This window comes from Hordeum vulgare, chromosome 3H, assembly GCF_904849725.1.
Source record: "Hordeum vulgare subsp. vulgare chromosome 3H, MorexV3_pseudomolecules_assembly, whole genome shotgun sequence".
In the NCBI taxonomy this organism is placed as follows: Eukaryota; Viridiplantae; Streptophyta; class Magnoliopsida; order Poales; family Poaceae; genus Hordeum; species Hordeum vulgare.
In genome coordinates, this window is record NC_058520.1 from 121,198,960 (window position 1) to 121,343,138 (window position 144,179).

The 144,179-nt window shown below is 42.7% G+C and overlaps 1 pseudogene; it reads right to left on the reverse strand.

The window, feature by feature from the left end:
• Positions 1 to 18,600: 18,600 nt before the first annotated feature.
• Positions 18,601 to 56,229, reverse strand: LOC123441557 (annotated as a pseudogene).
• Positions 56,230 to 144,179: the final 87,950 nt, after the last annotated feature.

The following is a 144,179-nucleotide window of genomic DNA, read 5'->3' on the forward strand; positions in this document are numbered from 1 at the left end:
ATTGAGGTAACTAGTGTTATTCGAAAGTTCTCCGGTTCCATGTCATTGGAAAAAAGTTTGTCAATAAGACTTGATCAACCTTATTGATGGGTTCTTTTTGACGGGCATGAGATGGATGAATATAGAAAGCACAACCTTGTGTACCCAACCTTTATTTTCTGTTCCATAGCTTAAATTTAGTAAATAAGTTATTATTTCTCTGTTTTCTGTTTTATCCATGCAATAGAAAAATTACCTTAAAATAAAAGTTCTTAGAACACCATCAAAATTTAGTATGATTTTTTATGGAATATTTAAGAATTTCTGGCACTAAGAATACATCAGGGGACTGCACCAGTGGGCCACAAGCCAGCAGGGTGCGGCCACCCCTGGGCGCGCCCCCGTGGCTTGTGGGTCCCACGTGGGGCCCCTTCACTTATTCTAGTACCCATCCACTCCTTCCTCCAGAAAAAATCCCACCATTTCTCAAACCCGTGTTTTAGCTCATCTTGCTGCCATTTTCAATCTCCTTGCTCAAAGCTCCATTTGCAAAACTATTTTAGGGGATTGTTCATCGGTATGTGACTCCTTCAATGGTCCAATTAGTTTTTGTTCTAGTGCTTTATATATTGAAAAATCTTGCTGCTATGGTGACCTTGTTCTTGAGCTTGAATGTCAAACTTGTAGGGTCCCAAGTAGTTTGGATGCATGATATAGCTTCCAGGCACTTGTGGGAGTAGTTGCTATAAGCTTTGATTGAGTTTTGTTCATTTTTATGTGGAGTCACTAAGAATTTCAGATTTTTTATTTCAGAAGAAGAAAAATGTTAAGGAAAGTATACCAAGGTGGTTCCTCGAGCAAGAATAGCCAGAGACTCGCGATACCCGAGCCCGACCTTGAACACCCAAGGGAAGCTCAAGTGCGGCCTTGTGAATGGCCATCAGAATCATTCATGGTCCACGCTAGATTTAATGAAGAATTTTACGTGTATATACAAAATGCTGGCTTTGAAGATTTTGTTTCAGACCAATGCTAGAAATATTATCAACTCACCGATTCCTTCGTGCGGAGGTTTGATTTTTCATCGAGCCGTAATACACAATCCATTCTATCTAATCTTTATGATGAATCTTATACTATGGACCTAGAAGATTTTAACCATGCATACAAAATTCCACAATGGGGTAGCTTTAGTGATCCTCACAAAGCGACTATAATGATTTTCTTGCTAGCTAGCATCACCGTGGGAGAACTAGAAATATTACAGAGGCTACCTTGGTAATCATTCACTTTCCTGCCATACATTATCTTGCTCTCTTCATAGGTAGATGTATTAAGGGTAAGCATGAGCACAACCACCTTTGTGTACCAGAACTTAGTATTCTTAAGAGTCGGTCATGGGTGATAGACGATATAAATTAGGAGCTATTATTGCTAGGAGGCTACACAAAAATGCTAAGGACAGAGATTGCTTTGGTGGAATTTATGCCACACGTGTAGCCAATTATCTCAGGATACCTATAAAGGATAATGATATTGAGCTGCCACCAGCTTTTCTTGATTATGAGGCTATGGTGCTCTACCAATTCCTCAAAGAGAAATGAACAACATCTCCTATATCAACTAATTTTTGATAGACAACATGTTGTCCATATTACTCTTCCTGCTCCTGCCTTATTTAATGTTCAGGAAAAACAAAGGTACTTCATAAGCAGAGAGGAGGCAGACGAGTACGAGAGAGAGGCGAAAGCCGCTCGCCTCCATGCTGAAGCTATTTAGGAGGTAGCTGCTGCAGCCTTGTACAACCCCAACTATGACTTTGGATATTATCCGGGCCAGCCATGGCCTTAGACCAACTTAGGCCAAGAGCCTAAGCTTGGGGGAGTACGTATTTCTCACCGACATTACATCCATGTTCACAAACTCATTCCAGCTGTCGGTGTTCATACTTTTTCCATGTATCATCCAAGGTAGTTTATTTCTTCCTTTTGTTTTCTTCTTGTGTGTTTCGTTAACATTGAGAAAATCCAAAAAATTAGTTCTAGCTTTACCTTCTAGTTTGTTTAGTTGTAGTGTTAAAAAAAACCGAAAAAGATTTTTCGTTCTTCTTTTGCTTGTTGCGGGCTTTCCCGTGTAAATAGTTTTCCTTTCTTCTTTGGGTCGCAAGGAGAAGACCATGATGACATGCTGAGTGGCTCTCATATTCATTATCGTTTACCTATCGGAGATTCCATACCACCTCGTCTTCTCCTTTGAGTTATTGCTTGCAAATTCCAGCTTAGTTCAATGCACGTGCACTATTATTATTTTTCACACCATTCGGTCATGCAAGTGAAAGACAATAATCACGATATATGATGAAGTGATAGAGATTGAGTAAAGATGGTACGAACTTGGCCTATTTTGTTTTTGTAAATATGATTAGCTCATCGTTCTAGATTCATCTCGTTATGGATTGAACATGTTTGCAATGACAATTAGAGATTAAAGTTACTTATGCCATGCTTAATTAGCTAGGAGTGAATAATGGTGTGTCTTGAGTGCCAACATGCATATTAAAATGGTTGTGATGTAGTATGATAGAATGGTATCCTCCTCCGAATGATTCGAGTGGCTTGACTTGGCACATGTTCACGCATGTAGTTGAAACAAAACCAACATAACTTTTACGATGTTTATGTTCATGGTGATTTATATCCTACTGATGCTTACACTCAATGTTGGTTAGTCTGAAAGCATGTTTATGTCTGTTATCGCTCTCTGGTTGGTCGCTTCCTAGTCTCTTGCTAGCCTCCACTTGTACTAAGTGGGAATACTTCTTGTGCATCCATTTCCATAAACTCAAAGTTGTTCCATATGAGTCCACCATACCTACCTATATGCGGTATTTGCGTGCCGTCCCAAGTAAATTTGCATGTTCCATTCTCTAAACCTTCAAATAAATATTTTGTTTTGTATGCCCGAATCACTCATGTAGTGACTAGGGGTTCTTAGTATCTTCCATGCTAGGTGGTTTATTATCAAGATACGTGTTGATTCACTATCATTCACACGAAAGTGGCTGGTAATCGGGATGCCAAGTTCCATGCTCAAAAGTCAAATCAAATCAATGAAACATAACTCCCCCAGGGTTGTTAATTGTATGGACGGTACCCGTGGATTCGGCCCGCCGTGGAATGTGATTGATTGGTGGAGGGGGAGTAAAAACTTTAGTATTCTGTTTGTGAACCACTTATAATGTATTTAGCATGGAAGATATTGAGATCTCTTAGTTGTTATGTTGACAATGAAAGCATACCACCCAAAATTTTGACTCATCCCTGTTTTAAAAGCTCGAGCTCTAGCACCTATGCAAATCAATGCTTCCCTCTCCGAAGGTCCTATCTATTTTACTTTACTGTTGAGTCATCCTCTTCTTATAAAAAGGCACGAGTTAGAGAGCACCCCATCATTTGTATGATTTGCTATTAATTGACATTGAGTATGAGTATGAGTGGATCTCTTTTACCATGAATTACAATGTCTAGTCAGTCCATGTTCTTTGGAGGTGCTCTGCATTTATGTTTTGTGGTCTCAGAAAGGGTTGGCGAGATACCAGTTTATCATATTGTATTTTAATTGTTTTGACTAAATTTTTATCATTCGATATTTATTATTATTGCTCGCTAGTCAATTATGCCATTGATATAAGTAAACATGAGACCTAAATATTTTTGTGAATGTGGTTTGTCTATAATCTGAGCTGAAAATGTGAACATAAGTTAGACATATTTACAACAACAAGATCAAATAGAGTTTGAAAAAGTTTTTCTTTATCACTTTAAGTTTATCAAGTGAATTTCTTGAGAACAAGCAAAGGTTTAAGCTTGGGGAGTTGATACATCTCCAACGTATCTACTTTTCCGAACTCTTTTGCCCTTGTTTTGGACTCTACTTTGCATGATTTGAATGGAACTAACCCGGACTGATCATGTTTTCAGCAAAATTGCCTTGGTGTTATTTTTGTGCAGAAATAAAAGTTCTTCGATTGACCTAAAAATTTACTGAGATGGTTTTTGGATTTAATAAAAAATACTCGCGAAAGAATCTAAAGGAGAGGGGCCACCCCCAGGCCACAAGACTGCATGGCACCCCCTAGGCCGTGCCCCCTGGCTTGTGGGGTCCGTGAGGCTCCACCGACCTTGTTTCCACTTCTATATATTGTCATCTGCAGAAAAAAAAATCAAAGATAAGAGTTCATCGCCTTTTACGATATGGATCCGCGGCCACCTCCTGTTCTTCCTCGGGAGGGCAGACCTGGAGTCTGATTTGGGCTTCGGAGAGGGGAAATCGACGCCGTCCTCATCACCAACCATCCTTCATCACCAATTTCATGATGCTCTCCATCGTTCGTGAGTAATTCTATCGTAGGCTTGCTGGGCGGTGATGGGTTGGCTGAGATCTATCATGTAATCGAGTTAGTTTTGTTAAGGTTTGATCCCTAGTATCCATTATGCTGTCAGATTGATGTTGCTATGACTTTGCTATGCTTAATGCTTGTCGCTAGGGCCCGAGTGCCATGATTTCATATCTGAACCTATTATGTTTTCATGAATATATATGTGTTCATGATCCTATCTTGCAAGTTATAGACACCTATTACGAGTTATGATCCGCATCCCCGAGGGTGACAATAACTGGGATTCTTTCGGGTGATTACCGTAGTTTGAGGAGTTCATGTATTCACTAAGTGCTAATGCTTTGGTCCGGTTCTCTATTAAAAGGAGGCCTTAATATCCCTTAGTTTCCATTAGGACCCCGCTACCACGGGAGGATAGGACAAAAGATGTCATGCAAGTTCTTTTCCATAAGCACGTATGACTATATATGGAATACATGCCTACATTACATTTATGAATTGGAGTTGTTCTGTATGACCATATGTTATGAATATTGCATGATGAATGCCATCAGACATAATTATCCATCATTGATCCATTGCCTACGAGCTTTCCACATATTGGTCTTTGCTAAGTTACTTTTCTGTTGCTAGTGTTACGATCACTACAAAACTGCTACTGTCACATTTGTCACCATTACCGTTATTTCCATACTACTTTGCTACTAAATTCTTTGCTGCATATATTAAGTCTTTCAGGTGTGGTTTAATTGAAAACTTAGCTGCTAATACCCGAGAATATTATTTGGATCCCCTTGTGTCGAATCAATAAATTTGGGTTGAATAATCTACCCTCGAAAATTGTTGCGATCCGTTATACTTGTGTGTTATCAGGGGCCTTTAGCCATGATTTCCGACTCCCTCGTTTGGTGAATCAAATAAGTCGGAGGAGTTGGTTGAAACAAGTGCAGTCCCGGCAACACCTTCATCTTGACTATAGTCGGAGTGGGAGTGATAACTTCTCTCAAAGTGGTGATCAGACTCGGAGCTAGACACCCATTCACCAACATGAGCTTGATGTCTTCTTCTTGAACTGCTCTTGGTGTATTTGTCCTTCTTCTCTGATTCCTTGCTTCTCCTCGAGTGTGTTCGTTCATAGTGATCTTCTCTACTCCTTCTCTCTCTACGAGGTGACTCATCTCTTGAGCTTCATCTTCGAGGTGACTCTTCCCTTCTTTTGTAGGGAGTCCAGCCCTCATTTGAGTAGTGTCCGGGCTTCCCACAATTGTAGCAGTTTCGATCACGAGTGGACGAACGCTTCTCTTCATGTCTCGAGCTTGAGCTTCTCTTTTTGCCTCTACTCTTATAGAACTTGTTGAATTTTCTGACCATGAGGCTTATCTATAAAATTGTCCTTTGAAGTAGCAGGAGCATCACATGAAGCTTTATAAGCACCGCTTGACTTGTTGTCCAGCTCATGTTTGTCCTTGAGTGGCATCTCATGAGGAACAATCCTACCAATGACTTTAGTTGACTTGAGATCATTGTAATTTGGCATCATTTGGATCAATGTGCACACTGTGTCATACTTGCCATCAAGAGCTCTAAGTATCTTCTTGATGATGAATTTGTCGGTCATATATTAGCTTCCTAAATTGGCAATCTCATTGGTGATGAGAGCTAGCCTAGAGTACATTTCAACGACACCTTCACCATCCTTCATCTTGAACCTGTCAAGCTGACTTTGACGCACATCCAACTTAGATTCTCTAACAGAATTAGTACCTTCGTGCATATCAACCAAAGTATCCCAAATTTCTTTTGCATTCTCAAGACGACTAATTTTGTTGAATTCTTCGGGGCATAGGCAGTTGAAGATGATGTTGTAGGCTTGAGCATTAAGTTGCAACATCTTTAGTTCATCAGCTGTTGAATCACGATCTGGCTCATGCCCTTCTCCAAAGAAGTTACATTGCACACCAACACGAATAACACCCCAAACATGAGGATTAAAGGCAATAATATGCATTTCAATTTTATGCTTCCAACTAGCAAAATTAGTGCCATCGAAATATGGACCACTACGATGATAATTTCCCTCATTAGATGCCATGCTCTCCTGGGTTGTTAAACCAATGAAATGGAGACCAATGCTCTGATACCACTTGTAGGATAGAAAGTATGTCTAGAGGGGGGGTGATTAGACTACTTGACAAGATATTTTGTTTGCCTTTTCCCAATTCTACTTGAGAGGCAGCTATGATAGTTATAGCAGGTCAAGTAGACCCTGCACATGCAATTCTAATAGTAGCAGCGGAAAGTAAAACACGCAAGTGTAAAGTAGAACAGTAAGGTAGGGAGATCAAACACATGAGGTTGACACGGCAATTTTTGGCATGGTTCCGATAGGTGGCGCTATCGTACATCCATGTTAGTGGAGACTTCAACCCGCGGAGGATAACGACCGTGAGAGTCCATGGAGGGTTCCACCCACGGAGGGTCGACAAAGAAGCGGCCTTGTCTATTTCACCACGGCTTCTGTCCATGGATGACTAGCCTTACTCACGGTAGATCTTCACAAAGTAGACGATCTCCTTGCCCTTACAAACATATTGGTTCAACTCCACAACACGAAGTAGGAGGCTCCCAAGGGACACCTAATCAATCTAGGAGGCACCACCCTCCAAAAGGTAATAGATGTGGTAGATCAATGAACTCCTTGCTCTTGTGCTTCTAAAGATAGTCTCCTCAACACAAATCACTCTCTCACAGAATATGCATGTGTAGAAGCGGTTGATTTGGTGGAAAGCAGTTTGGGGAGGCTAGAGATCAAGTTTCAAATGATAGGATTGGAATATCTTGGTCTCAACATATGAGTAGGTGGTTCTCTCTCAGAAAATGGATCTCGTACTGAAGTTTGTGTTCTGAGTGTTTCTCCCACAAATGAGAGGTGGGTGAAGAGGTATATATAGGCAGCAACCAACATCCAACCGTTACACACAAAAGAGCAAACTCGGTGACACCGAAGTTGAAAACTCGGTGGTACCGATTAGCACAAAGGTGTGAACTTATGAATCTCAGTGAGACCGATATATGAAACTCGGTGGCACCGAAAAGGTGACTAACAGTCAGGTGGCCAAACTCGGTGGCACCGATACTCAAACTCGGAAATTATGATTTTGTGTATCTTGGCAACAGAATGTTGGTTACACTGAACTCGGTAGCACCGACTTGGTTTCAATTGCACCGATTTGGTGGGAATGGCTAGGGTTTCTGTCTGAGGTCAAAATCGGTGGGTCCGATATGGAAATGTTGGTGACACCGAATTTGTATGTGGATCTTGACAGAGTGGATATGTGGGAAAATGACTGCATGTTTTGGTGGCCAACTTTGAGCATTTGAGTAATCAGTTCATTTTACTACCTCATCCCCTTTTAATAGCATTGGCTTTCCTATGGACTCAAAAGTGTTTTCTCACAAATATAAAATGAAGAGTCTTCTAGCTTGAAGCTTGAGCCAATATTATTCCTTTCTTGCATCCAGGGGCATCTCCACAAAAACCATAAGCCATAACATATTTTGAACTTTTTCTGAAATATACTTGGAAACATATTAGTCCAATGATGCATATGTTGTGATCAATTATCAAAACCACCCTAGGGAGCAATTGTGCTTTTAGAAGATTTGTTGAACGAGCTTTTGAGACTGCCAATCGAAGATGAAAAATATATTGGAAGAACTGACGAGCGCCCACTACTTGGAGACTAGCTCAGGGAGCTATTTATGATGTCATGGACTAGGGGCTACTCACCAATTGTCTCCCGGCTATGATGGCCGGGACGAGGACCCCCATGACGGTTCACTAATGGGCCACTTCGGACAGCCCATACCATATATGAGGAAGGTGTTGGAAATATGCCCTAGATGCAATAATAAAATGGTTATTATTATATTTCCTGTTTCAAGATAATCGTTTATTATCCATGCTATAATTGTATTGAGTGGAAACATAAATGCATGTGTGGATATATATACAAAACAATGTCCCTAGTGAGCCTGTAGTTGACTAGCCTATTTGTCAAGGATGGCTTAGGTTTCCTAGTCGTATACAAGTGTTTTTACTTGATGACGGGATCACATCATTAGGAGAATGATGTGATGGACAAGACCCAAACTATAAACATAGCATATGAGCGTGTCATTTTGTTGCTATTGTTTTTTGCATGTAGGGTATACATTCCTATGACCATGAGATCATGTAACTCACTGACACCGGAGGAATGCCTTATGTGTATCAAACGTCGCAACGTTACTGGGTGACTATAAAGGTACTCTACATGCATCTCCGAAAGTGTCCGTTGAGTTAGCATGGATCAAGACTGGGATTTGCCACTCCGTGTGACGGAGAGGTATCTCTAGGCCCACTCGGTAATACAATATCACAAACAATCCTTGCAAGCAATGTGACTAAAGAGTTAGTCACGGGATCTTGTATTACGGAACTAGTAAAGAGACTTGCGGGTAATGAGATTGAAATAGGTATGGAGATACCGACGATCGAATCTCAGGCAAGTAACATACCGAAGGACAAAGGGAATGATATACGGGATTGTGTGAATCCTTGACATAGAGGTTCAACCGATAAGATCTTCGTAGAATATGTAGGATCCAATATAGATGTCCAGGTCCCTCCATTGGATATTGACGGAAGAGTGTCTCGGTCATGTGTACACAGTTCTCGAACCCGCAGGGTCTGCACACATAAGGTTCATTGACGTTTTCGGTATAGTTGAATTACTGATGTTGGTAACCGAATATTGTTCGGAGTCCTGGATGAGATCCAGGACGTCATGAGGAGTTCCGGAATAGTCCGGAAACAAACATTGATATATAGGAAGTTGGTATTTGGATTCCCTAAAAGTTTCGAGCATTGCCGACAATGTGCCGGGAGTGACGAATGGGTTCCGGGGGTCCACCTAGTGGGCCCACCACTCCCTAAGATGGTCACATGGACTTTAGGGTGGCGCAACAGCCTATGGTGGGCTGGCCAATCAACCAAAGAAGGCCCATGAGGAAAAAGGTGGAAAATCCAAAAGAGATGGACAAGTGGGAGAGGAGTCCTCCTCCAAGTGGAATTGGAGGAGGACACTTCCCTCCTTGCTTCGGCCGAGCCAAGGGAGGCTTCCCTTGGTGGGAAAGCCTCCTCCCTCCCTCCTCCTATATATACTAGAGGTTTTTGAGGGTTTTTAAACAGAATTTTCAGCCACGTGCTACCCTCTCGTCTAGATCATAGTTTTTCCTCTAGATTGGTTTTCAGCAGTGCTTAGGTGAAGCCCTGCTGGAATAGATCCAGGACCGTCCCCGGCACACCGTCAAGCTGCCGGAGAACTCATCTACTTACCCATCTCTCTTCATGGATCAAGAAGGCGGAGATCGTCATCGAGCTATACGTGTGCTGAACACGGAGGTGTCGTCTGTTCGGCGTTAGATCAGGACGGATTGTGGGACGGCGGCGATTTGGATCGCGAAGACGTTCCACTACATCAACCGCATTTCATAACGCTTCCCGCTTAGAAATCTACAAGGGTATGTGGATACGATCTCCCTCTCGTAGATGATCATCATCATGATAGGTCTTCGTGTGCGTAGGATTTTTTTGTTTCCCATGCAACGTTCCCCAACAGTGGCATCATGAGCTAGGTTCATGCATAGATGATATCTCGAGTAGAACACTAAAGAGTTTGTGGGTGTTTATGTTCAATTTGCTGCCCTCCTTAGTCTTCTCTTGATTCGGAAGAATTGTTGGACTGAAGTAGCCCGGACCAACTTTACTCGTATGCTTACGAGAGACCGGTTTCATCGATAGACATGCAACTTGTTGCATAAAGATGACTGGCGGGTGTCTATTTCTTTAACTTTAGTTGAATTGGATTTGACCGAGGCGGTCCTTGGAGAAGGTTAAATAAAAATTTGCATATCACTGTTGTGGCTTTGCGTAAGTAAGATGCGATCATACTAGATACCCATAGCAGCCACGTAAAACATGCAACAACAAATTAGAGGACGTCTAACTTGTTTTTGCAGGGTATGCATGTGATGTGATATGGCCAAAGACATGATATGATATATTGGATGTATGAGACGATCATGTTGTAAAAGTTAAATATCAACTTGCACGTCGATGCTATGGGAACCGGCAAGAGCCATAGGGTTGTCTTTAAACTAACGTTTGTGCTTGCACATGCTTTTACTATATCGCTATGTGGTAGCTTTAGTAGTAATAGCATAGATAGCGCAACAACCCTTGATGGTGGCACAATGATGGAGATCATGGTGCGGCGTCGGTGACGATGGAGATCATGCCGGTGCTTTCGTGGTGGAGATCAAGAAGCACAAGTTCATGGCCATATCATGTCACTTATGATTTGCATGTGATGCTAATCCTTTTATGCACCTTATTTTGCTTAGAACGACGGTACCATTATAAGGTGATTCCTCACTAAAATTTCAAGATAAAATTGTGTTCTCCCCGACTATGCACCACTGTGACACTTCATCATTTCGAGAGACCACGTCATGATCGAGTGTGATAGAGTCAACGTTCACATACAACGGGTGCAAAATAGTTGCACACGCGAAACACTCGGGTTAAACTTGACGATCCTAGTATGTACAGGCATGGCCTCGAAACACGAGAGACAGAAAGGTCAAGCATGAATCATATAGTTGATATGATCAACATGGAGATGTTCACCACCGAAACTATACTCAACTCATGTGATGGTTGGACTTGACTTAGTGAATTTGGATCATGCGACACTCGAATGACAAGAGGGATGTCTATATGAGTGGGAGTTTATTACTAATATGATTAGCTAAACTCAATTATCTTTAACATAGTCTAAGTAATCTTTGCAAAATTTTATGTTGTAGATCAATGGCTCGTGCAGTAGCAACCTTGAATTTTAATACGTTCCTTGAGAAAGCTAAGCTGAAAGATAATGGAAGAAACTTTGTTGAACGGGCTCGAAATCTGAGGCTTAACCTCCAAGCTAGCCAAAAGCAATATGTGCTTGATGCTACGCTAGGTGTTGCACCACCCGCTACGGCAACCCAAGATATTTTGAACGCTTGGCAAGTGAGTAAGGATGACTACTCACTAGTTCAATGTGTAGTTTTGTATGGCTTAGAACCGAGAGTTCAAAGACGTTTTGAACGTCATGGAGCGTATGAGATGTTCCAAGAGTTGAATTTTATCTTTGAGTAGAATACCCGGATCGAGAGGTATGAGACATCCGATAAGTTCTATGCTTGCAAAATGGAGGCGAATTCGTCTGTCAGTGAACACGTGCTCAACATATCTGGGTACTCTAACCATCTAGCTGAGCTGGGGATTGAACTCCCGCAAGAAGCTATCACTGACAGAATTCTTCAGTCAGTGAGGCCTAGCTATAAGAGCTTCGTGTTGAACTATAACATGCAAGAGATGAATAAGTCACCATGCGAGTTATTTGTGATGCTAAAAGTATTAAAATTTAACGCGTGGGGTCACATTGGAGATGTTATATGTTCTTTCCGGCCTCATTTAAAATGCCTAGATAGGTAGTTTAGTTTTTGCTTCACCCCTTGCCATGTTTAACAACATTCAATATTGTCGTGTACCTAAATGGGAGTGAACTAAATAATTAAACGTGAAGTTCCGTCAATATGCAACTCGTTGCATATTGAGCTTCACTTAATGTGTAGCGTTTGACTGTGTGAATTGCCATGCCATGCCTTGCATATTTGACCCAATCATGCATCATATTAGGGTGTGCATCATATCGTGCATGTGCCGTGGCGAATATCGTGTGTTGATTCTTGTTTCCGGTTTGTTGCGTCTCGATAGAGTTCCGCAAGCGTGTCAGAATGTGTGGATCCGTTCGACTATGTCAGTTCGTCTGCTTCACGGAGTCATTCTTCTTCCAAGATGGATCCCAGGAAAGATAACCATTTCCCTAGATACCATTACTATCATTGCCATGCTAGTTGTCACGTTTCTATCATTATGCCTCGTTGCCTACCACCTATTAAATGTTAGCCTCTCAACATTACCATGAAAACCTTCAACCTGTTCAGAACCTAGCAAACCACTGATTGGCCATGTTACCGCTTGCTTAACCATGTGTTAGCATTGCTAGTTGCAGGTGTTGTTGCTTCAATGTGATAACATGGGTTCCTTGTTATATCATCATATTAATGCTATTTAATTTAATGCACCTATGTACTTGGTAAAAGGTGGAAGGATCGGTTTTCTAGACTGGTGTTTTGTTCCACCTTTGTCGCCTGAGCTTCGGCTACTGATGTTATGTTCCATACATGAGCGCTCCTAACATGCTTGGGGTTGTTATGGGGACCCTCTTGACTTTCGTTTTGGGATAAAGCTGGTCTGGCAAGGCCCAACATTGGTACTATATTTTCCCAACATAATAATACGGAAATTAATCTGACGCATAGGGAGTTAGTACTAACCAAGGAGTAATTCAACAAAATACAGGGGGGCAGTGCCGCTGGCGTTGGTCCCAAACAGAGCAACTTGCGGGGCCACCCGGGGCAACTCGGGGGATGAATATCCGGCCATCGTACGTATTGCTCATCCGTCGTGTCCTGAGAAGGAGATACGCGGTTCCTATCGGGATCGTCGACATGCCGGGCGGCCTTGCTGGACTTGTTTTACCTTTCTCGAGCATCTTGTGTGATTGGTTCCGAGGATGCTTTGGGCTATCTCGAGGTTGAGGTTTTCCAATAGGAACTCGAGGAGATCACGGGTTTCCCTCATCGATGTCATTCTGTCGCAGCGTGTGTTAGTTTGTTATGGATTAGTTGGAGCACCCCTGCAGGGTTAAATCTTTCGGAAAGCCATGCTCGCGGTTGTGTTGCAACGTGGAAACTTTGTTTAACGTCCGGTTCTAGATAACTTGAAGTAAGCTTAATTAAAATTTTCCAACTGAGCGTGTTGATATGTCTCCAACGTATCTATAATTTTTGATGGTTCCATGCCATTATCTTGTCAAACTTTGGATGTTTTGTATGCCTTTTATATCATTTTGGGGACTAACTTATTAACTCAGTGCCAAGTGCCAGTTCCCGTTTTTTCCGTGTTTTTGACCCTTTTTAGAGGAGAATATTAAACCGAGTCCAAACGGAATAAAACTTCCGAAAAGATTTTTTCTGGAACAAAAGATACGCAGGGGGCGTGGGAACCAAGGCACATGCCACCAGGGGAGGCCACAAGCCCCCTAGGCGCGGCCAGGGGGGCGCCAAGGAGGCTTGTGGGCCCCCTATGGCTCGTCTGCCCTACTTCTTCCGCTTATAAATCCCCGAAAAATCCAAAACCACGGGAGAGATCTACGAAAATACTTTTCCGCCGCCGCAAGCTTCTGTCTTCGCAAGATCCCATCTGGGGCACGTTCTGGTGCCCTGCCGGAGGGGGTATTCGGATACGGAGGGCTTCTTCATCAACACCATTGCCTCTCCCATGATGCGTGAGTAGTTCACCATAGACCTTTGGGTCCATAGCTAGTAGCTAGATGGCTTCTTCTCTCTCTTGGATCTTCAATACAAAGTTCTCCATGATCTTCATGGAGATCTATCCGATGTAATCTTCTTTTGCGGTGTATTTGTCGAGATCCAATGTGTTGGGGATATTACCTGTTAATAACCCGCCCTAGTTGGGCCGGGTCACCGAATCAGGCGATTCATCTGAGCGTGGTTTGGACCTTGGCCTGGCAAGGCCGAAAGTTGTGTGGCGGTTTATAATTTCCGGAAGGTCTCCAAGCTTTGGAAGATGGCGACTTGGAGATCGTGGAGGTCACGATTTGTAGAAGGAAAGTAATCTTGTAAACCCTAGGGATTCGACCTGTATATAAAGGAGAGTCCCAGGGAAGCAGAGGGGGGTTTAGAAATCATCGAGTGCTAGGTTTGGCGAGTTAGGCCCTCCTTGTAATAGAAACCACATCAATACAACTCAAAGCAGGACGTAGGCTTTTACCTCCTCACGAGGGGCCGAACCTGGGTAAATCGCCGTGTCTCTCCTGTTCAACCCCTTTGAGTCGCCACCAAGGTGCGATGGTTTCAGTACTAAGTCCTTTCACGAGGACATCTGTCGTGACAAAACTACGACAGTTGGCGCCCACCGTGGGGCCTACGCACGGTGGAGTTGAGTTCTCAAAGGGACCCCTACCAGGGTTTGGGAGTTACGCGACGGGGCTCATGACCCGGAGCCGCCGCGGGAAGACCTACATCGACAACTGGCAATGGGTGCCCGAGGCGGATTCGATCGAATCTGGTTACACGGTCCCCTTCGGCAAGATCAACATTTTCATCGGCATGATCGGATCATCCGTGCCTGAGCCGGACATCTCCACCGACATCGTCGAGCCGGCCAGGTACGTCCGCCCAGTAGTGACGCCAAATCTGACTCGCCCGGTCTTTGTTGGGTTCACGCAGGGATCGGAGGAGCCAGAACACTCAGCGTTCCCGGAAACTACACCAGTCAACACTGATGACGAATCATCCATGGGCAATTGAGATTCAATCCGGTCTCTACATGGGGATTGTCTTGGGGGCTTGTTGCTGGCCATGGACCCCGAAGTCCTTGAACGAACTCGCCACCATATTGCCATTTATATGGCGGGGGCGACTCAACCCTCGCAAAACCCTACATGAGGCGATGGAACCGGCGAGACGTCTAGAAGCCCGGCCGCTGTCCTGGTGGAATTAGTGGCGGAAATCACAAGGCTGATGGCGACTCCCCTCACACCAGAAAACCAGGAGGAGGTAAACACGGAGCTGGCGAAACTCAGAGAGGTAGTGGAAAAGGCTCATCGGGATGCCGAGGTGGAGTCCGCCAGCATCGAGACTCGGCAAGCTCAAATTGCGCCCGAAAGGATTCGCTTAAATATTGACAACTGGCGGCTCGAAAGACACCAACGCGCATCTGACGCCGTCCATCAACGGAGACACCAAGGTCGCCTGCCCCATGATCTCAACCCGACCCGCCTGTTCGATACACCATGAACCCTTGGGACGGGAGCTGCCCCAGGGGGAGGACCAGGTCAACCGCCTAACCTGCTGGTTCAGACAATTGAGGATCGCGTTCCCCGATTCCGGACGCCTCAAGGCCACTTTTCCAACCTGGTGGACAACGTCCTTGCTGCAACTCGCCATCTAGAATCTCTTCCGATTCACGACAACACTCCTGCCGAGATAGAAGCAAGGAACGCGATTGAGATGTTGAAGACGGCGGTGGTTCAAAACGCCCAGTTCTCACACAGCCTAGATAGGCTGTATTCCACTCCCCAGGCTAGTTACACCAGGAGTCGGCCAGAGGACCAGCCCGCCGTAAACAGCGGGCCGCGATCCATCCCTCAGGACAACCCGCCTGATCATCAGAACCCGCCGGGACGGGATCTCCCGAACATCCAAGTCGCCCCGGCCCCTCTCGTCGGGAGCGGTGGGCGAGTGGGGGTGCCATGCTTGGCCCCCGCCCTTTGCAATGAAATAATGCCCAAAGATTTTAGGGGACCAAGAAAGGTGCCTAACTACACCCCAGACCTTGAGCCGGCATCGTGGGTCGAGAGTTATGAAATCGCCATGGACATGCTCGACGTAAACGAGGCATTTTGCGGCAGATACTTCACGATGATGCTCGAGGGGTCAACACGTACTTGGTTCAAAAACTTGCCTCCCAACTCCATCCAGACCTGGGCCGAGTTGAAAGAGCGATTCATCAAAAACTTCCGAGGAACCTGCAAACGTCCAATGACGATCGTCGATCTGCAGCACTGCGTTCAGCGCCCTGATGAGTCGGCCCACCATTGGTCACGGCGGGTTGCCGAAATTATCCATTCGTCAGATGGTATTACGGCGGCTCAGGCTGTGTTGATCCTCGAGCAGAATTGCCATTACGAACCCTTGGTACAAAAATTGGGGCGACTCAAGCGAAAGGTCCAAGACATGGGAGAGCTGATGGACACCCTCACTAGGTACGCGGAAGCGGATGACACCAAAGATCCCGGTGAGGACGGTAACACTACAGGAATCGAGCATTTTGCCGCCAGGACGGTACAGACGGCAAAGAGGGAATTACAGTCGGCAAAATTTTTGCCATCAGCCCATGATGGCAAATAATGTCGTCACACCATGTGCCCGCAAAGGGCGTCTTTGCCGTCAGCGGCTGGGACAGCAGACAACAAAATGTTTGCCGTCAGTGGAATTATGTTGCCGTCAGCTACTTTGGTAGACGGCAAAAAAAGGGTCAGAAGACGGAACGGCCTAGCTAACGGACGACGTTAGCCTTTTTTGCCGTCTTCCTCACCCCGTACATGACAACAAAATATGGCATTTTTTTGCCGTCTTCCTAACCTATACATGACAGGAAAATATGGTCTATTTTTGGCCGTCTTCCTCACCCCGTACATGACAGCAAAATATGGTCTATTGTTTGCCGTCTTCCTAGCGTGTACATGATAGCAAAATATGACATTTTGTTTGCTGTCATGAACATGACAGCAAAGAGCATAAATAGACATAATTCATACAACATATATATATATATATATAACATAATCCATACAACATATGTATATATATAACATAATCCATACAACATATATATATATATATATATATATATATATATATATATATAACATAATCCATACATCATATATATAACATCCATAATCCATACATCATATATATAACATCCATAATCCATACATCATATATATAGCATCCTTAGTCCATACAGCATATAACACATCCATAATCCATACATCATATATATAACATCCATAGTCCATGTCATAATATTTGGCATTACTACATATATATACATCATATATATAATCCATGTCATAATATTTGGCATTACTACATAAAATTTTGCATTACGATAAATGTCTTCATGTCAATATCGTAGTCCAAAGAACATCCGTATGACAACCTACAAGATGAAGTCATGCACATATGTCAGATTTTGGCACACAATAAATAAAGGTTATCCAGTTCTTGGCACACAATAAAATTTGAGGAACACATAGAAAATCTTCAAGCAGGGAGACTCACAAATCTTATTTTGTGCTATGCACCGTGTTATGACATTGATTTTGAACATGTATATGCAGTACTAGATGGATGGACTAATAGATACAGTAGGAGGTTTGTTCCTGTCAGAACACTGCTGAATCTGAGAAAGGAAAATCTAGCGGTAGTTAGAATGGTGATCAACGGTTGTTGCTGTCACCGAAGTCATGCTGCTTTTCATGCTACATCGGGATTGTGCTTGATGGGATCGATTGTCAGGAATGATGAGGGCCTGGTGTTTCTGTCTATAGGTCATGACATCGGAACCTGCAACAGCATTGATGAAGCCGAGGGTACCGCGCTTCTGGTCGGTCTGAAGGAACTAGCAAGCTGTTAAATGGTGCACCATGCAATCAGTATCGAGTTAGACTGTCAGTTGTTGGTGCAGGGTCTGAAACAAGATACGACTAATAGGTCCATGACGCTCTCTGTTTTTTCTGACACTAAAGAGGCCCTCAAGCACTTGCTCACAAGCTTGGATCGGTAGGGACCAGAACAAGCTTGCACACAATCTTGCTGATAGAGCTAGAAGACAGGAGATCTCTTATGTCTATCGGACGTGGAATTAAGAGAGCTCTTACATGCTGAATGTAATCCGGGTCATTTTGTGTATGATTTTTTCAACAACAAGCTTATCGGATCAGCTACTTATGCCTAAATCAACCAAATAAGTAGAGAGTTATCTTATGTTATTTCAAGGTAGAACCAAGGAGATTATTAAATTATTTCCTCCTTTATTAACAGAACATGCAGAAAACTGTTTTTCCGTGCAAAAAAAGGTATGTTGATTATGTAGGCTTCACCTGAAGGATATCTATTTACTATTAGATCACTCCTTTGAAGTTATTTCTTTTACTTAGTGATTCTGCTGTATATCAAATTATTTTTTAATTCCAGTAGTTCTTACATAGTATATGTTCCTTTTTGCTAGACTGGATTGGTGGAAGGCCAATCGTGCTAAGAGCAGACCCAATGTTGGTCATAGAACAAACTTCAATTCAAGACCAAGTTATAACTTTGGTTTGCTTTCCAGAGTTTAATTCTAATGGAATATACCCCAAAATGGATACAATGTTTGTGTCACCAAAGCTAGAAAATTTCAACATAAATATAGACTATGTTTGTGTCATCAGGGCATTATAAATCAATTTGAACAACTCATGTCCTGGTATGATGTATTGCAAACCTACCGTAAGAGACCCGAATAGTGAACATATTGCAACATATGCAAGCATTTTCCTTTGCTCGGTATGGTGAACAACCTAGAACAGTAAAACAAGTGCAAGAGCTACAGCCAAGCAAGAATAGACTATGAAACCTGCCAGCACAGATTATAGTTGCATGTCAAAAATTGATTTGATAACATAAATATTTTACTGAAAAAGTGGGATAGAAAACATAACCACAAACATAAAGAATGTTGCACAAAGGGAAACAACTTCCCTCGGATACTTTCTTGGTGGTGTAACACCATATACTTTTTATGGAAGTATCACACATATATAGTGCATATAAACATAGATGGTATTAACCTAAAAAGCACCGACACGGACACGGCGACACACATACGGGGACACAGGATACGGCTTTTTCCAAAAACAGCCCATCGGGGATACGACAAGTATATATAAAAAATAAATATAAATGTACATGTAATATACAGTTAAAGACAGAAAAGAGAAAGAAATACTGCCCCATTTGTTGTCTGTTGTCTCCCTCACTCTCACCCATTGATGATTCGCTCCCAGATGCAGTAATGTACATGTAACATAAGCCCAGAGAGGATATTTTGGATCCACCCCACCAGGTCCATGTTGCCCTCCCTCACTCTCACCCACTCATGATTGGCTCCCAGATGTAGCTCCATGGCTCCCAGATGCAATGTTCCCTAGCATCCAATCAAGTGAATCCGTCAATCAGCAGCAGCAGCAACCAATCATTCAATCAGCAGCAGCAATAAGCAATCAGCAGCAGCAGCAGCAATAAGCAATCAGCAGCAGCAGGCCATCAGCAATAAGCAAACAGCAGTACAACACTATAGCAGTAAGCAGCAGCAGCAATAAGCAATCAGCAGCAGCAGCAATAAGCAAACAGCAGTCAGCAGCAGCAGCAGCAATAAGCAATCAGCAGTTCAACACTTCAGCAGCAGCAGCAATAAGCAATCAGCAACAGGCCAGCAACTCAACAATAAATTGAAGCAAAATAGATGAAAGAGGTCTAGATTACCTGTTCCAGCTTGGCCGCCGTTGGGACGAGAGGCTGCTGCAGTTCGGGGACGGCGGCGTTCAGATCGAGGCGCTGTCCAGCCGTTCCACCGTGTCCAGCCGTGTCAGCACGGGGATTCGGCGAGGCTGGCCATGTCCGTGCTTTTTTAGGTATTAACTGCAGTAGAATGACACAACATGTCTTGTCCACAAAACAAGCAAAGAAATTGAACTGTTAACTTTGGAACAGATTCCTGTATGTAGCATTTTATGTTTTTAAAGCCAAATCAGTAGCACTGCAGCACTGTCATCCATTAAAAGAATGAACAATAGCCAACACTATAAGGGAACAAGCACAGAAGGAGAGCCTAACATAAGGATATATTTTTTGTCGAATAATGTAGCCAAGATATGTCTGAGCCCTACTTTGGGAAAATATGAAACTAACTGGAAAACTCTGGTGAGAATTAGAAAGTATTACTGCATCTATTGTTTACCGAACAATGCGTTTCGAACAACTACTGATGGTAAATTGGTTATAAAGCAAATTATATTATTAAGGGCACATGGTCACAATGAACCTTCGTTCAAAGGGAAAACCATGAGAAATGGCAGCAAGAAATATTTAAGGACTTGAAAAGAGATACCTGGTTCAGTTGCGAGTTGCCATATTTCGCTAACCGAATCAATCTTTCTTTCCATTGGGGCATGCAACACTATATCAACTGAACCAACAACACACAATGCACAACCAACCACGCCAAACATATGCAACCTCTCACTCAAAATGAAGTGTGCTAGCACTGCGCTGCATGAACGAAAGAGAATTAAGGAAACATTCTATTATCAGTTCACCAGAATTATGGCTTAGGAAGGATGGTATGTGGAAAACCTAAATATGATGCTCAATGCTCCAAGAGGAGTAACAAGTATTGCTGGAGCAAATGCATATGCTGCAAAATTGGCCACCTCACCCAGAATCACTGCAAGAAATAATAGAGAGCGATAAACATTACTTCAAGCCTACATCATATTATTAGAAAATGTTGTTCACTCCAAATAAAACTATAGTGAAACTAGGCTCCTGTGTTCTAGTATTGTAAGGAGGTGATCCATCGTTCTTCTCATCAATGGTACAAGCACGAGCACTATCCTCACCTGACATCTAATGCTCGACGTAAAAACTACCAAAATATACATCTATTCGAAGATATTTGTGTGGCAACAAAACTCAGTTTTTTTGTGGGTTGTTGCCCCACAAAGAAAAGAAAATTGGGTTACTATCTCTACTGAGTGCCTTTGCTGTAACGCCACCACATAAAGAAACAACTCAGGGTAAGTGATACTTACTAGTTACCATTCCTATCCATCATAACGCTTCATATAAGTATGAGTAGCCTCCAGAACCTATAAATCATGAGGGTAAAAAGCGTAGATTAATTATTAATGGATTAAAGTAGTAGAAATATTAAAAATTTGTCTTTAACCTTGTCTGCGATGAAAAAAACATTGAAATAGATATAGGAGAGAGGCACAACCTGCTCTTACCCCAACGTCCCCAGCTTTCTTCAGGCCAATCTTCTTGATCACAAAGCTAGATCCAATAAAAGCACTCAATGACGTGGCTAAGGAGAATGGAGTGGCGGGCTGGGCACCGGTGAGAATGGAGCAGCGGTGAGACGGACGACGGCGGCCGGGGAGGGCACCTGTGGCGGCGTCTGTGGCACTTATGGCGGCGGCGGCCGGTGAGGGAACCCTAGATATTGTTTTCACCAGAGGAGCAAGTCGCGAGAGGGAGGGCTTTGTTTTTTTTAGCCGGTGTTTTTTTATCCAGTGCGCCACTTGGGTTTTTTCCCATCTTCTGTACCCATACCTCACGGCAACATTAAGTTTTGCCGTCTGCCCTTGCTAATTCAAGACGGCAAAACTGCGTGTCGTTTAGACCGGTTAGACGCAGTTGTGGATATCTATTTTGCCGTCATCTTAGCGTAAGTAGACGGCAAAAATCATCTCTTTGCCGTCATCTGCCCATATAGTTGACGGCATAATTATTTTTTGCCGTGTGGTTTTTTTTGCCGTCAGCTTTTCGTGATTTTTGGCGATAGTATCGTTTTGCCGTTTGCACATGACGGCAAACTTCCTGTTTGCCGTTTGCCCCGATGATTTGCTGACGGCAAAGATTTATACATGTCGTCAAAATAGCTGATTCCTGTAGTGTAAAGCTAATTCGCCCAAGAAGGGCGAGTCATCCAAAAATCATACCCGGTTCCTGGGACGTAACCGCCACAATCAAGGAGCCAATGGCAAGCGAAGGCAGCAAGAGGAACCCTCGCATTTAGTCGCCAACACCAACACCAACAGTGGCAACCAACGCCAGAAGAAAAACAAGGGATTTAGTGGGAAGAGGCCACGTAACTATGAAGAGTTACTCAAGGGCCCTTGCCCACACCATGCCACGGCAGACGGTCCGGCGACTCACTCCTAGGAGAACTGTTTCGTAATGCGGCAGTTTCGGGCGGAGGCAATCAAGAAAAGCTAAAACGATGACCCGGACCAACGGCAGGAGCAGTTTGCTGCACCCAAGCAACGACAGAACCCCTTTGGCGGTTTTCCCGAACAGGGGGCTCAGGGAGGCCCGCAGCCAAGCAGCGGCTAGTATCCGGTGCACCACCAGCGGCGGTATAACCCGCCAGGAGCCTTTCAGTGGCCGCCCCCACAGGGGGCTCCGCAGGATCAGGATGACAACAGAGGTTTCCGCAACAATCCCAAACAGTTAAGCAATGGGCAGTATCACGTTTTCACCACCAATGCTTGCATACGTGATAAGAAGGTGAGTCACCGGGCGTACAGTGTGTCCGAGCCGGCGCTTCCCAGGTACCTCCACTGGTCTGAACAGACCATATCATGGAGTAGGGAGGATCACCCGCCAAGAGTTGACAATCCTCGCGATTTAGCGTTGGTCGTGGCTCCCCAAGTTGGGGGCTACACCATGTCCAAAGTGCTAATGGATGGTGGCAGCAGCATTAATATCTTGTACTTTGACACTTTCCAAAGGATGAACCTATTGGAAAAGGACCTGATGCCTTCAACCATGGTTTTCACAGAATCGTCCCGGGCAAGTCGGCGTACCCCATAGGCCGAGTCAGACTCACAGTGGCGTTTGGAACAGCGCAGAATTACAGGCCCGAGTCACTGATATTCGAGGTGGTCAAATTGCAAAGCCCCTACCATGCGTTATTTGGGCGGCCGGCTTATGCCCGTTTAATGGCTCACCTGTGCTATGTTTACCTTAAGCTCAAGATGCCCGGTCCTAAGGGACCCATCACGGTTGATGGGGATAGAAGGATTGCAAAGGAATGTGAAGAAGGGGACGCAGCTTATGCGGAAGTCGCCTGCGCTGCAGAGGAGCTCAAACACCATCGGGCCAATGTTGACCCGATAGACAAGTCACCCCTGAAGAAGCCAACGACAGATGCTGAGTCGCCCCTCAAGTTCAAACCAACAGATGACACTAAAACAATCGATTTCGTTCCCGACGATTCATCCAAGCAGTTCACTATCGGGACGGGTCTGGATCCCAAATAGGAAAGCGCGCTCATCGAATTCATCCGTGAGAATCGGGACATCTTCGCATGGAAACCTTCTGACATGCCTGGTGTGCCGAGAGAATTCGCTGAGCACCGTCTTAATGTTGACCCAAAGGCAAAACCTATCCAGCAGTATCTTCACAGGTTTAACGAGGAGCGACGCAAGGCGATCGGGCAAGAGGTCGCCCGTCTCTTAGCCGCCGGATTCATCGTGGAAGTTTTTCACCCCAAATGGTTGGCTAACCCAGTTTTGGTACTCAAGAAGAACGGTACCTTCCGTATGTGCATTGATTACACGGACCTCAACAGAGCTTGTCCGAAAGATCCTTTCGCTCTTCCCTACATCCACCAGATCATTGACTCGGTGGCGGGATGCGAACGATTGTGCTTTTTGGACGCCTACTCAGGGTATCACCAGATCAAGATGGCCGTGGAGGATCAAGAGAAAACAGCTTTTATAACCCCCTTTGGGGCTTTTTTCTATGTGTCCATGCCTTTTGGACTCAAGAGTGCGGGGGCGACTTATCAGCGCTGCATCCAGAATTGCCTCCGCAGCCAAATCGGTCGCAACGTCCACGCCTATGTCGACGATATTGTGATCAAAACCCGCCAGGGGGAGACGCTACTAGAGGATCTCAAGGAAACTTTCGATAATCTGCGGGTATATCAGATGAAGCTGAATCCCACCAAGTGTGTTTTTGGTGTTCCTGCAGGGAAATTGCTGGGCTTCTTGGTGTCTGAGCGTGGCATTGAAGCTAACCCGTACAAAATCGAAGCAGTTACATCCCTTGGAAAGCCGGCAAACGTTAATCAAGTTCAACGACTGGCGGGTCGCATTGCGGCTCTAAGTCGCTTGGTAAGTCGCCTGGGTGAAAAGGCGATTCCTCTTTATCAGTTACTAAAGAAATCTGACCGGTTTGTTTGGACAAATGAGGCAGACGAGGTGCTCGAAGCCTTGAAACGACAATTGGTTAGCCCGCCGGTCCTGGCCGTCCCTAGTGAGAAAGATCCCATGCTTCTGTATATTGCAGCAAATTCCAAAGTAGTAAGTGTGGTAGTGGTCGTTGAAAGAAAGGAGGAAGGGAAGGAGTACCCAGTGCAACGCCCGGTGTATTTTATCATCGAAGTGCTAACCCTTTCCAAGCAACGGTACCCACATTGGCAGAAGTTAGTGTATGGGGTGTTTATGGCGAGTCGGAAACTTAAACATTATTTCCAAGAATACCCTATCACAGTGGTTAGCTCTGCCCCCCTTGGGGACATCATCCAGAATCGGGAGGCAACAGGGCGGATTGCCAAGTGGGCGACTGAACTTGGGCCGCATCACGTGTGGTACACCCCCCGCACAGCCATCAAGCCTCAGGCCTTAGTTGATTTTGTCAATGACTGGACGGAGTTGCAGGCTCCGGAGGACAGGCCTGATCTTACATACTGGACTATTTATTTTGATGGATCTAGACAGCTGGAAGGCTCGGGGGCTGGTGTGGTATTGGTATCCCCTCAAGGAGATAAATTCTGTTATGTCCTCCGACTCATGTTTCCTTGCATTAACAATGCTGCGGAATACGAAGCTTTGCTTCACGGTTTGCGACTCGCCAAGGAGATGAATCTAACGCGAGTCAGATGTTTTGGCGACTCTGATTTGGTGGCGCAGCAAGTTTCAGGTACCTGGGATTCTCGGGACCCCATGATGGCGGCTTAGAGAAGAGCTGTGTCTGACGTGGCAGGTCATTTTCATGGTTATCCGGTTGACCACATTGATCGACGGCTCAACGAGGCGGCTGACGCCCTTTCACGTCTTGGTTCCCAGCGAAAGCCAGTTCCTCCCAAAGTCTTTCTGGATATTTTGCATAAACCATCCATGAGTTTACCATCAGAGGAGGAGTTGGCAATACCAGATCCCGAGTCTCAGCTCGTGGCGGCTCTCCACGTCACGCCGGATTGGGTTCTTCCCTATCTGGCTTATCTCGCCCGAGGCGAGTTACCAACAGACGATGTTTCGGCCCATCAAATCGTTTGGCGGAGCAAATCCATGGTGATCATCAATGGCGAGTTATATAAGCGGAGTGCCTCTGGAGTTTTTCAATGATGCGTTTCCTCTGAAGAAGGATGCATAATCTTAAATGACATTCATTCCGGAGACTGTGGGCATCATGCCGGGTCACGCTCTTTGGTGTCAAAAGCATTCCGTCATGGTTTCTTTTGGTTGACGGCTCATGCAGATGCAGAAGATATAGTTCGTCGGTGCGAGGGATGCCAGCGTTATGGACGACAGGCTCATGTGCCGGCTCAAGAACTAAGAATGATTCCCATCACTTGGCCTTTTGCGGTCTGGGGGTTAGACATGGTCGGCCCCTTTAAAATGCCATCCAACAAGGAAACCCATTTGCTGGTGGCGGTAGATAAGTTCACCAAGTGGGTCGAGGCAGAACCTATTGGAACTTGCGATGCGGAGACAGCGGTCAAGTTCTTGAAGAAGCTGATCTTCCGGTTTGGATATTGTAGCGACCCGACTCAAAACGAGTCAAGCCTCTATGTATCTGTGCCATCCCTGGATCAGTATGCTGGCACACACAGTACATCAATGTATATATCAAAGTGCAATCACATGTAAATAGCGTAAAACTGATATATACCTTAAATATCTCAGCGGAAGCAGTCAAGGGAGTGGAGTCCCAATAAACACCAACGGCAAGTTGAGTGTAGACCGTAACCCTGAATCGTACTCTTACTCGTCGAGGAAAATATCTACAACATAAGATGATGCAGTCGTGTAGGTTAGCATATTGAATATGCCGGCAAGTCACAAAAGAGAGGGGTAAAATATCATCTATACTATATGCATATATGGCAGGTGGGGCTGTAAGTTTTTAGCGAAAAGCAAAGTTTTCTCCTACATCAAGAGAGGGGCTAAAAGCAAAATGTTACTACATTGTTGGTTGTTAATGAGATGGTTCCACCAACCAATTCTCGTACCCATGTTGTCAATAATACCCACATCAATATTATTATTTGTGTTGAGAATTTCTGATAACCTCAGTTCCATTGGCTCAAGTTGTCCATGACCGTCGACACGGCTAATCGATTCGGTTTGAGTACTCTGCAGAGTTTTGCACACGTTCCCCACAAGATTTGATCGCCTCCGTGTATGTCCTCGCACTTCAGGGTGTTTGAAGACCAGATGATCAAAACATGGTCTTTCAATGGGTCCCTCTGAATCCCTGTCGTTGCCCATCCAATCCTACCTTTCTTCTACATCTGTTAGCACCGCCTGTCCAGAGTCGCCGTGTTGTCCAACCAAGCCAGAGCCCATAATGATGTGTGGATGTGCAGGTAAGCCTTGGGTCTTGAAAATATCCGTCCGTCTCTTTGAGCCTGGGTGAAGCTTTCCGCAAGATGTCATGGCCGTCTCCAGCATCCCGGGTCATCCACTGGTTTCTCCAGGGAGCCGATCAACCGTCCTTCACCCAGAGTTGCATTGCATCACGAGGTCTTGAAAAGTCTTGACTTAACCGGTCTTGGTTATTAAATTATTCTTGCATCACTCGTGATAAACTCTCAACCAGAATCCCGTCTACTCAAGCATAGCAATATGAAATTTGTCGTCCCGAGCCAAGTAACGGGGTTGTTGGGTGCCTACCACATGATACTACAATATGTAACCATAATTTCCAAGTACCTACTCAGCATGCAATTGGGCATAGGATGGTAGAACTACGATACATAAAACATAGGTGATACATGATCAAATGACTTGCCTGGTATTACTTGATGAAGATAGTCGCTCTCAAAATCCTGATAATTCTACTCGCCACACTCCGAGCAATCTCTCGTAAACGAATAGCATTCAATATACATTCATGCCAAAAAGGAAGAACCAAGAGAACATAAGAACAAAGCATGTCTTGGTGCAAAACAACAACGTACTAAGGTTTAATAAAAAAGATAGGGCCTTATGGTGTTGTAAAAGGAACGGTGAAAGGGGTCAACTCAAAAGGGTCAAAGGATGATCAACTATCGCTATATAAGCTCGACTTGCATACACTATGGGAGATGATAAAAAATATTGGGAGAACAACATGAATTTTATTTGACAAATAGTAATATTCATAAGAATTTATTTGTAGAAAGAATTTCTTGAAATGGAGCACTACAACGCAAGTTATAGCGAATTGAACCATGAATTGAATTTGCATTCAAAAGGTCAAGAGAAGTTGAACTGAAGTACGACGGTTACGTACAAAAAATATATATGACATGAGTGTTTAGGGGTAAAAGGAACCAATTGAAAAGGTGGTACGATTTGTAAGATAAGATCAAATGAATGTTCGAATACAAATTTGAATCGCTCAAATTTGTAAGGTTCAAAGGTCAAAACTAATGATGCTACTGGATATAGGAGATCAATATGAGCGTGTAGAAAAAAGAATTACCAGATTTGAAATAGCGGATCAAAAGATACAAAGACTTTAATAAAACATTGAATCGACTTAGAATGATGTGAACACTTTTGGGCACTAATAGATAAATCTGATTTGATCAAAATTATAAGTTGAAAAGTTAAAACTAATGATACAAACGGGAAGATTACTTTGATACGAATCCGACGCAATTGGATTCATCTAAAATGGAGCTACGGATAAAAAGATATGATCAAAAGAAGTTTGAATATCAGTGTGAACAAATTTTGAAATTTGAAAGTTTCAAAAAGTTGATATGATAGGTTCACCGGATAGGTGGGATCAAGAGTAAACTCTAGGCGTTGGTTTCATCTAATTCGGATAAACGAGTAAAAAGTTATGGCTATTTGAAAAATCAAGGCCAAGCTGTTTTACGGAAGAAAAGTGCTATGTCTAAAATAATTCTAGTACTAATGTGTAAATACGAAGACTAATTAATATATCTAATTACTCTACCGTATACTAGTGTAGGAATACTAGTCTAGAAATAATAAACTACGGGAGTATAAAAACTACGAAGAGAATACCTTTAGAATGCAGAGTAAGAATTAATTCAATGAGGAGATGACTTCGAGAAATCCTACCGAAGAGAAAAGAATATTTTTGTTTAATAAACCTAGTCAAACCAAAAGATTGATTTAATCCGTAATAGATGATTTTTTGGATGTTCCTATGGGTCTATATTTATAGGTGGAAAGAAGGTCTAATGGTCCATAACTAGGCAATGTGGGACTAAACATATACGTAAAGAGGAGAAAAGGAAAAGAAAACGTTTCATGGGCAGGAAGCATCGGCCGGCCGCATGCAGCAATACGGGCCTATTGTGTTCTTTTTTTATTCCCGTAAGAACAGTGTTTACCGTTTTTTTTTGTTTTAAAAAATAACGAAGAAAACATATAAACAAAACTAAGAGAACATTTTATATAGGCATATTGTATATAAAAAATTTTAGAATAAAATTTCCTACAACCTGAACATTTTACTTTTCACAAAATAAAAACTTTATAAAAACTTATTTTTTTAAAATTCAATTAATTCCAAATTTTGTCTTTAAATTTTTTGGCACTATTTTTCTTCTGACTTTTATTTTTTGGGGGGTGTCATGTTACCTCCTCTCTTTCTTGCTTGGCAAGTATATTGCGAGAAAAAAATTGTGGTTGAAATATTGTGCCAAAAATAAAATTCAAAATCAAAAACCAAAGGAAAAAAATCAAATGCCACATTCATTGAAATTCTTTATAGTTGAAGAAGTCATGTTATCTTCTCTCACTGATTTTTAAATGGATGAATTTGAATTCAAAAGAAAATGGGAAAGTCATTTTATTCCCCCTCATTCAAAAGTTTTAAAAAAGTTTCAAATTCCACTCAGGCTTCAATCACTCAAACAAACAAACAATGAATCTAATAATTATATTAACATTCCAAAATTTATAATTTTGGGATGTTACAAACTACCACACTTAAAATGAATCTCGTCCTCGAGATTCGAAGAGGCTAAAAAGAAAAGGTTAGGGTTTGGGGTCTTCTAACAAATGCAATCTCCTGCAAAGCGGGATGCTACCACACTTAAAATGGGAGTTACCGGTCCCTCAAATTTTTAACAATCCTTTCGGGTCTCGACATCGGGCTTGTCACATTCTTCATCGTAACTCCTTTGGTGATGATCTTACATTATACTCATAATGTTTCCATCAAAACGAGGGTTCTTCTATTGATATAAGGTTCTTCCGTTACTATGTCTTCTTAACTGACAGTCTCGTGGTCAATTCTAAATAACCTATCGATGATTCTCATGGTGGTCTACCAGTTGTGGTTATCCTGAAGAGAGAGGGGTCTTGGTTTCATCCTCGCCGTAAAATTTCCTACGCGTGACAGCAAGTGCCATGTACATGGGCTTTCATTATACCATTCTAAGGCTCAAACAAAAGCTTCAAAGAACGTTGTCTCTCACTATGGGTAAGTCTCTCAGATTTACCATTCCGAATAGCAAGAGAATGATAATAGTAAGTCGTCATGGTGGCCAAACCATGTCGCACTGAAATCTTTACCTTGTATAAGGTTTAGTGAATCTCGTATTCTAACACTTGGGCATCCTCACAAGCGTTGCATAATTTCTCTTGTACACGAACAAAGTTTGGATAAATCCAATGATTCTGCAAGCTAAACAAAACATCTGTCGTAGCTTCACAACTCTCAGGTTTCGTATGCTCTTAGGGAAATGTTGCTGATAGAAGATTCCTTGTCCAAAATATAGTACTTGATCCTTGTTAGTCCCGGGGTCTGTGGTTTTCAGGCATACTTGGAATTACTCGGCCTTTAAATTCCATAGTGTTTCGTTCCATCATACTCTTGGGGTAACCATCATAAAAATAGTCCTCAGACTTATTTTTGGTACACACTCCACTCTGTGGGATACTTTCCATTGGTGTGTTTACCATGAAAAGGTATTGGTTCATCCATAAATCCTATGCATTTCATAATCAATCCTTTATTACATCCTTACTTTCTTCAAAATTCCAACTCAAAAGTAATTTATTACAAATGCTGCCATCCACATTGTTCGGTATGGTCAAGCATTTCTGCCAACTTTATTCATCTGTCTCTCTTGGAGGTACTTTAGTTCCACTCGAACTTTCCGAGGTGCTCCTTGAAATCATCCATCTTTTGCTTCTTCATGGTGGCCATGAGCTTCATCTCCATCATCTCCGCACGTACCTCACTCAGGTATTCCTGGGTATGACGGAGTCTTGCTTCAAGTATTTCTCCAATCTGACGTATGGCTTCCATGGCAGCTTCACGAACAGCATCAAAGAAGGTTGATCGTGGTACACGTGAAATGAAGAAGTATTGCCCCATAGTCTTTGGACAAACTCCTTTCACATGGTGGAGGTGTACTTCCATGTACCAAAGTTCTACTCCACTTTCCATGAATGGGTAGCCTTTGTAGACTGCATCTCCTTCAAGATGAATGTGCTTCATCATGTCCTTCAGGATTTTCGGGTAATCATGATCACTGGTCAGGGTCATGATCGTTTCTGGGCCCTTGAGGAATGACTCGTAGAGAGTTGTCATCTGCAGGTGTCAGTAAATAGGTACTCATAGGAATGTATATGTCTCCTTGGTAGTTATGGTACATTCCTACTCAGTAGATCCTGTGGGTTTACCGATTACTACCACACTTAAAATGAATTATACTCATGCCTGCATCGACCATATTTTCTCATATCCTCATAATTGTTCAGAGATCTTTGTTCGAAGAGAAACAACGCATACAGTTTCAACATAGGCAATCATGAGACAATAAATTCCATTTATTCATGATGTTATTACAATCTCAGGGACTTTTGTTACAAAAAAAATCCACTCCATGATCTCGTGAAAAACAAGTGTTCTTCAGATTACACTAATTGCCGTGGTCAAAACTTAACTACTCCTTTCTAGCTTTCTTCCTTTGTGGACAATCGTTAGCAAAATGTCCTGCTTCCTTGCAACGAAAGCAAATGAGTTCTGACAAGTCTTGAGGCGTCTTAGTGTTTGCTTTTGCTCCTTGGGTTTCCGGCTTCCTTCCTGAGCACATGTATTTGTGGTGGCCAAATTCCATACACTTGTAACATCTGACATGACTTAGGTCTATATCTGCAGAGATTTGGCTCTTTCGAGGGTACCTTTTTTTCTTTCCGGACTCCTTTATTTTGGCCAGTTCTTCTATTTCAAGTGGATCAAACTCCACTTTTTCCGTCGGGAAGTTTCCTAGATACTCTTGGCTTCTCTTCGTGCAACCCTGTGAATAATGTCCTTCTTCTCCACATGAGTAAGATGCATTGGAGAAAAATCTGGTCACACCTTGTCCATGAGGGTCTTCAATATATTCGTTCATCACAGGTTCTTCTAGAATCTTCTTCTTGAGGGTTTCCTTCACTGCATCTTTCTGCTGCTTGACAACTTGTTGCACCTTGGGGTAAATGTGACACTAAGCTGGGTAGTGGGTGGTTCCTTCACAAAGGAAACAAGTCACCTGACTACTTGGGCACTCCTCAGCTGGGTGATTTCCTTCACAATGAGTGCATCCATCCTTGTGTTCTTCCTGGGTGTGTCCTATTTCTCCACAGATCTTGCACGCACAAGTATTCTCCTTCGGATTATCATAGCCCTTCTGAATGAGACGGGATCTAAACAAAGTCTTCTTGAATTCGTCCCAGGTTTCTGCTCCACTAAATCCTTGTATGGCATGATGCATTTTCCACCAGATTGCAGCACTTTGTGTAAAGTACTGAAGGGCGTGTTCCACTTCATACTTCCTTGAGATCAAGTTGCTCCCGAAGTGGTTCTCCATGTTTTGAATCCATATATCAGCCTCCGGCTGGGTCATTGGTCCAGAGACTACAAGTCCAGCTTCATACTCCATCTGGTAGGGTTGAGGTTTTGGGGATGAGACGGGTAAGAGAGGGAGGGAGATACACACAATACAAACAATATTTTTGAGAATAGGTTTTATTTGTGGCCGTCGAAAAACACACACCAATGACGGCTCACAAATCATCGTATCTAACGTGAGTATATAAAAGGGGTTTGGACTTCTAATGGTCATATAATTATTCGAACACTTCAGGGTCTTCGAGTTCTTCGGGTCTCGAGAGTCCTCTATTGGTGTAGCTTCAATTCTTCAAACGCGTGGTGAAATCCTCTTTACTTTGAAGTAGAACTCCGTTGATTCTTCATGAGGTCGAAGGGGTAAGGGTATTGTTTAACTATTGGAGGTGAGAGAGAACGTTTGATGAAATCAGAAGAGATGAGAAGTGAAAGGTGTTCCCGAGAATAAGATTTTTGAGAGATCCTATCCTAAGCAATTTCCAGTTTCTAGGGCATGTGCTCTGATACCATTTCTGTAGCGACCCTACTCAAAACGAGTCAAGCCTCTATGTATCTGTGTCATCCCTGGATCAGTATGCTGGCACACACAGTACATCAATGTATATATCAAAGTGCAATCACATGTAAATTGCGTAAAACTGATATATACCTTAATTATCTCAGCGGAAGCAGTCAAGGGAGTGGAGTCCCAATAAACACCAACGGCAAGTTGAATGTAGACCGTAACCCTGAATCGTACTCTTACTCGTCGAGGAAAATATCTGCAACATAAGACGTTGCAGCCGTGTAGGTCAGCATATTGAATATGCTGGCAAGTCACAAAAGAGAGGGGTAAAATATCATCTATACTATATGCATATATGGCAGGTGGGGCTGTAAGTTTTTAGTGAAAAGCAAAGTTTTCTCCTACATCAAGAGAGGGGCTAAAAGCAAAATGTTACTACATTGTTGGTTGTTAACGAGATGATTCCACCAACCAATTCTCGTACCCATGTTGTCAATAATACCCACATCAATATTATTATTTGTGTTGAGAATTTCAGATAACCTCAGTTCCTTTGGCTCAAGTTGTCCATGACCGTGGACACGGCTAATCGATTGGGTTTGAGTACTCTGCAGAGTTTTGCACACGTTCCTCACAAGATTTGATCGCCTCCGTGTATGTCCTCGCACTTCAGGGTGTTTGAAGACCGGATGATCAAAACATGGTCTTTCAACGGGTCCCTCTGAATCCCTGTCGGTGCCCATCCAATCCTACCGTTCTTCTGCATCTGCTAGCACCGCCTGTCCAGAGTCGCCGTGTTGTCCGACCAAGCCAGAGCCCATAATGACTTGTGGCTGTGCAGGTAAGCCTTGGGTCTTGAAAATATCCGTCCGTCTCTTTGAGCCTGGGTGAAGCTTTCCCCAAGATGTCATGGCCGTCCCCAGCATCCCGGGTCATCCACTGGTTTCTCTAGGGAGCCGATCAACCGTCCTTCACCCAGAGTTGCATTGCATCACTCGTGATAAACTCTCAACCAGAATCCCATCTACTCAAGCATAGCAATATAAAATTTGTCGTCCCGGGCCAAGTAACGGGGTTGTTGGGTGCCTACCACATGATACTACAATATGTAACCATAATTTCCAAGTACCTACTCAGCATGCAATTGGGCGTAGGATGGTAGAACTACGATGCATAAAACATATGTGATACATGATCAAATGACTTGCCTGGTATTACTTGATGAAGATAGTCGCTCTCAAAATCCTGATAATTCTACTCGCGACACTGCGAGCAATCTATCGTAAACGAATAGCATTCAATAAACATTCATGCCAAAAAGGAAGAACCAAGAGAACATAAGAACAAAGCATGTCTTGGTGCAAAATAACAACGTACTAAGGTTTAATAAAAAAGATAGGGCCTTATGGTGTTGTAAAAGGAAAGGTGAAAGGGGTCAACTCAAAAGAGTCAAAGGATGATCAACTATCGCTATATAAGCTCGACTTGCATACACTATGGGAGATGATAAAAAATATTGGGAGAACAACATGAATTTTATTTGACAAATAGTAATAGTCATAAGAATTTATTTGTAGAAAGAATTTCTTGAAATGGAGCACTACAACGCAAGTTATAGCGAATTGAAGCATGAATTGAATTTGCATTCAAAAGGTCAAGAGAAGTTGAACTGAAGTACGATGGTTACGTACGAAAAATATATATGACATGAGTGTTTACGGGTAAAAGGAATCAATTGAGAAGGTGGTACGATTTGCAAGATAAGATCAAATGAATGTTCGAATACAAATTTGAATCTCTCAAATTTGTAAGGTTCAAACGTCGAAACTAATGATGCTACTGGATATAGGAGATCAATATGAGCGTGTAGAAAAAAGAATTACTAGATTTGAAATAGCGGATCAAAAGATACAAATACTTTAATATAACATTGAATCGACTTAGAACGATGGGCACTAATAGATAAATCTTATTTGATCAAAATTATAAGTTGAAAAGTTAAAACTAATGATACAAACGGGAAGAATACTTTGATACGAATCCGACGCAATTGGATTCATCTAAAACGGAGCTACGAATAAAAAGATATGATCAAAAGAAGTTTGAATATCAGTGTGAACAAATTTCGAAATTTGAAAATTTCAAAAAGTTGATATGATAGGTTCACCGGATAGGTGGGATCAAGACGAAACTCTCGGCGTTGGTTTCATATAATTCGGATAAACGAGTAAAAAGTTATGGCTATTTGAAAAATCAGGGCCAAGCTGTTTTACGGAAGAAAAGTACTATGTCTAAAAGAATTCTAGTACTAATGTGTAAATACGAAGACTAATTAATATATCTAATTACTCTACCGTATACTAGTGTAGGAATACTAGTCTAGAAATGATGAACTACGGGAGTATAAAAAATACGAAGAGAAATACCTTTAGAATGGAGAGAAAGAATTAATTCCAATAAGGAGACGACTTTGAGAAATCCCGCCGAAGAGAAAAGAATATTTTTATTTAATAAACCTAGTCAAACCAAAAGATTGATTTAACCCGAAATAGATGATTTTTTGGATGCTCCTATGGGTCTATATTTATAGGTGGAAAGAAGGTCTAATGGTCCATAGCTAGGCAATGTGGGACTAAACATATACGTAAAGAGGAGAAAAGGAAAAGAAAACGTTTCATGGGCAGGAAGCATCGGCCGGCCGGATGCAGCAATACGGGCCTATTGTGTTCTTTTTTTATTCCCGTAAGAACAGTGTTTACCGTTTTTTTTGTTTTAAAAAATAACGAAGAAAACATATAAACAAAACTAAGAGAACATTTTATATAGGCATATTATATATAAAAAATTTCAGAATAAAATTTCCTACAACCTGAACATTTTACTTTTCACAAAATAAAAACTTTATAAAAACTTATTTTTTTAAAATTCAATTAATTCCAAATTTTGTCTTTAAAATTTTTGGCACTATTTTTCTTCTGACTTTTATTTTTTGGGGGGTGTCATGTTACCTCCTCTCTTTCTTGCTTGGCAAGTATATTGTGAGAAAAAAAATTGTGGTTGAAATATTGTGCCAAAAATAAAATTCAAAATCAAAAACCAAAGGAAAAAATCAAATGCCACATTCATTGAAATTCTTTATAGTTGAAGAAGTCATGTTATCTTCTCTCACTGATTTTTAAATGGATGAATTTGAATTCAAAAGAAAATCGGAAAGTCATTTTATTCCCTCTCATTCAAAAGTTTTAAAAAAAGTTTCAAATCCCACTCAAGCTTCAATCACTCAAACAAACAAACAATGAATCTAATAATTATATTAACATTCCAAAATTTATAATTTTGGGATGTTTCAGATATCCAGACAGTATCATTACTGATAATGGTACTAACCTGTCCCAAGGGGCGATGCAGGAGTTTTGCCGTCGAGAACATATCCGGCTTGATGTTTCTGCGGTCGCTTACCACAATCTAATGGGCAGGCGGAACGGGCGAATCAAGAGGTTTTACGAGGAATTAAGCCCCGACTCATGGTTCCCCTAGAGAAAACCCCAGGATGTTGGGTCGAAGAATTGCTTTCAGTACTGTGGAGTATCCGGACCACCCCGAACCGGTCCACGGGTTTTACCCCTTTCTTTTTGGTCTATGGAGCAGAAGCCGTTCTTCCTACTGACATAAGGCATGACTCGCCTAGAGTCACCGCATATGTGGAGCAAGACAATGAGTTGGCGTGTCAAGACTCCTTGGACGCCTTAGAGGAGGCACGTGACTTGGCTGCGGCCCGTTCAGCCATCTATCAGCAGGATCTACGGGGTTATCACAACCGCCGGGTTAAGAGCCGGACCTTTCAGGAAGGCGACTTAGTTCTTCGGTTGATACAAGATCGTGCTGGCATGCCTAAGTTGTCACCACCATGGCAAGGACCGTTCGTTGTCAGCAAAAATCTTCGCAATGGCTCTTATTATCTGGTGGATCTCCGGCCTAGCCGGCCAACCACGGAGGCTGAGTCAACTCGCCCCTGGAATATTGCCCACTTGCAGCCTTATTACACTTGAGCTCTTAAGCTCTGCATTTTGTAAGTTTTTCAGTTTCATTATGAAGTAATAAAATTACAATGCTTCCCAACTTGGGGGCTTCCTCATTGAGATCAACTTTGTCATCCTGTTGTGACCTTATGAGCCCACGGAATCATTTAGGGTGTGCGCTTGAGCTTTCTGACTCGCCCCATCCTGTCGCGACCTTATGAGCCGACGAAACAATCATTTAGGGTGCGCGCTTGAGCTTTCTGACTCGCCCCATCCGGTCGCGACCTTATGAGCCGACGAAACCATCATTTAGGGTGCGCGCTTGAGCTTTCTGACTCGCCCCATCCCGTCGCGACCTTATGAGCCTACGAAACCATCATTTAGGGTGCGCGCTTGAGCTTTGTGACTCGCCCCATCCTGTCGCGACCTTATGAGCCGACGAAACCATCATTTAGGGTGCGCTCTTGAGCTTTCTGACTCGCCCCATCCTGTCGCGACCTTGTGATCCGACGAAACCATCATTTAGGGTGCGCGCTTGAGCTTTCTGACTCGCCCCATCCTGTCGCGACCTTATGAGCCGACAAAACCATCATTTAGGGTGCGCGCTTGAGCTTTCTGACTCGCCCCATCCTGTCGCGACCTTATGAGCCGACGAAACCATCATTTAGGGTGCGCGCTTGAGCTTTCTGACTCGCCCCATCCTGTCGCGACCTTATGAGCCGACGAAACCATCATTTAGGGTGCGCGCTTGAGCTTTCTAACTCGCCCCATCCTGTCGCAACCTTATGAGCCGACGAAACCATCATTTAGGGTGCGCGCTTGAGCTTTCTGACTCGCCCCATCCTGTCGCGACCTTATGAGCCGACGAAACCATCATTTAGGGTGCGCGCTTGAGCTTTCTGACTCGCCCTATCCTGTCGTGACCTTATGAGCCGACGAAACCATCATTTAGGGTGCGCCCTTGAGCTTTTTGACTCGCCCCATCCCGTCGCGACTTTATGAGCCGACAAAACCACCATCTAGGGTGGCGCTTGAGTTTTTTGACTCGCCCCATCCTGTCACGACCTTATGAGCCGACGAAATTGCTATTTTTTATTTTTCCTTCCTGGCACTGCCACAGGGTTTTCCAAACCTTTTTTCTGATTCATCTTGAAAATATTTGTTATCGTTTATTATTTATTTGATTTCACATATGTTTTTCAAGCTTAGAACAGGTTGATGATCAAAATCACTTCATCCATAGCGGATTAAGCATTATAAAGAATTTTCAAACGGCGGATCCAGTATTTCAAATCGCCTTAAGGGCGACATAAGGATTCTTTTCGAAACTATCACAAAAGAAGTACCAATTCCTAAGGGAGACCTATTACATGGCTCTTAGGGCCAAATCAATGAAGTTTATTCTGCTAGCGCCCTTGGATCGTTTTGCTGCGAGCTTTGGCCGACCTCAATTTGCAAGTCGTCGAGTACCCAGTTACACTTGGCCAGAGCTGCAAACTCATCTTCATCGGTCAGGATCGATGAAAGATCTGCGTCCAAGTCAAAAGGGTTCTTGGGTCGCCGTGGAGTTATGCTGGTCGTCACAAAGGTTGGTGGATTGATCTTCTTGTTCTTGCTATCATAAGCAGCCTGATACTTTGATAAGTCCAGACTTGCAGCAAGTTGAGTCGCCGCCAGCCGAGAATCCTTGACGACATGTTGATAGTCCTCTTCGACGAATTCTGACCCGTCATCCTTGAGTCGAGGAAAGCCCGCCGCTACTTCTTCCGGGTTGATCTCTGGAGCATACGCTAAGCAGCGACTTAATGTAGTCAGCACTCCCTTCCTGGCGGCTGACGGAGTCAACTCGCCAATCTGGGGAGGAAGCGTGGATATGCAGCCAAGCATTTTATTTATGGAGGTTATAGGCTCATTGGCGCCCATCACTGCTTTCATAATTAGTACACTGCCGGTATACAGCTGCTCTGTCAGCGTGTAAATCGCCTTCAGCATCAGCACGCAATCATCCTGAAGGTTGGCGGCTCTCGGACCTGTGCAAGGGGTAACGATAATCAGCGACTCAAGATAAGAGTTATTGGTTTAACAAAGATCAATTTATTTTTGAGTATTTTACCAAAGACGGCTTGCGCCATGTTTGAGATATGACATTTCAAGCCAGATAACTCTCGTTGCACAGTAGCCAACTTGGCTTCAGTTTTCTCTGCTCGTTTTGTTGCAGTATCCTCGTCAGCTTGAGCCCTTTTTAAATCGGCTTTTTGTTTTTCCATCTCAGCTAAGACCAGTTGATACTTCTCCTCCGACTTGGTTCGGGCATCTTGCTGATCAGATAAGTTTTTCTTCAAGTCGCCAAGTGTTGATTCTGTTTGAATAAGAGTTTCCTATTGAAGTACATGATAAGGGGCAAGTCTCAAAACTATTGCAAGCAATATCCTTGACACTTGGGGGCTAATGTATAATTTTTTCAGAAAAAATTATACAGCATCAAGACCCGGCTCATCTTTTTACAGATGACCCGGCCCTTGGGGGTTACTGGTCGAAAGTTTTAATAAGTGATCAAGACCCGGCTCATCTTTTTACTGATGACCCGGCCCTTGGGGGTTATTGGTCGACAATTTTTCTAAATAATCAAGTCCCGGCTCATCTTTTTACTAATGACCCGACACTTGGGGGTTAATGGGGATAATATAATATATAACAAAGCTTACCTCGTGTTTATTTTTTAGCATCCGAAGCAGGCTTTTCTCCATCTCATAACTCGCCTCCAGGCGACTTGCAAAACCAGAGCAAAGTTCTTTGAATTCCAGATGTTCATATTCAGAAAGCTTAGCCTTGGAGAGTCCATACTCAAGAATGGTTTGAGAGGATGATGGCACATGCTTTGACAAAACCGCTGTGGCCGGTTTAGAGAAGCTGGTACTAGTGATAATTACAGCGTCCGGGTCTTCTGCTGTTGTCAATGGACTTGGCGGCTTGGGGGCATTCATTGTTTCCTTGGGCGAACTAGGAATATCCATTTGATCCTCAGGCTCGTCTTGATCCGGGTTATCTTGGATCGACGCTGACTCTTTGATGGGCTCTGAGATTATGATAGGAGTTGACCCGCTGGTCTTCCTCTTCTTCGCCTGTGCCCTGAAAGAGGGGAGAGGCGTGTTAAAGGACTGAAAATTTATCACCCTCAGATTCAAAGTAAAATTATCAAAGGACTTACCCAGGGACACGAATCATTGGCGGAAGTGTCGACATTACTGAGTCGCCAGATGTAGGAGGAGAATTCTGCAAGAATTATACGTCAAACATATAGTCGGGTTACATATGCGATCCAAAGAAACATGAAGAAGTGTTGTTCATGGGTACCTCATTTGGTTTCCTCTTGTTCTTTGCTGGTAAGCCGGACACTAGATCACCGGAATGACTTCAGGTCTTCCGATTTGAAGTATGTTGTGCTTTTTTCAGAAGAAAATTTGGGTCCAAACAAGCATTTGGATGTGAGAAGGGAACTTTGCCACAAATTCGCCTGGCCGGCTTAGGTGGAGAAGGAGATGAATCGGAGGAAACATGAATTACCTCTACAGAATCCTCCTGGCTTTCGTTGTCTTCATTCTATTCAAGAGAGGCGGAGACATAAATACAAAGTTAACAGTAGCGGATGGCGAGTGAAAGGAGGATAGGTTTTTACCTCAGAAGGTGCGTCGCCGACTTGAGATTCATCGGCTTCGGATGGCTCGGCCACAACAGCTTTGCCCTTGCCCTTGGTTTTCTTCTTTGGGGGCGGCTTAGCTTGCTTCATGGCTGGCTTTTTGGGTTTCTTGGAACAAAATTTATCACCTTGCTGGAATGGCATATGTTATAAAAGGCCACAATTCGAATGAAACATAAGAAGTAAAGACAAAGGGCGGGTTAAAGTTGCTTACCTTGGGCGCCGGATTAATTTTGCAGAAGGGTTTGAGGCCGATTTGGCTGCATTTTCCCGTAGGCTCGCCGGTCAGCTTCTTGATGATGGTGACAATATCGTTTTCCGTTAAAGCCGTGTGGAAATAACATTGAGGATGATCTAAGGTGCCATCAAATTCGCACATTAACCCGTCCCGGTGACTCAAAGGGAGGATGCGCCATTCGACCCAGCAGTGGATCAAGTCAAACCCAGTAAGGCCGTTGTTTGTCAAAGATCTAAACTCGGACAATACTGGGATAAAATCTGATTCCTCCTCTTCGGTGAGCTTGTCCGGAAGCTTGAAATTCGCTGGGAGGCGATCTTCCCTATAGCCCAGAAGCTTGTTTTCGCGTGCAGGCAAGGTCTCTTGACAATCGAACCAAGACTCGCCCTAGCCTTTGGGATGGCTTGGCATGGGGAGTGAGGGAAACGAGCTATCCCTATGGCGCCAAACATTTACCCCGCCAAGTTCCAGGCTGGGGCCATTGTGAAATTCCGTTTGGCGATTTAAGTGGAAAAAGTACCAGAATAAGGGAACTGAGGGTTCCATCCGCAAGTAAGCCTCACAAAACACTTGGAACTGACATAGGTTACTTATCGAATTAGGCCCCAGATCCTGGAGACGGACGTTCATGAAAGCCATGGCGTCCCTAAGGAACTTTGATCCGGGCGGCTTAAAACCTGTCTCAAGGTGTTCAACGAAAACGACTATCTCCCCTTCTTTGGGGTTGGGGAGATCCTCTCCTAACCCGGTACGCCAGCCGATAACATCCCGAGGGTCCAAATTGCCCGTTTTCACATAATCTGGTAGTATGGTATTGTTGACTTTGGTAGGGAGCCAGTCACTTTTGAAGACGGTGCCCATGCTACAAAGGAGTAAAGTACGGGTGAATTTACACGCTTGAACATCTATCGTAAGAGGTTAAATAAGTTCATTTGACTCGCCAGGTAAATTGTCCACGGACTGAGGAAAAATCTTGACCCACAATATAAAGATCCGGGTCGAGTTGCTATGGCGACTTACGAAGTTTGGCTACTCACAAGAGTTGTGTCTTAAAATGTCAGAGACATTTGTTCAAAATGGTGAAGTGTGAAGACTACAAACAGCTTTTACGCAATGAGCGGTAAACTATGGATCTACTGGACAGCCGAAAATACATGAGGAAAATGGTTGGATACGACAACTTACTACCAGGATAAGATGATGTTGTTCATTTGATGAAATATTTCTCTAAACATGCAAATCGAGGGCGGATAAGTGAAGGTATTAGAGACGTTAACTATCTCGTCGTCATCAATAGTAACCAATCAAGGATAGGTAACAGATATTCGCGAAGGCATCAAGAACATGGCAATGATGAAACTTCGAGAAGGGATGGGGATATGCTCTTAAGTAGGCGGTGACCTAACCTGATGGGTTCGACCGGAAGTGGTCGACAGCGACGAAGGCTTTTTGAGGAGCACGAAAGTCTCGGTCGGGCGTGGAGATATTCGGCGGCGACAAAGTGCCTGGCAACAGCGAGGTGGTCGACGGCGGTGAGATAGTCGATGGCGGCGAGCAGCTCAGCCGCGGTAAGGTGCTTGACGGCGACGAGATCTTTGGGCGGCGCCAAAGCTTTCGGCTGACGACACGAACTGCGGTCGCCGGCGAAGCTCTCGGAAGGCGATAAGGGTTCCTCACTGCGAAAATGGGGAGGAGATTGACGAGACTGGTAGGTGGAATGCGGCAGTCCTGTCCCCCCACCTATTTATCAGGGCAGGCGCTGGAATCGAGGCGTCATGAGCGGGAACCGCCGAAGGATAAAAAGATTCGATATAATGGCTCTTCGAAAATTTTGGGATAACAATACCAAAGGATTCTTTAGGATTACGTCAGTCTTCCCGGAATTCAAGGGACAAGAAGATGCCAACGAAAAATGGTTTGGCGATTTAAGTTCTTCCACGACAGATGGCGGGTTAAAGTTTCTGACGTATAAAAAAGGATAAAGGATGAATCGCCTTTAACTGAGCGGGAATATTGGCGTGAAGAGAATTCAAGTCAATCTGGGGCCTAATGTTGGGGATATTACCTGTTAATAACCCGCCCTAGTTCGGCCGGGTCACCGAATCAGGCGATTCATCTGAGCGTGGTTCGGACCTTGGCCTGGCAAGGCCGAAAGTTGTGTGGCGGTTTATAATTTCTGGAAGGTCTCCAAGCTTTGGAAGATGGCGACTTGGAGATCGTAGAGGTCACGATTTGTAGGAAGGAATGTACTCTTGTAAACCCTAGGCATTCGACCTGTATATAAAGGCGAGTCCCAGGGAAGCAGAGGGGGGTTTAGAAATCATCGAGTGCTAGGTTTGGCGAGTTACGCCCTCCTTGTAATCGAAACCACATCAATACAACTCAAAGCAGGACGTAGGCTTTTACCTCCTCACGTGGGGCCGAACCTGGGTAAATCCCCGTGCCTCTCCTGTTCAACCCCTTTGAGTCGCCACCAAGGTGCGATGGTTCCATTACTAAGTCCTTTCACGAGGACATCTGCCGTGACAAAACCACGATACTATGAATTGTGGATTTATGATCAGATTATCTATGAATCTCATTTGAGTTTCTTCTGATCTCTTATATGCATGATTTCATATCCTTGTAATTCTCTTCAAGTTGTGGGTTTTGTTTGGCCAACTTGATCTATGATTCTTGCAATGGTAGAAGTGCTTGGTTCTGGGTTCATACCGTGCGGTGACCTCACCAAGTGACAAAAGGGGTAGCGAGGAACGCATTGTGTTGTTGCCATCAAGGGTAAAAAGATGGGGTTTATATCTATTGCATGAATTTATCCCTCTACAGCATGTCATCTCTCATAAGGCGTTTCTCTGTTCGTCATGAACTCAATGCACTAGATGCATGCTAGATAGAGGTCGACGTGTGGAGTAATTGTAGTAGATGCAGATAGTATCGGTCTACTTGTCTAGGACGTGATGCCTATATGTATGATCATTGCCTTAGATATCATCATGACTTTGCGCGGTTCTATCAATTGATCGATAGTAATTCGTTCACCCACCGTAATATTTGCTATTTTGAGAGAAGCCTCTAGTGAACACTATGGCCCCTGGGTTTACTTCACATAATATTTTCAGCCTTACACTTTTACTTCGTTGCACTTTCCACCTTCAGATCTCACTTTGCAATCAATCTTGAAGGGATTGACAACCCCTTTATAGCGTTGGGTGCAAGCTCGTTTGTGTTTGCGCAGGTACTCTGGACACTTGGCTTGATTCTCCTACTAGATTGATACCTTGGTTCTCAAAACTGAGGGAAATTCTTACTGCTACTGTGCTGCATCACCCTTTCCTCTTCAAGGGAAAAACCAACACAAGCTCAAGAGGTAGCAAGAAGAATTTCTGGCGCCGTTGCCGGGGAGGATCAAGTCAAGAATAGTCTCCCGTCAACGTGTCAATCTCTGGCACCAGGGATTATTCTAAGTGAAGCTTATCCAAGTAAGTGTTGCAAACTCATCTCTTGCATTTACTTTTTTGCCTCTCGTTTTCCTCTCCCCCACTTCTGAAAAACAAAAATTTACAAAAATATTTGCCTTTTTGGTTCGCCCTTTTCTTTCGCTTGCTTTCTATTCGCTTGCTAAAGTCACCATGACTGAAAACACCAAACTTTCAGACTTCTCGAATACTAATAATAATTATTTTATTAGTACTCCGATTGCTCCCGCCCCTAGTGCGGAATCATATGAAATCAATGCTGCTTTGCTGAATCTTGTTATGAAAGAGCAATTTTCCGGCCTTCCTAGTGAAGATGCCGCATCCCATCTTGATACCTTCATTGAGCTTTGCGATATGCAAAAGAAGAAATATGTGGATATTGATGTGATTAAATTGAAGCTATTTCCGTTCTCATTGCGAGATCGTGCAAAAACTTGGTTTTCATTTTTGCCCAAAAATAGTATTGATTCTTGGAACAAGTGCAGAGATGCTTATATATCCAAGTATTTCCCGCCGGCTAAGATTATCTCTCTCCGTAATGATATCATGAATTTTAAGCAACTTGATCATGAACGTGTTGCACAATCTTGGGATAGAATGAAATTGGTGATTAGAAATTGTCCCGCTCATGGCTTGAGTCTTTGGATGATTATACAAATCTTCTACGCTGGTTGAATTTCGCTTCTAGAAATATCTTGGACTCCGCCTCCGGTGGAACCTGCATGGAAATCACATTAGGATAAGCCACAAAACTCCTAGACAATATCATGACAAACTATTCTCAGTGGCACACTGAAAGGTCACCTACTAGTAAAAAGGTACACGCTATAGAAGAAATTAACTCGTTGAGTGATAAGATGGATGAGTTAATGAAATTGTTTGCTAGTAAAGGTGATCCTTTAGATCCAAATGATATGCCCTTGTCTTCCTTGATTGATAGTAGCAATGATAGCTTGGACGTAAATTTTTTTGGTAGGAATAATTTTGGCAACAACAATGCTTTTAGAGGAAACTATATTCCTAGGCCTTTTCCTAGTAATCCCTCTAATAACTTTGGCAACTCCTACAACAATGCTCATGGAAATTACAATAAATTACCGTCTGATCTAGAGAGTAATATCAAAGAGTTTATCAACTCGCAAAAGATTTTCAATGCGTCCATAGAAGAAAAACTACTCAAAATTGATGATTTGGCTAAGAGCGTTGATAGAATGTCTATTGATATTGATGCTTTGAAAGTTAGATGTGCTCTTCCCAAAATCAATATGGGTGAAACTTTGAAATCTATGCGTGTTTCCATGAATGAGAGTAAAGAAAGAACCGCCCAAATTTGTGCTAGACATGAATGGCTTAAAAAGGCGTGTTCTCATGATGAGAATCACGAAGATCTTAAAGTGCTTGGTGTGACTCCCATTGAATCCTTGTTTTCTAGTGTCAAACCTAATGATGATGGGGCTGGATATGAATCCACCTTGGTTGAAAAACACCCCAATGATTCGGAGTCCATCTATCTTAATGCTAAAAGCATTGAAAGTGGAGTAGAGGATATCGAAACTTTGAGTAGTAATGAAACTACTACTTTGGATTTCAAGGAATTCAATTATGATAGTAGCTCTTTGATTGAATGTATTTCCTTGATGCAATCCATGCTAAAATCTCCACACGCTTATAGCCAATACAAAGCCTTTACCGATCATATCGTCGAAGCTATGATAAAATCTCTTGAAGAGAAACTTGAATTGCAAGTTTCTATTCCTAGAAAACTTCAAGATAAGTGGGAACCTACTATCAAAATCAAGATCAAAAAGTATGAATGCAATGCCTTGTGTGATTTGGGTGCTAGTGTTTCTGTGATTCCAAAGTCTTTATGTGATATTCTAGGCTTTAATGAGATTGATGAGTGCTCTCTTAATTTGCATCTTGCGGATTCTACTGTTAAGAAACCCATGGGAAGGATCAATGATGTTCTTATTATTGCAAATATGAACTATGTACCCGTGGATTTTATTGTGCTTGATATTGATTGCAATCCTACATGTCGTCTGATTCTTGGTAGACCTTTCCTAAGGACTATTGGTGCTATCATTGGTATGAAGGAAGGGAATATTAGATTTCAATTTCCTTTAAAGAAGAGCATGGACCATTTTCCTAGAATAAAATAAGATTGCCTTATGAATCCATGATGAGGGCTACTTATGGTTTGAGCACCAAAGACGACGATACGTGATTCTGTCACCTTATGCCTAGCTAAGAGCGTTAAACAATAGCGCTTGTTGGGAGGCAACCCAATGAATTTATCTTTGCTTTTTTGCTTTCTGTTTTGTTGCGTCCACACCATCATAATTCTGTTATGATTGTGTATTTTGTGTTTCTTTTTGTTTTTGAGCCAAGTAAAACCTTTATGACTAGTTTGGTGATGGTTGCTTGATCCTGTTGCAAAAAGATAGAAACTTTTCGCTCACGAAATTATTTTTCATTTTTATCCCGAAAGATCTTTTGAGTTGATTCTTTTTTTCTTCTGGTTGATATTCCAATTGCCCAAACTTTCATAATTTTTCAGAATTTTTTAGATACCAGAAGTATATGAAGTATACATATTGCTACAAACTGGTCCGTTTTTGACAGATTTCGTTTTTTTGTTGTGTTGGTTGCTTATTTTGACAAAACTATGGATAGTATCAGGGGGTATTAGCCATGGAAAAGTGAGAATACAGTAATCTAACACCAATATAAATAGAAATCAAGTTTTCTACAACACCTAAAGAGGTGGTAGTTTGTTTTCTTGTGCTAATGATATCATGAGTTTCTGTTTAAGTTTTGTGTTGTGAAGTTTTCAAGTTTTGGGTGATGTTCACATGGATAATGGAATAAACAGTGGAAAGAGCTCAAGCTTGGGGATGCCCAAGGAATCCCAAGCCAAATTCAAGGACACCAAAAACCTTAGCTTGGGGATGCCCCGGGAAGGCATCCCCTCTTTCGTCTTCAATCCATCGGTAACATTACTTGGAGCTCTATTTTTATTCACCACATGATATGTGTTTTGCTTGGAGCGTCTTGTATCGTAGGAGTCTTTTCTTTTTGTTGTGTCACAATCATCCTTGCTGCACACCTTTTGAGAGAGACATGCACTCATCGTGAATTTGCAAGAATACTCTTTGAGCTTCGCTTATATCTTTTGAGTTAGGCAATTTAGCTCACATGTGCTTCACTTTATCTTTTGAGCTAGATAACTTTGCTCTAAGTGCTTCACTTAGATCTTTTAGAGCACGACAGTGTTATATTTTGGAGAAATAAGAACTCTCGATTTTCACTTATATCTTTCTGAGAGTGATCTCTCTGAGTAACTTGGTAGTTGGCTTGTGCTATGAAAGTAGTTCCAAAGCTGATAGGTACCCAAAGAGGATACAATAAAACTTCCATCTTCATCCACGTGCTACCCTCTCGTCTAGAACATAGTTCTTCCTCTAGATCGGTTTTCAGGAGTGCTTAGGCAAAGCCCTGCTAGAATAGATCCACCACGATCGTCGGCACGCCGTCAAGCTGCCGGAGAACTCATCTACTTCCCCGTCTCTCTAGATGGATCAAGAAGGCATAGATCGTCATCGAGTTGTACGTGTGCTGAACGCGGAAGTGTCGTTCGTTCGGTGCTATATCTGGACGGATCGTGGGACGACAGCGCACTACAAGAAAAAAGGATGTTAGTGGTGCACCTATTTTGGCTATTAATGGCGCACTATAGGTGCGCCACTATTATCACGCCACTACTAATAAATAGTAATGGCACACACCTGGTGCGCCACTGTTAATCTACATAACAGTGGCGCACTGATACGTCCATTTTGCATCATGCTTTTATGTTGATATTTATCTCTTTATGGGCTGTTATTACACATCACCGTACAATACTTATGCCTTTTCTCTCTTATTTTACAAGGTTTACATGAAGAGGGAGAATGCCACAGCTGGAATTCTGGCCTAAAAAAGGGAGCAAGTTTGAGATACCTATTCTACGCAACTCCAAAACCCGTGAAAATCAGCGAGGAATTATTTTGGAATTTATAAAAAATATTGGGTGGAAGAAGTACCAGAGGGGAGCCACCAGGAGGCCACAAGCCTGCTAGGCGCGGCCTACCCCTAGCCGCGCCTAGGGGGCTTGTGGGATCCCTATTGGCCCTCTGGCTCCCCTCTTTTGCTATAAGGAGGGTTTCGTTCCAGAAAAAATCAAGAGGAGGCTTTCGGGAGGAATCGCCGCCGCCACGAGGTTAAGAGGTGGCATGATAAAAGGATACAAGAACATGAGTTCAATGTAGGTGATTATGTCTTGCTATACATTTCTCGTTTAAGATTTTTTGCAGGCAAGCTTCTCTTTAAATGGGAAGGTCCTTACGTTGTTGAGGAAGTATATCGTTCCGGTGCCATCAAGATCAACAACACGGAAGGTAATTTTCCGAGAGTGCTAAATGGGCAAAGAATCAAGCATTATATGTCAGGTACTCCCATAAATGTTGAAAGCAATATTATCAATACTATAACTCCGGAGGAGTACATAAGTGATATTTATCAGCGTGTTCGAGTCTCCGAAAATGAGGAGGTATGTGATTCGGTAAGTAAACCAACTCCAAAACTTTTCCAATAGAAATTTTTCTCCGTTTTGGAATTTTTAGAAAAATAGAAAAAATTAAAGTACTCTAGAAAGCGAATCAGGAGGCGACAAGCCTGCCAGGCGCGGGCCACCCCCCTGGCCGCGCCTGGGGGGCTTGTGACCACCTCGTGTGCCTCCCAGACTCTGTTTTCTTGTGGAGTACTCCTTCTGGTCGGGAAAAAAATCATTATATATTCTCCCAAAAGGTGTAACCCTCGTATCACGCAATTTTCCTCTGTTTTCGTTTTGAGCCTATTTTCTTCCGCAGATTTAAGGCAAGATGTCGTCTCAGGAATCTATAGGGAGAACGATCTCCCTCAAGTCTATGAAGAAGTAAATGTTGATCTGAATAGAAAGGGGTCATGGAGGCCAAGGAAAGGCTACCTAAAGAAACTAAGGGCAAAAGTAAGGAGAAGAATCTGGCGTTGGACGAAGGGCAATCTGTGGTCAACAAGGAAGAAGCTGAGGAAGAGGACTTTCTTCAACCTTACCTCCACCTTTTACCTCCATCCTTGATCGAGCTCTTGAGGTTATGTGAAATAACTCGTGTTCATAGTACTTATCTCACTCGTGAAGATGTTTTGCTAGAGAAACATATCACAAAGCTCCAAGGTATAAATCAAAGATTGATGGCCCTCTTGGAATCAAAAGACAAAACAACTCCACCACCATCACCTCCGAAGGAAGACAACTAAGCACGGGTATGGGCAATCCCCTTGGTTTGTGCCAATCTTGGGGTAGTAGCCCCGGTATCGTATCACCATCACATCTTTTGCCTTTACCTTTTTTTTCTTGGTTCGATCCTTTTTGTTTTTACCTTTTGCTAGTAGAATAAAGTTTTTAGTATGTTCTAGGCTTGAGTTTTACTTTGTGTCACCCCCGATGTAATCAAGCTCGTGAGTCATATAATAAAGAGTGTTTTAGTTAAGGGCCTTGCTTCAGGCCACGATCTAAAGAAAAGAATGATAAAAGAACAAAAGCGTGAAAGATCATGTAATGATCTTATAGGAAGTGATGACTTCACATATAAAAAGAATGTTGATTGAAACTTGTCGTGGGTGGAAAAACGTAGACCTTGGTCATTGCTGCAATTAATAGGAAGTAATAAAGAAAGAGAGGTTCACATATCAATATATCATATTGGGCACCATCTATGATTGTGAACACTCACTAAACTATTGCATGCTTAGAAGTAGATGTTGGACAAGGAAGACAACATAATGAATTATTTTTGCTTGGTTCCGAACAATGATTATATGACTAGAGATCCCTTAGCACGTGACGCTTGCTTGCACCTCATATCAGCCAAAACTTCCGCACCAAGTAGAGATGCTACTTGTGCATCCATAAACCTTGAACCCAGTTTTGCCATGAGAGTCCATCATACCTACCTATGGATTGAATAAGATCCCTCAAGTAAGTTGTCATCGGTGAAAGCAATAAAAATTGCTCCCTAAATATGTATGATCTATTAATGTGTCGAAAATAAGCTTTGTACGAACCTGTGACGAGGAAGACATAAAAGCGATATACTGCATAATGAAGTTCTTTAACACAGGAGGCAATATAAAGTGACATTCCTTCACACTAATCGAAACCCCAAAAGCGCATGACAACCTCTGCTTCCCTCTACGAAGGGCCTAACTTGTACCTTTACTTTTTTCCCTTGAAAGAGTCATGGTGATCGACACCAATCCCTTATTTCGCCTTTATCTTGGCTAACATCATATGCTAGGGAAAGATCTATATTCATATGTCAACTTGGAAGTAAGTACTCATGAATTATTATTGTTGACATTACCCTTGAGGTAACTAGTTGGGAGGCAAAACTATAAGCCCCTATCTTTCTCTGTGTCCGACTGAAACTTTGATCTCATGAGTACCACGTGAGTTGTAACAATTGTAGAAGATGAAAGGATGATTGAGTATGTGGATTTGCTTTACAAGCTCTTATTTGACTCTTTCCGATGTTATGATAAATTGCAATTGCTTCAATGACTAAAGGCTATTGGTTGTTAATTCTGAATAAGGTTCTTGATCCATACTTTACTTTGTGAAGGAATTGTCACTTTAGCATGAGAGATTATATGATGATATTGTTGTTCTAGTTATGATCATGATGCCTCATGTCCATATCTTATTTTGTCGACACCTCTCTCTCTAAACATGTGGGCATATTTGTTGATCTCGGTTTCTGCTTGAGGACAAGCGAAGCCTAAGCTTGGGGGAGTTGATACGTCCATTTTGCATCATGCTTTTATGTTGATATTTATCGCTTTATGGGCTGTTATTACACTTCACGGTACAATACTTATGCCTTTTCTCTCTTATTTTATTAGGTTTACATAAAGAGGGAGAATGCCGGCAGCTGGAATTCTGGCCTGAAAAGGGAGCAAGTTTGAGATACCTATTCTGCGCAGCTCCAAAAGCCTTGAAAATCAATGATGAATTATTTTGGAATTTAGAAAAAATACTGGGTGGAAGAAGTACCAGAGGGGAGCCACCACGAGGCCACAAGCCTGCTAGGCGCGACCTACCCCCTGGCCACGCCTAGGTGGCTTGTGGGATCCCTGTTGGCCCTCTCGCTCCCCTCTTTTGCTATAAGGAGGTTTCGTTCCAGAAAAAAATCAAGAGGATGCTTTCGGGACAAATCGCCGCCGCCCCGAGGGAAACTTGAGCAGAACGAATCTAGAGCTCCGGCAGGGTCGTCCTACCAAGGAAAATTCCCTCCCGGAGGGGGAAATCGTCGCCATCGTCATCACGAACACTCCTCTCATCGGAGGGGACTCATCACCATCAACATCTTCATCAACACCATCTCATATCCAAACCCTAGTTCATCTCTAGTAACCAATCTCCGTCTCGCGACTCTGATTGGTACTTGTAAGGTTGCTAGTAGTGTTAATTACTCTTTGTAGTTGATGCTAGTTGGATTACTCGGTGGAAGATTATATGTTCAGATCCTTGATTCTATTCAAAACCTCTCTGGTCATGACCATAATTATGCTTTGTGAGTAGTCACTTTTGTTCAGAGGACATGGGATAAGTCATGCTATAAGTAGTCATGTGAATTTGGTATTCGTTCGATATTTTGATGCGCTGTATGTTGTTTTTCCTCTAGTGGTGTTATGTGAACATCGACTACATAACACTTCACCATTACTTGGGCCTAGAGTAAGTGTTGGGGAACATCGCATGGGAAACAAAAATTTTCCTACGCGCACGAAGACCTATCATGGTGATGTCCATCTATGAGAGGGGATATTCGATCTACGTACCCTTGTACATCGCACAGCAGAAGCGTTAAGAAACGCGGTTGATGTAGTGTAACGTCCTCACGTCCCTCGATCCGCCCCGCGAACCGTCCCGCAATCAGTCCCACGATCTAGTGCCGAACGGACGGCACCTCCGCGTTCAGCACACGTACAGCTCGACGATGATCTCGGCCTTCTTGATCCAGCAAGAGAGACGGAGAGGTAGATGAGTTCTCCGGCAGCGTGACGGCGCTCCGGAGGTTGGTGGTGATCTAATCTCAGCAGGGCTCCGCCCGAGCTCCGCAGAAACGCGATCTAGAGGTAAAACCGTGGAGATATGTGGTCGGGCTGCCGTGGCAAAGTTGTCTCAAATCAGCCCTAAAACCTCCGTATATATAGGGGGAAGAGGGGGAGCCTTGCCTTGGGGTCCAAGGACCCCCAAGGGGGTCGGCCGAGCCAAGGGGGGGAGTCCTCACCTTCCAAACCGAATCCAACTAGGTTTGGAAGGAGGAGTCCTTCCCCCTTTTCCCACCTCCTCTTTTTTTCTCTTTGATTTTCTTCCTATGGCGCATAGGGCCTTATTGGGCTGTGCCACCAGCCCACTAAGGGCTGGTGCACCACCCCAAGGCCTATGGGCTTCCCCGGGGTGGGTTGCCCCCCCGGTGAACACCCGGAACCCATTCGTCATTCCCGGTACATTCCCGGTAACTTTGAAAACCTTCCGGTAATCAAATGAGGTCATCCTATATATCAATCTTCATTTTCGGACCATTCCGTAAACCCTCGTGACGTCCGTGATCTCATCCGGGACTCCGAACAACATTCGGTAACCAACCATATAACTCAAATACGCATAAAACAACGTCGAACCTTGAGTGTGCAGACCCTGCGGGTTCGAGAACTATGTAGACATGACCCGAGTGACTCCTCGGTCAATATCCAATAGCGGGACCTGGATGCCCATATTAGATCCTACATATTCTATGAAGATATTATCGTTTGAACCTTAGTGCCAAGGATTCATATAATCTCATATGTCATTCCCTTTGTCCTTCGGTATGTTACTTGCCCGAGATTCGATCGTCAGTATCCGCATACCTATTTCAATCTCGTTTACCAGCAAGTCTCTTTACTCGTTCCGTAATACAAGATCCCGCAACTTACACTAAGTCACATTGCTTGCAAGGCTTGTGTGTGATGTTGTATTACTGAGTGGGCCCCGAGATACCTCTCCGTCACACGGAGTGACAAATCCCAGTCTCGATCCATACTAACTCAACGAACACCTTCGGAGATACCTATAGAGCATCTTTATAGTCACCCAGTTACGTTGCGACGTTTGATACACACAAAGCATTCCTCCGGTGTCAGTGAGTAATATGATCTCATGGTCATAGGAACAAATACTTGACACGCAGAAAACAGTAGCAACAAAATGACACGATCAACATGCTACGTTTATTAGTTTGGGTCTAGTCCATCACATGATTCTCCTAATGATGTGATCCCGTTATCAAGTGACAACACTTGCCTATGGTCAGGAAACCTTGACCATATTTGATCAACGAGCTAGTCAACTAGAGGCTTACTAGGGACAGTGTTTTGTCTATGTATCCACACATGCACTGTGTTTCCAATCAATACAATTATAGAATGGATAATAAACGATTATCATGAAATAAGAAATATAATAATAACCAATTTATTATTGCCTCTAGGGCATATTTCCAACAGTAAGTAGATGATGGGTTGCTAGAGTGACAGAAGCTTAAGCCCTAGTTTATGCGTTGCTTCGTAAGGGGCTGATTTGGATCCACTAGTTTAATGCTATAGTTACACTTTGTCTTAATTCTTCTTTCGTAGTTGCAGATGCTTGGGAGAGGGGTTAATCATAAGTGGGATATTTGTCCAAGTAAGGGCAGCACCCAAGCACCGGTCCACCCACATATCAAACTATCAAAGTAGCGAACACGAATCATATGAACATGATGAAAACTAGCTTGACAGAAATTCCCATGTGTCATCGGGAGCGCTTTACCTCCTATAAGAGTTTGTCCAGGCTTGCCCTTTCTACAAAAGGGATTGGGCCACTTTGCTGCATCGTTGTTACTTTTGTTACTTGCTACTTGGTATGAATCATCTTATCACACAACTATCTGTTACCGATAATTTCAGTGCTTGTAGAGAATACCTTGCTAAAAACCACTTGTGAGATCCTTCTGCTCCTTGTTGGCTTCGACACTCTTACTTATCGAAAGGACTACGATAGATCCCCTACACTTGTGGGTCATGATGCACCACCTGGTGCGCCATTACTATCCCAGACACTAATGGCGCAGCTAAAGTGCGCCATTACTAGGCCCAGAAGTGCGCCACTGTTGTTACTCCAAGGGGCCATGTGTACCTTGTGCTCTGGGTTACTAATGACGCACTTTTAGATAATGTGCCACTAGGGTGTTTATTTATGCACGTCACTAAAGTGCAATATGGTGCACCACTACTATGAATATTAGGATTTTTTTTGCTTTTCTGATATTTGCACAGGTTACAAAATACACTACATCACAGAATATAAACATCACAACATATAAACAACAGATTTATCGAATACAATATAAGATTAGTCTCCGAATACAATTCATCATATTAGTCTCCGAATTCAAAATACCGAACAAAGTTAGAACATTACAAGTCTCGAGACCACGCGTAGAGAGTTTGTCTTCACATGACAAGTCGATATGTAAACTACTATCACATAGAAGAGGGTTGCGGTCACGATGAGCATCATCACGATGAAACTGATCTTCAGCCGGTTCCTCCTCCGCTCCCTCCTCTCTCCCGCTAGATAGCACGCGTAACCCTCTCTCCCGCTAGATAGCGTGCGTGGAAGGGAGAAGACGGAGGTGGGAGGAGCTGCTTCACACTGAAAGAATCTTAGTTAGGAGACAACAACATAAACAGAGTGCGTATTTCATAAAAACTAATATTGCTGCTTATCATGGAATAAAATGCATGATACTTCTGTATTAGACAAATAGTGAGATGAGATGTGTGGTGATGAAGAAATAGCTAACAGTAATGTTTACTAGAGAGCAATTTGTTTTAATTGTTGTTTTCCTGAAACACAAGGACAGTTATAGAAAGCGGCACATAGAGACGGAAAACAAACATCATGGCATTGCATACGGATTTAATGGTTTTGAGTGCATACTGGAGTACATCACAATGATAAAAATCTATTCGGTAAAAGGGTCTACCCTTAACAGTGATGTTGCTCTTCGGCCAAGTCAATAGAGGCAAATTATCTGTTGATATAACATTAGGAGAGAACACACATGGAGGCAGATGAAACTAACACCACAGCTAAGCAAGAATGTACACCCGTAGAAAATAAATGCTAGTCTTACAGGCTAGCACCTGAACATTATGTGCAAGTATATGTCAAGGACTTACAACCTCTATGCATGCATCGCTTCATACAGCATACAATGGTTACTTTTATGGCCACACACAAAGTTGCATGTGACTAAATTTGACAGCACCCACCACCAAGATTGCCACCCCTGCAGCAGCTTACCGAGTCATTATATTCTTTTTTTCCAGGGAAGCTAAAGGACAGGTTGGAGTGGAAATTTTGCAGGAGAACCATTGTCAAATGGCGAAGTTAGTTAAGTCACGTCGATACGTAGCTACAACAAATTGCCCGAATCCCTGGGATAAGTTTCCCCGTTATGAAATGCACAGGAGCAGATGCATCTCTCTGAAGGAAGTTTTAGTTTTCTCAAGCCTGATGTATGTAGTGCGGCAAGCAAATTGGGGCATCCACATTCTACAGTAGTTGGGGAGGAAGAAAACCCATCACCATGGACATCCAGAGCATTAGAGATAGAGAGAGCATAGGGGTGGGGGTGATACCTTGACGACCTCCATGGCGTCGGTGGTAGGGGCAGAGCAGAGAGGAGGGAGAGCAGCGTCCCGGGAAGAGGCACCCGCGCGCGTTCAAGGAAACCGCGTGAGGGCGGCCAAATCGAAATGAACAGACGGGGTGGGAGAGGGTGGGAGGACCCTGACAAGCTCTAGACCTTCCATGTCGGCATCGCGGGAGAGAAGAAGCAAATGGAGGTAGGACCTCCTATACCGGCACTCGCGTGGTTGTGGAGGAGGAGACCGAGGTGGATCCATCCAGCGCCATGGTCGAGCAGAGGAGGCGCTTCACTTGACGAGCGTGGCCGATCTGGGGCACGCCATGGCCGCCGCCACCGCCACCGCCACCGCCGCCGCCTGGTGGCATGCTTGACTATCTTCTGATTCTGATCAAGGGATGGGAGAGGGCAGAGGCCTATGGCCAGCGTCGAGGTCCATGGCGTTGAGTGGCGGTGCCAATGTGGGAAGGGAATGAAGTGGGGAAAGTGAGTGTGGTAGGTGGTTGTCAAAAATATATAGCTGCTCTCAGGTTACCAATGGCGCACCTCCTAAGAATGCGCCATTGGTAACCAGGGTTACTAATGGCGCACCTGGTGTGTGGTGCGCCATTACTAGTTTTGAAAAAAAAATTGTTAGTAGTGGCGCACCGTGGGTGTGGTGTGCCATTACTAGTTAAAACTAGTAATGGCCCACTTTCCCGTGGTGCGCCACTCGTAAGTCTGGGAAGGGTGTGCGGCGAGGACAAAACTAGTAATGGCGCACCACACACCAGGTGCGCCATTAGTAATATGGCCATTAATGGCGCACCTATATCTGGTGTGCCACTGCTATATAGCAGTGACGCACCAAATACATGGTGCGCCATTAATGTCCATATTAGCTATAGCCGTTTTTCTAGTAGTGGCAATTTGGATCGGGAAGACGTTCGAGTAAATCACCGCGTTTCTTAAAGCTTCTCGCTTAGCGATCTACAATGGTATGTGGATCCGATATCCCTCTCCTAGATGATATTCACCATGATAGGTCTTCGTGTGCGTAGGATTTTTTTTGTTTCCCATGCAACCTGCCCCAACAGTGGCATCATGAGCTAGGTTCATGTGTAGATGATATCTCGAGTAGAACACAAAAGGGTTTGTGGGCGTTGATGTTCAATTTTCTACCCTCCTTAGTCTTTTCTTGATTCGGCGGTATTGTTGGATTGAAGCGGCCCGGACATAGTTTACTAGTACGCTTCCGAGAGACCGATTTCATCAATAGACATGCAATTTGTTGCATAAAGATGACTGGCGGTTGTGTGTTTCTTCAACTTTAGTTGAATCAGATTTGACCGAGGCGGTCCTTGGAGAAGGTTAAATAGCAATTTCCATATCACCGTTGTGGCTTTGCGTCAGTAAGATGCGATCATACTAGATACCCATAGCAGCCACGTAAAACATGCAACAACAAATTAGAGGACATCTAACTTGTTTTTGCAGGGTATGCATGTGATGTGATATGGCCAAAGACATGATATGATATATTGGATGTATGAGATGACCATGTTGTCATTGTTAAATATCGACTTCCACGTCGATGCTACGACAACCGACATGAGCCATAGGGTTGTCTTTAAACTAACGTTTGTACTTGTAGATGCTTTTACTATATCGCTAGGTGGTAGCTTTAGTAGTAATAGCATAGGTATCGTGAAAACATCGATGGATGCATGATTATGGATATCATGATGATGGAGATCATGGTGCGGCGCCGGTGATGATGGAGATCATGCCGGTGCTTTGGTGATGGAGATCAAGAAGCACAAGTTCATGGCCATATCTTGTCACTTATGATTTGCATGTGATGTTAATCCTTTTAAGCACCTTATTTTTCTTAGAGCGACAGTAGCATTATAAGGTGATCCCTCACTAAAATTTCAAGATAAAATTGTGTTCTCCCTGACTGTGCACTGTTGCGACAGTTCGTCGTTTCGAGACACCACGGGATGATCGGGTGTAATAGACTCAACGTTCACATACAACGGGTGCACAACAATTGCACACATGGAACACTCGAGTTAAACTTGACGAGTGTAGCATGTACAAACATGGCCTCAGAACACAAGAGACCGAAAGGTCCAGCATGAATCATATAGTTGATATGATCAACATGGAGATGTTCACCACTGAAACTATACTACTCTCACGTGATGATCGGACTTGAGTTAGTGAATTTGGATCATGCGACACTCGAATGACTAGATAGATGTCTATTTGAGTGGGAGTTTATTTGTAATATGATTATCTAAACTCAATTGTCTTGAACATAGTCTAAGTAATCTTTGTAAAATTTTATGTTGTAGATCAATGGCTCACGTAGTAGCAACCTTGAATTTGAATACGTTCCTAGAGAAAGCTAAGCTGAAAGCAACTTTGTTGACTAGGCTCAAAATCTAAGGCTTATCCTCCAAGCTGGTCAAAAGCAATATGTGCTTGATGCTGCGCTAGGTGATGCACCACCCGCTACGGCAACCCAAGAAGTTTTGAACGCTTGGCAAGCGCGTAAGGATGACTACTCACTAGTTCAATGTGAAGTTTTGTATGGCTTAAAACCGGGACTTCAAAGACGTTTTGAATGTCATGGAGCATATGAGATGTTCCAGAATTTGAAGTTTATCTTTGAGAAAAATGTCTGGATCGATAGGTGTGAGACCTCTGATAAGTTCTATGCTTGCAAAATGGAGGATAATTCGTCTGTAAGTGAACACGTGCTCAGAATGTCTGGGTACTCTAACCGTCTAGCTGAGCTGGGGATTGAACTCCTGCAAGAAGCTATCACTCATAGAATTCTTCAGTCACTGCCACCTAGCTATAAGAGCTTCGTGTTGAACTATAAGATGCAAGGGATGAGTAAGTCACCTGGCGAGTTATTTGCGATTCTAAACCTTAAACCATAGCATCTTTTGAACTTTTTCTGAAATATACTTGGAAAACATATTAGTCCAATGATGCATATGTTGTGATCAATTATCAAAACCACCCTAGGGAGCAATTGTGCATTTAGAAGATTTGTTGAACGAGCTTTCGAGACTGCCTATCGAAGATGAAAAATATATTGGAAGAGCATAGGAGCGCCCACTACTTGAAGACCACTTTAGGGAGCTATTTATGATGTCATGGACTAGGGGGTACTCACCATGTCGTTCGCGGCAAGGATGGCCGGGCTGAGGACCCCCATGACGGTTCACTTATACGTCCCAAACGTATATATAATTTCTGCTTTCTCCATGATCTTTTCGGTGACATTGTTATATGTTTTGCTACACTTTTATATCTTTCTACACATATTTGGACTAACCTACTAACTCAGTGCACCTAGTGCCAGTTTCTATCTGCTGATCTCTTTTTTGCAGGAGTTTTTACCCAAATTTCCAAAGCCCCAAAAATCTCGAGAAAAATATATAAAAATCAGCGTGACAAAAGCTTCCAGATCACCGAAGATGGGACAGAGGGGATCCAGGGGCTGCTCACGCGGCCACCCTACGTGGTCTGGCCCGTGGTCGCGCTCACAGGCCGCCTGGATGGGACGCAGCTCCTCTGACACCCTCCTTTGGCCTAAATTTACCCCTCCGATCGGAAACCCTTCAGGCATATCCAGAATCGCGAATTTCTCCATCGCTCCACCGGCGCAGCGCTTCCGAGATGGGGAGCGCCAGAAGACCTCTTCCCGGCACCCTGCCGGAGGGAGGATTGACCTCTGGGAGGTTCTCCACCGCCATGGACGCTTCCCGAACATGCCATGAGTAGTCCTCCTTGGACCATGAGTTCATGACCAGTAGCTATGTGATGTCTTCTCTCCAATCTTGTGCTTCAATGGTTAGCCCTTGTGAGTTGCCCTACATGATCAAGGCACCTATGTAATTTTCATGCTATTGCTATGATTGGTTTGTTGGGATCCGATGGATTATGAGATTATCTTCCGAGTTTTATGAGTTATATATTTGATTATCCTTTTATATTATGTTCTTTAGTGATTCATGCATGTTCTTCATTGCTCTTTATTGCTTTGGCCGAGTAGTAGATAGTAACTCCAAGAGGGAGCGTTATGCATGATTGTGGGTTCATGCCCCTTATGTCTAGCTTGTGTGATAGAAACATGAGGCTAGGGGATGTGTTGTTGCCACCAGGGAGAAAAAACGGTGCTTGTGACCACGCTTTTAAGGATTGTTTACCTTACGCATAATTCGTTAATGCAGTTGTTCGTTGCTTTGAGTTTACACTTTGGGTGGGCTCGCAACTTAATACCAGCGAGATGTTCTGGATAGATATCTCAAGGTGGATGATTAGTAAGTAGATGCTGATGAATAAACGGCCTACTTGTCTTGGCGTACTGCCCATTACTATTGAGCCTCTAACTTTCAAGTAGCATAATTAGCATTGCGGTGTGTTTATAATTCTGTCAATTTCCTAGTTGTAATTTGTTTACCTATGCATAGTTGTTTGTCGTCTTTTGGGAGAGAGACATCACTAGTGAACATCATGTGACTCATGTCCATATCACCACGGTTTCGTACACCTCCACCATTTACTCCTTTCATTTACTTTTCCATTGCAATCACTATCACTATTATCGCTTGTGTTTTGATCCTTTGCAAACTACAAGGCCGGAGAGATTGACAACCTATCCGTTCCTGTTGGGAGAAAAGTTATTTTTTGTGTGTGCAGGTCCACGTCTTCTGCTAGTGCCAGGGCAGCAAACACCTAATTGTTGATCCTCGGAGTCCTCCTGGTTCGATAAACCTTATAGTCTCTATGTAAGGGAATCTTGATGCTGACTACATCTCCACCTTCCACTTGGCGTAACCAATGAGGGGTGAGAAGTATATTCATCAACTCATCATCATTCACTAACGGGCCACTTCGAACAGCCCATGACATATATGAGGAAGGTTCCACAAGACTTGGTGATTGAGACATGGAATCCTCTCCAGCGACGTTTCCAACTAGGACTCTTGTTATCCTAGGCCTCCGGTACATTATATAAGCCTAGACTAGGGTAGTCTTGATAGATTATAGAATCTCATATTCACTACAATAATCTTGTGGTGATACATGTACTATGTATTGTCCCCCATATCAATACAATCAAGAGCAGGATGTAGGGTATTATCTCTTCGAGAGAGCCGGAACCTGGGTAAAATCATGTGTCCATGTTATCGTCGCACCAAGATTTGTAGTTTAGGATCCCTATCGCGAGGTATGCCAAATTTAGCACTGACAACCTCGTAAGTTGCACCTACACTTTTCATACCAAACGAGATAGATGTATAACGAAACACTCCAAAGGGTGTGGCGAAAGCTGTTTTCTCTTGGTCTTTGATATTTCTACAACGTATCTATAATTTTTGGTTGTTCCATGCTATTTTCAATCTTGGATGCTTCCTATGCATTTATTTACTCTTTTATATCTTTTTTGAACACTAACCTATTAACCTAGTGGCTGGTGCCAGTTATTGTTTTCTGCTTGTTTTTGGCTTTTTAGCAAAATAATACAAAGGGATTACAAATGCAACAGAACTTTTTGATGATTTTTGTTGGACAAAAATAAGACCTAGAAGCTACGGGAGAAGACCAGACACGAGAGGTAAAGTAGTAAGGGATACGACACTAGACTAACACTTAATTAATACTTAATTTGATATAAGTAGTTAAAGAGTTAACTAGACTAAAATTTTTATCATAGTAATTTGATAAATTAAGCGCGATAAAACCAAAGACAGATAAAGCAACTAAAGTATAAGAAAAGTAAGCTTCTCCAGATCATAGAAATGCATGGTGAGCCCATGCGAAGGGTACCCCAAGTCAATAGGGTGCAGCTAGGGGGGCACCCTAATGGCTAGGGGCCACCTCCCAGCTCCTCCATCCCTATCTCTGCCACAAGTCTCATTCATGGGAAAACAGAGAGAACCCCCCGAAATACTTTTTCCAGCGCCACAAGTCTCTGTTCTACTGTGATATGATACGTCTCCAATGTATCTATAATTTTTGATGGTTTCATGCTATTATCTTGTCAAACTTTGGATGTTTTGCATGCCTTTTATTTATTTTTTGGGACTAACTTATTAATCCAGTGCCAAGTGCTAGTTCCTGTTTTTTCATGTTTTTGACCCCTTTCAGAGGAGATTTTGAAACGGAGTCCAAACGGAAGAAAATCCCCAAAAATATTTTTTCTCGAACGGAAGAAGATCGGAGAGCTTGGGGGCCAAGGCAGAAGAGCCCCAGGGGCCCCACAAGCCCCCACCCCACAGCCAGGGGGGCCACGCCATGCAGGTTTGTGGGCCCCCTCGAGGTCCCTCGACCTAGATCTTGCGCCTATAAATTCCCAAATATTCCCAAAAAAATCAGCTGAGCATCGTAAACACTTTTCCGCCGATGCAAGCTTGTGTCTCCGCAAGATCCCATCTCGGAGACGTCCAGGTGCCCTACCGGAGTCGGGATTCGGACACGGAAGGCTTCTTCATCAACACCATGATCTCTCCGATGATGCGTGAGTAGTTCACCATAGACCTACAGGTCCATAGCTAGTAACTAGATGGCTTCTTCTCTCTCTTGGATCTTCAATACAAAGTTCTACATGATCTTCATGGAGATCTATCCGATGTAATCTTCTTTTGCGGTGTGTTTGTAGAGATCCGATGAATTGTGGATTTATGATCAGATTATCTATGAATCTTATTTGAGTTTCTTCTAATCTCTCTTATGCATGATTTCATATCCTTGTAATTCTCTTCGAGTTGTGGGTTTTGTTTGGCCAACTAGATCTATGATTCTTGCCATGGGAGAAGTGGTTGGTTTTGGGTTCATACCATGCGGTGACCTCACCCGTGACAGAAGGGGTAGCGAGGCACGTATCGTGTTGTTTTCATCATTGGTTTGGGATTATCCCTCTACATCATGTCATCTTGCTTAAAGCGTTACTCTATTCGTCATGAACTCAATACACTAGATGCATGTTGGATAGCGGTCGATGTATGGAGTAATAGTAGTAGATGCAGAAAGTATCGGTCTACTTGTCTCGGACGTGATGCCTATATCTAGATCATTGCCTTAGATATCATCGTGAAGTTGCGCGGTTCTATCAATTGCTCGACAGTAATTTGTTCACCCACCGTGATATTTGCTATTATGAGAGAAGCCTCTAGTGAAAACTATGCCCCCCAGGGTCTACTCCACACCATATTTTCAGCCTTACACTTTTTACGTCGTTGCACATTCCTCCTTCAGATCTCACTTTGCAAACAATCTTGAAGGGGTTGACAACCCCTTTGAAGCGTTGGGTGCAAGCTTGTTTGTTTTTGCCTAGGTACTTTGGACTTGACGAGGCCCTCCTTTTGGTTCGATACCTTGGTTCTCAAACTGACGGAAATACTTACTACTCCTGTGCCGCATCACCCTTTCCTCTTCAAGGGAAAAACCGACGCAAACCAGAGAAGTAACAAGAAGAATTCCTATGCGCCAGGGAAGGACTTTTGTTGCCGCAGGAGAAGAATTTCTGGCACCGTTGCCGGGGAGGAAGATCAAGTCAAGAACTCATCCAAGTAAGTGTCACAAACTCATCTCTTGCATTTTCTTTGTTTGACAGTTGCCTCTCGTTTTCCTCTCCGCCACTTCACCAATTTGCCCTTTTCGTTCGCCTTTTCGTTCGCCCTTTCTTTCGCTTGCTTTTGGTTTGCTTGTGTTGCCATGTGCCTTCAATATGCTTGCATCTTCGCTTGCTGAAAATCTAGTGATATGGATCCTCATCCACTTGCTAATCTCTTTAAGAGATCCAATTATGTTGATCCAATTGCTAGTGAGTTGAGTGCACTTGACTATCTTTATGGAGTTTTGCTTGAGATGTGTGAATGTGAAAATCGTGATGAAGAAATTTATGAAGTGATTCACGAGGGCTCCTTGAATGAAAAGCATGATTGCAATGGTTTCACTATAAATCCTATTAGTGTCAATCATGCTAAAGATATGTAAAACCCTAAGCTTGGGGATGCTAGTTTTGCTATGTCCTCTACTTGTTGCAATGATCATGAATGGGGTGGTGATTTTTCTTATGATCTTGAAAATTTGTTTAAGCCTCATGATGAATATGATTTTTACAATAATATTGAAAGTGGGTTTGGAGACGTCATGACTTTAGTTGATGATAATCCCACTATTTTTGAAGAGCGTCAACTTTGCATACATGTGGGTCATGAAAATAATATCCTTTGTGATAGCTATATTGTTGAATTTTATTATGATCCCACATGTAATTCCTATGAGAGAGGAAAATATTGTGGTAGAAACTTTCATGTTACCAAATTACCTCTCGTTATGTTGAGATTGCAATTGTCTCTTTCTTCTTCCTTGCATTTGGTAACTATTGGTTGTCTTGACAATCTATTTTCCTACAAAATGCCTATGCATAGTAAGTATGTTAGACTTAGATGTGATTTTCACATGCTTTATGATGCTCTCGTTGTGCTTCAATCCTTACCTTTTATGTGAGCATCATTGAAATCAATGCCTAGCTAAGGGTGTTAAACAATAGCGCTTGTTGGGAGGCAACCCAATGAATTTATCTTTTTCTTTCTGTTTTGTTGCGTCCACACTTTCATAATTCTGTTGTGATTGTGTTTTTTGTGTTTCTTTTTGTGCTTGAGCCAAGCAAAACCTTTATGATCAGTCTTGGTAATGGTTGTTTGATCATGCTGGAAAAAGACAGAAACTTTCTTCTCAAGAGATGATTTTTCATTTTTATTCAGAAAGAGCTTTTGAGTTCCTTATTTTTGCTGCTCATTTATATGCTTTTTCCCCAGACCGTCGTAATGTTTCAGATTTTTTGAGGTACCAGAAGTATACGAAGTATACTGATTGCTACAGACTCGTGTTTTTGACAGATTCTGTTTTTGTTGAGTTGGTTGCTTGTTTTGATGAAACTATGGTTAGTATCGGCGGGTACTAGCCATGGAAAATGTGAGAATACAGTATCCCATCATCAATATAGATGGAATTCATGTTTGCTACAGTAACAAAAGAAGTGGTAGTTTGTTTTCTTGTACTAATGTTATCACAAGTTTCTGTTTAAGTTTTGTGTTGTGAAGTTTTCAAGTTTTGGGTGATGTTCTCATGGACAAAGAGATAAGAGTGGAAAGATCCCAAGCTTGGGGATGCCCAAGGCACCCCAAGCCAAATACAAGGACACCAAAAAGCCTAAGCTTGGGGATGCCCCGGGAAGGCATCCCCTCTTTCGTCTTCAATCCATCGGTAACATTATTTGGGGCTATATTTTTATTCACCACATGATATGTGTTTTTCTTGGAGCGTCTTGTATCTTAGGACTCTTTTCTTTTTGTTGTGTCATAATCATGCTTGCTGCACACCTTTTTGAGAGAGAGACACACACTCATCGTGATTTTGCTAGAATGCTCATAGTGCTTCACTTATATCTTTTGAACTAGATACTTTTGCTCTAGTGCTGCACTTATATCTTTTGAGCTAGATACTTTTGCTCTTGTGCTTCACTTATATCTTTAGAGCACGGTGTTGCGTGATTTGGTAGTTGTCTTATGCTATAAAAGTAGTCCCATGTGCTAGGTACCCAAAGAGGATGTAAAAACTTCCATCTTCATGTGCATTGAGTAGAAAGAAAAGTTTCGATTCCTCTCCATTAGTTTTGAGACATGGATTCAGGAATATTAAAAGCTATGTTAGTAGGGTGTTGTGAATCTAGAAATACTTGTGTTGAAGTTAGTGATTCTCGTAGCATGCACGTATGGTGAACCGATATGTCAGGAAGACGGAGCATAATTGATCTATTGATTGTCATCCTTTGTGTTGAGGTCGGGATCGCGCGATGGTTTACACCTACCAACCCTTCCCCTCGGAGTATGCGTTTAGCACTTTGTTTCGATTACTAATAAAAACTTTCACAACAAGTATGTGAGTTCTTTATGACTAATGTTGAGTCCATGGATTAGATGCACTTTCACCTTCCACCATTGCTAGCCTCTCTAGTGCCGCGCAATTCTCGCCGGTGCACAAACCCACCAAATTTGTTCCTCAAAACAGCCACCAGACCTACCTACTATGGAATTTTTGTGGGGACCCCGACTCACTAGTCGAGAATCGCCGTGCTCAGTGATCCCAGAGATCAATGCTCACCGAACACACATACCGAATAAAAGAGTCTTACATCCATACATACCGTTTGATACAGTAAATGACCACTTCGGTCGAGTCTTACATATATAGGGCCTTAAAGGCCAAAGCACCAAACTAGACCAATAGCGGAATTACTGGTTGAAAGCGTGAACCCATGCCATCAGCCTTAACCTACAGGCATTCTGACTGGGAAGCGTCCTAGCCCGCAAGAACGTCACCGAGTTAATCTTCACCATATCCTGTCTTTCACACCTGGTCAATGTAATAACCAGTGGCAAGCCAATGAGTACTTTGAATGTACTCGCAAACAGCCCATGATATAATCGACGATAGTGAAGGATAACAATATCATGCATCTATAGTGTAACTCATCTGGGTGGAATGATCATGAGTATGCATCAAGGTAAAGAATTACTCTTGAAGAACAGGTTACAGATGCCATCGCATCTGTCAAGGGCTGAACACTCCGGGTTCACCCTATGTGCCAAGTCACCAAACTTGGTCATATCAATTCATCTTGTAACATCAGTTAACACACATACACACACACTCACACTTGGTTTATGCGGAAACGCTGGACGTAGTTTAAGCAGGATTACCCAACTGTCCTTGAACATGGACACGGCTATTCGAATATTTTGACACTCTGCAGAGGTTGCGCGCTGTACCCACGAGAACCGGGAAACTTCCGTGTCATCCACGACTCGCGGTATATCACATATACCCGAGGTAAGTACCCGATCCTTATCTTTCCCATAACGGTGCTAAACAAGGAGGTCCACTCGATTGGTACCCAGGCCACATGTTGTACGTCTTACGAGCACCGACTCTGGACAGTATCAACCATGTGGGGACCAACGGTGTGCCTGGAACTCATAAAAATGGCATACTCGCCCTTCCTGGCACGACCCCATCATGAGAGTGACGACAATCACTCCCTCCACTAGTAATGTGGCTCCTTGCTAGTATCGACCAGAGTAATCAACAAAGCCCCGTCCCATAAAGGGGTAACGTGGTCACACAGGTGAGGTTGGGACGGTCGACACATCATAAATCTAATCCCATTTCCGAAACCATACTCACACAAAACACCGGTGCACCACTTCACCAAAAGTGGCCACCCATCTCATCATCACCCTCGGGCATTAGTGGCACCCGACGGGGTTTTTCATAAACCTTTGATTTACTCATCATCATGCTCATGCAATGGTTTCTAACTCTACTAGTCAACATGATAGTAGCATGATCCTCATAGATGGTAGGATCAAGCTCATCATGCTTGTGCTCCGAGGAGCCATATGTATAACATCACCATCATGCAAGTACTTCGAAGAAGCCTTCGGTACCATCACACCAATGATGAACCGGCACTATGATCATAGGCACCGGAAAAGTACTTGCTTTTCTAGCATGCATCAATTCATATGCTCAAGTTATGGTCAAAGGGCTGCTTGCATTGCTCACGTAAGTCCTCGGGGTCTTCGAGGTCTTCCGCTGCAACTCCGAATACTTTGTCTATCGTCAACTATCGTCGGAAACAAATATAGTAAGCCACACATCAAGCAGAAATAAAAGTGCCACAAAAATAGAAGTTTTATTTTTCTTGGACCTCTCTGGTCATAAGAGAAATACTTGAATCTCTTCATAGGGGATTTAGTTCTTCAGTGATTTTTGAATAAGTGAAAGGAGTAATAGGTGATTATTGAAGGAGCTACAAAAATCATTCTGTTAATAATGAGTGAAGGCACCCATTTAACAGAGAATGATTTTAGAAATATTTAGGAAGTGGTTTCACTGGATTTGGAGATGGTATGAATATACTAGGAATTTCTAATGTGGAATAAATAAAAATAGGAAGCTATTCATTTATTGCAACAGAAATAAGTCACACAAAAATGTTGACTAGGGTTCTAAAAATAGGGAATGATTTAAGAAGGCTCTAGAAAATTGAATCACTCCAATTGGAGTAGATTTGAAGCCTATGGGATTTTTGAAAGATGGGGTTAATAATATCCAGATTTGGATTTAATTTAACACACCAGAGAAACATCTCTTGGAAAAATGTGCAAGGCACATGGGTGGATAGAGTTTGAATTTAGGAACCTGCAGAAATTTGAACCAAGTGATTTGGAGTTAGAATGATTTTATAATGGATTTTACAAGTTAAGCAAAAACAGAAAAAGAGAAGAGGAGCTTATCCCTCGGCTAACTAGCGCACATAGCACTAGCTAGGCCTTTGGCCGGCCCAATGGCTCGGCTTGGTCAGCTGGACCACGTAGGAGGCGGCTTCCGCGAGGTACGTCTTCTAAGCGGGGAAACAACCTTCTTAGAGAGGCGCGACCACTTAACGGGCAGGGCCACACGCCAGCTCCTATGGCCGATGACAGGCGGGGCCCGCCTACCGGCAGCTCGTCTTCAATCTCCCGCTGCACGGCGGCAGAGGGGCTTGCCAGAGCTCGCCGGTGCCACGAGGCTTTGCTTCCGACGGTCGGGCCATCGGGGCGTTCGCGGGGAGGAGCCGCACCCTCCTGGGCGACTTACCTCCGCCGGAGGACAATAAGATGGGCGCTGCTCTGGCCTCACCAGATCCAGCGACGACGGCCGAGGGAACGACTTCCCACGCCACCAAGAGGAGGAAGGGGAAACGGGGGAAGACTCCGGGGAGACGAGGAATCGTCCTAGAGCAGCAGCACAGAGGGGAGGGCTCGGGAGACGCGGTGCGCTCGCAACCATGGCCACGACCACACGCCGGCCGATGGAGAGTATAGGGGCTCGGAAGGAGCCGAGGGTTGGCTTAGAGTCTAGCCTAAGAGGAGAGGGAGAATGAGGGAGAGCAAGTGAGGGCTCAGGGGTGAGGAGATAGGAGAGGGGAGGGCCAAGAGAGCTCGAGAGGTCTCTGGAGCTCTCGGTGCATGGTCGCCACGCATGCCTGAGGGGTCTTGGAGGCTTGCTAGTGGAGGGGAATGGCTTGAACGGTCAACCTGATGCCCTGAGACACACTAGGACATGCTGGTTTGGCTACAAGTGGCCTGGGGAAATGAGAAAAAGTGCAGAGCTCACATACTGCAGGCCAGAGTGGTGGTCACCACGGCCAACTGTGTCTACAGGGTCCAAATAGCCAGTCAAACATGTCTAGCACGCAGGGCACACTTGCAGTAAGGAGACTCTGGAGTTTGGTAGCTAGTGGAGGTGGTTTGATGAGGTTTGGACTCTGGTTTAGTTTGCAGCAGCAAACTAGGGACTGGCATAAGTGGATTTTATAGGAGGGGATGGGAGGTAAAACCATGTCTAGGAGTCTTAGGCATCGAAGGACTCCATTACTGCAAAGTTTCACCTCAAGAAAGCAAGTGTAGCTAGTACTTGCTGTACAAAGCCACATTTCAGCCAAAAATGAACTTGTAGATGTGCTGCTCATTTTCTCCACATGAGCATGCCATTTCTTGGTTTGAAATGATGCATTGACACACTAGAGAGGCTCTGGAAAGAATTGGGAGTGATAGCTTAAGCAGAAGTATGAGAAGAGAGGTAAAACAGTGCTTACAAGGGTGAAAATGAGAGAAAGTTACAAAGGGTCCTTCCCCAATAATTGGCCAGTGGCCATGGGAAAGTTAGTGGAGGTGAAATGTAACTATCTGAGGTTGTGGTAGAAAGTTGAGCTCAAGGGTAAAAGTAGAAGGGGCAAAACAAGCCTCATTAGTGAGTGCACACAAGGTGTTTGATCTGTGGTTGGGCTACCAGATTAATTCCAATGGCTATGAAACTTAACAGGATCAAATAATATATGAAAATTGGCTTGCACACCAAATTTGGGATTTGCTGGAGAAGTTTCCCAATGCAGACTTGAAAAACCCTAGGAAGGGGGAGAAATGGGTTTCTGCTTAGAACCCTATTCAATTAAATTCCCACAAATCCAATATTTGGTGTAGAGACATTACTTGAGCATTAAGGCATGCACAAAAAGTCTGAGGTCAATTGGAGAAACTTTATAATGTAAAGTTTACCAAAGTCAGAAATCAACAGAGAGGGTTTTCGGGGTCTTAGGACAAGTTCCTCTATTCTGCTTGGTGTACCACTTGGTGTGGATGCCTTATTGGAGTATTAGAACATGCCCACCAAATTTGAGCACAATTGGAGACACTTCACAATGTAGAGTTGCTCAAATTTAATTCTGGACAGATAGGGTTTTAGAGTGATTAGGGGAGTCAAATCAACTTGAATTGAAATGAAACTTGGCAAGATCATCAAGAATATAATATATGACATGCCAGAATTTTACTGGAATTTATTGAGAACATTTCTTATAGAAATATTTCAAAAGCTTGAAATAGCAGGAATGGTTTTGGAGGGGTTTGCCCTATATTTTGAACATGACCATGTGTTGAAACTCATAAATATGGAATAAATATATCCTATGAGTTCCCCTAAATTTTCTTAAATATTTTGAAAGCAATAAAAATAACTTTCCTTCCTAGGAGACCATTTCTGGCCTCACAGAAAGGCTTTTAGATAAAATAATAAAATAACTTTTAAAATAATAATATGATGGTTTTTGGAAGAAATTTTGATAATAGGTTTTAAATAAAATAATTGGTGCAAAAGAAATTCCCTAATGTGAGGACTTGTAGTACAAACCTCATCTCAGGGGTTTGAAAAATTTAATTCGAAGAAATGCTTTTGGTGAAAACAATATTTGGTAAAAAAAGATATTTATCTTAAGCACATGGCATGATCATTAGGCAGGAGATCATGGAATGAGGAGGTGATTAGGAGGATGGCAAGAATTAGTGGGGAGCAATCACATGCATTCAAGCAAACAGGCAAACAATAATCACTCCAAGCATCACAAGCATTTCAGAAAAAATTAATTGGTCCTAAATTTTGTAATAAGTTAGTTAATCAGGAAGGCCAAAAACTGGGTGTTACAATTTTCATAGCCATTCCGAGATATATTGCCATCAACTACCACCGTTCCGTCTCATGACTTGTGTCGTCACTCTCATATTGCCATTGCATGATCATACTAGATTGTTGCACATCCCGGTACACTGCCGGAGGCATTCCCTATGGAGTCATCATCATTGTGATCTTTGAGCTTTGAGTAACTGAAAAGTGTGATGATCATCATTATTAGAGCATTGTCCCATGTGAGGAATTAAAAAAAGAGGCCAAAGAGCCCAAAAACAAAAAAAAGAGAAAAGAAAAAAAAAGAGGCCTAAGAGCCCAAATAAAAAATGAGAGAAAAAGAGAGAAGGGACAATGGTACTATCTTTTTTCACACTTGTGCTTCATATTAGCACCACGTTCTTCATGATTGAGAGCTTCTTTCTTTGTCACTACCATATGCTAGTGGGAATCTTTTATATAACTTGGCTTGTATATTCTAATGATGGGCTACCTCAAAATTGCCCTAGGTCTTCGTGAGCAAGCAAGTTGGATGCACACCCACTAGTTTTCCTTTTGAGCTTCCACATACTTATAGCTCTAGTGCATCACTTGTATGGCAATCCCTACTCATTCACATTGACATCTATTAATGGGCATCTCCATAGCCTATTGATACGCCGAGTCAATGTGACCATCTCCTCCTTTTTTGTCTCACAACCACCACCACACTCTATTCCACCTATAGTGCTATATCCATAGCTCGCGCTCATGTATTGCGTGATAGTTATAAAAAGTTTGAGAAAGTAAGAGTGCGAAAACAATTACTTGGCCAATTCTGGAGTTGTGCATGATTTACATTAGTTGTGTGAGGATGATGGAGCATAGCGAGACTATATGATTTTGTAGGGATAACTTTCTTTGGCCTTGTTATTTTGAAAGTTCATGATTACTTTGCTAGTTTTCTTGAAGTATTACTGTTTTCATGTCAATAGCAAACTATTGTTTTGAATCGTACGGATCTGAACATCAGGCCACGTGAAAGAAGTTGCAAAGGACAACTATGGTAGGTAGCTTTCCACATCAAAAATTCATTCTTTATCACTTCCCTACTCAAGGAGGAGCAGGAGTTAAGCTTGGGGATGCCTGATACGTCTCCAACGTATCTATAATCTTTGATTGTTTCATGTTATTATCTTGTCAAACTTTGGATGTTTTGCATGCCTTTTTTTATTTTTTGGGACTAACTTATTAATCCAGTGCCAAGTGCCAGTTCCTGTTTTTCCATGTTTTTTTACCCCTTTCAGAGGAGATTTTGAAACGGAGTCCAAACGGAAGAAAATCCCCGAAAAGATTTTTTCTAGAATGGAAGAAGATCGGAGAGCTTGGGGGCCAAGCCAGAAAAACCCCAGGGGCCCCACGAGCCCCCACCCCACGGCCAGGGGGGGCGCGCCATGTAGGCTTGTGGGCTCCCCGGAGGTCCCCTGACGTAGATCTTGCGCCTATAAATTCCCAAATATTCCCAAAAAATTAGGAGAGCATCGTAATCACTTTTCTGCCACCGCAAGCTTGTGTCTCCGCAAGATCCCGTCTGGGGCACGTCCTGGTGCCCTGCCAGAGGGGGTATTCGGACACGGAAGGCTTCTTCATCAACACCATGACCTCTCCGATGATGCGTGAGTAGTTCACCATAGACCTACGGGTCCATAGCTAGTAACTAGATGGCTTCTTCTCTCTCTTGGATCTTCAATACAAAGTTCTCCATGATCTTCATGGAGATCTATCCGATGTAATCTTGTTTTGCGGTGTGTTTGTCGAGATCCAAAGAATTGTGGATTTATGATCAGATTATCTATGAATCTTACTTGAGTTTCTTCTGATCTCTCTTATGCATGATTTCATATCCTTGTAATTCTCTTCGAGTTGTGGGTTTTGTTTGGCCAACTAGATCTATGATTCTTGCCATGGGAGAAGTGCTTGGTTTTGGGTTCATACCGTGCGGTGAGCTCACCTAGTGACAGAAGGGGTAGCGAGGCACGTATCATGTTGTTGCCATCAAGGGTAAAAAGATGGGGTTTTCATCATTGGTTTGAGATTATCCCTCTACATCATGTCATCTTGCTTAAAGCGTTACTCTGTTCGTCATGAACTCAATACACTAGACGCATGCTGGATAGCGGTCGATGTGTGGAGTAATAGTGGTAGATGCACAAAGTATCGGTCTACTTGTCTCGGACGTGATGCATATATGCTAGATCATTGCCTTAGATATCGTCATGACTTTGCGCGGTTCTATCAATTGCTCGACAGTAATTTGTTCACCCACCATGATATTTTCTATTATGAGAGAAGCCTCTAGTGAACACTATGGCCCCCAGGGTCTACTCCACACCATATTTTCAGCCTTACACTTTTTACTTTGTTGCACTTTCCACCTTGAGATCTCACTTTGCAAACAATCTTGAAGGGATTGACAACCCCTTTTAAGCGTTGGGTGCAAGCTTGTTTGTTTTTGTGCAGGTACTTTGGACTTGACAAGGCCCTCCTTTTGGTTCGATACCTTGGTTCTCAAAATGAGGGAAATACTTACTGCTCCTGTGTTGCATCACCCTTTCCTCTTCAAGGGAAAAACCGACACAGACCAGAGAAGGAACAAGAAGAATTCCTACGCGCCAGGGAAGGACTTTTGTTGCGGCAACATGATCCAATTTGGGGCCGTGTTCCGGTGCACTTCTTGAGGGGGGATCAATCACGGAGGGCCTCTACATCAACGTTGCTGCCCCCTTTGGGATGTGTGAGTAGTTTACCACAGACCTACGGGTTCGTAGTTAGTACCTAGATGGATATATCTCTCTCTATGTTCTTCATTACCAAGATCACCGTGATTCCCGCGGTGATGTGTTTTATGTAATCACTCTTTTGCGGTGTGTTTGTTGGTGTCGTGGGAAACAACGATCTATGGGGCTGGCAAGGCCCGTTTTCTGTGATTCTACATGGACATTGTGTGCACAAAGAGCATCACTGACGGTTGCATGCATGGTGGTTTAGACAGGTTCGGGCCGCTTGGAAGCGTAAAACCATACGTCCTATTTTTTGGTGGATTATGTATGTGTTAACAATATAGGAGTGCCCGCCTGGTAAGGATGCTTGAGGACAGCAGCTACGTGTGTAGAATGAACCGAGAGTCGATCTTTCTAAAGGTATCCTTGGTCCTCCTTTTATAGTCCAAGGGGTTACCAAAGTGGCTAAAAAAGTCATATGATAAGTGCCAAAAGTACAGATAGGAGCTATAGTGGGAAATACCTAACTCTAACGGACTGGGACACACGTATTAAATGCCTCTTGAGGTGGCACACTCACAACATTCCTCGGCAAGGATTGCCTCTCCTTCGTTGTCGTTCGCCCACCTACCTTATATTCCTCCGCCATACTTTAGGACAAGTGTCATTAAAGCTGCCATAGCTCCCATCAAGCTGCCACGCGCCCTGGCCAGCTCCATCTAACAGCCTTCACGCTGGACACCTAGTTGATGTAGACAATTAGCCCATCCACATGGAGCGATGGCTTGGCGGGGGGAGGCCTTGGCGGGGACGCTCACTGCTGGGTCTTCTCTATCGGTAAGGAGGCTTGCTGGCCATCTTTGGCCTTTGTCTGTCGTTGCTTGGAGTTTGGTTGGCAAGGTAATGCTGCCTGGGAGGTTGTGGTTACGTGTGTACAAGTGCGGGTACTAATGGCCCCGTATCTTAGTACATCGATAGTTGGGATTCAATGAATTGTGGGTTTATGTTCGGATTATTCATGAAAAGTATTAGAGTTATCTTTGAATTCTTATATGCATGATTATGATAGCTTCATATTCTCTCCGATCTAACGGTTTGGTTTGGCCAACTAGATCGATATGTCCTCAGCGGGAGTGGTGCGTTGTAATGGGTTCAATCTTGTGGTGCTCAATCCCAGTGATAGAAAGGGACATGACACATATTTTTATTGCTGCTATTAAGGGTAAATGATGGGGTTTATTCATATTAGTTTGATGTACTTTGGCCACATCATGTCATCTTGCTTAAAGTATTACTCTGTTTTACTGAATACTCTAAATACATACTGGATATTGATCGATGAGTGGAGTAATAGTAGTAGGTGCATGCAGGAGTCAGTCTACTTTCTTATGGATGTGATGCCTATATGTCATGATCATTGCCATGAATAAATGTTGCATATCTATGCGCTTTTCTATCAGTTGCCCAACTGTAATTTGTTTACCCACCATATGCTTTCTACTACAAAGAATCCTCTAGCAATAACTATGCCCTCGGGTCTTCACAAATCAAATTCTAAAAATATTAAAACTATTTCTGCGATTTATTTACCATTATTTAATTATGCATGTATATTTATCTATTATCTATCTATCACTACTTATAGGTTGCAAGTAATGAGTTCAAGTGGATTGACAACCCTCTTTCCTGCGATGGGTGCAAGTACGTGCTCTTTTGTGTGTAGGTGTTGAAGATAGGCATTTGTGTGGTCCTCATATTGGTTCGACAACCTTGGTTCTCACTAAGGAAAATACTTATCTCTACTGTTCTCCATCTCCCCTCCTCTTCAGAGAAAATCCCAATGGAGTTTACAAGTAGAAGGAAGAATTTCTGGCACCGTTGTGAGGAAGTATCACCAAATACCTATCAAGTACCTTCCCACAAATTATTATTCACTTGTTCTACTTTTTATTTGATGTTCTATTTTTCTTGCCTAAAAATATCAAAAACGCATTTTTTTATCTTTTCTAGTTTGCCTGTTATAGTGTCTCCATCTTAAGTTAATGTTTCCCCTTATTTTGAAGTACTATATTTAAAACAAAAACATGGTGAGAGTACGAAGGATACATGGTACCGTATAGTTGAGTATCATTGTTATGCTAGTACAAAAAATGATATGAAGATACTTCTTTGTAATTTCATATAGGACTAGGAATGTCAAATAGACAAGTTCTTGACTTTGCTGCAAAAGGAAATTTTATCGAAGTAGACCCAGTGCAGGTTTTGAAATAGTAGAGTGGGTGGTACGAACTCCTCCATTACCACAAATATCTTGTTTTACACATGTGGGGATCCAAATATTAGAAAAGGTAGGGGATTTGTATAAGAATATTAGTGCAATACAAAAGGTTAATGAACCTATTAAAACTTTAGGCCCTAGCCTTCGTCGTATGAACTCTTTCCTCACCACCTCCATTAAAAAACTTGATTCACTTGAGAAATTGGTGACTTCACTTTTAGAGGTTATGAATAAAAGGAAGGAGCCTCCGAGATCCGATAAGGGTCACTCTAAAGCAGCTAAGGTGGATGACATCACTTGAAACTATGCATTATGCTTAGCTAGAGGCATAAAACGATAGCGCTTGTTGGGTGGAAACCCAATAGTTATATATTTTTGTGTTCTACTTTCTAGTATTTTAAGTTGACATGATTATTACTACTATAATGATTGTGTTTATATGTTTCAATTAGTATTTGTGCCAAGTAAAGCCTTTTGGATGATTTGGATGATAAGTAGAATAGATATGGTACAAGAACATAAACTTTTACGTCGAGTGGAGAATTTCTACGAATTTTCCCACATTGTTGGTATGAAACAATAAAAACTATTGATACAACGAAGATAAAATGTTGCCAAAATTATATGAAATATGTAGAATATTGGCATGAAACAATAAAAAAATAGTATAACACAATGTTGGGATTTCTGGGATTTTTCACACAACGTCCCAAAAATAATATAAAATATTGCCAAAAGTATATGAAAGTTGTAGAATATTAGAATGAAACAATAAAAATATATAGATACGATAGAGACATATGAGCATCCCCAAGCTTAATTCCTGCTCGTCCTCGAGTACGTAAATGATAAAAAGATAATTTTTGATGTGGAATGCTACCAAACATAATTTTGAAAAAATGTCTAATCATGGCATGAATATCAAGATACAAGTCATTCAAGGGAATAGTCTATCATTTGACATAAAGACATCCATCATATTTAAAGTGAATGCAGTTGTCTCTAATGCCTAACCCATAAACGATAGTGGTAATTTGATAAGAGACATCATAGTATGCACCATATCTAGTAGGGCACGACTATGACATACAGACACACCATTAGACTATGGTGTTCCAGGTGGCACGAGTTGTGAAACAATTTTCACGTGAAACAATTTTCACATTGTCTTAAATGTTTACCAAAATCGTAACTCAGATATATATGTTTACCTCCATGATCACATCGTAGACATATTATCCTCTTTTCACGATGATCTCCAACTTCACTATGAAATTACTTGAACCTTTCAATAATTCAGATTTGTGTTTCATCAAGTAAATACACTAGTATCTACTCAAATCATTTGTTAAATAAGAACATAATGATATCCACTCCGTGCCTCAGCACTCATTGGACTGCACACATCAAAATGTATTACTTGCAACAAGTTACTTTCTTGTTCCATCTCACAGGAAGATGAGGTCTTTAGTCGTCTCGCCCATGTGGTATGATTTGCATGTCTCAAGTGATTCAAAAATCAAGTGAGTCCAAACGGTCCATCCACATGGAGTTTCTTCATGCATTTATACCAACAGGCATGGTTTGCATGTCTCAAACATTTCAAAATGAATGAGTACAAAGATTCATCAACATGGAGCTTCTTCATGCATTTTATACCAATATGACTCAAGCAGCAGTGCCACAAGTAAGTGGTACTATCATCACTACTTTGTATCTTTTGGCAACAATATTATGAACGTGTGTATCAGTACGACCGAGATTCAGTAAACCGTTCATTTTAGGTGCAAGACCATTGAAGGTATTATTCAAGTTAACAGTATGACCATTATTCTTTAATTGAATAACCGTATTGCAATAAAAATAATCCAATCATTTCTATGCTCATCACAAGCACCAAATAACAATTATTTAGGTTTAACAGTAATCCCGATGGTAGAGGGAGCGTGCGATGTTTGATGGCATCAACCTTGGAAACACTTCCAATACACATTGTCACCTTGCTTTCAGCTAGTCTCCGTTTATTTCACAGTTTTTATTTCGAGTTACTAATACTTAGCAATAGAACCGGTATCTAATACCATGGTGCTACTAGGAGTACTAGTAAAGTACACATCAATATCATGTATATCCAATATACTTTTGTCGACTTTGCCAACCTTCTGATCTACCAAGCATCTAGGGTAGTTCCCATTCAGTGACTGTTCCCCTCTTTACAGACGCACTTAGTCTCGGGTTTGGTTCAACCTTGTATCTCTTCATAGAGCATCAACTGGTTTGCTGTTTAATGAAGTATCCCTTCATGCCCTTCGCCTTCTTGAAACTAGCGGTTTTACAAACCATCAACAATTGATGCTCCTTTTCGATTTCTACTTTCACGGTGTCAAACATCGCGAATAGGTCAAGGATTATCATATCCATCCCTTATATGTTAGAGTTCATCACAAAGCTCTAGTAGCTTCGTGGTAGTGACTTTGGAGAACCATCACTATCTAATCTGGAAGACTAACTCTCACTTGATTCACGTCACTTTTAGTACTCAGACAATCCGAGCACATCACTACTGGAAATCAGTTTTTTGCCGTCTGCTCGCTGATGGCAAAGAGTGTCTTTGCCATCAGCTCCCATAAAGCAGACGTCAAAGAACTGGGTGATGGCAAAGAAGGTCTTTGCCAGCAGTCAATTCTTTGCCGTCAGCCGCAGACGGCAAAGATGAGGAGAGCAGACGACAAAGCTTTGGGTTGGGCCCATCTGGCCAGGGAAAGTTAGGTCAAACGACGCCCCTTCTTTGTCGTCTGCTCGCGGACGGCAAAGCGTCTGGAGGCAGACGACAAAGCGTCTAGACCCTTTGTCGTCCGCCAGCAGACGACAAAGTTCAGGAATTATGTAACGGACGTCCCGCCCCCACCAACCCTCTCTCTCTCTCTCTAACGGACACACTCTCTCTCCTCCCCTGACGCCCACTGCCGCCACCACCATCGCGCCGCCGCCCCTAGCGCCCCCGGCGCCGCCCTGGTGCCCCACAGCCCTGCCGCCGCCCCACCGCCCCGGTGCCCCACAACCCCCCGGCGCCGCCGCCCCACCGCCACCGATGATGCCCCGCAACCCCAACACTCCCGGCGCCGCCCCGCCGCCCCACCGCCCCCGGCACAGCCCCGCAGCCCCAACACCCCCGGCGTCGCCCCGCCGCCCCAACACCCCCGGCCCCGCCGCCCACGACGCCACAGCCGCCCCTGCCGGTGAGCCCCCACACCCCCCTGCATTTTGGATTGAAATCATTAAATTTTTGGTTAGCTTATGTTAATATGTGTGAGAATGGTTAGTTAGGAGAAGAACATAAGTAAATGTTGTGCCAATTTTGAAGAAATATCCAACTTTGAATGTACACTACTCATATATTCATGTTTCATGATGAAAATGCAAGGAAAATGCATTCTCAAGAATGTTTGCAAAGTAGCACAAATATAGTGGAAAATAATTTCATTGTTTTGGATTTTATGATATATTTGTCACTCTTGAATGTATTTTAGATATCCTTGTTTTACTTGGCCCCATCATTTGAAAATGTTGGTTAATACGAGAAGAGTAGACTTCGGTAGTATGTGTGCAGAACATTCTAGCAGGTTTAGCAGAACACTCTAGCCTTAGCATTAGATAGAATAGCTTCGGTGGGGATTTTGTTTCTCTGTCAAGCACATACTTCTATAAATATCTCAATATAGCATGAAAAAATTAAATCAACAAAGCTAGTATGTGTGCCATAGTTATTTGGCAGCACTGTCTGCAATACACATAAATAAAAAATTAAGAAAGTACACCTCTTGTATGTATTGGTTTATTTATGTAGCTGAAGTTAGAACTAAACCACTGAAATGATCCTTCATAAACAGAAAATTTATTCCAATCAGCAACTGTTTTTGTTGTTTGTATATTACCAGAGTTAGTAAATACATTAACATGAGCACATTATATGACGACACTTTGATCTAGAATACGATATATCTCGTATCAGCTTAACCTCCTCACCTTGGGCATATAAAGATCTGTTATTTCTCCAAAAGATTGAAAATGCCTATTCAAACAATGTCAACTCTTAAACAAGTTCCTACATTAGCGATGCTCGCTTTGTTCATTGTATATCATCTTTGTTATGTAACTATTGTATGCATATTTGTTATGGAACTATGCTATGGATATGTGTTATGGAACTATGCTATGGATTGTAGTTGTTGTAGTAGTGGTTGATGTTATTGTAGTTGTTATTTAGTTCTTAGCTTTTCAATTTTTTTATGTTGTACTAATTTCTCTTAATCTTTATCATCGCAGGTCAGCAGGTGTCGGGACCCCGATCCTGAGTCATAAGAACCTAGCCTGTAACACATCACATCACTTTGCGGCCTCACGCACGGTAAACTCCACGGCTGCCACCTTACCTTGGCCGGGACCGTTTGCGTCTTTTGGCTCACGTATATGAATATGTTTCTAGCGTTCAAACGACAAAGAACCCGGGTCGACATGACTAGTTATAAACCCCAGTGGTACAACCGTACAGGGACAGGCATACATAACCCAGCAAAGCAGGTGTCGGTCATCAGCGTGTGTAGACGAGTCGTAGCAAGCTACAAGGACTCCATTACATCACGTGACATTTCCCCGAGGGGACAGACACAGCAGCAAAGAAGGATACATGCCGGTCAATCAATGTGTTCCGAGCAGTAGCAAGCTACCAAGGCTCGATGGAAGCACAAAGAGGCATTTCCCTATAAAGAGTACTACTAAAAGCAAACAACTAGGTGTCGAATCCCACACATATAATGCATTTCAAACATACACACATTATGCACGATATGTGTAGATACAACATGGCATCACAACATAACTCTATGACTCAAGCATTTATTAAAGACTCATAAAAGTCAACATAGTATGATATTACAAACAGGGGTCTCGTGACCCGACACTCACGTCATACAAACAACAAGCGGAAGCAATTCGTGTCTGGGTACAGACATCTACTAAAAGTGGCTGGAAGAGCCTGAAAAGCTACTACGACCCTACCAAAGGAGCCAGACCTCTGTCTGGGATTCCCAAGCTATTCTGATCAACATCGAACACGTCGTGTAGAAACCTTTAATGAGACTAAATCTTCTCTGCAAAACATAAATAAGCAACCGTGAGTACAAAGGTACTCAGCAAGTCTTACATCAGAACTAACTACATATGCATCATGTTTCAATGAAAGGATTGTGGGGTTTGATTGCAGCAAGCCAGCTTTGACTCTTGGCTAACCTGTACTATGACTACGGGCTCTTTCTTTGAGGTGGGATAGCGCACACGAGTCCACATATTCACCAATTCAATACACCACTATGGATCCACTCTCGTCTCCCTACGAGAAGGCCTTCCATAGCACTCACACTTATCTTGCATGTTTTAGAGTATCCATTTGAATTGTCCATGTACCACGTAATGTTTCCAAGTAGTCCATAACCGAGGACGCGGCTATTCGAATAGATTGAATCACCCTGCAGGGGTATACTTCTTCACACATGCTCCCACCACTTAGCACAATATGCACGTCATGCATCTCGGCAACCTTCAAGCGGAAGCACTGGCGTGGGTGTCGGCCACGACCGTTAACCACACAAGACCCTAGTCCAGGTTTATCGCCTATTTGAGACTGAACCCGCAAGGAAGTCCGGCCGAGGTTTCCTCTACGGCCCCAAATGATGCGCGCAGGGTTCCCAAGCCCACCATTCGGGTGCCACTTGGTACACCGTGCCACTGTGTATCTACCGTAGTGAAGCCTACCCCGTCGGGCAGATCTAAACACGGCCGCCAACACTTTTCCTACAAACACCAGAAACTAATTGCAACTCCTGGACAGAGATCTAGGCAATTAATAAGCCGAGCGGGGTCATATTTCAGGGCCCAGTGCATGTTAGTATCTTGTCTTGGATAACACACACAGAACTCAGTTCTTAAGGACGGTCCCAATGAGACAACCCACCATGTACTCCTACATGGCCTCTCATCGCTACCTTTACCAAATCAGATTCACACCTTTACTCTCACACTGTAGAACATGATCACAACCATTCCGATTCATCATCCAGATGGATCAGACCCGACACGACTCTAAGCATAGCAGGCATTGTAAACAAGCATGGATGAGTAAGCACAACAAGGCTCAAGTAGTTGCTACCCATGCTGAGTGGTTTCAACTATTTACTGTGACAAAATCAGGTCATGCAGAGGAATGGGTTCAACTACCGATAACATGCACAGTTGAATCGTGTTTGTCCTAATGCAGTAAAAGAGAGCAGGAGCGAGAGAGTGGGTTTATTTCAATATGCTCAAGGGGGGTTTGCTTGCCTGACACGTCTGAAGATAGCAATGAGTCTTCATCAATGTCAACGATCACATCGTCGGAAACATCATTTAGCGAGGGGGAACAACACCGACAAACAAGAAAGAACAACAATTACTTCACGGAAATGCAACACTATGATGCATGTTCAACAAATGAAATGAAAGGTGGCAGGGTTAATGTGGCTATCATTTCTTAAGGTGAAGCTGGTTTGAATTAGGATTCAAACATCACTTCAAGCCGGTTATTGTTCCGGGTACCCTTTTAATTGATTCGACCTAATGCTCATAACAAATTGTTTCCACATGTACGGAGTTAGTATTTTGAGGTACTGATTTGCATTGACCAATGTTTGAGCATAGTAATTGAAGTGGAAATCAAATAAGTATCAATTTCCAACTCCAAACTATTTATTAAATTTACCATATTCATCATTCTGCCTATTTGGTGTTGTTAACTTTTTGGAACATGCATGAAAATGCCATAATCAGATTCCTTGGATTTTTCTGATACTTTTTCATATATAAATTATTTTCATCCGAGTTATATTTTAATTTCTATGATTTTTACAAGTTTTAGGCATTTTCTGGAATTAATTTATAAACAGAAAATCAATTACTGCGTCACTGTTATGTCATCACTGCGTCAGCAGTCAACAGCGCCTGGGCCAGGTCAAACCTGACCAATGGGGTCCACTGGTCAGTGACCCAGGGCTTAATCCCGCGTTGACCCGCACTAATGGGACTTTGACCCACGTGTGGGGTCCTCTGTCGGTGGGGGGGGGGGGGGTTAGCTTGCTAACGACTGGCCACGTCGGCCCCCACCGGAGGGTGGTCGCCGGAGACCATAGTCGCGGCGGAGGTCTCGCCGGAGTGGCGCTAAAACGCGCTACACGGCGCCAAATCGGGCGCGGCTTGCGGCTAATCGAAGCTGGCGAAGCGGCTCGTCTTCCAGAGGTGGCAGGAGGGACTGAGGATGGCCGGAGGGACACCGGCGATGAGCGCGCGCGGCGGCCGAAAGTCGGGCTCGTCGGGGGGGGGAGCTCAGGGGGACGCCATCGCGCGGGGAAGAGAGGGGAAAGGAGCAGGGGCTCACGGGGGTTTCATTTTTGGCGTCGGGGAGGTCGGTGAAGCCTGGTGGCAGCAGATCGACGGCGGCGGATCTCGGTCACCGGAGATGAAGACGACGACGATGGCAGCGCCAGGGGGGGCTCCGGCTTGATTCTCTCGATGGGGAGGTGCAGCACGTCATGGCGGAGGGAATGAGCTGCTCGGATAGGACTAGCAGGGGCCGGAGGGCACGGTGGTGAGCTCGAGCTCGAGCTCACCAATGGCGGCAGAAGAAAGAGAGAGCAGGGCAGAGGAGAGGAAGAGAAATGGAGAGGAGGGGGAGGAAAACGGGGCGGCTCTCCCGAGCCTATCCCACTCACCAGGGCGGCGGGGAGCCAGGCAGGCAGGTGGCGTGGCGCTCGCACGAGCTCGCCGTCCCCTGCTTCTCCTCTGCCTTCTGGCAAGAGGTAGAAGACAGGGGTGCCCCTGGTGGGCTGGGCCAACAGGTGAGCACATGATAGCTCTCTCTCTCTCTCTTTTCCTTTTCTTTATTCTTTCTGTTTGATATTTCTGACATTTCTTTTATTTGTTTTGGCTCCAACTAATTCAAAGAAAAATAGGTAACCCATTCTGGGGTGTTATTTGGAATAATTCCAACCTCATGTGAAGTTTTCAACATTTTATAAAACTAGAAGGTATTTGAAATCAATTAATTAATTGATTTCAGTGGCTTTTGAGTTTAAAATAAAATGCCAAAAGTATTTTTAAAAAGAAAACCAATCCTAAATTGTGTTTTCCAAGATTTATCAAAAATGATGGACTTTTATGGAGGCCATTTTGGGTTCATTGATTTGTCACCACTTTGAATTGTTTTGCATATAGAGTTGCTAGGGTTTTTCTCTTGTTTTTCCATTTAACTTCTAATGCAATAATGAAGATATGAGCACAACCTTGCTATTCATCAAAGGGGTAACTAGGGATGTGATAGCAGGTATTGAAATATGGTGGGCGCGGGTCCAGATCGCTCGACGGGTTCTTCTTCGGCGGCCCGCACGAGGGGTGGTACTTCCATTCGACCCTCATCTCTCCGTAGAGACTTGGAAGACAGTCTGACGACACCACCCGCGGGTGCTTCTTCGTCGGTGGCATTGCCCACTGGGAGAGGTGTTGGTCGGGTAGGAAAGAAGGGTAAGTTTACAGGGAGAGGTGGTGGTCGCGGTAGAAGTAGGCGGACTGTTGCGCCATCCTCGCCACCACCACCAGCTCATTCACCCGAGCACAAGACTACTATGGTGGACCCGTTTGAGGAGGAGGCTACGGGGACTCCGGTCCAGGAGCCTAGGGTGGACGAGCATTCAGCCCATGAGACTCCAGTCCTGGATGAGCCTCGGGTCGAGGTGCCTTCAACCCATGAGACTCCGGTTCCTGAGGCTACGTCCCAGGAGACTCCTACCACCACGCTTCGGCCGACGTGGAGAGGTCCAGATGGGGTGCCTGGCCGGATCGGTCCGAGGTGCCAAATTGGACAGAGGGACCGGGTGGCTATTCTGTTGATGGCGGGGATGATTTTACACATAGTGAGGGCGATGTGCAGGTGGGCGGGGGCACCGTGTACAAGCGTGGTAGTACACGTCTCCCGGTTGTGTCGGCTACCCGCGAGCAGAGGCCAGTGATTAAGCCTGAAGGGGATAGGTAAGTACATTTACTCTTTTTTTAGCTTTTGCCTTCAAGTTTCTTCAAATATCTAATGCATTGACCTTATCATACTGCAGGGGATGGACACACCCTCATGGAGTCCGCAAGCCAAACAACGTCCTTGGTGTGCTTTGCTGGACAAATTTTCCGGGGTTTGTGACGTTGCCTGGTGAGGGTCATGTTCCGACACTAGGATTTTCCTAGGAGCACTACCAGGCTGAGGATGCCCCGCCGGAGGAAATTATAGATGGTGTCTTGTGCCACACAAGGGCCAAGATGGTGATCAAGAGCTTTTGGGTAAATTATCCTTTTACACAATCTAAAATTAACAATATAGCTAATTATTTTACTAATCGGTGTTGTCTCGTTTGATTGCAGACCTTCTATAGGTGTGAGGAAGGATATGAGGAGGAGGCAGCCAAGGTTCTCGAGACCGAGTGTAGGCGTTTATTATAGAACTTACGCCACGAGGCTCGGCCGCAGGCTATTCGAGACTACTATTCCACACGTGGTATTAAGAAGCAAAAGAAGGAGTGCCGCGGAAAGTATCTGAAGAAGGAGCAGTACATGAAGGTAATTACCTATTCTTAAGGCCTTCTACGTAGTTCTCTTGATTTGATTCATAGGCGTAGCGCTCAAAATTCTTTCTAATAACTTATAGGTGCCCCCGAGATGGTGTGCGGATAAGATGGATTGTTGGGAGGCGTTAGCGGATGAGTGGTGCACAGGGAACTGGTGAGCCGTCCACGACAATGCGAAGGATCGGCGGAGCCAAATGGTTGGTGTGCCACACCATCAAGGCAGCACCAACTTTCTTCAGTTCAGACAAAACTGGGTATACGGTTTGCTTCATGATTCATGCAATTCATTCTTCATGCTAGCTTGAGCCCCTTACTAATACTTTGTTCCTCTCTTTTAGGCGCATCAGAATAAGACGGAGATGCCACACTTGTATGACCTTTATCGCATGGCCCATAGTGCCTCCTACAAGAAGGTGAAGGCATTCTCTAAGTCTGACCTGGATGATCCAAATAACATCACCAACATATCATACCACCACAAGCTCGTGACATACAGGGACACGGGGAAGGCTAGGAAAGGGGAGGACTTTAACCCGAGCCAGGACCCTTTGGATCTAGAGCTGGTGATGATATCTGGTGGCGGGAGGCCCCATGGCTTGATAGCCATTGGAGATGGGATAATACATTGTCCACTCACTCTCTCGGAGATCAAGGCGCGCCAGTCGAGCTCCTAATTTGAGATAACGCGTCGTCCACGACCACTCGATCTTGCCATCGAGGTTAGTTGTACGGACTCAGAAAAATTTCATCCATTTCATTATGTGTGTGACCATCGATCATTACTGTGGTAACGAGCAATGGTGTTGCAGGCTGCTCTTCAGAAAGAGAGAGCGGCAAACCAGGCTAGTCTTGAGAAAGAGAGATTGACAAGTCAGGTTGCTCTTCAGGCTTCTCTTGAGGAGAGGGACCGGACCACGGCACGAATGATTGAGGAGGAGAGGGACCGGAATGATGCGGGTCAACGGGCCCTGTACGAGCTTTTTGTGGTAAGTTTTTTTCACATTAGCCAAATCATGTCTGTAATGTCTGTTTCATTACTAACTAATACGACCGAGTCTTCATAGTCCGTGCGAGAAGAACGGTCAAGTCCCTCCGCCGATGCCCGTCTTCTCTGCGATTGGCACGGTGAGTTTCATTTGAATGGTCATTATAAACTAGTATTAACAATTGAGTGTCATCATGCTAACTGAGACATTGCAAAATATCTTTTCTGCAAAATAACTCCCGAGCGGCATCGCACGACACTTCTCCAGGGCAACCGTCTCCAAACGAAGCCGGTGCGAGCAACCCTGGTGTTTCTCCTCCTTGATGACCACGACGGTAAGTTTTATCTAGTTCTTTTTGACATAATTAGATAATTTAGCTGCTCTTCCTCTAAAATGACATATTTAACCCAAGTTAGCTCCAAAACGACATATAGTTAGCTTGGTTTCCACCTAAATGACATAATTAGCTTAGTAGTATCTCCAAAATGACCTATTTAATAAAAATGACCTATACTTGGCTAAGTTCTCTCCTAAATGACATAATAAGGCTTACGTAGATCCAAGATGACCTATTCCCCAAAACTTAGGTATAAAGGAGGAGGAGGAGGAGGAGGAGAAGAAGAAGAAGAGAAGAAGAGAAGAAGAAGGAGAAGGAGGATGAGGAGAAGGAGCCCTCCTTCTTCTCCATCTTCTCTCCTCCTTCTTATTCTCCCTCCTTCTTCTCCTTCTCCTTGTCCTCCTTCTCTCCTCCTTGTCCTTGTTCTTCTCCTCCTCCTTCTTCTTCTTCTTTTTCTTCTCCTTTTTCTCTTCTTGCTTCTTCTCTTTCTTCTTGAATTTAGCTTATTTTCCCCAACAAAGACATACTTAGCTAATTATCCTCCAAAATGACATGATTAGCTTAGTTAGGGTAAAGACATCATAAGAACCTTGGTTAGCTCACAACTTAGCTAATTATCCTGCAAAATGACATAATTAGCTTACTAAGCTCCAAAATGGCCTATTTAATAAAATAACTGACCTATACTTAGCTAAGTTTTGTCCTAAATTACATAATATCGACTAAGAGAAGAAGAGAACAAGAAAAAAAAGGAGAACAAGAGAAAAAAGAAGAAAAGAAGAATAAGTAGAAGAAGAGGATAAAGAAAAATAGAAATAGAAATAAGAGGAAGAAGAAGAAGAAGAAGAAGAAGAAGAAAAGGAGGAGAAGATGAGAAGAGGAGGAGGAGGAAAGAAGAAGAAGAAGAAGAAGAGGAGAAGAAGAGGAGAAGAAAGAGGAAAAATGAAAAGAAGGAAGAATAAGAAAAAGATAAGAAGAAGAGAAGAAGAAGAGAAGAAGAAGGAGAAGGAGGAGGAGGAGGAGAAGGAGCCCTCCTTCTTCTCTCCTCCTCCTTCTTCTCCCTCCTTCTTCTCATTCTTCTTATCCTTCTTCTCTCCTCCTTCTTCTCCTTCTTCTTCTCCTCCTCCTTCTCCTTCTTCTTTTTCTTCTCCTTCTTCTGTTCTTGCTTCTTCTCTTTCTTGTTCAATTTAGCTTATTTCCCCCAACAAATACATACTTAGGTAATTATCGTCCAAAATGACATAATTAGCTTATTTAGGGTAAAAACATCATAAGAACCTTGGTTAGCTCACAACTTAGCTAATTATCCTCCAAAATGACATAATTAGCTTAGTTAGCTCCAAAATGGCCTATTTAATAAAAATGACCTATACTTAGCTAAGTTCTCTCCTAAATGACATAATATGGACTAAGAGAAGAAGAGAAGAAGAAGAAAATAAGAAGGAGAAGAAGAGAAAAAGGAATAAAAGATGAATAAGTAGAAGAAGTGGATAAAGAAAAATAGAAATAGAAATAAGAGGAAGAAGAAGAAGAGGAGGAGGAAGAAAAGGAGAAGAGGAGGTGGAGGAGGAGAAGAAGAATAATAAGAAGAAGAGGAGAAGAGGAGAAGAGGAGAAGAAAGAGGAAAAATGAAAAGAAGGAAGAAGAAGAAGAGAAGAAGAAGATAAGAAGAAGAGAAGAGCAAGGAGAAGGAGGAGGAGGAGAAGGAGCCCTCCTTCTTCTCCTTCTTCTCTCCTCCTTCTTCTTCTCCCTCCCCCTTCTTCTTCTTCTTCTCCTTCTTCTCTCCTCCTTCTCCTCCTTCTCTAAGTTCTCTCCTGAATGGCATAATTAGCTAAGTTGTCTCCTAAAAGACATAATTAGCTAAGTTCTCTCCTAAATGCCCATTTAGCTCCAAAAAGACATAGTTAGCTAATTTAGCTCCAAGAACAGGAGAAGAGGAGAAATGAAAAGGAAGAAGAAAAATAAGAAGAGAAAAAGAAGAGAAGGAGAAGGAGAAGAAGCAGGAGAAGAAGAAGAAGAGAAGAAGGAGAAGGAGTAGAAGAAGGAGCCCTCCTTCTTCTCCTTCTTCTTCTCTCCTCCTTCTTCTCCTCCTTCTTCTCCTTCTTCTCCTCCTCCTTCTCCTTATCCTTCTCCTTCTCCTCCATCTCCTCCTATGTATTCTTGTGTTTCTTCTCCTTCTTGTCTTCTTGCTTATTCTCTTTCTTCTTCAATTTAGCTTATTTGTCATATATATGTTGTTGTTGTTCTTCTTCTAAATTTCTTATTCCCATTTTGCAGATTGGATGTACTATATGCATGGAAGCTAGCATTAGAGTGCTTTAGTTCTAGTTTTTATTTGAGTTGATGAACAATGTGGAACTATATGTATATCTATATATGGATGAACAATATATGTGGAACTATATGTATGTATATATGGATGAAACTTTGTATGTGTTGGTTCTTTCGATATATGGGATGTATGTTGATGAACAAATGGCATTGATGAACTTTATATGTATATCATATATGTGTTGTGACCTATATATCATATATTGCTATGAATTATATATATATGTGCTGTGAAATAGAGAAAATAAACAAAAATGTGACAATATGGGATCTTTGCCGTCTGCCAGCAGATGGAAAGGCGTTTGCCATCAGGCAGCTGACGGCAGAGGTGCCATGTGGCACCCAGCTGTGCAATCTGGGCAGCAACAGCTGGCCAAATGGGCTCTTTTACCATCCGGTGCCTCGGGAGGCTGACGACAAAGCGGTAGGGAGGCAGACGGCAAAGAAGCCGACATGCGCGGACCCAACTCTGTGCTAGCCCATAGAAGCAGACGACAAAGATGGGGAGGGAAGCAGACACCAAAGATGCGGAGGGAAGAAGACGGCAAAGCCTCCGTTAGCCCTAACGGAGGCGTCGCCTATCGGTTGCCATCTCAATCGCTTTGCCGACTGCTCAGTGTCTGACACGGACGACAAAGAGCTTTGTCGTCCTCTTAGGGTAGGCTGACGGCAAAGAAGCTACAATGCCGTCGTAGGTGACGCAGAATCTTTGCCGACAGTTGGCAAACGGCAAAGCTCTTTGCCGTCTGTGTAGACCTCTTTGCCATTTGTGATGGCAGACAACAAAGAAGCTGATTCCAGTAGTACATGCTCAACGATTGAGTTTTTCTCCTTTGTGGACAAAGAATCTTGTCGGAGGTCTCATAGCTCTAAACAAGGGCACGGGCATGAAATCCCTATTTCATCTCTTGGAATATCTCGTATGTCCCGTGACGTTCAAAGCGTCTTTAACGCCTCAATTCTAAGTCGTTTAAGCAATGTGCACTGAACTATCATGTAGTTATCCAAAACGTGTATGTTGGATGTTCGCAACATCCACAGATCACACTTGGGGTTCAGCACACCGAGTGGTGCATTAAGGACATAAGCCTTCTGCTTAGCAATGAAAAAAATCCTCGGTTAACGGACCGAGTCCGCACAATTGCTACTTCTATCTTTCAACTAAGTTTTCTCTAGGAACATATCAAAAAACCCGTAGAGCTATAGCACAAGTTATAACATAATTTGCAAAGACCTTTTGACTATGTTCATGATAAGTAAGTTCATCTAATCAAATTATTTAAGGAACTCCCATTCATATCGACATCCCTCTAGTCATCCATGTGATATATGATCCACATCGACTAGCCCGTGTCCGATCATCACGTGAGACAAACTAGTCATCAATGGTGAGCATCTCCATGCTGATCGTATCAACCATACGACTCATGCTCGACCTTTCGGTCTCCCATATTCGAGGCCATGTCTGTACATACTAGGCTCGTCGAGTCAACCTAAGTGTTTTGCGTGTGTAAACTGGCTTACACCCGTTGTATGTGAACGTTAGAATCTATCACACCCGATCATCACGTGGTGCTTCGAGACAACGATCCTTCGCAATGGTGCACACTTAGGGGAATACATATCTCGAAATTTTAATGAGGGATCATCTTATCTTTGCTACCGTTGTTCTAAGCAATAAGATGTAAAAGATGATAAACATCACATGCAATCATATAGTGACATGATATGGCCAATATCATCTTGCTCCTTTGATCATCATCTTCAGGGTACCATGATCATCATTGTCACCGGCATGACACCATGATCTCCATTGTCATGATCTCCATCATTGTGTCTCCGTGGAGTCGTCACGCCAACTATTACTTCTACTACTATAGCTAACCGTTAGCGATAAAGTAAAGTAATCAACATGGCGTTGCATCTCATACCATAAATTAAGACAACTCCTATGGATCCTGCCGGTTGTCAGACTCATCGACATGCAAGTCATGAATCCTATTACAAGAACATGATCAATCTCATACATCACATATGTAACATCACATTCTTTTGTCCATATCACATCACATAGCAAACCCTACAAAAACAAGTTAGACCTCCTCTAATTGTTGTTGCAAGTTTTACTTGGCTGGTTACGGTTTCTAGCAAGAACGTTTCTCACCTACGTGACAGCCACAACGTTGATATGCCAATGCTGTTTACCCTTCACAAGGACCCTCTACATCGAATCTGATCCGACTAAAGTGGGAGAGCCAGACACCCGCTAGCCACCTTATGCAGCTAGTGCATGTTAGTCAGTGGAACCAGTCTCACGTAAAAGTACCTGTAAAGTTGGGTCAGGCCGCTTCATCCCACGAGGTCGCCGAATCAAGATAAGACTAGTAACGGCAAGCAATTGACAAAATCAGCGCCCACAACTTTTGTGTTCTACTCGTGCATAGAATCTACGCATAGAACCTTGGCTCGGATGCCACTGTTAGGGAACGTGGCAATTTCAAAAAAATTCCTACGCCAAACAAGGATCTATCTATGGAGATACCAGCAACGAGTACTGGGGTAGAGCATCTTCATACCTTTGAATATGCTAAGCGGAAGCGTTACTAGAACGCGGTCGATGGAGTCATACTCACAACAATTCTGATCGCGCTCGGTTCTGATCTATGTGCCGAATCACGGAACCTCCGCGTTCAACACAGGTAGAACCCGATGACGTCTCCCGCACCCTGATCCATCAAGGAGGAGGGAGAGGTTGAGGGAGAGCTCCGGTAACGCGACGTCGCGGTGGCGATGGAGCTACGAGGGATTCCGACAGAGCTTCTCCAAGCTGCGCAGAAGAGGAGGAAGAACTGGGCTGCCTGGAGAGGGAGGAAACGATTTATGTGTGTTCTCCAAAGGCCAAACCCTCCACTATATATAGGGGGAGAGGTAGGGGCGCCCCCTATAGGGTTCCCACCCCCAAGGGGTGCGGCAGCCCCAACAAATCAGGGAGGCGGCGACCAGGGCACGAGAGGTGGAGGTGGCGCACCCTAGATGGGCCTTGGCCCCATCTACGCTAGGGTTTCCCCCTATCCTCTATTGCTGCACCTTGGGCCTAGATGGGAGGCATACCAGCCCACTCTGGGCTGGTTCCCTTCCACCTTTTCGGATCATGTTAGCCTTTGGGGATGGTGTGTAGGGGAACGTCGCATGGGAAACAAAAATTTTCCTACGCGCACGAAGACCTATCATGGTGATGTCCATCTACGAGAGGGGATGTGTGATCTACGTACCCTTGTAGACCGTACAGCAGAAGCGTTAGTGAACGCGGTTGATGTAGTGGAACGTCCTCACGTCCCTCGATCCGCCCCGCGAACTATCCCGCGATCAGTCCCACGATCTAGTGCCGAACAGACGGTACCTCCGCGTTCAGCACACGTACAGCTCGACGATGTTCTCGGCCTTCTTGATCCAGCAAGAGAGACGGAGAGGTAGAAGAGTTCTCCGGCAGCGTGACGGCGCTCCGGAGGTTGGTGATGATCTTGTCTCAGCAGGGCTCCACCCGAGCTCCGCAGAAACGCGATCTAGAGGTAAAACCGTGGAGATATGTGGTCGAGCTGTCGTGGCAAAGTTGTGTCAAATCAGCCCTAAAACCCCACTATATATAGGAGGAGGAGGGGGAGCCTTGCCTTGGGGTCCAAGGACTCCCAAGGGGGTCGGCCGAGCCAAGGGGGAAGGTCTCCCCCCCAAACCGAGTCCTACTTGGTTTGGAAGGTGGAGTCCTTCTTCCCTTTCCCACCTCCTTCCTTTTTTTCTTTTCTCTTTGATTTTTCTTCCAATGCGCATAGGGCTCCTTTGGGCTGTCCCACCAGCCCACTAAGGGCTGGTGTGGCACCCAACGGTGAACTCCCGGAACCCATTCGTCATTCCCGGTACATTCCCGGTAACTCCGAAAACCTTCCGGTAATCAAATGAGGTCATCCTATATATCAATCTTCGTTTCCAGACCATTCCGGAAACCCTCGTGACGTCTGTGATCTCATCCGGGACTCCGAACAACATTCGGTAACCAACCATATAACTCAAATACGCATAAAACAACGTCGAACCTTAAGTGTGCAGACCCTGCGGGTTCGAGAACTATGTAGACATGACCCGAGAGACTCCTCAGTCAATATCCAATAGCGGGACCTGGATGCCCATATTGGATCCTACATATTCTACGAAGATCTTATCGTTTGAACCTCAGTGCCAAGGATTCATATAATCCCGTACGTCATTCCCTTTGTCCTTCGGTATGTTACTTGCCCGAGATTCGATCGTCGGTATCCGCATACCTATTTCAATCTCGTTTACCGGCAAGTCTCTTTACTCTTTCCGTAATACAAGATCCCGCAACTTACACTAAGTCACATTACTTGCAAGGCTTGTGTGTGATGTTGTATTACCGAGTGGGCCCCGAGATACCTCTCCGTCACACGGAGTGACAAATCCCAGTCTTGATCCATACTAACTCAACGAACACCTTCGGAGGTACCTGTAGAGTATCTTTATAGTCACCCAGTTACGTTGCGACGTTTGATACACACAAAGTAGTCCTCCGGTGTTAGTGAGTTATATGATCTCATGGTCATAGGAACAAATACTTGACACGCAGAAAACAGTAGCAATAAAATGACACGATCAACATGCTACGTCTATTAGTTTGGGTCTAGTCCATCACGTGATTCTCCTAATGACGTGATCCAGTTATCAAGAAACAACACTTTGTTCATAATCAGAAGACACTGACTATCGTTGATCAACTCGCTAGCCAACTAGAGGCTTGCTAGGGACAGTGTTTTGTCTATGTATCCACACATGTATATAAGTCTTCATTCAATACAATTATCGCATGGATAATAAACGATTATCTTGATACAGGAATTATAATAATAACTATATTTATTATTGCCTCTAGGGCATAAATCCAACAGTCTCCCACTTGCACGAGAGTCAATAATCTAGCCCTCACATCATCATGCGAATTACATTGTAATAAATCTAACACCCATACAGTTCTGGTGTTGATCATGCTTTGCCCGTGGAAGAGGTTTAGTCAGCGGGTCTGCTACATTCAGATCCGAGTGCACTTTGCATATATTTACGTCCTCCCCTTCGACGTAGTCGCGGATGAGGTTGAAGCGTCGTTTGATGTGTCTGGACTTCTTGTGAAACCGTGGTTCCTTTGCTAGGGCAATGGCACCCGTGTTATCACAGAACAAGGTTATTGGATTCAGTGCGCTTGGCACCACTCCAAGATACGTCATGAATTGCTTCATCCAGACACCCTCCTTAGCCGCCTCCGAGGCAGCCATGTACTCCGCTTCACATGTAGAATCTGCTATGACGCTCTGCTTGGAACTGCACCAGCTTACCGCACCCCCATTAAGAATAAATACGTATCCGGTTTGTGACTTAGAGTCGTCCGGATCTGTGTCAAAGCTTGCATCCATTTAACCTTTTATGGCGAGCTCTTCGTCACCTCCATACACGAGAAACATCTCCTTAGTCCTTTTCAGGTACTTCAGGATATTCTTGACCGCCGTCCAGTGATCCACTCCTGGATTACTCTGGAACCTACCTGCCATACTTATGGCCAGGCTAACGTCCGGTCTAGTGTACAGCATTGCATACATGATAGAACCTATGGCTGAAGCATAGGGGACGGAGCGCATATGCTCTCTATCTTCATCAGTCGCTCGGCACTGAGTCGTACTCAATCTAGTACCTTGTAAAACTGGCAAGAACCCTTTCTTGGACTCTTCCAGTTTGAACCTCTTCAAAACTTTATCAAGGTATGTGCTTTGTGGAAGTCCTATCATGCGTTTTGATCTATCCCTGTAGATCTTAATGCCTAGAATGTAAGCAACTTCTCCTAGGTCCTTCATAGAGAAACTTTTATTCAAGTAATCCTTTATGCTCTCCAAAAACTCTACGTTGTTTCCAATCAGCAATATGGCATCCACATATAATATTAGAAACGCCCCAGAGCTCCCACTCACTTTCTTGTAAATACAAGATTCTCCAACCACTTGTATCAACCCAAATGCTTTGATCACCTCATCAAAGCGTTTGTTCCAACTCCGAGATGCTTGCACCAGTCCATAAATGGATCGCCGGAGCTTGCACACCTTGTTAGCATTCTTAGGATCAACAAAACCTTCGGGTTGCATCATATACAACTCTTCCTTAAGGAAACCGTTAAGGAACGCCGTTTTGACATCCATCTGCCAGATTTCATAATCGAAAAATGCAGCTATTGCTAACATGATTCTGACAGACTTAAGCATCGCTATGGGCTAGAATGTCTCATCGTAGTCAACTCCTTGAACTTGTGAAAAACCCTTTACCACAAGTCGAGCTTTATAAACGGTCACATTGCCGTCAGCGTCCGTCTTCCTCTTAAAGATCCATTTGTTTTGAATAGCCTTGCGGCCCACAGGTAGTACCTCCAAAGTCCACACTTTGTTCTCATACATGGATCCTATCTCGGACTTCATGGCTTCTAGCCATTTGTTGGAATCTGGGCCCACCATTGCTTGTTCATAATTTGCAGGTTCATTGTTGTCCAACAACATGATTGATAAGACGGGATTACCATACCACTCTGGAGCAGCACGTGGTCTCGTCGACCTGCACGGTTCGACAGAAACTTGAACCGAAGTTTCATGTTCATCATCATTAACTTCCTCCTCAACCGGCGTCGCAACGACAGAGGTTTCCCCTCGCCCTGCGCCACCATCCAGAGGGATGAGAGGTTCGACAACCTCGTCAAGTTCTATCTTCCTCCCACTCAATTCTCTCGAGAGAAACTCCTTCTCGAGAAAAGCTCCGTTTTTAGCAACAAACACTTTGCCCTCGGATTTGAGATAGAAGGTGTACCCAACTGTCTCTTTTGGGTAACCTATGAAGATGCACTTTTCCGCTTTGGGTTCCAGCTTTTCAGGCTGAAGCTTTTTGACATAAGCATCACATCCCCAAACTTTAAGAAACGACAACTTTGGCCTTTTGCCATACCACAGTTCGTATGGTGTCGTCTCAATGGATTTTGATGGTGCCCTATTTAAAGTGAATGCAGCTGTTTGTAATGCATAACCCCAAAATGATAATGGCAAATCGGTAAGAGACATCATAGATCGCACCATCTCTAATAAAGTACGATTACGACGTTCGAACACACCATTACGCTGTGGTGTTCCAGGCGGTGTTAACTATGAAACAATTCCACATTGTCTTAAGTGAGCACCAAACTCGAAACTCAGATATTCACCCCCACGATCAGACCGTAGGAACTTGATCTTCTTGTTACGATGGTTTTCAACTTCACTCTGAAATTGCTTGAACTTTTCAAATGTTTCAGACTTGTGCTTCATTAAGTAGACATAACCATATCTACTCAAATCGTCAGTGAAGGTGAGAAAATAACGATATCCGCCGCATGCTTCTACGCTCATCGGACCACACACATCGGTATGTATGATTTCCAACAAGTCACTTGCACGCCCCATTGTTCCGGAGAACGGAGTTTTAGTCATCTTGCCCACGAGGCATGGTTCACACGTGTCAAGTGAATCAAAGTCAAGTGACTCCAAAAGTCCATCGGCATGGAGTTTCTTCATGCGCTTTACACCAATATGACCTAAGCGGCAGTGCCACAAAAATATGGCGCTATCATTGTTAACTATAACTCTTTTGGTCTCAATGTTATGTATGTGTGTATCACTATCAAGATTCAATATGAACAATCCTCCCACATTGGGTGCATGACCATAAAAGATGTTACTCATAGAAATAGAACAACCATTATTCTCTGACTTAAAAGAGTAACCGTCTCGCAATAAACAAGATCCAGATATAATGTTCATGCTCAACGCAGGCACTAAATAACAATGATTTAAGTTCATAACTAATCCTGACGGTAACTGAAGTGAGACTGTGCCGACGGCGATTGCATCAACCTTGGAACCATTTCCTACGTGCATCGTCACTTCATCTTTCGCCAGCCTTCGTCTATTCCGCAGTTCATGTTTCGAGTTGCAAATATGAGCAACAGAACCGGTATCAAATACCCAGGCACTACTACGAGAGCCGGTTAAGTACACATCAATAACATGTATATCAAATATACCTGATTTTTCTTTGGCCGCCTTCTTATCAGCCAGATACTTGGGGCAATTGCGCTTCTAGTGACCCATACCCTTGCAATAGTAACACTCTGTTTCAGGCTTAGGTCCAGCTTTGGGTTTCTTCTTCGGATTGGCAACATGTTTGCCGCTCTTCTTCGAATTACCCTTCTTGCCTTTGCCGTTTCTCTTGAAACTAGTGGTCTTATTCACCATCAACACTTCATGCTCTTTACGGAGTTCAGACTCTGCGACTTTCAGCATCACAAACAACTCGCCGGGAGACTTGTTCATCCCTTGTATGTTGTAGTTCAACACAAAGCCTTTATAGCTTGGCGGCAGTGATTGAAGGATTCTGTCAGTGATAGCTTCTTGCGGGAGTTCAATCCCCAGCTCAGCCAGACAGTTTGAGTACCCAGAAATTTTGAGCACATGTTCACTGACAGACGAGTTGTCCTCCATCTTGCAAGCATAGAATTTATCGGAGGTCTCATACCTCTCGATTCGGGCGTTCTTCTGAAAGATAAACTTCAACTCTTGGAACATCTCAAATGCTCCATGACGCTCAAAGCGACGTTGAAGTCCCGGTTCTAAGCCATATAAGACTGCACATTGAACTAGTGAGTAGTCCTCCTTACGTGCTAACCAAGCGTTCTTAACATCCTGATCAGCCGTAGCGGGTGGTTCATCTCCTATCGCAGCATTAAGGACATAATCCTTCTTCCCAACTTGTAAGATTAGCTTAAGATTACGAGCCCAGTCTACAAAGTTGCTTCCTTCATCTTTCAACTTAGCTTTCTCTAGGAACGTATTAAAATTCAGGGTGACTGTCGCGTGAGCCATGATCTACAACACAAATATATTCAAAGTGGACTTAGACTATGTTCAAGATAATTAGAGTTTAACTTAATCAAATTACTCGCTAAACTCCCACTCAAAAAGTACATCCCTCTAGTCATTGGATTGGTTCATGATCCACTTACACTAGCTCAAGTCCGATCATCACGTGAGTTGAGTATAGTTTTAGTGGTAAGCATCCCTATGCTAATCATATCATCTATATGATTCATGATCGACCTTTCGGTCTCATGTGTTCCGAGGCCATGTCTGCACATGCTAGGCTCGTCAAGCTTAACCCGAGTGTTCCGCGTGCGCAACTGTTTTGCACCCGTTGTATGTGAACGTTGAGTCTATCACACCCGATCATCACGTGGTGTCTCGAAACGACGAACTGTAGCAATGGTGCACAGTCGGGGAGAACACAATTCCGTCTTGAAATTTTAGTGAGAGATCACCTCATAATGCTACCGTCGTTCTAAGCAAAATAAGGTGCATAAAAGGATTAACATCACATGCAATTCATAAGTGACATGATATGGCCATCATCACGTGCTCCTTGATCTCCATCACCAAAGCACCGGCACGATCTTCTTGTCACCGGCGCCACACCATGATCTCCATCAACGTGTCGCCATCGGGGTTGTCGTGCTACTCATGCTATTACTACTAAAGCTACATCCTAGCAAAATAGTAAACACATCTACAAGCACAAACATTAGTTATAAAGACAACCCTATGGCTCCTGCCGGTTGCCGTGCCATCGACGTGCAAGTCGATATTATCTATTACAACATGATCATCTCATACATCCAATATATCACATCACATCGTTGGCCATATCACATCACAAGCATACCCTGCAAAAACAAGTTAGACGTCCTCTAATTTTGTTGTTGCATGTTTTACGTGGTGACCATGGGTATCTAGTAAGATTGCATCTTACTTACGCAAACACCACAACGGAGATATATGAGTTGCTATTTAACCTCATCCAAGGACCTCCTCGGTCAATTCCGATTCAACTAAAGTTGGATAAATTGACACCCGCCAGTCATCTTTGAGCAACGGAGTTACTCGTAGCGATGAAACCAGTATCTCGTAAGCGTACGAGTAATGTCGGTCCGAGCCCCTTCGATCTAACAATACCGCAGAATCAAGAAAAGACTAAGGAGGGCAGCAAAACGCACATCACCGCCCACAAAAACTTTTGTGTTCTACTCGAGAAGACATCTACGCATGAACCTAGCTCATGATGCCACTGTAGGGGAACGTCGCATGGGAAACACAAATTTTCCTACGCACACGAAGACCTATCATGGTGATGTCCATCTACGAGAGGGGATGTGTGATCTACGTACCCTTGTAGACCGTACAGCAGAAGCGTTAGTGAACGCGGTTGATGTAGTGGAACGTCCTCACGTCCCTCGATCCGCCCCGCGAACTATCTCGCGATCAGTCCCACGATCTAGTGCAGAACGGACGGTACCTCCGCGTTCAGCACACGTACAACTCGACGATGATCTCGGCCTTCTTGATCCAACAAGAGAGACGGAGAGGTAGAAGAGTTCTCCGGCAGCGTGACGGCACTCCAGAGGTTGGTGATGATCTTGTCTCAGCAGGGCTCCGCCCGAGCTCTGCAGAAACGCGATCTAGAGGTAAAACTTTGGAGATATGTAGGCGGGCTGTCGTGGCAAAGTTGTGTCAAATCAGCCCTAAAACCCCACTATATATAGGAGGAGGAGGGGGGAGCCTTGCCTTGGGGTCCAAGGACTCCCAAGGGGGTCGGCCGAGCCAAGGGGGAAGGTCTCCCCCCCCAAACCGAGTCCTACTTGGTTTGGAAGGTGGAGTCCTTCTTCCCTTTCCCACCTCCTTCCTTTTTTTTCTTTTTTCATTGATTTTTCTTCCAATGCGCATAGGTCTCCTTTGGGCTGTCTCACCAGCCCACTAAGGGCTGGTGCGGCACCCCCAATGCCTATGGGCTTCCCCGGGGTGGGTTGCCCCCCCCCCCCCCGGTGAACTCCCGGAACCCATTCGTCATTCCCAGTAAATTCCCGGTAACTCCGAAAACCCTCGTTTCCGGACCATTCCGGAAACCCTCGTGACGTCCGTGATCTCATCCCGGACTCCGAACAACATTCGGTAACCAACCATATAACTCAAATACGCATAAAACAACGTCGAACCTTAAGTGTGCAGACCATGCGGGTTCGAGAACTATGTAGACATGACCCGAGAGACTCCTCGGTCAATATCCAATAGCGGGACCTGGATGCCCATATTGGATCCTACATATTCTACGAAGATCTTATCGTTTGAACCTCAGTGCCAAGGATTCATATAATCCCGTATGTCATTCCCTTTGTCCTTCGGTATGTTACTTGCCCGAGATTCGATCGTCAGTATCCGCATACTTATTTCAATCTCGTTTACCGGCAAGTCTCTTTGCTCGTTCCTTAATACAAGATCCCGCAACTTACACTAAGTCACATTGCTTGCAAGGCTTGTGTGTGATGTTGTATTACCGAGTGGGCCCCGAGATACCTCTCCGTCATAAGGAGTGACAAATCCCAGTCTTGATCCATACTAACTCAACGAACACCTTCCGAGATACCTGTAGAGCATCTTTATAATCACCCAGTTACGTTGCAACGTTTGATACACACAAAGTATTCCTCCGGTGTTAGTGAGTTATATGATCTCATGGTCATAGGAACAAATACTTGACACGCAGAAAACAGTAGCAATAAAATGACACGATCAACATGCTACGTCTATTTGTTTGGGTCTAGTCCATCACGTGATTCTCCTAATGACGTGATCCAGTTATCAAGCAACAACACTTTGTTCATAACCAGAAGACACTGACTATCGTTTATCAACTGGCTAGCCAACTAGAGGCTTGCTAGGGACAGTGTTTTGTCTATGTCTCCACACATGTATATAAGTCTTCATTCAATACAATTATAGCATGGATAATAAACGATTATCTTGATATAGGAATTATAATAATAACTATATTTATTATTGCCTCTAGGGCATAATTCCAACATGGTGGCCCCTCCTGATGGACCCCCAGAACCCTTCAGGTGGCCCAGTACGTTACCGGTGACGCCTCAAACATTTTCGGTGTCCAAACCCCTCATCCTATATATCAAGCTTCACCTCCAGACCATTCCGGAGCTCCCCGTGACGTCCGGGATCACATCCGGGACTCCGAACAACCTTCGGTTCCCATATAAACCTAGCGTCATCGAACCTTAGTTGTGTAGACCCTACAGGTTCGGGAAGCATTCAGACATGACCGAGACACCTCTCCGGTCAATAATAAACAGCGGGGTCTGCATATCCATGTTGGTTCCCACATGTTCCACAATGCTCTTATCGGATTAACCACGATGTCAATCAATCCCGTATTCAATCAATCCCGTATTCAATTCCCTTTGTCTATCGATATGATACTTTCCCGAGATTCGATCATCATTATCCCCATACCTTGTTCAATCTCGTTGCCGGCAAGTCTCTTTACTCATTCCATAACACATTATCCCGTGGCTAACTCCTTACTCACATTGAGCTCATTATGATGTTGTCCTACCGACTGGGCACAGAGATACCTCTCCGTCACACGGAGTGACAAATCCCGGTCTCGATTCATACCAACCCAACAGACACTTTCGAAGATACCTATAGTGCACCTTTATAGTCACCCAGTTACGTTGTGATGTTTGATACACCCAAAGCACTCCTACGGTATCCGGGAGTTGCACAATCTCATGGTCTAAGGAAAAGATACCTGGCATTTGAAAAGTTTTAGCATACGAACAACACGATCTAGTGCTATGCTTAGGATTGGGTCTTGTCCATCACATCATACTCCTAATGATGTGATCCCATTATCAATGACATCCAATGTCCATGATCAGGAAACCATGATCATCCATTGATCAACGAGCTAGCCAACTAGAGGCTCACAAGGGACACATTGTGATATATGTATTCACACATGTATTACGGTTTCCGGTTAATACACTTATAGCATGAATAATAGACAATTATCATGAACTGGAACTATAATAATAACCATTTTATTATTTCCTCTAGGGCACATTTCCAACATTGACAACCCTCTTGCCCGCGTTGGGTGCAGCGCGTGCTCTTTTGTGTGCAGGAGCTGAAGACGGGCATTTGCATGGTCCTCCCATTGGTTCTGTAACATTGGTTCTCACTGAGGGAAATACTTATCTCTACTATGGTGCATCTCCCCTCCTCTTCAAGGAAAATCCCAATGCAGTTTACATGTAGCAGTCTTCTTCTTTCATCTTGATTTGATGATATCCAAAGTAGGCACGTCAAAAGCACAAACTCTCACATCCAGATGTAGCGTCAATAATCGGGTCAATGTATGGAAGAGCAAACTGATAATTTGGACCTGCTTTGTTCAAATCTGTATAGTCGACAAACATGTGCCAAGTCCCATTCTTCTTCAACACAAGCTGTGGGTTAGCCAACCATTCTGGATGGAACACTTCAACGATAAACCCGGAAGCTAGTAGCCAAGATACCTCCTTGCCAAGGTTTTTCGTCTCTCCTTGTTAAAATGACAGAGAAACTATTGGAGAAGCTTCATCTTAGGATCAACATTTAGACACTATTGAGTGAGTTCTCTCGGTACAAGGCATGTCAGAAGGTTTCCATGCAAAGATGACCTAATTCTCATGGATGAACTCTATGAGCACGCTTTCCTATTTAGGATCCATATTTGCCCCAATGGTGAACAGTTGAGAAGAATCACTGGAGTGAAATCAACTTCCTTGGTGTCTCTGGGCGACTTGAACTTGAGAAGATTATCACACTCACTGGTGCGTTTCTTGAGAGAGGTCATATCTATAGGATCAACATTGTCCTTGTAGAAATTCAATTCCTCGACTGCACAACCCGACTCTGCATATGTTGCGTCTCCTTCCTCACATTAGAGAGCAATTTTCATGTCACCATTGACTATGTAGTTCCCTTAGGCCCTAGCATTTTTAGCTTCAGATAAACATAGCAAGGTCTGAAATGAGCATGAGAAGGACTCTTGATTTTAACCACATCAAACATCAGAAATTTAGATCTCAAGTTGAATTCAGGGCCAAAAGCGACTTCCAGAGAAATCTTTCTGATGGGATAAGCTGATTTGTCGGGGAAAATACCATGAAAGACCGTAGATAAGACTTCAACATCTTCTCTGACAAATTCATATAGTATGGGATATTTATGCTACTCCCGCCGTCCATGAGCACTTTGGGTGACTTGTAACCACTGACTTGGAGGGCAACCACCAAAGCAAGACTCCCGGGGTTGGCATCCCGAAAGGGATGAGCCTCTCAACTCCATATGTCCGGTTGCTCAAACCAGTTTAAGAACATTGGGACCGTAGGATCAACTGTGTTGATTGCGCATCGCTGAAGCTTTTGGTAACGTTTTCATGTTCTCGTTGTAAATATGTGATATTGCCTACTGTTCAACAACTTGGGATTACTCTCAAACCTAGACAAACTTCCCTGATTCTGATTTCCATGTCTGGCTTGTTGACAGTTACCATCGCCATCACGAGCCCGTGAGAACCCTGAGTTTTGACTGCCTCTACCATGGAAGCCGGTGTTCTGAAACCTTCCATTCTAGAGTCCGACGCCTGGGAAGCCAACTAGTGGGGCGCCAGATCCCATGTTACCAGGGTGTCCACCATTGTTTCCTCCTTGGTGATGACTCTGAACCGCTTGATTCCGAAATTCCTATAAGATAAAACAGTTTTCCCAAGAGTGATTTGCCGGCATTCAATCAAAACTATTATTTGGGCATGGGCCCTTGCGCGCTTCCTTGTAGTTACCAGGGCGACTGGCAAAACAAGGCTCTCTAAAGTTGTTGTTGTCACGCTGATTCTTGAAACCAATATTTGTCAAAAAAAATCAAAGCTTTCCTCGGGATTCTATTGTTGTTGTTGTTGTTCCCATTACTATTATGATGATGAACTTTGCCATTATTTTTCTTGGCTTTGCTAGACTTCTCATCATCTAAGGTTGGATCCTTGGTGTTATCTGACTCGGCATATCTGGTGAGAACGTACATAAGACTACCCATATCTTTTACCTTCCTTTTCAGGCGACCAAGCTTTTGGACCAAGGGATGGAAATGATATTTTCTTTCCAAGATGAGGACTCCTTGTTGAGCTATGATGCTACCTGAGGAGTGGATGATTTATGTTATTCATCGTGACCAATGATGGGCCAACTCATTGTCCCACTGAACGCACTATTCAAAATCAACAATCACGGTCTAACTATTGCAAGTCCCTTGGATGTTTTTGATGAAGCACTCCTTAAGCTCTTGTCAGGTGTTGATGGAATTGGTCGGCAAACTTTTTAGCCATTGTGTGTTGATCTTTCAAGCATCATGGTCAAATATTGAGCACAAACTACATCACTGACTTTTAGCATATCCATGGCTAGTTCATAACTCTCAATCCACTCAACTAGCTCAAGGTCGGCTGTTTAATTGGAGACCTTGCGAGGGCCTTTGAAATGTTGCAACACACGCTAATTTTCTAAAGCTAGTCCCAGGCATAGAGTTCCCATTGTTCGTCCCGATATCCCCGTGCTCTTGATTATAGGTGGGGTTGTGGTGGGTGGGTAATGTAGTGTTGGTCGGACGTACTTGATGACCCACAAGTATAGGGGATCTATCGTAGTCATTTCGATAAGTAAGAGTGTCGAACCCAACGACGAGCAGAAGGATCTGACAAGTGGTTTTCACCAAGGTATTCTGTGCAAGCACTGAAATTATCGGTAACAGATAGTTGTGTGATAAGGATGATTCGTAGCAAGTAGAAAGTAACAATAGTAACAAAGGTGCAGCAAGGTGGTCCAATCCCTTTTGTAGCAAGGGACAAGCCTGGACAAACTCTTATAGGATGTAAAGCACTCTCGAGGACACATGGGAATTTCTGTTAAGCTAGTTTTCATCATGTTCATATGATTCGCGTTCGCTACTTTGATAGTTTGATATGTGGGTGTACCGGTGCTTGGGTGCTTCCCTTACTTGGACAAACATCCCACTTATGATTAACCCCTCTCGCAAGCATCCACAACTACGAAAGAAGAATTAAGACAAAGTCTAACCATAGCATTAAACTAGTGGATCCAAATCAGCCCCTTATGAACCAACACATAAACTAGGGTTTAAGCTTCTGTCACTCTAGCAACCCATCATCTACTTACTACTTCCCAATGCCTTCCTCTAGGCCGAAATAATGGTGAAGTGTTATGTAGTTGACATTCACATAACACCACTAGAGGAAAAACAACATACGACGCATCTAAATATCAAACGAATACCAAATTCACATGACTACTTATAGCAAGACTTATCCCATGTCCTTAGGAACAAAAGTAATTAATCACAAAGCATAATTATATTCATGACCAGAGAAGTATTGAATAGAATAAAGGATCTGAACATATAATCTTCCACCGAGTAATCCAACTAGCATCAACTATGAAGAGTAATTAACACTAATAGCAACCTTACAAGTACCAATCGGAGTCGCGAGACGTAGATTGGTTAGAAGAGATGAACTACGATTTCGAGATGAGATGGTGTTGATGAAGATGTTGATGGTGAAGAGTCCCCTCCGATGAGAGGAGTGTTGGTGATGACGATGGCGACGATTTCCCCCTCCGGGAGGGAAGTTTCCCCGGCAGGCTGCCCTCCGGGAACTCTAGATTGGTTATGCTCAAGTTCCGCCTCGTGGCGGCGGTGATTCCTCCCGAAAGCCTCCTCTTGATTTTTTCTGGAACGAAACCCTCCTTATAGAAAAAGAGGGGAGCCTGGGGGCCAACAGGGAGCCCACAAGCCCCCTAGGCGCGGCCAGGGGGTAGGCCGCACCAAGCAGGCTTGTGGCCTCCTGGTGGCTCCCCTCTGGTACTTCTTCCGCCCAGTATTTTTTATAAAATCCAAAATAATTCCTCGTTGATTTTCATGGATTTTGGAGTTCGCAGAATAGGTATCTCAAACTTGCTCCTTTTTCAGGCCAGAATTCCAGCTGCCGGCATTCTCCCTCTTCATGTAAACCTTGTAAAATAAGAGAGAAAAGGCATAAGTATTGTACCGTGAAGTGTAATAACAACCCATAAAGCGATAAATATCAACATAAAAGCATGATGCAAAATGGACGTATCAACTCCCCCAAGCTTAGACATCGTTTGTCCTCAAGCGGAAACCAAGATCAATAAATATACCCACATGTTTAGAGAGAGAGGTGTCGACAAAACAAAATACGGACATGCAGGCATCATGATCATAATTAGAAGAACAATATCATCATATAATCTCTGATGCTAAAGTGTAAATTCCATCACAAAGTAAAGTATGGATCAATAACCTTATTGAGAATTAACAACCAATAGCCTTTAGTCATTGAAGCAATTGCAATTTATCATAACACCGGAAAGAGTCAAATAAGAGCTTGTAAAGCAAATCCACATACTCAATCATCCTTTCGTCTTCTACAATTGCTACAACTCACGTGGTACTCATGAGATCAAAGTTTCAGTCAAACACATAGAAAGATAGGGGCTTATAGCTTCGCCTCCCAACTATTTACCTCAAGGGTAATGTCAACAATAATAATTGATGAATACTTACTTCCAGGTTGACATATGAATATAGATCTTTCCCTAGCATATGACGTTAGCCAATATAAAGGCGATATAAGGAATTGGTGTCGATCACCATGACAATTTTAAGGGCAAAAAGTAAAGGTACAAGATAGGCCCTTCGCAGAGGGAAGCAGAGGTTGTCATGCGCTTTTGAGGTTTGGATGTGTGACCTCTTAGTGTGAAGGAATGTCACTTTATATTGCCTCCTGTGATAAAGAACTTTATTATGCAGTCTGTCGCTTTTATGTCTTCGTCATCACAGGTTTGTACAAAGCTTATTTTCCACACGCTAATAGATTATACATATTTAGGGAGCAAGTCTTATTGCTTGCAGCGATGATAACTTACTTGAGGGATCTTATTCAATCCATAGGTAGGTATGGTGGACTCTGATGGCAAAACACGGTTGAAGGTTTATGGATGCACAAGTAGTATCTCTACTTCATGTAGAAGTTTTGGCTGATATGAGGTGGGAGCAATCGTCACATGCTAAGGGATCTCTAGTCATATAACATTGTTCGGAACGAAGCAAACATAACTCATTATGTTGTCTTCCTTGTCCAACATCTACTTCTAAGCATGTAATAGTTTAATGAGTGTTCACAATCATAGATGGTGTCCAAGATGATATATTTATATGTGAACCTCTCCTTCTTTATCACTTCCTATTAATTGCAACAATGAACAAGGTCTATGTTTGTCCACCCACAACAAGTTTCAATCAACATACTTTTTATATGTGAAGTCATCACTTCCCATAAGATCATTACATGATCTTTCATGCTTTTGTTATTTTATCATTCTTTTCTTTAGATCATGGCATGAAGCAAGGCCCTTGACTAAAACACTCTTTATTATATGACTCACGAACTCGAATACAACGGGGGGTGACACAAAGCAAAACTCAAGCCTAAAACACCAAGAACTTTATTCTACTAGAGGAAGATAAAACCAAAAAGGATTGAACTAAGAAAAGGTAAAGGCAAAAGATGTGATGGTGATACGATACCGGGGCAACTCCCCCATGCTTGGCACAAGCCAATGGGATTGCCCATACCCGTGCTTAATTGTCTTCCTTTGAGGGTGATGGTGGTGGAGCTACCTTGTCTTTTGATTCCAAGAGGGCCATCAATCTTTGATTTATAACTTGGAGTTCTGTGATATGTTTCTCCAGCAAAACAACTTCACGGGTGAGATAAGTATTACCAACATTAGTTATTTCACATAATCTCAAGAGCTCGATCAATGATGGAGGTAAAAGGTGGAGGTAGGGTTGAAGAAAATCCTCTTCCTCAGCTTCTTCCTTGTTGAGCACAGATTGCCCTTCGTCCAATGCCGGATTCTTCTCCTTATTTTTGCCCTTAGTTTCTTCAGGTAGCCTTTCCTTTGGCCTCCATGACCTCCATTCTTTTCAGATCAGCATTCACTTCTTCATAGACTTGAGGGAGATCGTTCTCCCCTATAGATTCCTGAGAACACATCTTGCTCTAAATCTGCGGCAGAAACAGGATCGAAACGAAAACAGAGGAAAATTTTATGATATGAGGGTCAGACCTTTCGGGAGAATATGTAATAAAATTTTCCCGACCAAAAGGAGTACTCCGCAAGAAAACGGAGTCCGGGAGGCACACGAGGTGGTCACAAGCCCCCCAAGCGTGGCCAGGGGGTGGCCCATGCCTGGCAGGCTTGTCTCCTCCTCGTGCGCTTTCCGGACTACTTTAATTTTTCTATTTTTTTATAAATTCCAAAATGGATAAAAATTCCTACTTGAAAAGTTTTGGAGTCGGTTTACTTACCGAATCACATACCTCTTCGTTTTCGGAGTCTGAAATAGGCTGATAAATATCCCTTATATACTCCTCCAGAGTTATGGTATTGATAATATTGCTTTCAACATTTATGGGAGTACCTGAGATATAATGCTTGATTCTTTGCCCATTTACCACTCTCGGAAAATTGCCTTCCGTGTTGTTGATCTTGATGGCACCGGAACAATATACTTCCTCAACAATGTAAGGACCTTCCCATTTAGAGAGAAGCTTGCCTGCAAAAAATCTTAAATGAGAATTATATAGCAAGACATAATAACCTACATTGAACTCACGTTTTTGTATCCTTTTATCATGCCACCTCTTAACCTTTTCTTTGAACAACTTGGCATTTTCATATGCCTGAGCTCTCCATTCATCAAGCGAGCTAATATCAAATAACCTCTTCTCACTAGCAAGTTTGAAATCAAAGTTCAGCTCTTTGATTGCCCAATAAGCCTTATGCTCTAGCTCAAGAGGTAAATGACATGCTTTACTGTAAACCATTTTGTACGGAGACATGCCCATGGGATTCTTATAAGCAGTTCTATAAGCCCACGGTGCATCATCGAGCTTCTTAGACCAATTCTTTCTATACCTACTAACAGTCTTCTGTAGAATTAGTTTAATCTCTCTATTACTTAGCTCCACTTGACCACTGGACTGAGGGTGATAGGGAGATGCAACTCTATTGTTGACATCATACTTAGCAAGCAATTTACGGAAAGCACCATGAATAAAATGTGAACCACGATCAGTCATTAGATATCTAGGGACTCCAAATCTAGGGAAAATAACTTCTTTAAGCATCCTGATAGAGGTGTTGTGATCAGCACTACTAGTTGGGATAGCTTCTACCCACTTACTAACGTAATCAGCAACAACTAGGATATGAGTATACCCGTTGGATTTTGGAAAAGGTCCCATCTAATCAAAGCCCCAAACATCAAATGGTTCAATGACAAGTGAATAATTCATAGGCATTTCGTGACGTTTACTGATATTACATATTGTTTGACATTCGTCACAAGACAAGACAAACTTACGGGCATCCTTGAAGAGAGTGGGCCAATAGAAACCTGATTGCAATACCTTGTGTGCAGTTCTATCTCTCGCATGGTGTCCTCCGTAAGCCTCGGAGTGACACTTCTGTAGGATCTGTCCCTGTTCATGTTCAGGTACACAACGTCTAATAACACCATCTACTCCTTCCTTATAAATGTGAGGATCATCCCAAAACTAATGTCTCAAATCAAATAAGAATTTCTTCTTTTGATGGTATGTGAAACTACGTGGTATATATTTGGCAACGATATAATTTGCATAATCAGCATACCACGGTGTACTACGTGAAGCACTGATGACATTCAATTCATCATCAGGAAAGCTATCATCAATAGGTTGTGGGTCATCAAAACATTCTCCAACCTAGACAAGTTATCTGCTACGGGGTTCTCAGCACCCTTCCTATCAACAACATGCAAATCAAATTCTTTTAGCAAGAGAACCCATCTGATAAGTCTAGGTTTTGCATCTTTCTTTTCCATGAGATAATTAATAGCAGCGTGATCAGTGTGAATAGTGACTTTGGAATCAACTATGTAAGATCTGAACTTTTCACATGCAAACACGACTGCTAAAAATTCCTTTTCAGTAGTAGCATAGTTTCTTTGGGCACTATCTAGAGTTTTACTAGCATAGTGAATAACATTCAACTTCTTATCAACTCTTTGTCCTAGAACAGCACCAACAACATAATCACTAGCATCACACATAATTTCAAAAGGTAAGTTCCAATCAGGTGGTTGAACAATAGGTGTAGTTATCAAAGCCTTCTTAAGTATTTCGAAGTCTTCCTCACAATCATCGTCAAAAACAAAAGGAATATCCTTTTGCAAGAGATTGGTAAGAGGCCTAGAAATCTTAGAGAAGTCCTTAATGAACCTTCTATAGAAACCAACATGACCAAGGAAACTTCTTATACCTTTGATATGTGTAGGGCAGGGCATTTTCTCGATTGCATCAACCTTAGCCTTATCGACTTCAATACCTCTTTCAGAAATTTTATGTCCTAAGACGATGCCTTCATTAACCATAAAGTGGCACTTCTCCCAATTCAAGACAAGATTGGTATCTTTACATCTCTGCAAAACTCGATCAAGGTTGCTGAGGCAGTCATCAAAAGAAGACCCGTAAACGGAGAAGTCATCCATGAAAACCTCAACAATCTTTTTACAAAAGTCAGAGAATATAGCCATCATACATCTTTGAAAGGTAGCAGGTGCATTACATAAGCCAAAAGGCATACGTCTGTAAGCAAAGGTACCGAAAGGGCAGGTGAAAGTGGTTTTCTCCTGATCAGATTGTGCAACAGGTATTTGGGAGAAACCAGAATAACCATCTAGAAAGCAGAAGTGTGTGTGTTTAGACAATCTTTCTAGAATTTGGTCAATAAAAGGCAAACGGTAATGATCTTTCCTAGTGGCTTTATTCAATTTCCTAAAATCGATCACCATCCTATAGCCAGTAATAATCCTCTGTGGGACCAATTCATCTTTATCATTAGGGACAACGGTAATACCTCCCTTCTTAGGGACGCAATGCACCGAACTCACCTAATCACTATGAGCAACATGATAGATAATACCCGCTTCCAGGAGCTTTATTTCTTTTCTTACTACCTCTTTCATCTTAGGATTTAATCTCCGTTGATGATCGACAACTCATTTGGAATCAGGATCGGTTTTAATTTTGTGCTGGCATAGAGTGGGACTAATGCCCTTAAGATCATCAAGAGTATATCCAATAGCAGCATGGTGCTTCCTCAGAGTTTTTAATAACTTATTTTCTTCATGCTCTGAGAGGCTAGCATTAATCATAACAGGATATATCACTTTTTCATCGAGATAAGCATACTTAAGAGTATCAGGCAACTGTTTAAGCTCGAACTCTGGATCACCCTTTGGTGGGGGTGGGTCTCCAAGCAGTTCAACATGCAAATTATTCTTAAGGATGGGATGTTGTTCAAAGATAAATCTATCTATCTCATTCCTTTCATCCATATGCATATCATTTTCATGCTCAAGCAAGTATTGCTCTAAAGGATCAATAGGAGGCACATCAATTGAAGCTAGGGCAATAATTTCATCCTTACTAGGCAACTCTTTTTCATGAGGCTGTCTACCAAACTTGGAGAAACTGAACTCATGTGACACACCTTCAAAGCCAACAGTGACAGTTTGCTTCTCACAGTCAATATGAGCATTGACAGTATTGAGAAAAGGTCTGCCAAATATGATGGGACAAAAGCTATATAACATTGAGAAACTGAACTCATGTGACACACCTTCAAACCCAACCGGAGTCTCACTAGGAACAATAGGATCATTATAAGAGATGACTTTCTCTTCAACTGGACTCGGTTTAACTACATTGACTTCTGAGGGAGGATTATATTTAAACCACCTCTCTTTAGGGAGATCAATATGAGCAGAAAAAGATTCACACAATGAAGCTACTATCTCAGAGTCAAGTCCATATTTAGTGCTAAAATCACAAAACTATTTGTTTCGACAAAGGATTTAACGCAATCAAACTTGAGATTCATACCTAACTCCTTACCTTCATCAAACTCCCAATCTTCAGAGTTGCGTTTAATTCTTTCCAATAAATTCCATTTGAAGTCAATATCTCTCTTCATAAAAGAACCGGTACAAGAAGTGTCAAGCATGGTGCGATTATCATGAGAAAGCCGAGCATAGAAGTTCTGAATGATAATTTCTCTCAAGAGATCATGGTTGGGGCACGAATATAACATTGATTTAAGCCTCCCCCAAGCTTGAGCGATACTTTCTCTGTCACGAGGCCAAAAATTATAGATATAATTCCGATCACGATGTACCAAATGCATAGGATAAAACTTTTGATGAAATTCCAATTTCAATCGGTTGTAGGTCCATGATCCAGTATCATCACATAGCCTATAACATGTCAATGATTTATCCCTCAAAGATAAGGGAAAGACCTTCTTCTTGACCTCATCCTCGGGAAAACCTGCACGCTTAAATAAACCACAAACTTCATCTACATAGATTAGATACTGTTAGCCATAATCTTGACATGCAAGAATCATGGAGCCATACGTATGCCCAGCTCAGTCTTTGGCGCCTGGAGAGAAGTCGATTTGAGCGGACGTGCATGCGTTGGAGTGGAGCTGGACGGAGTCACGGCCGGACGCATGTGCTAGCTTGCATGCAGTAGTTGTTAACTAGGTCATGGAGATATTCCAGGAGGTAGTTAGTTGGTGCTACGATATGTGGAGTAGTGGCCGGTCTGGAGGCCTAGTCGTGCGTGCGTGCGTACGTGAGGCCAAATGTAAGTCCGGCTATATAAGCCATGTACTGGTATTGTGTAGAAGTGCGGCCGTGAGGGCAGCCAAAGGAGAGGAGCCGGTGTGTGTATCCGTGCTCCGGTGTGTTGCCGAGCAACGGGGTGTCCTGAGCCAAGTGTGAGGGGTCTAGAAGATGTAGTCTCCATCGGGACCGTGGTGTGTGCCCGGTCGACGTGAGAGTTCTTCCGGGTTGTGCCGCGTGCGTGCGTGTGTACCTCATGTATGTGTTTGAGTCGTTGTGAGAAATAAAGCCAAGATACAGGCGTTGGTGCGCCGCGGCGTTCGTCGCCGGAAAAATCATGGTGTCTCCTTCATCTACCTTCGTCCGGCGTTTGGGTCGCCGGTGGGTTTGTCCCAACAGATGCAAGTCGGGATGTGATGTTCCATCTCCTGTAAAAGGATTAGCCAGCAGTTTCTCAAGCATACCCGAAGGAAATTCATACAAAATATTTTCAGTAGGTGAAGAAGGTTGATGAGCAACTCCTTGTGCTTCCGTTCGAGGTGAAGATACCCGGACAAGGTCCTCAAAGGATTAGTTTCCATAGTGACAAGTGACAATAAATTTCAGCACACTAGATAAATGTTTCCTTACCAAATTCCACTTATCAAAGGTGCTTCACTCCCCGGCAACAGCGCTAGAAAAGAGTCTTCATGAACCACAAGTGTAGGGGATATAACGTAGTCCTTTCGATAAGTAAGAGTGTCGAACCCAACGAGGAGCAGAAGGATCTGACAAGTGGTTTTCAGCAAGGCATTCTCTGCAAGCACTGACATTATCGGTAACAGATAGTTGTGTGATAAGATGATTCGTAGCAAGTAGCAAGTAACAGTAGTAACAAAGGTGCAACAAAGTGGCACAATCCCGTTTGTAGCTAGGGACAAGCCTGGACAAACTCTTATAGGAGGTAAAGCGCTCCCGAGGACACATGGGAATTTCTGTCAAGCTAGTTTTCATCATGTTCATATGATTTGCGTTCGCTACTTTGATAGTTTGATATGTGGGTGGACTGGTGCTTGGGTGCTGCCCTTACTTGGACAAACATCCCACTTATGATTAACCCCTCTCGCAAGTATCTGCAACTACGAAAGAAGAATTAAGACAAGGTCTAAGCATAGCATTAAACTAGTGGATCCAAATCAGCCCCTTACGAAGCAACGCATAAACTAGGGTTTAAGCTTCTGTCACTCTAGCAACCCATCATCTACTTACTACTTCCCAATGCATTCCTCTAGGCCCAAATAATGTTGAAGTGTTATGTAGTTGACGTTCACATAACACCACTAGAGGAAAAACAATATACAACACATCAAAATATCGAACGAATACCAAATTCACATGACTACTTATAGCAAGACTTATCCCATGTCCTCAGGAACAAAAGTAACTACTCACAAAGCATAATTATATTCATGGCCAGAGAGGTATTAAATAGCATCAAGGATCTGAACATATAATCTTCCACCGAGTAATCCAACTAGCATCAACTATGAAGAGTAATTAACACTACTAGCAACCTTAGAAGTACCAATCGGAGTCGCGAGACGGAGATTGGTTACAACAGATGAACTAGGGTTTGGAGATGAGATGGTGTTGATGAAGATGTTGATGGTGACGAGTCCCCTCCGATGAGAGGAGTGTTGGTGATGACGATCGCGACGATTTCCCCCTCTTGGAGGAAAGTTTCCCCGGCTGGACGGCCCTGCCGGAGCTCTAGATTGGTTCTGCTCAAGTTCCGCCTCGTGGCGGTGGCGATTCCTCCCGAAAGCCTCCTCTTGATTTTTTTTCTGGAACGAAACCCTCCTTATAGCAAAAGAGGGGAGCCAGAGGGCCAACATGGATCCCACAAGCCCCCTAGGCGCGTCCAGTGGGGTAGGCCGCACCTAGCAGGCTTGTGGCCTCCTGGTGGCTCCCCTCTGGTACTTCTTCCGCCCAGTATTTTTTTATAAAATCCAAAATAATTGCTCGTTGATTTTCACGACTTTTGGAGTTGCGCAGAATAGGTATCTCAAACTTGCTCCTTTTTCAGGCCAGAATTCCAGCTGCCAGCATTCTCCCTCTTCATGTAAACCTTGTAAAATAAGAGAGAAAAGGCATAAGTATTGTACCGTGAAGTGTAATAACAGCCCATAAAGTGATAAATATCAACATAAAAGCATGATGCAAAATTGACGTATCAGTACTCTCAATGGATGTTATGTGCCTCTACAAGTCACTGAGCTCGGTGGCACGTCTCCAATGTATCTATAATTTTTTATTGTTACATGATATAATATTATCATTCTAGGATGCTTCTTGAGTGTTTGTATGCTAGTTAATATTATTTCTGAGCACTATCGACCCAGTGCCCAGTGCTAGTTGTCCTTTTCTACATGTTTTTGGCTTTTCAGGTTTACAGTATCAAACAAAGTTCAATTTCCCCCAAATTGTTTATGATTTTTCTTGAACCAAAACAAGACCTGAAATCACTAGGCGGAGACGAGAGGCTGCACGGGGGAGGCAACACACATCAGGGCGCGCCCAGGAGGCCGCCTTGTCACGTTGTATGCTGGCCCCCTCTGCGTCTATCTGCGTATCTATTGTTCTATAAATTCTCAGTTACACCAAAAACCCTAGGGCGCCACCCGAAACACTTTTTCTGCCGCCGCAAGTCTTTGTTCCTCCGTGAGGCAATCTAGAGCCGTTTTCCGCTGCCCTGTTGGAGGGGGTCGATCACGGAGGACATCTACATCAACCTTGCTGCTCCCATGGTGATGTGTGAGTAGTTTACCAAATACCTACGAGTCCGTAGCTAGTACCTAGATGGCTATCTCTCTATCTCTCAATTGGTCTTCAATGCAATGATCATCACATCTCCCCTTTGATCTATCTGATGTAATCCTATTGTATGATGCGTTTGTTCTTATCCGATAAATTGTGGGTCTATCTTCAAATTATTCATGATAAAGTTTGGGTATTTTACATGTGTGTCCTGATACGTCTACAACGTATCTATCATTTTTTATTGTTCCATGCTATTATATTATACATTTTGGATGTTTTATATGCATTTATATGTTGTTTTATATTATTTTTGGGACTAACCTATTAATCTAGAGCCTAGTGCCAGTTTCTGTTTTTTCCACGTTTTTGAATATTGCAGATAAGGAATATTAAATGGAGTTCAAACGGAATAAAATCTCCGGAAAATTTTTCTTGGACCAGAAGACACGCAATAAACTTGGAGTAGGGGGCAAGACAGTTGCCGGGAGGCCACAAGCCTACAGGGCGCGCCCTGGGGGGTGCTCGCGCTCCCTGGCTTGTGGGCCCCCTGAAAGTCTCCTAACCCTAAAATCCCAAATATTGCAGAAACGTAGAAAAGAGCCACAAAAATATTTTTACGCCGTCGGGAGCCCATGTTCCTGAGAGATCCAATCCGGGAGCCTTTTCCAGTAATCTGCCAAAGGGGAATCGATCACTGACGGCATCTACATCAACTCCCTTACCCCTCCAATGATGTCTGAGTAGTTCACCACACACCTATAGGTCCATAGCTAGTAGCTAGATGCTTCTTCTGTCTCTTTGATCTTCAATACCATATTCTTCATGATCTTCATGGAGATCTATCCAATGTAATACTATTTTGCGGTGTGTTTGTCGAGATCCGATGAATTGTGAGTTTACGTTCAGATTATCCATGATTATTTCTGAGTCTCTTCCAAATTCTTATATGCATGAATTCATATCTTTGCAAGTCTCTTCAAATTATTTGTTAGGTTTGCCCAACTAGATTGGTAATTCTTGCAATGGGAGAAGTCCTTAGTTTTGGGTTCAATGTTGCGGTGTCCTCACCCAGTGACAGTAGGGGTAACGAGGCACGTATTGTGTTGTTGCCATCAAGGGTTAAAAGATGGGGTTTTCATCATATTTCCTGAATTTATCACTCCACGTCATGTCATCTTACATAATGCGTTACTCTGTTCTTCATGAACTTAATACTCTAGATGCAGGCAGAAGTAGGTCGATGTATGGAGTAATAGTAGCAGATGCAGAATCGTTTCGGTCTACTTGATACTGACGTGATGCCTATATGCATAATCATTGCCTTGTATATCTTCATAATTATTTGCTTTTCTATTAATTGCTCGACTGTAATTTTTCACCCACTGTATTATTTTCCTTGATGAGAGAAGCGTCTAGTGAAACCTATGCCCCCCAGGTCTATTTTATTTATTATATTTTCAGATCTATAAACCAAAAATACCAAAAACACTTTGCTGCAATTTATTTATTTTAGTTTATTTTTAGATCTATCAATATTTTATATCTATCTATATCAGATCTCATCCTTGCAAATAACTCTTAAGGGATAGACAACCCCTTTATAGCGTTGGCTGCAAGTGTTTGATTATTTGTGTAGGTACTACTACTGGAGTCTCACTTGTTCTTCCTACTATATTGATACCTTGGTTGTCAACAAACTTAGAGAAATACTTATCTAGTTTGCACATCACCCTTTCCACTTCAAGGGAAAACCAACGTAAGCTCAAGAGGTAGCAAGAAGGATTTCTGGCGCCGTTGCCGGGGAGGATACATTGCAAGATCAATCTTACCAAGTACCCATCACAAACTCATCTCTTGAATTTACTTTATTTTCCATTTTCCTCTCATTTTCCTCTCCCCCACTTCACCAATTTTTTGTTTTATTCGTCTTTTCTCCTGAGAACTCTTTTTGCTTGCTTGTGTTTCCATGTGCCTTCTATTTGCTTGCTTCTTCGCTTGCTAAAAATCTATTGATATGGATCCTCATCCACTTGCTAAATTTTCAAAAGGCCAAATTATGATCAACCAATTGCAAGTGAGTTGAGTGCACTTGATTATCTCTATGAAGTTCTGTTTGAAAATCATGAATCTGAAAATTTTGATGAAGTGTTGAAGGAAGAAATTTATAAAGTGATTCATGATAGCTCCTTTATTTAAAATCGTGATTACAATGAACTTGGTATAAATTCTATTAATGTCAATTAAGTTAATGATATGCAAAAATACAAGATTGGGGATGATAATTTTGTCATGTCCATTACCCATTATAATGATCATGATTTGGGTGACGCTTCTTATGATCTTGAAAATTTATTTAATCCTCATGATGAATATGTTATTGATAATAAGGTTTGCAATAGTATAGAAAGTGGGTTTGGAAGAGTGCCAACTTTAGGTAAAAAGAACCCCGCATATATTGAGAGTGTTCAATCTTATGGATTTTTTGATAAAAGTGGGTTTGGAGAGGTCATGACTTTAATTAATGTTAATCCCACTACCTTGGAAGATTGTAAGACTTCTATGCATGTGGATCATGAAAATAATGCTTTATGTGATAGCTATATTGTTGAATTTATTCATGATGCTACTGAAAGTTACTATGAGAGAGGAACATATGCTTTTACATATTGCAATAATATCAAGTTTCTTCTCTATGTGTTGGAAATTTTGAAGTTATACTTGTTTTTGCCTTCCTATACTAATTGATTGTTGTTCCCATAATTTGTGTGCTCACAAAATCCCTATGCATAGGAAGTGGGTTAGACTTAAATATTCTTTCCATGTGATTCATGATGCCATTTTTATGTTTCAGTTCTTTACCTTTATGCGAGCATCATTGAAATCATTATGCCTAGCTAGGGGCATAAAACGATAGCGCTTGTTGGAAGGCAACCCAATTTTATTTGTTTTGCTTTTGTTTTTGTTTTTGTTTTTGTTTCTTTTTTGTGTGCTTCACATATTATTACCTTTGTAATAATTTTGTTTTCTTATTTTAATTAGTGTTTGATCCAAGTAAGACCTCTAGGATGATTTATGGTGCTTGCAACTTGATTTTGCTGAAAACAAAAAATTCAGCTCTCAGTACAGGAATTTTATAAATTCACTGGAACGTGATTTTGATCTGAATGTTTTACACAAGTTTTTTTAAAAATTTCCCAAGTATTCCTAAGTTTTCACAATTTTTGGATGTACATAAGTATTCGAAGTAAACAGATTGCTACGGACTGTTTGGTTTTTGACAGATTCTATTTTCTTTGTGTTGTTTGCTTATTTTGATGAATCTATGGGTTGTATCGGGGGGGGGGGGTATGAACCATGGAGAAGTTAGAATGCATTAAATGTTACATCAATATAAATAAAGAATGAGTTCACAATAGCACCTAAGTGGTGATTTATCATTCTTATACTAACGGACCTCATGAGTTTTCTGTTGAGATTTGTGTTGTGAAGTTTTCAAGTTTTGGGTAAAGATTTGATGGACTAGGGAATAAGGAAAGGCAAGAGCCTAAGCTTGGTAATTGCCAAGGCACCCCAAACCATATTCGAGGATACCAAAAATCCTAATATTGTGTATGCCCCAGAAGGCATCCCCTCTTTCGTCTTCAATCCATCGGTAAATTTTCTTGAGGCTATATTTTTATTCACCACATGATATGTGTTTTTCTTGGAGCATCTTGTATGATATGTGTATTTACTTTTTAGTTTGCCACAATCATCCTTGCATCATACATCTTTTGAGAGACACACACACACTGAATTGTGATTTTATTAGAATACTCTTAGTGCTTCACTTATATCTTTTGAGCTAGGCAATGTTGCTCTAGTACTTCACTTACATGTTTTAGAGAATAACAGTGTTGTGGACTTATTAAACTCTCGTACTTCACTTACATTATTTTGAGAGTTCATCAAACAGCATGGTAATTTGTTTAGGTTATGAATTTAGTCCTAATATACTAGGCATCCAAGAGGGATATAATAAAAACTTTCATATTGAGTGCATTGAATATGATGAGAAGTTCGATTCCTTGCATATAGTTTTGAGATGTGAGGATGGTGATATGAGAGTCATGCTAGTAATTAATTGTGAATTAGAAAGAATACTTGTGTTGAAGCTTGTCATTCCTGTAGCATGCACGTATGGTGAACCGTGTTGTGATGAAGTCGGAGCATGACTTGTTTAATGATTGTCAACCTTTGTGTGGAGATCAGAATCGCGCGATGGTTAACTCCAACCAACCCTTCGCCTAGGAGCATGCGTCTAGTAATTTGCTTCAATAACTAATAGGCTTTTGCAATAAGTATGCGAGTTCTTTATGAGTAATGTTGAGTTCATGGATTATACGCACTCTCACCCTTCCACCTTTGCTAGCCTCTCTAGTACCGCGCAACTTCCACAGGTATGTTAAACCCACCTTCCTCAAAACAGCCACCATATATTTTCCTCAAAATAGCCACCATACGTACCTATTATGGCATTTTCATAGCCATTCCGAGATATATTGCCATGCAACACCACTGTCCCGTTTTTAGGACATGCACCATCACTTCCATATTGCTTGTTATAATTTGTTATAGCTATCGAGTTGTAATATTTTGAGTTGTAAGTAAATAAAAGTGTGATGATTTTGCATTTTTAGAGAATTGTCCCGTGTGAGAAAAAAGGATGATGGAAGGTATGATTCCCTCACAAGTTGGGATGAGTCTCTGGAGTTTACAAAAAAATAAAAGAGGCTAGTGAAGCCCATAAAAAAATAAAAAAGGCCATAGAAGCCCATACAAAAAAGGAAAAAAGAGAAAAATAAAAAAATGAGAGAAAGAGAGAAGGGACAATGCTACTATCTTTTTCCACACTTGTGCTTCAAAGTAGCACCATGTTATTCATAGAGAGTCTCCTATGTTGTCACTTTCATATAACTAGTGGTGTACATATTTTGCACAACCACTTAGTTTTCTTTTTGAGCTTTCATAAACTTATAGCTCTAGTGCATTTGTTGCATGGCAATACCTACCCACTCACATTAATATCTATTGATGGGCATCTCCATAGCCCGTTGATATGCCTAGTTGATGTGAGACTATCTCCATAGCCCGTTGATATGCCTTTTTGCAACCTCCACCACATTCTATCCCACCTATGGTGCTATACCCATGTCTCATGCTCATGTATTGCGTTAGAGTTGAAAAGGTTTGAGAACATAAAAAGTTTGAAACAATTGCTTGATTTTCACCGGGGTTGTGCATGATTTAGATACTTTGTGTGGTCAAGAAGGAGCATAGCCAAACCATATGATTTTGTAGGGATAAGTTTTTAAGACCATGCTATTTCGAAAGGAAGCAATTATCTTATTAGTATGTTTGAATTATTATTGTTTTTATGTCAATATAGAATTTTGTTTTGAGTCTTATGGATCTGAATATTCATGCCACATTAGAGAATATTACATGGATAAAAATGTTAGGTAGGATTCCACATCAAAAATTCTGTTTTTATCACTTACCTACTCGAGGACGAGCAGGAATTAAGCTTGGGGATGCTGATGCGTCTCCAACGTATCTATAATTTCTGATTGTTCCATGCTATTATATTATATGTTTTGGATGTTTTATATGCATTTATGTGTTGTTTTATAATATTTTTGGCACTAACCTACTAATCTAGAGCCTAGTGCCAGTTTTTGTTTTTTCCACGTTTTTGAATATTGTAGATAAGGGATATTAAATGGAGTCCAAACGGAATAAATCTCCGGAAAGATTTTTCTTGGACCAGAATACATGCAACAGACTTGGAGTAGGGGGCAAGGCAGTTGCCGGGAGGCCACAAGCCTGTTGGGCGTGCCCTGGGGCGGTGGCCGCGCCCCCTGGCTTGTGGGCCCCTCCAGGTATCCTAACCCTAAATCTTGGCCTAGAAAATCCCAAATATTCGAGAAATGCAGAAAAGAGCCACGAAGATACTTTTATGCCACCGGGAGCCTTTTTCCTGAGAGATCCAACCTGAAGCCTTTTCCGGTAATCCACCGGAGGGGGAATCGATCACGAAGGGCATCTATATGAACTCCATTGTCCCTCCGATGATGTGTGAGTAGTTCACCACAAACCTACATGTCCATAGCTAGTATCCAGATGGCTTATTCTCTCTCTTTGATCTTCAATACCATGTTCTTCATGATCTTCATGGAGATCTATCCGATGTAATACTCATTTGCGATGTGTTTGTCGAGATCCGATGAATTGTGAGTTTATGTTCAGATTATCCATGAATATTATTTGAGTTTGTTTTGAATTGTTATATGCATGATGTCGTATCTTTGCAAGTCTCTTCAAATTAATTGTTTGGTTTGGCCAACTAGATTGGTAATTCTGGCAATGGGAGAAGTGCTTAGTTTTGGGTTCAATCTTGCGATGTCCTCACCCAGTGGCAGTAGGGGTACCGAGGCACGTATTTTATTGTTGCCATAAACGATAAAAATATGGGGTTTTCATCATATTGGTTGAGTTTATCCCTCTACATCATGTCATCTTACATGCGTTACTCTGTTCTTCATGAACTTAATACTCTAGATTGAGGCAGGAGTTGGTCGATGTGTGGAGTAATACTAGTAGATGCAGAATCGTTTCGGTCTACTTGATACGTACGTGATGCCTATATGCATAATCATTTCCTTGGATATCTTCATAATATTTTTTCTCTATCAATTGCTCGACAGTAATTTGTTCACCCACTGTATTATTTTCCTTCATGAGAGAAGCCTCTAGTGGAACTTATGGACCACGGGACTATTTTCCTTATTATATTTTCAAATCTATAAACCAAAAATACCGAAAATACTTTGCTGCAATTTATTTACTTTAGTTTTACTTTCATATCTATCAATATTTTATATCTGTCTCTATCAGATCTCACCCTTGCAAATAACTCAGAAGGGAATAACAACCCCTTTATAGAGTTGGATGCAAGTGTTTGATTATTTGTGTAGGTACTACTATTGGAGTCTCGCTTGTTCCTCCTATTGGATTTGTGTAGGTTCTGAACAAACTGAGGGTAATACTTATGTACTTCGCTACATCACCCTTTCCTCTTCAAAGGAAAACCAAAGCAAGCACAAGAGGTAGCATGTCCCTAACTCGAACCCACTACTCAGATTTGCCCCTAATTTGAAAGCCTCTCAAATTTGCCCCTGTGTTGTGAAGCCCCCTTATAGAAATGCCCTTCTGTGCCGTTACCATCCGGTCAACGGGCTTTGACCGGCTGGTGAACAGTAACCCTGTGAGAAAACTTTTGTTGTGTTTGGACATTGTAGGAGCTCGTGGAGAAAAACAAAATTTGGCTCGATAAAAAAACTTTGAAAAAATGCACTATTTTGGTTATTTCTACACCTCCTTGCATGGCATGTGATCACAAAAATTTGCACACACCTTGCGCAGCCAAGCATCTTGGACTCTAAAAAAATCCAGATTTTTTTCGAATTTTTCAGCTATTTTACGAATTTACTATTCATAGGAGAACAATTTTATTTTTTTCCCTTTGGTACGAGCTCGTGGAATGTCTAAATAGTATGAAAATTTGCACGCACCTTGCGCACCCAAGTATCCTTGATCCCTCAAAATTTCAGATTTTTTTGAATTTTTTGCGCTTTTTTTTAAGTTACTGTTCGGTGAGTTATTGTTCACCGAGGCGGTCAAAGCTTATTGACTAGACGGTAATGACAGAGAAGGGCATTTCTATAAACGGACTTGACGGCAGAGGTGCAAATTTGAGTATAGATGAAAATTAGGGGCAAATCTGAGTAGGTGTTTCGAGTTAGGGATAGAAAAGCAACTGACCCATAAAGATTTGAGTTTTCTCCGAATGCTAATTATGATTCTTATTTGCATGACTATCATAGCTTCATAAATCTCTCTGATCTATTGAAATAGTTTGGCCAACTAGATTGATATTTCTTCAATGAGAGGGGTGCTTTGTAGTGGGTTCAATCCCACAGATTTCTATATCCCAGTGACAAAAGGGGAAAAGATACGTCTTTTTATTGTTGGCCCTAAGGATAAATTGTTGGGGTTAATTCATATTGATTGAGTTCTCTTTGTCTACATCATGTCATCATTCTCCAAGCATTACTCTATTTGTCATTCACTTAATACATAGAGAGGTAAGCATAGAAGCGCTCTTGAAGTGGAGTAACAGTAATAGGTGCACGCATGAGTCGGCCTATTTGCTGATGAACGTGATGCTTGTATACATATGATCATTGTCGTGAATAGCACACAACTATGTGTTTTTCTATCAATTTCCCAATAGTAATTTGTTAATCCGCCGTATGCCTACTATATGAGAAACGTCATTAGGAAAGACTATGGCCCACGTGTCTATTCACTTATAAGTTTACAAACACTACAATTCCTCACTACCTTTATTTATTTACTTTTCACTTTGCAACTTCTATCTACACACTTTAGTTGCTTGCAAATAACGAGACAAGGGGATTGACAAACTCTTGCCCGCGTTGGGTGCAAGTTTTTGTTTCTTTTGTGTGCAGTGGCTGAATATGGGGGCTAGTTGACACTCCTATTGGTTCAATAAACCTTGGTTCTCTATTGAGGGAATACTTACCTATATTGTGCTGCATCACTCATTCCTCTTCACGGAAAACCCAATGCAAATCAGAAGCATGAGGAAGGATTTCGGGCCTTATTGTCGGGGAGTATCATCAACCTACTATCAAGCAACTTCTGAAAAAGTATCATTCTTTTTGTTTTCTATTATATTTAGATTGGTCCATAAAAATAAAAAATACGAAAATATTTATCTTTTCTTGTTACTAGTTTACATCTTTGCTCGCTAGTTTACTTGTCCTTGTTGTTACTTTTCTTGCTCGGTCACCATGTCACAAGATAGATTCTATTGTATTTCCTACTAAAAAAGATGTCTGAAATTGAAAACTCCATGAAAACTTTCATGACCTCACAATATGATCATAATAAACTTCTTGCTGAGGAAATTAAGGAACACTCAACTATACTTGATGCAATTAGTGAACAACTTGATGAAGTCAATCAGGAAATATCTAATCTTCAACTAGGATTTTCTCCAACTGAAGAACTAATAGGGAAGATTCAGATAAACAAACCACTCTAGTAAACAGGATGGGATCTAAACAGGAATATCACCCCATTAGGAATCATGATGAAGATACTAAAGTGCTAGGTACTTCTCCAATTGAATCTTTGTTTACTAATATGAATATGAATGATGAAGGGACTGTAGATGAGTCAACTTTAGCTAGAGAGCGTCACGATTGCTTGGAGGGTGATGATTATAGTGATAAAACTGAAAAAGCAGGTTTGGAGAGGGCAAAACTTTAACTAGTGATGTGCCCACTATATTGGATCACAAGTATTTTAATTATGCTAATTTTTCTTTAGTAGAATGTATTTCCTTGTCACACTCTATCATTAGATCACCCAATGCTAATGACCAAAATAAAGATTTTACACAACATATAGTAGAAGCTATGTTAAAAGCCTATGATGGAAAACTTGAGTTAGAAGTCTTTATTCCTAGATAGTTGCATGATGAGAGGGAACATACAATTATAAATAAAACCAAATAATTTGTATGCAATTACTTGTGTGACCTAGGTGCTAGTGTTTCAACTATACCTAAATCCTTATGCGATGTACTTGTTCTCACTAATATTCATGATTGTTCCCTTAATTTACATCTTGCGGACTCTACTATCAGCAAAACTATGGGAATAATAAATGATGCTCTCATATTTTCTAATAGAAATTATGTGTGTGAAGATTTGATACTCCCTGTATCACAGGCGCACATGAGCGATCTCTCGGACCAAGGTGAATCATAATTGGCTGTAATTTTCTTTGCAAGCACTCACACAATAACCCCACGGTGCCTAACTATTTGAGAAGATAATGTGCAGTAACTCACACAACCACTAAAAAAGGAGTCCTCATGCATTGACCCTTTCCATCCCTCGTGCACACCCAGCGTTTCCATTATGCATGCAGCCTACGAGTACTCCTAATTAACCAAGTAGTAAATGTCACATGCCTTAATCCTTTTCTATTTTCGAAACACATGTAAACGAAGCTGCGCCTTCTAAACTCTGGCATAGGGAGTAGTTCTTTAATTTGATTCTAACCCATCTTGTCCAATAATACCTAGGAAACCTTTTCTACGAACTATAGGTGAATTAATTGACATGAAAGAGGGAAACATAAGGTTCCAATCCCCATTATGGAAAGGAATGGATCACTTCCCTAGAAAGAGAATCAAACCACATTATGAATCTATCATGAGGGCTACTTATAGGTGGAATGTCAAAGATGACAACACTTGAATCATATGCATTATGCCTACCTAGGGGTGTACAACAATAGCATTAGTTGGAAGGAAACCCAATAGTTATCTTTATATTGTTTCTTTTAAGTTCTGTTTATGTATGAAAAAATTATTGTTTCCTATATAATGATTGTGTTTTTGTGTTTAAATTAGTGTTTCTGCCAAGTAAAGCCTTTGGGATGATTTGAATGATAGTAGAATTGATGCGGTGTAAAAACAGAAACTTTAGCATCAAGTGCAGAATTTTTCTGATTTTACTGGAACGTCTTTTTGATCTGAACTTTCTACACTGTATTTTTATACAAATTACTAAGGTATTTCAAAATTTTCAGAATTTTTGAAGTTACATAAGGATGGTAATTAACTATATCATTATAGACCATTCTGTTTTAGACAAATTCTGTTTTGCTTGCATAGTTTGCATGTTTTGATGATGCCATGGATTTTATCGGGGGGTATATGTCATGGAGAAGTTAGAATACAGTAGCTTATGAAATAATCAAATATTAATCAATTTATAAAAGTAACTAAAGTATTTGATATGTTTATTATACTAACGGATCTCACGAAGTGTCTGTTGAGTTTTGTGTGTTGAAGTTTTCAAGTTTTGGGTGTTATCACGATGGATGAAGGAATAAGGTCCGGTAAAAGTCTATGCTTGGGGATGCACAAGGGATGCTAATTCTAATTAAGACTTGAGCTTCTAATCTTAGGAATTCCCCAGAAGGCATCCCCTCTTTCGTCTCAATCCGTCGGTATGTCATTTGGAGCTGCATTTTTATTCATCACATGATATGAGTTTTGTTTCGAGAATCATGTGCTTTAGTTTTTTTTGTTTTCCACAATCATCGTGCTCTCAATACACCCACTTGAGAGAGACACAAGATCACTGTAATTTATTAGAATACTCTATGTGCTACACTTATATCTTTTGAGCTTAGCAGTTGCTCTAGTGCTTCACTTATATCTTTTAGAGCACGGTGGCTTATAGATTTTAAAGAAATAATTACACTCTTGTTCTTCACTTATATTTGTCTGAGAGTTTATAAACAACAACAGTAACTTTCCTAGGTTATAATATTAGTTCAAAATAATATGTATTCAATGAGTGCATAATCAAAACCACATGTACCATATATAAGAGAAATCATGGTTAACGATATTAATACGGTAATGTGAAAAAGCATTAGCGCGTGATCATTGGTTAATACAGGTATCGTGAATTAGAGGTGTTAACTTGTTGTTCATGGATACGTCTCCGTCGTATCTACTTTTCCCAACTCTTTTGCCCTTGTTTTGGACTCTAATTTGCATGATTTGAATGGAACTAACCCGGACTAACGATGTTTTCAGCAGAATTGCCATGGTGTTGTTTTTGTGCAGAAATAAAAGTTCTCGGAATGACTTGAAAATTTCCGGAGAATTTTGCTGGAATTTATGAAAAATACTTGCGGAAGAATCAGCGGAGGGAGTGGAGCCATGAGCCCACAAGCCCACCAGGCGCGGCCCCCCCTGGCCGCGCTGGCCGGCTTGTGGAGCCCACGAAGCTCCACCACCTCCAAATCCAACTCTGTTTAGTCCGTCTCGCCCCAAAAAAAATCAAAGAGAAGGGTTCATCACGTTTTGCGATACGGAGGCGCCGCCACCTCCTGTTCTTCATCTGGAGGGCAGATCTGGAGTCCGCTCTGGGCTCCGGAGAGGGGAGATTGTCGCCATCGTCATTATCAACCTTCCTTCATCGCCAATTCCATGATGCTCTTCACCGTTCGTGAATAATCTCATCGTAGGCTTGCTGGACGGTGATGGGTTGGATGAGATCTATCGTGTAATCGAGTTAGTTTTGACGGGGATTGATCCCTAGTATCCACTATGTTTTGAGATTGATGTTGCTACTACTTTGCCATGTTTAATGCTTGTAACTAGGGCCCGAGTGCCATAATTTGAGATCTGAACCTATTATGTTGTCGCCAATATATGTGTGTTTTAGATCCTATCTTGCAAGTCATAGTCACCTACTATGTGTTACGACCCGGCAACCCCGGAGTGACAACAGCCGGAACCACTCCCGGAGATGACCATAGTATGCGGAGTTCATGTATTCACCAAGTGTTAAGGCGTTGGTCCGGTTCTTTATTAAAAGGAGAACCTTAATATCCCGTAGTTTCCATTAGGACCCCGCTGCCACGGGAGGGATGGACAATAGATGTCATGCAAGTTCTTTTCCCTAAGCACGTATGACTACCTACAGAATACATGCCTTCATTAGATTGACGAACTGGAGCTAGTTAATTATCTCTCCATGTTATAACTATTACATGATGAATCACATCCGGCATAATCATCCTTCACCGATCCAATGCCTGCGAGTCTTTTACTACTTGTCCGTGCTACGTTACTTTTCTGCTACTGCTGTCTCTGCTGCTACTGGTTACTGTTGCTACTGCTGCTATCACCCTACTTTGCTACTGATACTTTGCTGCAGATACTAAATCTTTCAAGTGTGGTTGAATTGACAACTCAACTGCTAATACTTGAGAATATTCTTTGGCTTCCCCTTGAGTCGAATCAATAAATTTGGGTTGAATACTCTACCCTCAAAAACTGTTGCAATCCCCTATACTTGTGGGTTATCCAGACTATTTTCTGGCGCCGTTTCTGGGGAAGCACAACAATATTCTCTGCGTCACTTGGGATTTATGTCTGATGATCACTACGAGGAATCCGATAGATCCAAGAACTAAAGTCTTTCCCTCAACTATGAGGACAGGTAAGGAACTGCCATCTAGCTCTGCACTTGATTCACCTTCAGTTATGAGTAAGTTTGCGACATCACCTCCTGCTAGAAATCTTGATATGTCGCCTCTGCTTGATGAAGCTACTTCTGCTGCCCATGATGCTTATGATGATGCTATGCTTGATACTGCTTTGCCTGATGATGCTATGCTTGATACTGCTTTGCCTGATGATGCTATGCTTGATACTGCTTTGCCACTAGGTGCATTCCTTGATGCACAAATTGCTAGAGTTGCTGCTAGATGTGATGATACTTTTGAAACTGTTCATACTATTGAAGTAGAACCTGCTATTATGCTTGATTTGCCTGAGCGCTATGTTATGGAGGGAGAGATAGCTGAGGATTTTCTTGCGTCTAAGGATAGCTATGATGTTGAGAAATTACTGCTCAAGTGGAAAGAAAAATCTCTGAACGTTAGGATGAAATACTACCCGAAGTTTACCACTTCGCCTATCTTTGTGACCGATAATGATTATGAATTCTCTGTCGACCCTGAGTTAATCACTCTGGTCGAATCTGATCCTTTTCACGGTTATGAGTCTGAAACGGTTGTAGCCCATCTTACCAAACTGCACGATATAGCCACCCTATTCACGAGTGAGGAAAAGATTCGCCACTACTATATCCTTAAGTTGTTTCCTTTCTCACTAAAGGATGATGCTAAGACCTGGTTCACTTCTCTTGTTCCTGGTTGTGTGCGTAGCTCCCAGGATATGGTCTACTACTTCTTTGAAAAATATTTCCCTGCCCATAAGAAGCAAGCTGCCTTGCAGGAAATATACAACTTTGCTCAAGCTGAAGAAGAGAGTCTACCACAAGCTTGGGGGAGGCTTGTCCAGCTGCTGAATGCTTTGCCTGATCACCCTCTTGAGAAGAATGAAATACTTGATATCTTCTATAATGGACTTAACGATTCTTCTAAAGACCACCTAGATAGTTGTGCCGGTTGTGTTTTTAGGGAACGAACCGTAGAACAAGCTGAGATTCTATTGAATAACATCTTGTGCAATGAGAATGCTTGGACTATTCCCGAACCACCTCCTAAGCCAACTCCGTAGAAAAGAGGTATTCTATTCCTCAGTCCTGAAGATATGCAAGAAGCTAAGAAATCTATATGAGAGAAAGGCATTAAATCTGAAGATGTCAAAAATCTACCACCTATCGAAGAGATCCATGGTCTTGATAACCTGATACAGGTTTGATGAGAGTGATATTCCTGTTTCAGTGATTATGTTAGCAGACAATTGGAATAGAATGCTCGTATGCTTAGTCATTTAAGTGCTTGTGTGGACAGAAACGTCAATGATCTTAAGCTTCTAAGTGAACATGCCTCTATGGTTACTACTTAGGTAGAACAAGTACTTAAAGCTCAGAATGACTTGCTCAATGAGTTGAATGACAATTCCGTCCGAGTCGTCACTAGAGGCGGTAGAATGACCCAGGAACCCTTGTATCCTGAGGGTCATCCGAAGAGAATTGAACAAGATTCTCAAGGAGTTAGCACAGATGCACCTAGTCATCCTAGGAAGAAGAAGAAAGATGATAGGAACTTGCGCGCTAGCAACCCTGTTGCTGCTACACCTGAGAGTCCAAACGATGTCTCTGTCTCTGATGCTGAAATACAATCTGGTGATGAACATGAGCCTAATGATAATATCAATAGTGATATTCATGTTGATGGTCAGCCTAGCAATGATAAGGATGTGGATATTGAGCCTCTTGATCTTGATAACCCACAACCTAAGAATAAGAGATATGATAAGAATGACTTCGCTGCTAGGAAGTGCTACTGCAACAAAATACCTTCCAACGGCGCCAAAAATAGGTGTGTTGGCGGCACCAGGAATCCTTCTGCTACGGCTACGCCTTAAGGGACTTCCTAGGCAAATATGCAAAGTATTTCCCCCGTGGCCTTGGAACCTTGCGTTGGTGTTCCCTCAAAGCGGAAAGGGTGATGTAGCGCAGCAGTGGTAAGTATTTCCTTTAGTTTTGAGAACCAAGGTATCGATCGAGTGAAGGAGTATCACAAGTGCCTGCACAAACAAAAAAACTTGCTCCCAACGCTATGAAGGGGTTGTCAATCCCTTATAGATTGTTTGCCAAGTGAGAACTGAAAGCAACAAAGTAACAAAGCAAAGTAAAAGCGAAACTGGAAACGATAGATGTGAAGAGACCCGGGGGCCGTTGTGTTTACTAGTGGCTTCTCTCATGAAAGCAAGTAGACGGTGGGTGAACAAATTACTTTCGAGCAATTGATAGAACCGCGCAAAGTCGTGACGTCATCTATGGCAATGATTATATCTATAGGCATCATGTCCAAAACAAGTAGACCGATACTTTCTGCATCTACTACTATTACTCCATACGTCGACCACTATCCAGCATGCATCTAGTGTATTAAGTCCAAAAGAACACAGTAACGCCTTAAGCAAGATGACATGATGTAGATGGAGAATCTCATATCTACGACAGAGCCCACCTTGTTACCCTTGATGGAAACTACACGATGTGTGCCTTGCTGCCCCTACTGTCACTGGGAAATGTCACCACACGGTAAGAACCCAAAACCAAGCACTTCTCCCATTGCAAAAATCATAGATCTAGTTGGCCAAACAAAACCCAAGACTCGGAGAGACTTACAAGGATATCAAATCATGCATATAAGAAATCAGCAAAGACTCAAATATATGTCATAGATAATCTGATCACAAATCCACAATTCATCGGATCTCAACAAACATACCGCCAAAGAAGATTACATGGGATAGATCTCCATGAAGATCATGGAGAACTTTGTATTGAAGATCCAAGAGAGAGAAGAAGCCATCTAGCTACTAACTACGGACCAGTAGGTCTGAAGTGAACTACTCACGAGTCATTGGAGGGGCGATGATGTTGATGTAGAAGCCCTCCAACTCCAAAGTCCCCTCCGGCAGGGCACCGGGAAGGTTCTCCAGATGAGATCTCGCGGAAACGGATGCTTGGGGCACGGGATCTAGGTCAGGGGGCACCAGGGAGGCCACAAGCCTGCCCACTACCGCCGCCCTGGTGGCGGATGGGGGGATTGTGGGTTCCCTGTAGCGCTCCTGGCTTGGCCCACAAGCCCCCTGATCTTCTTTCGTTCGGGAAAAAATCATTTCGGGGATTTTATTCCGTTTGGACTCCGTTCCAAAATCAGATCTGAAATGAGCGAAAAACACAGAAAAACAGGAACTCGCACTTGGCACTGAATTAATAAGTTAGTCCCAAGAAAGACATAAAAGGTACATAAAACATCCAAAGATGACAAGATAAGAGCATGAAACCATCAAAAATTATAGATACGTTTGATACGTATCAAGCATCCCCAAGTTTAACTGCTGCTCGTCCTCGAGTAGGGAAGTGATAAAGAATGAATTTGTGATGCTTTCATGCTACCTAGCATAGATGTCCTTTGTAACTCCTCTTATGTGACGTGAATGTTCAGATCCATTAGATTCAAAACAATAGTTTGCTATCGACGTGGAAACAATAATAATTCAAGCAAACTTAGCAAGGTAATCATGAACTTTCAAAATAACAAGGCCAAAAGAAAGTTATCCAAACAAAAGCATATAGTCTGGCTATGCTCTATCATCATTGCACAATGAATTTAAATCATGCACAACCCCTCTATTGGCCAAGTAATTGTTTCACACCCTTACTTTCTCAAACCTTTTCAACTCTCACGCAATACATGAGCGTGAGCCATGGTTTTAGCACTATAGATGGTGTGGAGTGTGGTGGACGTCGCAAGACAAAACAAGGAGAAGATGGTCACATTAACTAGGCATATCAATGAGCTATGGAGATGCTCATCAATAGATATCAATGTGAATGATTAGGGATTGCCATACAAATGATGCACTAGAGCTAAGAGTGTGTGAAAGCTCTTACAAAAAACTAGTGGGTGTGCATCCAACTTGCTTGCTCACGAAGACCTAAGGCAATTTTGAGGAAGCCTATCATTGGAATATACAAGCCAAGTTATATAATGAAAATTTCCCACTAGCTATATGGTGGTGACAAAACGAGAGACTCTCAATCATGAAGATCATGGTGCTTAATATGCACAAGTGTGGAAAAAGTGGTAGCATTGTCCCTTCTCTCTTTTTCTCTCATTTTTTTGGTGGGCTCTTTGGCCAGTTTTTATTTATTTATGTTGGTGGGCTTCTTTGGCCTCTTTTATTTCCTCACATGGGACAATGCTCCATCAATTATGATCATCAAACTTTCAACTCAAAACTTAGAGCAACGATGACTCTATATGGAATGCCTTCGGTAGTGTACTGTGGCAATGATCTAGCATGGCATAGACATTAATGGAAATATCAGGCTAGCTATCTTACGATCATGCAATGGCAATGTAGTCATGATGGCACATGTCATGGTGGTAGTTGCATGGCAATATATCTCGGAATGACTTTGAAAAAGCCAGAGTAGGTAGGTATGGTGGCTGTTTTGAGGGAGGCTAATGGTGGGTTTTGTGCACCGGCGAAAGTTGCATGACACTAAGAAGATAGTGATGGTGGAAGGTGATAGTGCATCTAAACCATGGACTCAACATTAGTCATGAAGAACTCATATACTTGTTGCAAAAGTTTTATTAGTAATCGAAACAAAGCATTCAACGCATACTCCTAGGGGAAGGGTTGGTAGGTATAAACCATCGCACGATCCCGACCGCCACGCAAAGGATGACAATCAATAGACTAATCATGCTCAGATTTCATCACATAGCGGTTCACAATATGTGCATGCTATGGGAATCACTAACTTCAACACAAGTATTTCTAGATCCACAACACCTTACTAGCATGACTTCAATATTACCATAACCACAACTCAAAACTAATTGACATGAATGAAACTTCTCTAACTATTCAATGCACATGACGGTGGAAGTTTTCGTATCCCTTTGGATAACTACCCCTTTTGAGACTACTTTCAAAGCATAGATCAACTACCAAGCCACACACCGTTGTGCTCTAAAAGATATAAGTGAAGCACATAGAGCAAAAGTATCTAGCTCAAAAGATATAAGTGAAGCACATGTGAGCTGAATTGTCTACCAAAAGATATAAGTGAAGCTCGACAAAATCACGGTGAGTCCATGTCTCTCTCACTAGGTCTGCAGCAAGGATGACTGTGACACAACAAAAATAAAAGACTCCTACGATACAAGACGCTCCAAGCAAAAACACATAACATGTGGTGAATAAAAATATAGCCCCAAGTAACGTTACCGATGGATTGAAGACGAGAGAGGGGATGCCTTCCCGGGGCATCCCCAAGCTTAGGCTTTTACGGCATCCTTGAATCTCTTGGGGTGCCTTGGGCATCCCCAAGCTTGATCTATTGCCACTCTTTATCTCTTTGTCCATAGGAACTTCACCCAAAACTTGGAAACTTCACAACACGAAACTTAAACAGAAACTCGTGATAACATTAGTATGAGAAAGCAAACCACCACTTCCTTAGGTAGTGTAGCAAACTTAAATTCTTGTGATAACATTAGTATGAGAAAGCAAACCACCACTTCCTTAGGTGTAACATCCCAAAATTATAAATTTTGGAATGTTAATATAATTATTAGATTGATTGTTTGTTTGTTTGCTGAGCGACTCAAACTTGTGTGAAATTTGAAACTTTTCGAAACTTTTGAATGAGAGGGATCAAAATGACTTTCCCCTTCTCCGGTGAATTCTTCAACTATAAAGGATTTGAACGGAGATATTTACATTTGAATTCCCTTGCATTTTTATTTGTTTTCTTCGTGCAAGAAATGCCGGGAAATTCTTTCGTCTTTGGTTTTGCATTTCCATCGCGCGAGAAATGTCCGGAGAAAACTCTCTTGCACGCAAGAGAGAGAGAGCGGAGGAAAATGACCCTCCAAAGTGCGGGCAAATTTCTGATATATTTGAGCTAGGAAAACCCAAAGTTCTTTTGCAAAAATAATTGCAAAAAGAAATAAAGCAAATTGGGAATTTCTGAAAAAAACATTTTTTTAGTTTTTATTTTTGCTTTGGAAAAATGTTATTTGGGTAGAGATTATTTTTCTGAATTTTTTGGTATATAATACCATGTATTAATATTTTGATTTACTTTCCTTTTTTCGTTTTTATTTTCTGTCTCGGAAAAAGTTAGAATTAGGAAAGTATATTTTTTTTCTTTTGCCGCCGCCCTGGGCGTTTATTAGGCATCGGGCCGAACCCACTGCCCAGGGAAATAAATCCCTTGATGTAGGGCGACCACCCCAACCGCCCCTTCCCTCCCTCACTTACCTGCGGGACCCACCCTGGCCGAGCCTCCCTCCACGTCGGCCAGCCTTCTCCTACCTTCCTCCTCCTACCAAAAAAGCTTCTGCCCGAGCCGAGCCCCTCCCCAGCACGGGATTCCCTCCCCGATGTGACCTCTCCTCCTTCCTTAGCAGCCCGCCCCCATGGCCAATATAAACCGCACCACCGCCGCGACCCCGTTCCCAACCCTCCCTCGCCAAGCCGCCGCCCCTAGCCGCCGCACCACCGCCGCCGGCAGCAAGGCTGCTGCCACCCTTCGGCCACCCTCCAGGAGCCGCCCCCGAGCCCTCTCACCCCGTCGCCGCCTTCCCCGCGGAGGAGAAGGACCCCCGCCGCCGCCTCCCCATCTCCTCCACCGCCCCGGAGTCCCCCCCCTCGCCGGCCATCAACTCCCTCGCCGGAGCTGCCCCAGTCACGGTAGTTCCCCTTCCCTCTGTTACTTTTCTCTTTTTGTTTTATAACCGTTGGATCTTAGTGGATAGTTTAGATTAGAACTAGGAATACCTCTTCGGTCTATATGAGAAAACCCACGGTTTTATTCTTACTTATGTTTTAACCAGTAGCTTTCTTAGAGTTAGGCCGTTTGCTCCAAACCATGAAACAAACACCCCTCTCAGCCACTAGCAACTTGCCACGTGTACCCCAATAGCTAACTAGTTATCTCCAGTTTTTTTCTGTCTAAACTGCAAAAACAGCAAGTTTCAATCTTGTTTTGGCCACAACTTTTGATCCCGATGTCTAATGATAGTGATTCTTTTTCCAGTAGCTCACAAATTCCTGTAGTTTGTAAAAACATATAATTTGTCTATGTTTGAAGTGTTCAAATATAAGTTAGATCATATTTAGTTTAAACCTTGTATTGCCTATTCCAGGAGTTTACGAATAACTTTTAATTTTATTCCTTTTGGTAATGATCACTAGTGATCTTATGTATTAGTGGTAAAAATTTCAGATTTGTTTGAGTATTTTAACTCATTATTTCATGTGAAAACAATTTCTGTTTCACCGCTTTTAGGATTTTGGCTAATTCATTTTCTACTTTTGTTTTAAAATATTTTCTTTATTATTTAAGAAAGATTAATATTGTTTTGTTTATGTTAGTTAACAGTAGTTTTGCAAAAAGTTTTTATTTTATTTTTATTTGTTTTCATGAAATCAATTCTAGTTCCGTAGTAACGTGCAATTGTTTTCACCAGTGTTTCAAATCCCGTTTGGGAATACTTTCAAAAGTTTTGTGAAAAAGACTTTATTTTATCTTAGTTAAACTTATATCTTAGTTCCTTGTTATTATTTTCTGTTAGACAAAACTATTTAGTGTTTGACGTAGTAGAAGACTCCCTAGTCTCATTTGAAGTTTCTTTCGGATTCTATTTCGCTCTCTCTTTTGTTTTGATTGCTAGAATGATTGCTAGTATGAGTGCTTATGTGAATGATATGTTTGTTATATAGATTTCATCGGAGAGTGATGAGTAGTCTATCAAGTTATTTTCTCGAGAAATTCTTCTTCGTCAACATAACAGGCAAGTCACTTTGATCATACTATCACCTATGTTTTATGCATCGTAGTTCTACCATCCTATGCCCAATTGCATGCTGCCTAGGCACTTGGAAACTTTAGCATAAGTTGTAGTATCATGTGGTAGGAACACAACAACCCCGATACTTGGCCCCGGGACGACAATTTCTTAATGCTATGCTTGAGTGTATATCACGAGTGATGCGAGGTTGATATAATAATCAAGACCGGTTAAGACAAGATTTTCAAGACCTCGGACGCAATGCAACTCTGGGTGAAGGACGGTTGATCGGCTCCCTGGAGAACCCAGTGGATGCCCGGGATGCTGGAGAGGCCATGTCATCCTGCGGAAAGCTTCACCCAGGCTCAAAGAGACGGACGGATATTTTCAAGACCCAAGGCTTACCTGCACAGCCACAAGTCATTATGGGCTCTGGCTTGGTTGGACAACGCGGCGACTCTGGACAGGCGGTGCTAGCAGATGTAGAAGAACGGTAGGAATGGATGGGCACCGACAGGGATTCAGAGGGACCCGTTGAAAGACCATGGATGGGCACCGACAGGGATTCAGAGGGACCCGTTAAAACATAAGAGCAGAAAATGGAAATGTTCCTAGGTGGACTCTCTCCCGCGTTAAAGTGTCAACTAGTTGTCTACACATTCCCGGATTTCAAGACACTCGTGGACAAAGCCATTATGCTTGAAACCGAGCGTCGCAACATGGACGACATTCACAAGGGTCGTCATAATAATTTAGTGCAATCCCACAAGAGCGGGTAGAAGACTAAGACCCTGAAGAATTCAATGCCCTGCGCTCCAACACCAACCAACAACCCACGCCCCATTTCTATGCCAGGAACAAGGATTTCATTCACCGCCCAGGCAACAACTATTTCGCCTGCAGCGAAGCAGGGCACTATGCCAGATAGTGCCCAAAGTCAGGAGATGTCGCAAAAAAACCAAACAACTCCAATAACAAGTCAGCACCAAGGCGCAACAACTCTAACCCCAACAATAACCACAGGACGGGTCACGTGAATCATGTGGCCAAGGAACAGGCTATGAAAACACCAGATATAGTACTCCGTAACTTTCCTGTCAAAAAAATTCCTGCCACGGTTTTTCTCGATTCTGGAGCTTCCCATTCATTCATTTCAGAAAGATTTGCCTTGAAACACAATTTTTTGATTCCCACCTTGGAAAATTCAATGACCATCAAGTCCCCAAGAGTATAGCAAGTTACTCAAAGTTACTGCAAGGATGTTACTATTGAAATCAATGGTTTGACGTTCTTGGTAAATCTAATTGTGATAGAGAGCAATAGTCTCGATGTTATTTTGGGAATGGATTGGTTGAATACGAACAAAGGATTTATTGACTACTTCAACCAGACTATGACACTCACCCATCATTAGGGAGAAAGGGTAAGAGTTGCTGTCTTGGATAGACCCACACCACCTCAAGCCCGACTAAATAAAGAGGGCATCTCTGAGTTAAAAAAAAAGGTTCCGATAGTGTGTGAATTTCCGGACGTGTTTCCAGAAGAATTGCCAGGTATACCACCAGACCAAGAAGTAGAGTTCATCAACAAACTTGCACCCGGTACAACCCCAATTTACAAGAAGCCTTACTGAATGGCACCAACCGAATTTGTTGAGTTGAAGAAACAAATGAAAGAATTACTGGACAAAGGGTATATCAGGCCCAGCTTCTCACCATGGGGATCGCCAGTACTATTTGCTAAAAAGAGAGACGGGACAGTGAGGCTATGTGTCAATTATCGAGTTCTCAACATGGCCACCATCAAGAACAAGTATCCACTGCCTCGGATGAATGACTTATTCGACCAGTTGGCACAAGCAAAAGTTCCATCAAAAATTGATTTATAGTCAAGGTATCATCAGCTAAAGAAACGCCCAGAAGATATTCCCAAGACAACTTTCACTTCCCGATACGGACTGTACGACTTTACAATGATGTTGTTCGAACTAACGAATGCCCCGACATATTTTGTGCATCTGATGAACAAGGTGTTCATAAAGTACAAGGACAAGTTCATCATAGTTTTCATCGATGATATATTGGTATATTCCAAGACTCCCGAAGAGAACGCGCAACACCTAAGGTCTGTATTAGGTGAGCTGCTTAAACATCAGTTATACGCCAAATTAAGCAAATGTGAATTTTGGCTAAAAGAAGTCGGATTTATGGGTCACATACTAACTCAAGAAGGCATTGTCATGGACCCCGAGAAGGTAAAGGCCATAAATGGATGGCAACAAACAGTAAACGTGACATATGTATGGAGTTTCCTTGGAATGGCGGGATACTACCAAAGATTTATTGAGGGTTTCTCCACAATAGCCAAATCAATGACCTAGTTTCTCAAGAAGAACAAGAAGTTCGAGTGGACTAAAGCATGAAAAAATAGTTTCCGAGAATTGAAGAAGAGATTGACCACGTCACCGGTATTGATCGTTCCCAATCTGCACAATGATTTTGAAGTATACTGTGACACTTAAAGGAAAGGCCTTGGATGTGTAATCATGCAAGAGGGAAAAGTCGTGGCTTATGCCTTAAGGCAAGTGCGACGGCATGAAGAAAACTGTCACACTCATGATTTGGAACTAGCCGTAGTAAGACATGCTCTCAAGGAATGGAGGCACTTCCTCCATGGAAATCGCTGTGAGAAATACATGGACCACAAGAGTCTCAAGTATATCTTCACTCAGCCAGAAATAAACATGTGGTAGCGATGTTGGTTCGAATTTATCTAGGACTACGATGTGGGAATTCATTACCACCCCGGCAAGGCAAACGTGGTAGCCGATGCTCTCAGTAGGAAACCAACCCCACACCACACACCTATGTAGAATTTGAGACCTGAGTTTATCCAAGAGTTCGCCAAACTCAACATGCTGCTCGTCCCTAAAGGCACCGTTGCATGCCTGGAGATACTGACCACATTGGACGAGCAAATCAAGGAAGCTCAGAACGGACATCCCATTATGGAGGGAATAAAAAGGAAAATGAGTCTCGGCAGAGCCCAAGAATTTAATGTGGATGAGAAAGGGATAGTACAGTATAGCGACAGAGTGTGCGTACCTGACCAAGAGGACCTCAACGTGAAAATTTTAGAAGAATCCCACACCGTGCCATACTCGATCTATCCGGGAGATGCAAAAATATACAAGGACATCCAAACAAAGTATTGGTGGCACTGAATGAAGAGAGATAACGCCTCTTCTATTGCACGCTGCAATTCTTGTCAGTGAATCAAGTCCGAGCACCACAAACGAGCAATCCTACTGCAACCTATGAATATACCCGAGTGGGAGTGTATAAGACCGACCTAGAGTTTATTGGCGGACTACCCTGATCACGACACAGGAACGACGCTATATGGGTTATCACAGATTTACTCACCAAAGTGGCCCATTTCATTCCACTGAGGACCACCTACTTGACACAGAAGCTAGCCAGGTTGTACCTCGCTCATATTATCTGCTTACACGGGATTCCAAATACCATAGTATCCGACCAAGCCACTCAGTTTACCTCAAGATTTTGGGATTACTTATAGCAAGCATTGGGAACGAAGTTAGTGTTCAGTACAACATATCACCCCCAGACAGGAGGACACACCGAGCATGTGCACTACATTCTGGAACACAGGCTCCAGGAATCTGTACATATGGAAACAGTTGGGAGGACAATTTGCCATACATCGAGTTTTCCTACAACAAGAGTTACCAGGCAAGTCTACAAATGTCACTCTTTGAAGCATTGTACGGACGAAGGTGTCGTACACCACTAAATTGGTCAGAGACCGAGGATAGCCGTATCTTTGGCCAATGGATGCTCCAGGAGGCCGAGGACAAAGTGGATTTCATCAGAGACAAACTCAAGACAACTCAAAGTCATTGGAAGAGCTATTACAATCGAAGGCATCGTGATGTCAGTTTTTAGCCAAACAATTATGTGTACCTCACAGTATCCCCAATGAGGGGTTTCCAAAGGTTCAAGGTCAATGGCAAGTTGGCGCCTTGCTTCATCGGACCATTTCGAATAATTGCACGGAGAGGCAAGGTTGCCTACTAGCTAGATCTACCCGCTGAGTTGTCAGACATGCACGACGTCTTTCACATATCTAAGTTAACGAAATGTGTGAGTGATCTAGACAAGCAAATATCGCACGACATCATAGATGTGCAACTAGATCTCACTTACCGTGAACACCCCTTAAGAATACTGGAGGAAGCATAAAGGAGGACACGTCAGAAGGTCACCAAGTTATTCAGGGTACAATGGAGTAATCACTCACACGAAGAAGCCACTTCGGAAAGAGAAGAGTTTATGCACAAAGAGCAACCGCGCTTTCTTGAGGAATGGTTGAAATCTCGTGGACAAGATTTTTCTTAAGGGGGTAGGTGCTGTAACACCCTCAAATTGTTAATTTGGGATTTTCTTATTTAATTTATTTTTAAAGAGAATTTCCAAAAAAAATACAAAAACATCTTTTGGAATCTTCTTGAAAATCCTATCTTGAGTGAATTTCTTTTGAGTTTTCCTCGGTAGCAATTCTGGTTTGGCTAGAGCCTTTCATAATTTCCTTCTTGACAAAATTTCATTTGAAGAATCCCTCTCGCCTTCTTTTAAAAATCCCTAAGTAGTTTATGTCCCAAATTTTTGCTAACTAAGAAATACACTAAACTTCTCCCCTCTCCCTCTTTCATTAATTTCTTTTCTATGATTCCCCTCTTTCATGAGGGCATCTTTTAAAATTACATTCTCAAAGCTTTGGGGTTGTTTAAGAATTTGTCCTATTTCAAAATGACCGAAAGTGATTTCTGTAATCAGTTTTAGCCCCCAAAAAATTACAAAGGAACTTACAGTTCCCTTGGGTTTCTGACCCCAAGTTCCCTATCCATTGTAGCCCTAGGTACCCTCAACCTATTACACCAAAAACCTTCTGGTTGCCAGTTCAAAAAATTTCAAATTCTATTTGACCAAAGTTTGGACCATATTTGGTGTTTTTGTTAAAAACCCACCTTAACCATTTTCAAAGAATCTGAAAATTTGCACGCAGCTTCTAGAGCCATGCTACCTCTTGAGCTTGCGTTGGTTTTCCCCTGAAGAGGAAAGGGTGATGTTGAGAAGTAGATACATATTTCCCTCAGTTTGTTGAGAACCAAGGTATCAATCCAGTAGGAGGAACAAGCAAGGCTCCAATAGTAGTACCTACACAAATAATCAAACACTTGCACCCAACGCTATAAAGGGGTTGCCCATCCCTTCAGAGTTATTTGCAAGGATGAGATGTGATAGAGATAGATATAAAACATTGATAGATATGAAAGTAAAGCTAAAATGAATAAATTGAAGAAAAGTAATTTTTGGTATTTTTGGTTTATAGATCTGAAAATATAATAAGGAAAATAGACCGGGGGGCTAGGTTTCACTAGAGGCTTATCTCATAAAGGAAAATAATACGGTGGGTGAACAAATTACTCTCGATCAATTGATAAAAAAGAAAATAATTATGAAGATATCCAAGGCAATTATTATGCATATAGGTATCACGTCCATATCAAGTAGACCGAAACGATTCTGGATCTACTACTATTACTCCACACATCGACCGACTCATGCCTGCATCTAGAGTATTAAGTTCATGAAGAACAGAGTAACACATTAAGTAAGATGACAAGATGTAGAGGGACAAACTCAAGCAATATGATGAAAACCCCATCTTTTTACCATTGATGGCAAGAATATAATACGTGCGTCGCTACCCCTACTGTCACTGGGTGAGGACGACGCAAGTTGAACACAAAACTAAGCACTTCCCCCATTGCAAGAATTACCAATCTAGTTGACCAAACCAAACAAATAATTTGAAGAGACTTGCAAAGATATGAAATCATGCATATAAGAATTCAGAAGAGACTCAAATAATATTCATGGATAATCTGAACATGAACTCGCAATTAATCGGATCTTGACAAACACACCGCAAAAGAGTATTACATCGGATAGATCTCGATGAAGATCACGAAGAACATGGTATTGAATATCAAAGAGAGAGAAGAAGCCATCTAGCTACTAGTTATGGACCCGTAGGTCTGTGGTGAACTACTCACACATCATCGGAGGGGCAGTGGAGTTGATGTAGATGCCCTCCGTGATCAATTCCCTCTCCAACAGATTACCGGAAAAGGCTCCCAGATTGGATCTCTCGGGAACAGAGGCTCCCAGCAGCATAAAAGTATTTTTCTTGCTCTTTTTGGGGATACTGGAATATTTGGATATTTATAGGCCAAGAATTAGGGTTAGGAGACCTGTAGGGGGCCAACAAGCCACGGGGGCGCGGCTACCTCCCCCCCAGGGCACGCCCTACATGCTTGTGGCCTCCCGACAATTGCCTTGCCCCCTACTCCAAGTCTTTTGCATGTCTTCTGGTCCAAGAAAAAATGTTTCAGAGATTTTATTCCGTTTGGACTCCGTCTAATATTCCTTATCTGCAATATTAAAAAATGTGGAAAAAAAGAAACTGGCACAAGGCTCTAGATTACTAGGCTAGTCCCAATAATAATAAAAAAACCAGTATATAAATGCATATAAAACATCCAAAACATATAATATAATAGCATGGAACAATAAAAAATTATAGATACGTTGGAGACGTATCAAGCATCCCCAAGCTTAATTCATGCTCGTCCTCAAGTAGGTAAATGATAAAAACATATTTTTTGATGTGGAATGCTAGCTAACATATTTATCCATGTAATATTCTCTAATGTGGCATGACTATTTAGATCCATAAGACTCAAAACTAAAGTCTAATATTGATATAAAAACAATAAGAGTTCAAGCGTACTAATAAGGTAATTACTTCTTTTCGAAATAGCATGATCTTAGAAAGGTAGCCCTACAAAATCATATGGTCTGGCTATGCTCCATCTTCACCACACAAAGTATCTAAATCATGCACAACCCAGATGAAAATCAAGCATTTTTTCACACTTTTTATGTTCTCAAAACTTTTCAACTCTCACGCAGTACATGAGCGCGAGCCATGGATATAACACTATAGGTGGATTAGATTGTGGTGGAGGTTGCAAAAAAAGAAAGGAATAAGATAGTCTCCCATCAACTAGGCCTATCAACGGGCTATGCAGATGCCCATCAA